At 38.6% G+C, this 144,179-nt stretch overlaps 5 protein-coding genes across 7 annotated transcripts; 1 reads left to right on the top strand and 4 right to left on the bottom strand.

Moving 5' to 3' along the window:
- The first annotated feature begins 35,114 nt into the window (after positions 1-35,114).
- Positions 35,115-46,470, top strand: nkx1-2b (NK1 homeobox 2b). Its single transcript, XM_042492789.2, has 3 exons — positions 35,115-35,595; positions 37,518-37,740; positions 45,435-46,470. The coding sequence occupies exons 1-3, from the start codon at positions 35,275-35,277 to the stop codon at positions 46,178-46,180; spliced, it is 1,290 nt and encodes a 429-aa protein (XP_042348723.1). The 5' UTR covers positions 35,115-35,274; the 3' UTR covers positions 46,181-46,470.
- Positions 46,471-56,829: 10,359 nt separating this feature from the next.
- uvssa (UV-stimulated scaffold protein A) lies at positions 56,830-100,325 on the bottom strand. Of its 2 annotated transcripts, none has more exons than XM_042493249.2 (15): positions 100,172-100,325; positions 98,317-98,464; positions 97,414-97,567; positions 96,923-97,099; positions 95,581-95,701; positions 94,200-94,703; positions 93,116-93,225; positions 92,689-92,817; positions 73,326-73,437; positions 66,815-67,022; positions 65,152-65,283; positions 63,282-63,465; positions 62,335-62,446; positions 58,406-58,583; positions 56,830-57,326 (listed from the first exon to the last, which is right to left on the bottom strand). In XM_042493249.2, exons 2-15 carry the CDS (start codon positions 98,424-98,426, stop codon positions 57,233-57,235), a joined length of 2,325 nt encoding a protein of 774 aa, XP_042349183.2. In that variant the 5' UTR covers positions 98,427-98,464; positions 100,172-100,325; the 3' UTR covers positions 56,830-57,232. The 2 variants fall into 2 exon arrangements, with proteins under 2 accessions (XP_042349183.2, XP_087937521.1); XM_088081395.1 differs by having other exon boundaries at positions 65,152-65,280.
- Positions 100,326-101,670: 1,345 nt separating this feature from the next.
- Positions 101,671-110,247, bottom strand: sil1 (SIL1 nucleotide exchange factor). Its single transcript, XM_042493551.2, has 12 exons — positions 110,118-110,247; positions 109,119-109,231; positions 107,764-107,908; positions 107,489-107,594; positions 107,225-107,330; positions 106,336-106,422; positions 105,678-105,773; positions 104,788-104,909; positions 104,019-104,115; positions 103,769-103,933; positions 103,465-103,629; positions 101,671-102,145 (listed from the first exon to the last, which is right to left on the bottom strand). Exons 2-12 carry the CDS (start codon positions 109,224-109,226, stop codon positions 101,945-101,947), a joined length of 1,398 nt encoding a protein of 465 aa, XP_042349485.1. The 5' UTR covers positions 109,227-109,231; positions 110,118-110,247; the 3' UTR covers positions 101,671-101,944.
- Positions 110,248-112,282: 2,035 nt separating this feature from the next.
- Positions 112,283-124,217, bottom strand: spdl1 (spindle apparatus coiled-coil protein 1). Its single transcript, XM_042493528.2, has 14 exons — positions 124,118-124,217; positions 122,261-122,422; positions 120,919-121,095; positions 119,876-120,070; positions 119,466-119,615; positions 118,257-118,355; positions 117,965-118,075; positions 117,728-117,868; positions 115,680-115,786; positions 115,103-115,223; positions 114,341-114,407; positions 113,970-114,176; positions 112,909-112,978; positions 112,283-112,645 (listed from the first exon to the last, which is right to left on the bottom strand). Exons 2-14 carry the CDS (start codon positions 122,420-122,422, stop codon positions 112,501-112,503), a joined length of 1,752 nt encoding a protein of 583 aa, XP_042349462.2. The 5' UTR covers positions 124,118-124,217; the 3' UTR covers positions 112,283-112,500.
- An 826-nt stretch (positions 124,218-125,043) lies between these two features.
- Positions 125,044-143,171, bottom strand: trappc11 (trafficking protein particle complex subunit 11). 2 transcript variants are annotated; one of them, XM_042493675.2, is made up of 31 exons: positions 142,998-143,171; positions 142,809-142,913; positions 141,365-141,593; positions 141,095-141,264; positions 140,405-140,475; positions 139,979-140,093; positions 139,072-139,171; positions 138,729-138,802; positions 138,155-138,251; positions 137,148-137,281; positions 136,675-136,816; positions 136,145-136,238; positions 135,837-135,916; positions 135,006-135,084; positions 134,556-134,610; positions 133,740-133,885; positions 132,528-132,589; positions 131,944-132,076; positions 131,489-131,619; positions 131,047-131,172; positions 130,759-130,952; positions 130,518-130,666; positions 129,354-129,475; positions 129,099-129,218; positions 128,917-128,982; positions 127,176-127,332; positions 126,977-127,088; positions 126,798-126,889; positions 126,548-126,681; positions 125,522-125,689; positions 125,044-125,426 (listed from the first exon to the last, which is right to left on the bottom strand). In XM_042493675.2, exons 3-31 carry the CDS (start codon positions 141,569-141,571, stop codon positions 125,382-125,384), a joined length of 3,375 nt encoding a protein of 1,124 aa, XP_042349609.2. In that variant the 5' UTR covers positions 141,572-141,593; positions 142,809-142,913; positions 142,998-143,171; the 3' UTR covers positions 125,044-125,381. The 2 variants fall into 2 exon arrangements, with proteins under 2 accessions (XP_042349609.2, XP_087937520.1); XM_088081394.1 differs by lacking the exon at positions 142,809-142,913.
- Positions 143,172-144,179: the final 1,008 nt, after the last annotated feature.

The following is a 144,179-nucleotide window of genomic DNA, read 5'->3' as shown; positions in this document are numbered from 1 at the left end:
GTTGCAAAATAATAGTCCTCCTGAGGAGCACTTTAGATGGAATTATTAAAATCAGATATTTAACGCCTTTTTTAAGTAAAGAAATATGTTTTGATTTGATATGTCAGTGGCATAAGTTACTTCTTTCCAGTAAGATTTAATAGATTAAGGCAATAAATTAAAGGTTAGCAAAATATATCCTGTGTCAAAATATACAGTATAGACCGAAACATAATGTTTATTTGCAGTAACCTCCACGTAGAAAACTGTCACGTCATGTAAACAGCCCTATGCAAACTTTTCCTAAATAGATAAGTTTTAAGCCACACAGGTAAAGTGGACGAAATATTCAAATATAGTGTATACTTAACCTTTAGGAACTGTTTGCTGCATTTCATATGCTTTTCATTCTTAAAACTTTTGGCTAATGGATAGGAAAGCTTTAGCATGAAAGGGGGAGAGAGAGAGGGGGCCACATGCTGCAAAGGGCCGAGGCCAGAATCATACCAGCGGCTGCTGCAGTGAGGATACGACCTCTGTAAATGGGGCGCCTGCTCTAAGCCAGTGAGCCACTAGACAACCCATATGGCATACATTTTGGCAAGATTATGTATATAGTATATGTAATAGTTATAGCCCAATTTTGAAAAGTGTATTTTGTGTGCAGAATGATGCCAGTGTGTGTAATATTAAAGCGGGCCCTAAGGGTTAAACTGATAATGACTTTTTTAGGTGGCTAAAATATGTTTTGCTGCAACCCCATCCACAGCAGTACACTGTTTAGCTTCTGTGCCGACAGTTTTGTTTTATCAAAAACATTCGTGAAGTGACACAGTTAATAAAATAAGCACAACAGAAACTTCAGATAGATCTGACCACCGTGGTTAACGACGTATCTTTATATTTTAAAGTAACGACTGAAAATGACAACAGAAATAAACAAGTTCGCCCATTTTACATATGACTACTATTCAAAACAGTAGCCAGTTCTCTACTAGCTAGTGTTCTTTGTTGCTGGGGCGGCATCACAGTAATTCTGTCTATAATTTTATGTAAGTATGCAGGGAAGGCAGAACATATGAGAAAAGGGGAAAGCAGATTATTTTAATGTTCCATTTCACATGCAGCCAACATTTCTTACTGTCAGCTGTCTCAACACTTTCTAACTACTCTTTCTGTTGCTCTTGGCTTAAAGGCTGTTGTTTCCTACCAAACCAACTGCCAGGCCAATAGTTGGCATTGAAAATGTCTGCAAACAGTGCATGCGCTTCATTTGCATGTAATAATGTAGCAGATATGCTAAAACATTACAATTCATCAATGCTGTGATTAACTGTTATGTTTAAGGACCATAGGGATTATGGTTAGGAAACGATCATGTTTTGGCTAGAAACCAGTTTTTGGGGGCTCAGTCCCAGCTGGAAAAACAGCTAATCAGTCTGTAAGAAAGAGCCACTTTTCGTGGCACTATCTCCACCAATTTGGGAGACTAAAAAGACGATCATAAAACACAGACGGGTTGCTACAAAATTGATGGAAACAGCAATGACTCGCTCTGTCACAACCACTTTTGTTGTTGGTCTTAAACAGTAGTCTGCAGATTGACATGTGTCTCACATAGAGGTGACGCCATCCACCACCCCCTCCACCCGCTGATGACAAAGTCTCTTTAGAAAGATTGATATGATACGTATATAAAGTGCAAATACAACAAATTTGTAGTGTGCAGAATTGTAGTACATTTTCGTCTGAATTGTCCGGGTTGTGGTGTTACCGCTGTATATGTTCAGTGCTGTTGTCTCACTCTGCAGATGTGCCCAGGTGTGCAGGTGCACTGCTGCTGGCTGTGGACAGAGCTGCTGAAGAGTTCTTGTTGAGCAGTAGAGGAAAGAGGCTTCTGGTGTTGGGACTGTTGGTCTTGCTGCCTCTCTGATTGGGTTTCTTCTTGCCTTTTTTGCATGTTTTTGTTAATAAATCCCATGGATTCAGTTGTTTTTAAAGTGCCTTATATGATTTTTTTGGGCTAGTGCTGGAGTGTTGTTTGCCTTATAGGCCGTAAAGGAGTGGGTTCTAACAGTTGTAAGCTGAATATGTAAATCTTAAGCAGACCACTGCAAAATAAATCGGTACTCAGTTAAAGGTGGATTCACTGATTTATTTATTTTTTTGTCTTAGTTTGTTGAGAGATTCATTTCTTTATTGTTATTATTTTTATTTTTTTAATTTATTTACACATTTCAGTAGTTGTTGATATTTTCTTTTCTGTAAAGAGTGTTAAACAGCAACTACACCTCAAATTAGTGTATACATTTAATTTAATTACTGCAGTATAATTGAATTTAATTAACTTGCATAATTAAATGAAATTAATGTAGTGTGACCTCTTGAATATAGCAGGGGGTTCCCCAGGCATTGCCTGCCATCGCTGAAGCTGCATTTTGACTATTTAAATAAGTAATTCATTTTTTCATTCATTTTTTAAAATTATCAACATATTAAGATATTATCACCTAATAAGACTAATGTGCAAAAAAAGCTAACTTTGGTAACTTTGCGTTAATTACATAACTTTATGTTAAGAATATAACATCATTCATGGGGCTATAATTCATAGGATATCATATGAACTCTTCTATGAGCATTCAGTGTTTCATTGGCAACTTAAGACAGATTTTGGCGAAAAAGACATCTGCATGTGCTGATGAAAGTAAAGAAAAAGCAGTCCAACAACGAGGCAGGTTGAGGTAGTCACAAAACATAAAACTTTCCTCCCACACTACCTCACAAGATTCATGTTGGGAACTATGAAAACTTTGAGACATTTTACATTTTTACATTTCGACATGTTTCTTTTTTTGAACCTAACTACAGTAACTTTACTTTTCTACACTGTAACTTTGAATATGCAACTTTATGTTAAGGACCTATATTTATTCGTGGGGCTCTAATCACCTGCCTCCAGGAAGTATGCCAGGCTCTGATGCAAATTTTACAAAGTGGCAAAAATTTGAATTACACCGTCCAGGTCCGTCACATGATGCCCATGGGCCCAGAAAAAACTTTCCCCCCGTAACTTACATTGGAAAGGAGACTTCTGTAAATAAGTGGATAATTTTTTGTGAGCGTCAAAACCCCCTGCAAAACGACTTATTTCACTATGTAGATTTAAGCCATCCATTTCGATAACATTTGGAATGTCTAAAATAGCTGCAAAATGACATTTTTTAGACTGCCATTCGAGCTTGGCAAGTGCTCAAACAGGAAGTCAATTGGTAATCTACACCTTGAAAAAGAGCTTTTCCTGCTTCATGTGCCAATGAACAGCTCTCATAGGAATGAACCGAGCCCTGCCTTCTTGGCTGTATCCAGACTTTCTTAATAAATCCATGGCTTTAATTCATTAGATATCATACAAACTATTGTATGAGGATATGTTGTATGCCACCGCTACATATTGCAGTGCAGGGATGTTGTCATCCCACAAATTTCTATGAGCTCATATTGTCATCATCACTATTGCACCTTTATTTAGGAAAGAATTACTGTGTTTCTTCAAAAGTACCACAGTTTGCTTCATTCGGTCCTTTTGTCTTTTTCTTTTCTTAGCTCCATTCAGTTCAATGAGTCTCATTTATGTTGCAGAAACTGTAACATTAACAGTCCTCCAACACTGATACAATAAAGAACCCTCTTGGCAATTTTGGGTATGAGATTACAGATGACATTAAATAAACATCTCTGACTGATATTTTATACAAGGCCCTCTTTAGGGCTTTTGGTGGTCGATGGTCCTGCAGGCTTGGAGCTAATATTAGAATTTTCCTGTGGTCTTATTTGATCTGGTCTGTTTTGTCTCATCTGCTCTGCTCTGCTTTGTTCAGTCGCCTCTGCTGTAATGAAAAGATTTCTGGGGTGTTTTTTCTTTTTTCGCTTTAGCAGAGCATTCCAAGACTTTCTAATTTACAGGAAATTTGAGAAAATTGTTCCATTCCATTTTCCCAGCCTGCTGGTTGTAACGGTGTGTGTGTGTGTGTTTGGTCCCTGTGTGCAGATGGTGTAGCAAAGAGGAGACAAATGTGTGTATTTAAGCAGCTGAAATTCTGTGTATGCGCGTGCACATATAACGATTCAAGTGTCTGTGCACATGTGTACGTGTGTGTGTGTGTGTGTGTGTGTGTGTGTGTGTGTGTGTGTGCACGCTGATAGACATCAGGAAGCTAGATAGCTGAAGGCTGAAGGCATTAAGAGAGGAGAGGAGGACATTAATCTAAAGAAAATTAAAATCTGGAGCGGTGCGTTTAGGATGGAGAGCGACCGCCACTTCTGATAAGAAGTGGTTAAGGAGAGCACAGATTTAGATAAATGGGCAGGAGAGACAGAGGAGAGGAGGAAGAGAGGAGGAAGAGAGGAGGAAGAGAGGGGAGGAAAGCCAGAGGGAAGGAGAAGAGGAGGAGAGAGTGGTGAGGAAAAGCAGATTATTCGGCTGATTCAGGGAGGAATAAAGGGGGTGGTAGAGAGAAGGAGAAATGAGAGAGGGAAGAATGAATGGAGAAAGAAGAGGAGGAGAGAGGACAACCTAGAGATGAGTGGATGGAGGGAGGAGAGATTAGAGACAAGAGGATAAAATAAACAGAAAGGAATGACAGGAGAAGTGAGGAGGAAAGAAGGAACTAAAAAGGGGAAAACAATTGAGAAAAGGATGGAAGGAAGGAAGAGTGAGGATGTAGAGATTGAGGAAAGGAGAGGAAGTTGTCCAACAAAATGTCTCAAACCTGAGTGTGCTGCTAATATGGCCTCATGGTGTGTGTGTGTGTGTGTGTGTGTGTGTGTGTGCACCTGTGTTATGCAGCACATGTAGATAGCAGTGGCTCTGTGGTCTTGAGCATCAATAACATCAGGTTATCTGGAGGATGGTCTGGTCACACACACACACACACACACACACGCAGTGAGTGATAGCGGTGCCACAGAGGTGGCTGTCTGAGGTTAGCAAAGCTGTGCTCAACAGAATGTTGTAGATTTAAGACTGTGGCCAGTAGACAAGATGTGGAGCAGATTTAGCTGCAGCCTGCAGCCTCCACTGCCCACTGACACACTACACAACCTTTTACACACCCGCCTGTGGACACTGTGTCTTAGATCTATGTTCTCATTTCATTTATTTTTCGTTTTATTATATTGCACTGATTTTATTTGTGAAAATAAAAGCATATAGTACATTTTAAAGACACAAGCAATCCTTTATTTAAAAAAAACATTTAAAATTACTTTTTTTTCATATGTGAAGTATTTGTGGTGGAGTGCATATTTCCACATTTCACAGGTGATGGTACTTCTCCTGCTCATAAAGTCTTATGTGAACATCAATCTGAACATTGCATGTGCAAATTATCTGCATTAAAATGATGTGATAAATCCCCATTTGCGCCTCTGTATGGACTGGACATTAAAGTAAATATGAAATGAGACTACCGCTATGTAACAAAAAAAAACATAACAACCTCCTTCCTCTTAAATATGAAATTTTGTGCAATAACTAGAAAGTCTAAGAAAGGTGAAGGAGAGGGGTGGTGGATGGGTCACACAACCACAGGACTTTAACCCAGGAGACCACTGTTCTTTCCACACATAGACATAGATCCCCCTCAATAAAATATAGCAGAGGACCCCCTATTTTAAAGTTTCTTTTTTAAAACTTAAAAACATTTTAAAAACCCACTCGCATCTGGCTTTTGTACAATGTAATGGGGAAGAGAGGTTACAGTTAGCATTCACCCTTGTCAGATGACACTTCAGCAGTCATTGGTATTTATTTGCTCTGGCTCTGATCAAATAAAAGCAAATATAACACCTGGGTGAATGCGCAAATTTTAGTCTGTTTGCCTGCATGAAACAACAGGCCACTAGAAAATACCATCCATCTCCACCCAAGCAGCACTCAAACATCGTTCCAAAGTTTCCAGCACTGAGCTTAAAAAAAGAGACTCAATAAGTGAGAGATAAAAAAGGGGCCTCCATGCTGCTTTTTACTGTGTACAAACCTATTTTCTGGCCTGTACATGACTCTCTCGTACTGAAAATGGAAAGGATGTCTACTGCCTATATTTATCAGGTTTTCTTGTGTTTAAAATCCTGCGTACACGTGCTTTTTTTTTTTGGTAGAAAGGGGGTATGAGAGACCAGTTTGCAAAATGCAATTATCGTTCATTTTTACCATACATAACTATTTCTCCGTGTGTGATAATGTCATGTAAAAGTGTTTGTGTGTTTGTATTTGTGTATGTGTTTTTGTTATTTGCTGCAATCTATATACATGTAGTTGTGGTAACTAAACCTAAAACTTCATCCTTTGAAAAAAAAAAAAATTAGCAGCATTAAAATTCCAGTATTATGTAGCTGGTGTGTTTACAGTGTGTTGAATGGCCTGCAGCAGCAGACCTGAGCATCCACTCTCCAGCTGTCTGACACCTATTTAACACCACAGTCAATGTTCTGACCACTTTATTCAGCGCGGAAAGCTCCCATAATGGATTGTGGGATCAGTCAGGTACTCTAAATGTGTGTTTGTCAGGTGGACTGACAACTCCAGGCCACACACATGCAAACAGACACGCACACACACATATGCACACTGTCAGGCAGTCAGTGGCCAGTCAATCACTCAGAACAAAGCTTTGAAGCCCAGAGTCAAGCCTGGTAGACCATGTGAAAGAGTGATTGTGTGAGAGAGAGTGTGTGTGTGCATTTGAGTGTGTGACTGCAGCTGTAGCAAAGGAATGATCAGTGGGCCTGTTCTGAGCCAACCAGCCACTGCTGGCTTGACAGTTGTGTTCTATTATGTGGATTATCCAGAGTAACCACGTCTGGAAATAAAGCTTTCAGCTGAATTTTGTAAGAATGTCGGAATAAAGCACTAGGTTGGGTTTGTTTTTTGACAAACAACCATTATGACTGTTGGACAGAAATAGATCTTTTTTTTTTTCCATTTGCCACTTCTGTGGTTATTGCTGTCCAGTGGTTGACGATAGACAACATATTGTGCCAATCTATAGCGTTTATTTCTACAGTATAAACAGAATCTACAGTATATAGCAAAAATCAGACAACATGTAAGGTTACATATAAATCATCAGAAAAATATGAAATCCAAACACTAACTGATCCAAGATAGAACAACATGTTTTTTTTTTTTTTTGCTTCTCCCAACTTGTCAAATACTGACACTTGGCCCTACTTATCAAACTATGATGCTCCAGGTACCCGTGCAGTGTCAGTTTTGGACACTCAAGAAAGTCATGTCAACTTTCACCTAAACCTCCATTTTCACCAGAAATTCCGCTTGTTAAATGCACACATTCTCCTTTCACAATAAACATAGAACTCTCTTGGGTTTAGGCAACAAACGCACAGGGCTAGGTTTAGAAAATAAAATCATGGTTTGACTTGAAATAATATATTTGTTACAAACAAAATATAATGTCACACGATATGCATAACACATGTCACGTAACATCGATCATTAGTACTATGCTACACATACTCGTGCACTACATTTTTATTGAAATAACTTGATTGACTTTTGGTTTTTACACAGGACACTAACAGCGCTCTCCTTGATGAAAGGCTGGAGTTTGGTTTATCCATTCACTTCAAGACAGTTGTGCCAAAAAATGCTACCACCTATTGTGTCTAATATCACCATGGTGCAATGGAATCTGATGCAGATGGCCACTAACCAAGCGCTGGTGTATTACAAGTTGGGATTTAGGCCGGGTTAGATACTCCTTATATCCCATCTCAAAATTGTTTTCAACTTCATGCACACCATGGTTTTAGTGACATCAAACAAACTCACACTGTTGTAGCTCTGGGAGAACTCATAATGTGGTCACTGTGGTCCATCCTGGTGCTAATTTGTGAGGACACGTTGCGTGCCACCGCCACGTTTTGGCGTGTTGAGAGGTTGTTGTCATTTAATAAATTTCTTTGAGATCAAATTGTTGCTATCACTACTGCAACTTTTTTTTAAAGATTTTTAGATATTTTTTTGGGCGTTTTTGACTTTAATTGACAAGACAGCACATGTGTGAAATGGGGACAGAGAGAGGGAATGACATGCAACAAAGGGCTGAGGCCGGAATTGAACCTGCGGCCGCTGCGGCCAGGACACAGCCTCTATACATGAGGCGCCTGGTCTATCCACTGAGCCATCAGGCACCCCACTACTGCACCTTTTTAATGAAAAAAGAAGAACAGTGTGTTTCTTCTGGTTCTGCTTCTTCAGTGTACTTATTCTGTTTTTCTGTCTTTTCCTTTTCTCAGACCAGTATCAGACATTCACAGCTGGTGTGTCAATTCATGCTTTTTACATGGATTGTGTCTTTTCAAAAAAATACTTGCATTATAACAGGAAATGTACAGTTGTTTCTGCTTTTTACATTCATACACTCAATAAGCACGTTGGTTAAAACATCCTATAATACGTCATGTGACGTACATCATTAGAGCAGCATGCTACAAATAGTAGCGCAATACATTGTTAAACCCCTCCACTGACTTTTGGTGTCACACAGGAAACAAACAGCAGGTTCCTGGATAAAAGTCCGGACTTTGTTTGACCCATCCACCACCCTTCCTGCCTGGCCTATATGGACTTTCTTGCTCTGCTGGTGGCGTTACAAGCTGCAGCCGCCTGTTGTTTATCATACTGCCCCAAAAGATGTTAATGTTTAGCAGTAGTTGAGTTGCTGTCCATTGCGTCAATACCTGACACCGATATCATTGCCAAAGCGATGGTATTTGACAAGAGTTTGTGTACCCCTCTTTCTGAAAGAATTTATGAAAGAAGGAATTTTTAAATTGTTGGCATTGAACATTTTTGATGCCAAATGAAATCTGGGGTTTTGTTGAATTGTCCAATATCAACATTCTTATCTGGTGATAGGGGTGTTACGAAACCCCATGAGCTAATGGCCGTGACAATATACTGCTCCTGAAAGTTTATACCAGGTCACTGAGCCGGTCTGAAAGCTGGAGCCTGTTATTAGTCGTCTGTGGGAGTGAATCAACAGGAAAGAAGTGGAGATGCTCCAGGCCTGGCTGACAGCTGTTCGCCTGGGCAGGTCATACAGGATGTGAATTACAGTATATGGAGGTGTGTATGATGAGGTGTGTTTAGCGGCTATTTTGTGGTGTGCAGGTGATTTTCAGTGATAGGGTTAAGGTTGGCTAGCTTTCCATTAGCCTGGACAGCATTCAGTCACCTTCACTTTCACCCTTCCTCAGGCCATACATTAACATTCACTCCATCTCTGCTCTGTGTGTGTGTGTGTGTGTTTGTGTGTGTGTGTGTGTGTGTGTGTTTGTGTGTGTGTGTGTGTGTGTGTGTGTGTGTGTGTGTGTGTTTGTTTATTGCTGTTTGTCTTTCTGTTATTTTGCCTGTCTGTGTGTTTCTGTGTCCGATTGCGTGTGTGAAAGTGTGAGTGAGTGAGTGTTAATCTCCTCAATATTGCCTCCATGAAATTGACATTTGACAGTAATTGTGTAGCGACAGCGATCCAGTCCGTCCAGTACTCTGATTGGACGAGGATATTACACACACATACACACTATGACCGGTCACACTTCCTGCCGGGTTAACGGCACCAATATAATGTCAAAACAAATCCCCACAGTTTTACTCTCAGTGGAGGGATGGGGAGAGGAAGAGATGGAAGCAGTTGGATTTTCTGAACACCATAAAACAGGAAACAGTTTGGAAAAAAATAAAGACATGATGGAAGGAAGAGGGAACACTTGAGGGAAGAATTAGCGAAACGTAGATAAGAAACGGGCTTATGTTCAAGACACCAAATTACCCATTTTGTTAGTACATTTCAAAAAGAGGCAAGTAAGACAAAACATTCATGCTAAAACATGAATGTTTTGTCTTACTTGCCTCTTTTTGATCTGCTTCCATTTTAATTTGCTGTTGATGGTGCTATTGACTTGATAAACTATGTGTTGTACATTGCCACAGCATTAGATCAATCAGGATATAGTAGATCTGCATTGTCCAGCACGTTCTCATCCCAAGTCATCAGATATTGCTGATTTGTCTGTGGACTTCCACGTCTACATATTATGTTTTAGATGTCTTTCTGCTTCTGCTTTTGTTATTCCGGGATGTCAGCACAAGCACATGGTGGGATATACTGCACGTGGTTCTATTTAGGCAACAAAAGCGCATGGCAACGATGCCAAAATGTCAACAAAAGCACGTGCCGGCACAGATGGTTAGGTTTCAGAAAAAGAGGCACAAGGTCCAGTGTGGAAAAAACCTTCATCACATTCAGACAGGAAGCAAACAACGGACTCCTGCATGAAAGTCCCACCTATAGTCCTATAGGGGCCATTTGTTACATTATTATCAGCAGCCTTTCAACCTGACCCCATCCAGCGGCGCATCATGTGGACATGGCAGGTCCCATACAGCTCTGACCATCTGCGTATCATGCTGCCTCGGCAGGTGTAGCCTGGCCATTCAGCAGCATACAATATCACAATAAACTGTTGTCCAACTGTTTCTCAGCAGTGGTGGCATTTGCTGTGCTGACCTTACACCAAAAGCACTGCTGTAGTGGTGTTATTTGACAATTTCAGAATGAGAATGGGTTGCATTTATACCAAACATTTCTTGCCCAGTTATGATACTGCCAACTACATTTCCTCTACTTATGTTGTACTTTCAAAAGCCCTCTAGCAGCTTAAAGTATTAATTAGAAATTTCGAGAACTATGTGGTAAACTTCTACCTGCACGAGCATTCCCCCAAAAAGCAAAGTGTTTTTAAAAGCTGCTGCTATGCTCCATGGTTGCAGTGGCAGGCGGGTGCTTTGGTGAAAATTTGGCAGAAGTGCATTGTACCTTGTAGCTGCATACTGTAGGAAGAAAGTGGAAAATACCAAACACTTCTGCATATTTGGACAGTCAACTTAAGTTTGGCAGAATTGTTATCACAGGCAAAGTTTTTCCCTTTGGTTGTCCTTATAAGTTTCAAGTGCCAGAACTCAAGGTATTCAGACACTCCTCGATCTCACTGTTCACATGATCACAATCTTCCAAAATACATAAGTTATTCACCAATTACTGGCTTGTCATTACATAGGATAAGTACAAATTTTGGTAATTTCTTTCTGTAGGTAAACATATAAAGCGTGCATGAGAACAGCCTGAATCAAACTGTAAATAATGAATGGCGCCGGGCAGAGGAAATCTTGACCTGGATATCTGTTGGTTACACCTGATCTGCGGAAAGTGTGTAAAGCGGCTGGACAGAACCTTTTGTGGTTTTATGATATGTAGACAGTTTGCTGGATGACACTTGACATGGCAGTATGATACTCTGACAGGTGGCGTCAGTTGATAACAGGGCTGGACAGAACCTGTCGCAGCCATATAATGGGCTGCTGGAGGACATAAGGGTTGAAATGCTAAGATGGAAAAGATGTAAGGGGATGCAGGGGTGATGAAAGGTCCAACAAACCCTGGACTTTCATCTGAGAGCCTGGTATGTGATTCTTGTATGAATGTAGAGCCAGACCATAATGTTTTTTGGAGGGTTTTATCTAATTCTAGCCATGTACATTGATATCCTGACATTGATTTCACCATCCCACACATTACCAACAAAGGCAGAAGAGTACCCCATGTAGATGTAAAAGTCCTCTGGCAAAGCTGTGATTTGTGACAGCTTAGGATGAGAACATGTTGGACTGCAAGATCCTCAGTGATGGTGGAAGGGGAACAATGTCCAAGTCATGCAAGGAGAGAGGACATAAGTAAGCATAATGAAAAGCACCCCTCTTTTCTCTCCACTAGCTCCCCATTACCAACACCACACCGTCTTTTCTCCGGATTTGCACCTTACCATTAAGCAGTTATATTTGATGATCCTGTTTAAATTTTTTGGCATTGTAATTGTAATGTTATGGGGATTTACAGTATGTGCTTAAACAAAATTTACACTGAGGCTGAAATTGGATTATAAAAGACCGTCAAACCACCAAACTAGATTTAAGAGGTTTACACCTGACAATTAGTGTCTGCTTTCCCTCTCTGTGTGTGTCTCTCACTCACCGTGTTTCCTTCCACCTCTAAGCACCTTGGACAGGACCTACAGCCATTCCACCACTGATTAAACCTAATAATTAGCTCTTTCTCTGTGTGTGTGTGTGTGTGTGTGTGTGTGTCTCTGTGTGTGTGTGTGTATGTGTATATGTGTGTGTGTGTGTGTGTGTGTGTGTGTGTGTGATTTTTATCATAGTTTTGAGGACATCCTATTCTTCTCCAATCATCAGCCAGCTCCCTGTGGGCAGACGCTAATTAAAATCAATAGTCTCCTCAGACTGACACTGAAGGTTCGGCTACAACGAAGGAATGCGACCGACAGACAATATTCACTATGTTCACATTTCACTGCTTTCACTGTGAACGCCTCAAAGGAAACAAACTGGGAGACGCCTGGTCAAACGCATCTGGTGCAATAACATAAAAGCAGCTGTTTGCAGTTTAAATCCAAATCTGTTGGTGTCCGTGTTAATGAAGCTGGTGCTGACAGTGAAGACTATATTAGCTTTGCAGGGTGACAGGATGAGGGGGAGGACAGGGGAGAAGGTCACAGGGACCTTGTTGACCTGGAGATGTGCTCCAAGATAAACACAAAAACCTTTTGTATCTACACACCAGGCAACAGTACTGAGCTACACCTCTCTACAGTGCTGCTAACAATACACAGTTGAGTCTATAGAGGCTGAATGTACCTGTGATAGTCATGTTAAATGAGTATTGTGACCCTGTCTTGTAAAGGGGCCCTATATCTAAACTTAGTTTGAATACTGGTTTTATTATCTCAGTTTGGTTGATTGCACTCCCATGGCAGATATTTTTCAATAATGTTGTGTTCAATCAAGTTTCCATGTGCATGACTATATAATGTAATGGAGGTAGCTACCTTGATGTGACCTATTGGTTTGTGGACTGGCAGTTGAGCATTTCAGCCATTGCTATCTGTAGGTGTATTTGTATGCATACGTTTTATTAGTATTGCTTTTAATTTGTATTGTCATCTTGGACAGCTTTTGTGCCTTAGTGCTCTACAGATAAAGATCATTGTTATTATTATTATTATTATTAGTAGTAGTAGTAGTATTAGCAGTAGTAGTAGTAGTGTTTTTTGGAGCCAGAAGTGACCATATTTGTGAGGGGGTGGATCTAACTAAAAGCTGAGGACACTATCATTCAAGCTGCCCCATTCCTGAATATACGTAACTTAGGGTATAAATAAAGTGTAAAGTTTTTTTAATTAACGCCCCGTAGAGTTGTCATGAATGTTGAAATTAGCTATAGAGACAAAAACATGTTTATTTCTGCTTTAAAGTTGAACATTTTAACATGGGGTTTTATGAGGATTGACTCTGTTTTGGAGCCCGTCTTTAGTGGTCATTAGAGGAACTACAGTTTTTGGCTCCTATGCTTTATCCAAATCAAAGATTACTACACAAAAGTAGGGCTGTCCCAAATACCAATTTTGGGGGACTGAAGCCTTGTTGAGAAAAAGACCAGAAGACATTTGTCTAGGAAAAAAGGCATTTCTAAAAACATCAGTCTTCAATCAATGCACCTAAAATACAACACAATCATCACAAATGCAACACAGCAACAATAGACAACACAGCTGCCTTCCACAGTGAGTTAGCACAACCAGCACAGCTATTAAGGACAAATACACGCCATCTACAAAATACGCCTCCAAATTCACTTGCATCATGAAAATTTGTTTCACATTTGGCATCATCACACCATTAGTTTTCCCACATTCTCTCAATTCCCAAGACAAGCTTGTTTACGGTTTTATTTTATTCTTTTGGGCTTTTTGTAAATAAATGTCGTCTTGTGTTTCATCTAACCTGGTATGATATCCCTCCTCATGTTTTGACATTCAAGCTACTCATAACAATAACAACTATCAGCACTGTCAATCCAAAAATTCTGATATCAACAATTAGGTCTTTGTGTAAAAAGTCAAGAACTGAGGGGAAAAGCAGGGATAACAATATCGGCTGTAAAGCATAAGCAGCTGTGTGTGATGGCCTCTTGCACTGTGTATGTATAGCTGATGTGTTAATAGTGGGATGGGTGTAGGTGATAGCAGTGTAGCAGTGTTTAGTCCCATCCCACATATTAGCAGCTGCTTTCTATCCATCCATCACACACAGCCAGTGTGCCTGAAACACACCACCAAATAGACACATTCATCAAAGCCTCTGAAGATGGAAACACACACACACACACACACTGAGATGCACACACATCACCTCAGCCAAACCTACAGTAAGTGCTTCTGTGGGATGGCTGTCAGTGCAACACACACACACACACACACACACACACACACACACACTCTAATAGTGTTGTGGTTGACAGAGTTGTATGTGATGAATTGTATGTCTCTTCCAGACTTCTCAAAGTTAATTTTCTAAAGACTGCTGCCCATTGGAGAGGAGAAGAGATGATAGGAGACTGGTCAGTGTGTGTGTGTGTGTGTGTGTGTGTGTGTGTGTGTGTGTGTGTGTGTGTGTGTGTGTGTGTGTGTGTGTGTGATGGGGTTGCAGGGTGGTGTCAGTATCACTCAGCTGCTCTTCTGTCTGAAGGCTACAGCCCATGCTGGCGGCTGTTTAGATGAAGGCTTTACTCTCATTCGCACCATTTTCTGTCACCAAATTAATTCAAGTGAATTATTTTACTGGAGGTGTAGCAGCTGTGGAATCACGCTCGAAGGGCTTTTTTGTGGGAACACTGGTGCATTGTACAGGAAGTGATGCGTTTTACACTAAAAAAGACACACTAATAACAGCATGTGGTTGGTAGTCCTTTGAATGTCTGGTGCAAAACCTTATTTGGACTGCCGATCTTTAAGACCAAGTGTCCACACTATTATTTGCATGAGATCAGATTGTAATTGTATGTCCAGAGAATCCAGAGATCAACCAACCAACATCATTAGCGGGGGCTGCTGTGGTTAAAGACGTAAGCATAACTATGTAGCTAAGCTGGAAACATGGCTTTTCATCATGGCAGCATCATCATTTGCCTCCCAAGCAATCACATCGTCAAGTCCCAGGGCAGATCTCCTCCACTGCACCAGACAAACTCTGCGGCTGAGGAGGCTTGTATATATCACAAGTCCTGTGCTGTATTCATGGCTAGCTTTATTGTGCAACGAGAGGTGTGGTGCCAACTTCTTACTGCTAACTATGGGACAGTGGGAACATGTAGTTCTTGAGTACTTCGATGACAGGCAGTGGCTTGCCAATTTTAGAATGCACCAGAGTATGTTTAGCATGCTCTGTGGTTGTTCAGGACCAAGTCTTGTCCATCAAGACACTCACTTAAGAAACTTTAGGATCTGATCTGAGTGGCCAGAGGAGGCAGAGATGCATCTGTAGAAATCTGATGGAATCAAATTCAGACCACCTCTATGTGAATTGGATCTGATTTGCAAAAGTTGCATCACATGTTTTGTTGTTGTTGTTGTTGTTGTTGTTGTTGTTGTTGTTGTTGTTGTGCAAACTCTCTAAAATCAATCTGGAAATGCCTACAAACAGATTTCTGCCGGCAGTCTGAACAAGGTCTCAGATGAGTCTGTGGTATCACACTGTTCCAAACAACTGGAGGAAAGTCCTGTGCTGTTTGAGCCATCCACCACCTCAACCACTGTCCTTACGTGGACTTTTGGTCTCAATACAACTTTCTTCTTTACTCTAGTCAACACATTGGTCATATGATCGCAGCCTTTCTGAGTACATAAGATATACACCAATTACTGGCTCATATGACTTGAGTTGCATGACTATAGGTATAGGTATATGAGAACAGCTTTCCCCATTTCATCATGTTGCTTTAGGTGTCAGTGTTCTCTCTTTTGGGTGTATTCATGTGTTGTTGGAGGAAAATATCTTAACTTTTGGTATTTCATAAAATATCCAATTTACTCAGATGGACAAACCATTTTTACCTTGGTCCTAATAGAGCAGTGAAAGGATAAGTTGGAGGACAAAAATTATTGAGAGTTTTTTCTGAGTGTTGATTTCATTATGTTATTATATAATGAGCTGATAAGTGGAAAAAGACAAGAGAAATGATGGAAAGGTAGAGTAAAAAGGCAAACAAGAAAGTAACAAGCTCAGAAAGCTATTGAGAAGACAAGAGTGACCAACAAAACTCATCTTCACTTCTTCAGCCGGGCAGACTAACCTGCTCAGCATGAGCTACCTGCCATCTAACTCCATGTCCCTCTGTCTTTCTCCCTCTCTCTTGCTTTCACACACACAAACACACACACCACGACAATTAGCTATCCAGTTTGCTCTGTGTGTGTGTGTGTGTGTGTGTGTGTGTGTGTGTGTGTGTGTGTGTGTGCATGTGACAAAGTGCTGCCATTATCCCCCTCTGACAAAAACCTCTCGGAGGGCAATTTCTAGAAATTATTTCAACAATGGTGCACGCCAAATGTCAGCATTCACTAATTATGTTTATGCTAATTGTTAATTAGTGTCTTAATGGGATGATCTTAATTAACAAAAGGTTTGCTGCTGCCGCTGGCAACAGGGATGCCATAAAGGAGATGTAATTGCTGCACAGTGCTTGATGAACATGGATTTATTAGGCGTTTTAACTACAGTGCTTGTCGTTTAATTCTATGATGGATAGAATGGACGAATAGAGCAGATAGAATACAGAGTGAGAAGAGAAGGTTGGATGTGTGTGTGTGTGTGTGTGTGTGTGTGTGTGTGTGTGCGCGCACGCGCGCATGTGAGGTAGTACAACGAGCGGCCTCAAAAAGATAAAACATGTGATGCCCCCGTCGTGTTTAGAGCGTGTAACATTAAGCGCAGTCCTTACTGCAGCAGCTTGGGGCTGAACCCGGGACAGATCCTTTGCTGAATGTCTTTTTCTTTCTCTTCCGCTGCATTTCCAGCCAGTTGTCACTCAGAACTCATCAAATAGCATCACTCTGTCAGTGCTTTTGGTGTACGGGTGTGACACCAAAAGCCACCCTCCGCATCCACCTGGACAGCGCCAGATGAGAACGCACTCGGACAGAACTGTTGGCATTGTCATTATACGGAACACACTCTGCAGAGACACACTGACCACAATATGAACACACACACAAATATGAACACACTCGAAAGAGCAATGACATGAGACCAAAGTTTTTTATGGCTCTGAGTCGTAAGTGACAGTGTGTCTTTTATTCTACCACAAGACGTCACTGAAGTCAGAAATTTTTATCAGAGGTCATTCTAATATTTACAAAAGAGATTTATCTAGATAAAAAGTTGCAGGCGAGGGGTCTCTGACTGATAATTTGAATCTTCAACTTTCAGGGGGCATACCTAATATAAACTTCTTAACTGGAACTTGAGTCTAACCTTTTTTCCAGACAATATTATTAGTTAATTTTTGTTAAATACAGAAAAAAAAACAGCTAAAAATAGGCGACTCCTTTCCAATTGCCAGTGTATCAGAGCTGTGTACACAGTTCTGCAGTAGAAGAGGATGCCCTCCTGTTTAATTTTTTTTTTACTATTTTGTCCTGTTCCACATCATGAATATGCCAAAACACAGAAGTAAGCAGTATGGAGGCCAGTGAAAATGGTCAGCCTGTTCTCACTCTGGACTCGTCAAATACATCTGCTCTGTCAAAGCTTTCGGCGTATGAGTGTGATGCCAAAAGCCACCAATGCACCTGGAGCACCAGGTAATAATGCTGTCAGAGCATAAACAAATGACGCAGAAGGATACTTAAATCATCATATGTGAACATGGAAGGCCACTTACAGAGTAGCACCATGTGACAAGTTGGGATGAGAACGTGTTGGCCTTTCCTGTCCCTCTCTCACTATCAAATAAAGCAGACAAAAAATAACTAATCATAGACAAGAGCTTAAACAAGAATTGTTTTTTTTCTAAACTGTGAAACTGAAGAAGGTAAATGTGACTGACTGTGTCTCACACATGTGCCCTGTTCACTTGTCCACTCACTCACTCATCCCCTTTATAGTGATTGCTACATAGGGATGCTATGTAGGGGATTATTGACATAACAATTTAGACACTATTTGGATGTGACGTTGCAGCACATGTGTGCTGAGTTTTTGTTATCTCTTTCTGTAATTATCCATTTAAATAAATCTCTTTAGTAGATTTTAGAAAGAGCTTTTATTAAAATTTCTGACTTCAGCGGCTCCTAGTGGTAGAATAAAGGACACGCTGTCACTTACGACTCAGAGCCATAAAAAACCTTGGTCCCGTGACATTGCTCTTTCCAGTGTGTTCATATTTGTGTGTGTGTTTATATTGTGGTCACTGTGTCTCTGCAGTGTGTGACGCGTGGCTTGTGTTTTACTATGAGTGTGTGCTGCTGCTGGTGGTGGTGGGGTCATAAAGAGCAGAGTGGATACATTGTGTTGTGGAGATAAAAGATTCCAGTGGACAGATCAATAGGCCATATCAGCCTGCTGTTAAATTACTGATAACACTATTTGCTTTATTTGCTTTTTTTCTGCTGCTGCACACATGCCACATTTCTCTGCCTGGAGCTCTGATGTTATACTTGACAGCAGTGTGTGTGTGTGTGTGTGTGTGTGTGTGTGTGTGTGTGTGTGTGTGTGTGTGTGTGTGTGCGTGTGCGTGCGTGCGTGCGTGCGTGCGTGCGTGTGTGTAAGTTTCTACCACTAGCCCTTCCTTTGTTTAGTACACTGTAAAATCTGACAAATTGTGATCTTGCTCTTGCCTTGAATAATAAGGAATATAAAAGAAAGTGATTAGAACTATTAATCTTAATTTATATCAACTTTAAATCTAATGGTTAGGTTTACTCAAAATATAGCTGTACTTAAAAATTACAAGTGAAATTTTGTTGAACATTCTAGGTGTTTGCATCTTCAGTAAGTTATTTAGTCTGACTCAACTGGATCATCAAAACACACAAATAGGATTTTGCCAGTGATGAAGTTATTAGATCAGTTTTAACATGTTTGAGAATATACAAATATGATTGATTTTTATGTAACCAGCAGAATAAAGATATATGTATGGCTCAGTAAACTTGGTTTACTGAAGTTGTTAAAGATTTATTTGATTGATTAAACCTGTCATTTTGAAGTTGCGACAACTTCACAAAATTAAGTAAAAATAACAGACTTATCAACTTAGCAACTAGATATAAAATAAACAACGTATCTGTCGTATGACTGTGACTTGTTGTCTGTGTAAAATGCTAAAAAGTCAACATAGTGCCCTCTGATATTATTAGTGATACTAAACCTTTGAAATCTGAGCAAATAGGTTTGTTTTCTTTTGAAAACATGGGAAAAGAGGCAATGAGCAACATGGCAAGAACTGTTCTGCAAATTGCAAGATATAACTAGATCTAAGGGGAAAAAATAAATGCTAGGGAAAAATGTTGAAAAATATATTGATCATGATCATAGTTATATATTTAAATTATTTTACAAAATTGTTTCATTATTATCACTATTATTATTATTATTATTATTATTATTATTATTATTATTATTATTATTTAAGCATAGCAAGTCATTTCTAATTTTCATTTTCATCTGTGGTTGCATTTTTTTAAGCTTTTTTAAAGCTAATTTTGGTGTACTTTTTACTTCTTTTTTTCTACTAGTTTTTTAGGTCATTAACTCTTAAGTTGCTCATCACCTTTTCCCCATGTTTTTGAAAGAAATCAAATCAATTTGTTTAGGTTTAGCAACACGTTTCGCTTACAGCTTCATCAGGCTCAGAGCTGATGAAGCTATAAGCAAAACGTGTTGCTCCATTAAAATTTTTATCCTCTTTTCTAAGTCCTGTCTTGAGTGTGGTAAGTAGCCACAGCATATGTGGTTTTTCTTTACACGTTTGTACTTTTGCCATAGTAACAGCATCTTGACTAAAGCTGTGCACGGGCAGTTTTCTATTTTTACTGTAATATTTGTATAGATATGTACAATTATGATCTATGTACAACTGTATCCTTCAGTTTACAGCTGAACAGAGGCACAGAAGGTAGAGTAAAACTGGGGGAAAGCCTGAAAGTGTGTGTGTGTGAGGGTATGTGTGTGTGTGTGTGTGTGTGTGTGTGTGTGTGTGTGAGGATGTGTGTGTTTTAGTGCATGTGTGTGTGTGTGTGTGCATCGGGGGAGTTATTTAGTTCCTCGTTCAGTCTGTAACAATAGCGATGGCTATCAGTTTAATTCAATGGCTTAAGAGAAAGTGATCTGTCTAGTTTCCATCTGTTCTTAAACAGAATTCTCTGTTTTATTTGCTCTCAGCAGGTTTACACTTTCATTCACCTCAAGTGGCAGCCAGCAGCAAAACTGATTCCAGCTTTAACAGCTACAAACTGCGTGTCTCCTTTCAAACCCCCATTGCTCAGAGTTAACTTTTAAACAACTGAGAAAAACAGCTTCATTTTCCTATTAACCCAGCTGAAAAGTCCAGTGTCAGAACTATTTTCTCAAGTTTGATACTCAGCATCTTGGGTTGTTTACTGTTTTTAAGTTTATTACTAAATTATTTCTGATTTGATAGATTACAATGTTCCATGCACTTCATGCATATATGTATGTATAGTCAGTATATGAATGGCACCAAGATGGCCTCTACGGGAAATTCAAGGAAGGGTTCCTAAGCCAAGCTTTGGTTGATTTTGACATATGCTTCGAATCATTGCCTGGAAACTTCATTGACTATTACGGTGGAGATGCTGAGAGCATCACATTCTTCTTCAAAATAGCCAGGTATCTTAAAGGGATAGTTTGGGATTTTTGTAGTGGGGCTGTGTGAGAAACTTATGTATGGTCAGTGTATTACATACAGGAGCTGTGCGCTCCTGGTTTGTAGAGATGGGACTCTTGCATTATGTTTTTCCTCATCAATTTGATTTTGTCACTCAACTCAACAAAAGTAACTTGATTGCCATCTCTATATACTCTTGCAGTATGTTATATTTCTTGATATTTTCAGCCAATGTGTTGTTTATATTTTATGAATTAAAATTGAATTTGTGGTAATTTATCAGATGTATGAACCCTGAACTAATGACTCAGGGTAAGGACCAGTTTCAAACCACTGTATTAGACCATTTGTACCAGTTTGTTACTGTGGAGCACAATGTTAGCCACAGCGTATGTGAAGATCAGCACCATGGACAGCACCCTCTGCAGTGTAGTGGTGCTGAAACCTTCCTGCACTCATGCAGTATTCTGATTACTACTGATCTATGTAGAATAATGATGATATGCTGTTTTTTATGTGCTTCACCTTGTGTGGCTGTGAGGGTATTCACCCTAGAGTATATTTTACCCCACATGGTGTTTTTTCATTTCTATTGTAAGATTTTAGTAGAGGGAATTCGCATACTTTCTGTGTACACAAAAAAGTGCCAGCAGTTCTGTACATCTTGCTGCTCCAACTGTCTAAATATATTTATAGATTTTGCTCTCAGATTTTCACCAAAGTGTTATTTTTTTATTGGAAATAATGTTATTTATTTGGCGGTAGAGGGCAAATACTAAAATTATTATTTAAAAAATATATATATATATATATATATATATATACATATATATATATATATATATATATATATATATATATATATATATATATATATATATATATATATATATATATATATATATATATATATATATATATATATATATATATATATATATATATATATATATATATATATATATATATATATATACATATATATATATATGTGTGTATATATATATATAGAGGGCAAATACTAAAATTATTATTTAAAAAAAAAAATATATATATATATATATATAATATGAGCTGCTTGACATCAACCTATTATTGACTTTATACTACAGTGTCCCGAGGTATGCTTCTAGTGAACCATGCACCATGACAACAAACCCAGATAAGTAGGTTTATTTTTTTTCTTTGCTACTGATCTCATAATGTTCCCACTGTTCCCAACATATTTTCACATAATCAGCTAAAATGGTTTAATTATTCTATTGTTTATTTTATTGTTTAATTATCAGCTACGCTGCACAATACTTGTATTGTGCATGATATAGCTAAAAGCTCATTTTCATCTGTAGTTCATGCAGTTTGCCTTCACCTAAAAAAAATTTTTCACTCTTGAAATTATTAATTTTAAAGTAGTTTCCAGCTGAATAATTGTTTAGATGATGATTGTGGTCCATGCTGGCTCAAAGGTTAAACTTGGTGGTTGAAAGCTCTGGAACAAGCCATGAAGCAGAGCCTGTTTTTCAGCAAGGTCAGCAAATGTGTTACGCTCAACTTTAACCAACATAGACAACAATTCCTAAAAGTGCCCAGCGTAACTCTTGTATGAGTCTGCGTTTGGTTCATGTATGGTTGTAGGCATCATACCACTGGAAGGTAAAAGTATCTAAGAAAAAACTTTTTATCAATTTTTTGCTATTCAGCACATTGCATTGTTATTTAGTCAGGATTATTTTCATTCTTACTAACTTTAATTTGAATTTCCTACTTTTATCCTATGAATTGTTTGCTTATAAAACAATTATTCTGTGAGCTAAGGCAATGACAGCAGACCATCTTTGGAGCTGGTGTAGCTTGGTGTTATAATTGTCAGAGAATCTGACTTAATTATCCAAGCTTGAGCTCTTCAGATTGGAACAACTTGTCCTAATTATGAGGAGTGGAAGTCTTTCTACCACTGTGATTGGATGTGACAAGAACAAGATAACTGATGACACTGGGGACATGACAAGAAATGGAAGTTTTGTGATGCTTTTTGTGAACACTATGACTGGTCTTATATTTTAACCTTTCAAACCTGGAGCGACATCACTTTTCATGTGCTGCTTTCAGACACCTTTCAGTGGTATGATTTTATTCAAAAATATGGGGGGAAAAAGTAATAAGCAACTTGGTTAGAAATTCAAGTGTCTGAACGCAGCATCAGAAAACTTTTGTTTAACCAGGTTTCAAAGGGTTACTTTGAATATGCTGCTTACATGACCTGTACCAAACTCAGAATATTGTCATAGTCTGAATAATAGGGGTATATTTGTGTGCATTAGAGGTCGGCCGATATTGGTTTTTCAGGGCCGATAACGATACCAATTATTTGTACTTAATGAGAATGATAACTGATATTTGGAACTGATATGCATTTACAATAAAAAAGAAAACATTTCTGTTATAATTTAGAATTTGGAAATATATAACAAACTCCAACACAAAACTTTGTTTAAATGCCTTTAGCAAATGCTTAAATGCTGAAACTTTCAATATCACATACATCAAGTTTGCTGCAACCTGTTTTTAGTAAAGTTTAGTTAAAATTGACATAAAAAAGTGAATGAATAAAAATAGCTCCTTGAGGTTTTACAAGGTAAAAGTTGCTCCCATGCTGACACTTTCTTTGCATGTATTGCAGACTGCATTCCCTGGTTTTGGTTAAATATGCACACTTTTTTATTATTTAATTTTATGGACAATCATTAAAATAAAATGTCAATATATATAATCAGCAAAATGCCAAATATTGGCCCTGATAATCAGCCAGACCGATAATCTGTCAACCCCAAGTGTGCATGTAACAGTAGCCAATGAAGTCACAGAGTGGAATTGGGAACTCAGAAATCACAGAATGCAGCAAATTATTTGCAACTGTAAATGGAAAACATACAGATATACTCATCCTGGAAAGGTGGGAGGCTTGAAAAGGGTGTGTAGACTGTGTGTGTGTTTACCTTCCCCAGTGTTTTCGTCTGTAACATGAGGCCACAGGACAACAGCTTGCAGTTTCATTAGCTGAAGGAACGTGAGTGGAGTCTGGTGGAGAGAAGGTTTCCCTCCTTGTGTCCTTATAAATGTTGAAATGTTGTCAAGTGGCCAGCTATGACCTGATAGCTGGCCATGTGTGTGTGTGTGTGTGTGTGTGTGTGTGTGTGTGTGTGTGTGTGTGTGTGTGTGTGTAGTTGGTAGGTGTGTGTGTAGGTGTGTGTCTCCTCGCAGCAGTAAAGCGTATTTTATTGGAGTTAACACTAAGGTCAAATAAAGCAGATTTATTTCTAAGGATTACTAGCACTCTGCTAGCCAGTCCATAAAACAGAAACCAATCACTGACACACACACACACACACTCAAACACACACATTCACACTGAAGGACTGTGCAGTGGAGATATCATTGCTACTGTGTGAAAGAGCCACTCTGAGAATAAGGTGTTATGTTTAACCATTTTAGCCCTGAAGACCCACAAAGACCTTAAAGTGATTTCAGGTTTTTAAAGCAGGACCGCTGCTCTCATCACCTCACACTGGACTGATTCTTGTACCACCACCCAGATTAACATTACTGTCAAAATCCGTTTGCCAGTTTCTTTCATGGTAATTTTATGGCATATTTCATTGCAGTCCTGTTGTGTGTACAGTTGAGTTTACTGTTGACTCTGATGCTCAGTGCACATGCAGACAGCTAATAAACCGCTTACAACCGCTCCCAATTTACAACTAAACACTACACTGCCTCCATGTGTCTGAGGGAGATGAGCACAAATTACTTCAAATGAGATGCAAAAAATGCAACATTTATTTGAGTGGAACATTTTCAACATCTTTAGCCATTGCTTACTTCCTCCAGCAGGTGGATTCTTGACAGTTTCCTTGGAATATGCCGAGATGTTCACTCTGACTATAACTGCAAGCTCTGTTTGTATGGACAGTCAACAGTAGTAATAAACACATGAATAACTGACGTATCAAATCAGCATAATACTGAGCATTAGTATGTGAGGCCTATATAATTGGATTAATGAGATGCAACAGTAATCATTGATTTAAGTATTGTTCGATTATCGCTGTACCTGAAGATGTTGTTTGCTGCTGTTCTAGTGACTGTTTCTATTTTACTGTGAAGATGAGACCTTTCAACATAATGCTGTTTAGTGTCATCTCTATATGGCCTCAAAAATCAGAGTTAAATCACCTTTCTAGTGTCAAAAAATCTGAAACATAAAAAAGGCAAAGGTAGGATTTATTGAGCAGGTGTATATTATTTGATAAGTCAGTATGGATATCAACATAAATTTAGTTTAATTGCATGAATTTCTACAAAGACTGAAATGACAACATCTTTACATTAGCATTCATGGCCAAAATAATCAACTCCAGGGCCCAAGAGCAGCACTCATTGACCTAAATTTTTGCTCCTGTTTGAATGTGTGAATGCAGTGTATTCAAACTAATATAGGGATATTGGTAAAGGTTCTGACTCCACTCTCCAAACAAATTTAAATGAATCAAATTACTACTTTTATTAAATTACCACAGTTTCAAATTGAATATGAGGCATTAGCCTGTCAGTCATATGACCTTACCCTTAAATATGCATATATTTGGGCCTTGATAAAATGTAAACAGTTGAGTTATATAAAATTCCCTCACTGTACAGTTCCCACAGTGTACACTGAAGGCTGAAATTGAGTTGTCTTGGGTCCATGTTAGAACTAATTTTAAAAATCGTTGTCTTTGTTTTTTCAGTACACTTTTGGATTTGTTTGTCAGGTATCAATGAGCCACAGCTCTTTAGGGTATGACAAATCTATGAGTATAAAGTATCCACTTCAAAAGTGGATGCAGTTTTGTGGAGTTCTATGCTTGAATACCTGAGACATATACAATCACTTACTAACATGGAAGACAGAACCAAACAGTAACTTTAGTTCCATGCCACCAGTGTTTTGATTTCTACAGACAGAAGTAAGTCAGTATTATTTAGTGCAGGAGAAGCTGATGAATGATCAATTGATTAAGCATTTAGCAGACAATGTAATGATATTTCTGAGACTGAGACTGCACTGATTGGCTGCCATAATTTCCTGCTTTGTCAGGAGCATGATAGCTCATAAATATTGATCTGCTGGTCATGTGTGTGTGCGTGTGTGTGTGTAAGCACAGTGCCTGGTCAGCATTTTGTGTGTCATTGTTTGTTAGATCAACCAGAACCACACTGAGGCCTTGGACTGAAATATTAAAAACATTAACGATGTCGCCAAGCAGTTTAGAGATTTGACCGTGAGCTAAAGAATGCACTGAGGGAAATCACTCGCTGTATAAAAGAAGTGGATGTAGTCACTGTGATGTCACTCATTGGTTTGTGGGCTCGAAGCTGCGAGTTTGACATTTTGGCTGTTACTGTCTCGGTCGTTTGGAGCAAGAAGTGTATTTGGATGAGGGTAGACCTGTAGACAAGTGAGGGGAGGATCTGACTGAGAAATGCCATGGCAGCAACTTGTCATTATTGTAAATTCAGTTTAAATCCATCTTTGACCAAAATTTCCACCTGCACTTAAGTTGACACATTACACTGTCCACACTAATGTGTTTATTTGTTTTCGAAATGGTGTTAATATCAAGTGGAGCAACAGTTACAGGAAAAACTCATCTGTTGCTTGACAAAGATGATTACAGTTTGATTTTATGTTTGCAGTGTGGACGTTTCAGTGAAAAACTGTATCTATAGCTAAACTAACTGCTTCAGAACACGAACAGACACACACACACACATACACACACATACACACACACTGATCATTGAGCTGTGACTTCCACCAATAAAAACTCATCTGGCCCCACTGTCTCAGCCTAACCTCAGGGTTACCACAGAGATCACCACAATTACCTCCAGTCAGGTGGGGACGCAAAGGCGAAGTCACCTGTCTGTCATCCCAAATCCATCTATCCATCCGTCCACACATCCATCCAAACCATCCATCCAACTAAATTCTTTCTATGCCCATCCATCGAAAGCATCCATCCATCCACACATCCATCCATCCAACCAAATTCTTTCTATACCAATCTATCCATCCATCCATCCATCCATCCATCCATCCATATTCTTTCTCATCAACATTTCCTAATAAAGCAAAGTGTCACATTTAGCTCAGGACCGCCAACACCACATCCAGTGTGTAATTCTCCATCTCCTGTGACCTAAAGGGCCTTTGATTGAATACCCCGGTCACAGGAGTCAGAGCTCTCATTGGAATTAAAGCAAACACCAACATGTCTGCCCATAATGCTCCTGACTGAATACATAGATCACTCGAGCACTAACAGCGGGGGAAGGGGCTTTTATTATGAAGAGAAAAATAACCCTCAAGACTGTGTCTCTCCGAGTTTATTCCTACAGGTTTATAACTAGTTTTTAACTGTCAGGGAGGAAGAAAGAGGAAATCAAGAGCGAAATGTTAAGGGAAATATATTTTATCAAGATATAACTTATTTTTAACCCTTTAAAACCTGGAGCAACACCACTTCCCTTACACTGCTTTTAAAAGCCTTCAAATGTATTTAAACCTTTGACCTTCCAAAAATTTCAAAAACATGGGAAAAGGGCAATAAGCTTGTTGATAAATGTATTACAAATTGCAAGAAATTAGAAAAATTTTGCAAATTATTTTTATGGCGTTTGCATGTTCTCCCCGTGTCCGCGTGGGTTCTCTCCGGGGTCTCCGGCTTCCTCCCACAGTCCAAAGACATGCAGCTCAGGTTAATTGATGACTCTAAATTGCCCTTAGGTGTGACTGTGAGTGTTTATGGTTGTTCGTCTCTATGTGTCGGCCCTGCGATAGTCTGGCGACCTGTCCAGGGTGTACCCCACCTTCTGCCCGATGACAGCTGGGATTGGCTCCAGCCCCCCTGCGACCCTTACGAGGACAAGCGGTTACAGAAAATGACTGACTGATTTTTAAAAAGCGAGGGGAAAATGAAAGGAAAAAAAAAATTATATTTATTTATTATTTATTTATTTATATTATATTATATTTTTGCAAGTCATCTCTATGTTGTTTCCTTAGTTTCTTTTCTGTTTTGTTTTTGTATCTTTTTCTTTTTTTCAGTTAATTCTCTTGGACGTTTTACTAATTTCTTGACCATTTTTAGGTCCTTTCTTCTTAAATTGCTGACTGAAGTCTATTTTCTTAGGTTTTTAAAGGGTTAAAGAAAAAGGACAACAAAATTCTTTTTTATTGTCAACTATGCATAGACCCAAACCAACAGCGAATGTATTTACCAACAAGTATTGTGTTTGCATCTTTCTCTTCTATGTTAAATAGTTCTAAAACTTCAATGAGCAATTAAAAATCAACAAGGCTCACCATCTTCAGTAGGAACAAATTGGCTTTGGGCTAAGAGCCACAAACAGGGTGGTCCAAAGGGAATGAGAGATAGACAACCCATAGCTGGGTTTTGTGTTTTCATGGAACCTGTTCATTTTGATTTGAATCTGTTTTGAAATGCTGGCCATTGCAGTTTTTCATAAGACCAACATCCTGAGTATAGTGAAGTTCCCCAAGATTACATCCTTGGGACTCTGGTTGTTGTTGTTGTTGTTGTTGTTTTGTTGCACACACATAAATACACAGATGGATGGAAAAATAGAATAAGGGAAGCTATTAATATTATTATTACATAAAAATGTTAAGGGCAACACACACATTTAAGGCAAGGCAAGGCAAGTTATTTATATACCACCCTTTAGACACAAGGCAATTCAAAGTGCTTTACAGGGGCACAGATCATGAAATACAATAATAAAAATAAGAAGACATTAAAATTACTTTCAAACACTTAAAGACAATCAAAAACAAGAGAGAGAGAGAGAGAGAGAGAGAGAGACAACCTAGCTCTTTCACCATGTGAGGTTAGTCTCATAGAGTTTCTGCAAGTGTAGTGAACTTAAATTAGTGGATGTGCCTTAATTTCTTTTAGCAAAATTCAGAGGAAATATATAACTACTGGAAATATGCCTATGCTACATATGAAATAACAAAATTTCTTTCAGAGACTGAAAGAAAAATAATCATATGGAATCAATTACAAACGGCTAATATCATCTTTAAAACAGCAAGGACTCATGTCCAGGCATTACTGAAGAAAAATGTGTCCACATTTATATAATGTTACTCAACGAGAAAAAATCAAGCAATTGTTGGGGACTATTGTCAGTGGTGAATTAATTTACATTTGGTGCTCCACATTTGTCACAGCAGGGCCGTAAATGTGGGATTACGTAAAGAATAAAAACAAAATACAGTGTGTGTGTGTGTGTGTGTGTGTGTGTGTGTGTGTGTGTGTGTGTTCATAGTATTGAAGAAACACGTCACCCAGTGCAACAGTGTGGCTCACTGTGTGTTTTTAACAACAATGGAGCTCTGTGGCACAGAAGTAGTTACCCTTCACAATAGTACTAACACTCACTTAGTGATTTTGATATTACCTGGATTCATACTGCACAGTTTCAGTTTTGTCAGTTTTTGGAAGAATTAAATATGGATAAAAGTAGGAGAATCAGGTAGGACAAAGACAGAGACACGGAGAGAGAGAGACAGGCAGAGAGACAGAGACAGTCAGAGACAGGCAGACAGTAGAGTTTAATGATTCCAGATGAGCTGAGTGGTCTGCCTGACAACTGAAATGAACAGGAATCAATAGTGAGAGCGTCTGTCTGCAGCAGATAAGACACACACACACAATGTTGACTATTAAAGACGACAGCTTGAGATATTACACTATTAGTTATGCTATTTTTAATCAGCTATCATATTTAATTAATTCTTCAGGTCAGATGTTATCTGAGTGTCTAACTGTGGGTATGTGTGTGTATGGTGGGGGGCGGGGAGTGTGTGTGTGGGTCAAGTGTGTGTGAGTGGAGGATGGGGGGCTATTACTCCTGTAATGGGGAAGAGGAGGAGGGCTAATCTAAAATATAGAACCTTGAAAAGACACCAAATAGAAAAACAGGAGGGATGGAGGAAGCACAGAGATGGATGAAAAAAGAAGGGGGAGACAGGGATGGAGTCAGAGACGAGAAAATAATTTGAACTATTTGTTAAATAATAAAAAAATAGGTTAAAGTGATATGGGCTTTTGAAAGCCAGTGGTTGTAGACAGATGTCAGTTTTTGTTGCAGGCATTTTGTGTTAGTATGCAATGTTTTTACAGTTTTCAAATCTATTTCTAAGTATGCAGTGTTTCCTGTCACTACATCCTGTCAAACCTGTCCAGCTCTGACAGGCCTCTTCAGATTTAGTTGAGAAAGAGAGGGAAGGAAAGAGATATTTCATGTTTAGTTTAGCGTTTAAGAATTTGAGTGGAGTTTGTACTCTGCACGATAGGTGAGATATGAAGGCTTTGGAACAATCAAGAAAAAAAACTCTATTTGATGCAATATTTTCATTATGCATGCAAAGATGTGCATTTTTCACAAAAGCAAGTATATGAATTTATGCATGTATAAAACTATGACCAGTATATGTAGCAAATATGTTTTTGGGATACAGCAGGGATACTTAATTTGCTTTGCGTGGGGGCCACTTTTGCAAAATAACAGGAGGCCGGGGGCCAGTCTAGTACATATTTTTAGGATCGTAGGACATTTTTAGGATTTTGAGATGTTTCTAAGACTTTATGACATATCTACTATTTTAGGACATTTTTTGGAGTTTAGGACATTTCTGGGATTATAGGAGATGTTTAGGATTGCAGCACATTAGGGGCTTTGGTAATACCTCTGTTGGGGTGTGTGGGGGATCCTCCAATGGACCTAATTTATTTATAGGATTTCAGGGTCTTTCTTGGATTTTGGGACATTCTTGGATTTTAGGGCATTTTTGATTTTGGGACATTTCTAGAATTTTGCTGACCTCTTTGGCATGTGCAGGGGATCCTCCACTGGCACCTTTTTTTATAAACAAGCTCCATTTTGATGCTGTTTTATGCACTCTGGCACCTTATGTATACTAAAAGCACAAAAACAACTGCCTGTGTGCATCACTCTATTTTTATTGTGAAACTGAAAATGGTTGGGGGGGCCCCCAGCACGCTATCAGGTGCCAGATTTGACCTGCTGGTCATAGGTGAGAATAATTGGGTTACCAGAGTGTCCCATGGAATATCAATAAAAGGAAGCATTTTATACTTTTAACAATAATCAGAGGAATGCATATTCATGCACACAATATGAACTGTGTCTCAGAATTCACCCAATGAAATGTTGATCAGTTGTGTAATAGAAACAGTGTTAACGGCATCACATTAGTGGGGGAGGCATAACAATAGGACACCTTTTTAATAAATGTTCAGTGTGGATCTGATATGTGTTTAACCTCAGCAGAGACAGAGGCAGAGGAGACAGCAGAGGGCCGAGGAGATGAAGGTTGTCCGTGTGATGAAAGCCGCGGTATCATCACCTCACTCTGACCAGCCACCAGTGTGAGATCAGGCAGCTCAAGCTGCTAATTATAGTAATTATGATTCATTACTGGCTGAGATTAATTTAATAAAGAGGAGGCTGAGCAGAGCTCGTTAACCTTCATTAGAATAATTATAGACACAAGACTCTCTCTTTCACACACACACACACACACACACACACACACACGTATACATGCTGGCTGGCTGCTGAGAGGGAGAGGCTTGGGAGCGTTCCCACAGTGTCTGCTGGCACACACTGTGGGAACCAGGACTGCCACTGTGTGTGTGTGTGAGTGTGTGTGTGTGTGTGTGTGTGTGTGTGTGTTACAGTGCTACTATCAAAGTGACGAGTAACTGTCCTCATAACAATAATAAAATTAGGCAAAAAGGACTGCTAACAGAGAACATTTTGCAGTTCTTCTCTCTAAGTTAATTATTAATAATAAGCCAGTAACCCCCTCCTGATACACACATGCACACAGACTCACACACAATGTTACATGAAGATATTTTACTGTAAATGTTTGTATAGCGTACCCTTCCTTTTGTGTTCATTTTTATTTTTTAATGTCTTTTTTTGTTTTGTTTTTTGCATTTTTATTATCATATTACACAATATTTATTTACCATTATTACCACATTATTGGCATCATTCTTCTTCTTCTTATTGCTGTTGTTGTTGTTGTTACATTATTATTATACATATTTTTGCTGTAGCCTCTAGTTTTTTGGTACAAGGGTCAAAAGTCAAAAGGCAAGTCATTATTTAATTGTGTCATTATTTAATTGTGCTATTTATGGGATGTGAAATAGTTAGACTGATGTTTCAACTTACACTACGACATCTTTTATGGCATAAATTATTACACATCTTTAATTTGACACTGTAACCTAGCATTTATCTACTGTCAGACAAATCCATGAAAGGCTGCCTGACTTCATCTGCAGATGAAAAAAGTATATATATATAATATTATCTCATACTCTTTTATACTCACTTGGCTGATTTCTTCTCTGTTCGCTGTTCCTGTAGCAGTGTGTGTTGGCGGTGCTTTATAGTTCTCTTCCACCATAGTTAAAATGCTAATATTTCCCAAGGTGAATAAGCTGCTGTGATATTTAATATGGTTAATATATTGACTGTTTTAAAATAAAGCCATAAAGCCTGCAGGCGGAAGCAGGAAGTAGATCAAAAGGCTCCCGTAATGGGTTTAGCTCTCTGATTGGCTAATCATGTCTCATTGTTTCAGTCATTATTTTGCTCAACTTTTAATTTCTTCCTCCTAAGGATCATTGAGCAAGGCAATTACATGGAGCTGACCTTGTGTATTAGGGCCGGGGAGGCGGACAGGAAAGATGTCCCATCACCCCCTTCTTTCTTTTTTTAATTTCTTCCACAACAATATAAAAAGTGTGGCGTCAGAGCCTCCATCACTATTCCCCTCTCCTCTGTGGCTGAAAATGAGAGTCAACGGAATATTAAGTCCCTAGCATTAGAATAAACACGTCGTGTGTTAAATCAAAATCCAATTCTGTGGTCTATTATTTTCTGGCATAGTAATGACTGCCAAGGATTAGGAATCAATATTTCACTGCAGCGGGGACATTACCGGCTTTATTCAGGCCGTAATTGAGTTTTGAGGAGAGGCCCTACCCTGGAATCTGCATTAAAGATAAGGGCTCCTTTCATGTGGATGCACAAGTAAAGCTGAGCGAGGCGACGCATTACACATCAGCTACACATCAATTACAGCGCACGCCAGTTAACCTTGCAACACACCAGCTACTGTAACTCTGCTGCACACTAGTTAACACTAATTCTAGCTATCAGGACTTGGAATTGAATATTGTCAACATACCTGCACACCTGTGCTCTAATGTTTCACCTGCTAGCATGCTAACATGTAAACAAATGAACATGTTATGCTCAGTGAACCTACACCAGTGATACTAAATTTACAGCCTGAAGGCCAAATCTGGCCGTCTGGTGTCCCCCCAACCATTTTCTAATTCACAATAAAAAAAAAGTGATTCACACTGGGAATTGTTTTTTACTTTTAGTATACATAAGGTGCCAGAGTGCATGAAACAACATCAAAATAAGCTTTTATTTTTTTTAAAAATCCTTGACATGACATAAAATCCTAAAAATATCCTAAAGACCTAAAAAATGTCCTAAAATCCTAAAAACACCTGAAATCTGAGAACCTTTCTAAAATCCAAACATCCTAAGATCCTATAAATGTCCTAAAATCCTACACACATCCAAGATCCTGGAAAATTCTTAAAAACCTTGAAACATCCTAAAATCCTAGACACATCCTGAAAGCCTAGAAAATCCTTTCCTAAAATCCTAGGAAAATCCAAAGATCCTACAGATCAAGAAATCCTGGAAATGTTCTAAAATCCTAAAAACGTCCAAAGATCGTATCACATAAAGTCCTTGAAATGTGCTAAAATTCTGGAATTTTCTTAAAATCCTCAAAACATCCTAAAATCCTAAAAATGTCTTAAAATCCAAGAAAAGTCCTAAATTCTTTTAAACATGCTAAAATCCTAAAAACGTACTAAAATCTTACAAACATCCTAAATTCCTGGACACCCTAAACTCCTACTAACACCCTGAAGTCCTAGAAATGTCCTAAAATCCTGTAAACATCCTACAATCCTAGAAATGTCCAAAAGTCCTGGAAACATGCGTAAATTGAAGATATGTCCTAACATCCTAGAAACATTCTCAGAAGCGTTCTTAAATCCATCATGTTCTAAAATTCTAGAAACGTCTTAAAATCCTAGAAACGTCCTACTCCTAGAAACTTCCTAAAATCTCAGAAATGTCCAAAAATCCTAGAAACACCCTACACTCCACAAATCCAAGAAGTGCCCTCAAATCTTAGAAACGTCCCAAAATCCTAGACACATGTAAGGTGCTGTTGCAACTGGCCCCTGGCTTCTTGACATTTTTAAAAAGTGGCCCGAATTTTTTAAAAAAGTTGAGTATCCCCTGGCCTATACACTGAGAAGAGCCGGCGCGCGCTTCCTGCTCTGTCTCTCCTCGTGCTCGACAAGCGAACTGGCCCGGACCGCAACACTCCGCGCGCGCAGCCCCGAGATAATAGACTATTAGTGGAAGTGGGATTCATTTGTAGCCAATTACAACCCGTAGAGTTGAATAGGAATGCATAAATAAGGAGGGAGACGGACACACACACACACACACAAACACACACACACGCACGCACAAACACACACATACACAGACATATGTGAGTATATGATAGCGGTTCCTCGAGGGGGCCAGCTAAAAGCCAAAAAAGGCGTTCAGAGCTGCACGAGCTGAAGGAGCGAGAGAGAAAGAGCGAGAGAGAGAGAGAGAAGATAGGGAGGAGAGAGGAGGCTTCACTTAACTAATGGGGAGAGAGGGAGAAAGAGAGAGAGAGGGCGCGAGCTAGTTTTAACTATTAGAGAGATAGATCAGCGTCCGTCCCGCCTTCAACTCCTGTCAGGCTTCCAGCGCGCGCACCCACCGGTGACCAGACAGAGCGCGCGAGGCTGGAGGTCGGGACGCCGAGCGCTGTTTATGTGTGTGTGCCAACACAGGATAACGGCGGCGGACAAGACAGACAGACATTAGATCACCGGAGACGTTGTGTTGGCGCGGTGGAAGCGGAGAATGAAGGGGACAGAGCCGGAGAGGAGGAGAGAACAAGTTTAGACGGGACCCCGCTGAAGCCCCGGGAAACTTTAACGGGCTGAAAACATCAGCTCACATCGGATGTTGACAGGACTCATGAACCGGCCTGCGGTGTCAAGTTTTTACAGGAACACCAAACTGTCCCTTTAAACCGGTTTGCTCAGAATCTTTTTCATTTTTTAAGCGCTCCTGCTTTTTAACCCGGATTCTTGATAGGCTATATGGGACAGGGAGAGTGAAGTTGCCAATGAACCGGGACAGAGCGGTACCGGGGCCCGGAGCGGACGGGGTCCAGACCGTGATAAGCCGGGACAGAGCCGTAGCAGGGCCCGTGGCGGACGCGGTGCAGCCGGTGATGAGTCGGGACAGAGCGGTACCGGTGCCCGGCGGCGGGGACGGGGTCCAGACCGTAGTGGGCCCGGACAGCGGGGACATGCTGCTGGACGGAGGGGCTCCAGGAGAGAAGCGGCTCTTTTCCAACGCGGTGGCCGGAGGCAGAGACGCTCAGGCCGGGGAGAACCACTCGGAACCTCCGCCGACGAACCCGGTGTTAGCCCCGCCACAGCAGGTACATGCATGGGAGCAAACTTTGTGGATTTTTTTTCTAAGGAAATGTGCAGTAAAACATTGAAAAAACAAAGAGTGAAATGCAAAATAAATCTGGATGCGACACAACAGAAATAGTGTGCAAAATTGTAGATTGCATGAAAATACAAGGCAATTTTGTCATTAAAAGTTGCAGAAAAGTAGAATTGCATCATAGCGCGTAAATTAACTCCCGAAAGTTAAACATGACATTAAACATTAAAAAAGACAAAAAAGAGGTGATGTTCATTTGTTTGTTTTTGTTCAGTTTTTTAAGGTACTTAAGTCTCGTGATGTAAAACGTCCCGTGGGCCAGTGTTGTCATGTTGTGGCTGTCCGATTGAAGCAGGCAGATGAGGCCTTAATTAAGATATAGCAGTAAAATTAACAGCCAATTTGCTGCGGTAATGTGATGGCAAACAATAAAAATAAATTATACAGATAGGCTACCAGGAAAATGCGTGTCCATAAAAGCTCACGTGGAAATGGACTTCTTTCTGCAAAACTAGCATTGCGCTGGAAATCGATAGAAAAAAAAATTAACATGCGAATTTAACAATTTCAGAAACATGTAATTTAATGTGAATTGCGTCATAAAGAAACAATGCAAAATGAATAATTATAAGATTAACGAAAATATTTTTCCAAGATTCCCAAGATTAATAAAAACATTTTAAAAAATGGTTCTGTAAATTATCAAAAGAAAAACTCTTATATTTACATCTTTGGATTAAATATCATTATCATAGTTTACAACCCATCAGGTGTATCACAAACTCTTCCGCATTTTAAATAAAGGATTATTTCTAATCACACAATAGCATGATCAGAAAGTGTGATCTTCTTATCGTCAGATGTTAATAGGCCCCTGGGTCTTCTACCCTCCCTCGGATTATTTAAAGAGGGAATTATGATATTATTAATGTGGGATTATTCATGTCGACATGCTCCAGACTGGCCTCATTAATAAATGAATGATCCTAATCAGGATGTAGTGCACACCGAGCCACTGCACCATCTTTTATCTGCTTCATACAGTTAGCCACCTTTTTTTGGCACGACATAAATCTTAAGGATATAAATTCAGTCTACATATCTATATCATATAGTAAACATGGTGTGCACGCGCGGGGTCAAGCTGGTGTAAATTATAGGAAGATTTGGGATTTTATGGAAATCATAAATGAATGTTTACCTGAAATAAAACGCGCGTGTTTGTTTTAAATTCATGTTGAAGTAATAAAATAAGGTTTTAATTCTTTTTTTGTCAGTACTTTTCCTTCAACGCCAGACCTAAATAAAAATGGCATCGATTCTTCTGCTTTCTGATTGATCGCTACATATTGGATATGGGAAATTGATTGGTTCATGTTGTAGCTGTTTGCTTTATGAATACAGTTTTATTGGCTGTGATGTGTGCTGTTGACAGTGGTGTTTGTCTGCCTTCAGGTCATAGTTTGCCTCAGTGCTTTAACACTATTTACAGATGCGGACACTTATACTGTACTGCCTGTATTTCACAGAATATATGGTATTTATTACTACATGTATTATTCATTTCATCTTTTAGATTATTATTATTATTATCATTGTATTTACACTTATATTAAATATATTACTATTAATTTAAAAGATTGTGGCGGGCGTTATAAATTAATATCAACATATTTTAGCCTATAAACGAATATGTAACTCGATTAAAATTGAGAATCCGGAAAAAAATATATGTATTTGTTTTATCTATTTATTTTTAATTCAACTCAGCAATTATCACATTCTCTGGGCCGAAGAGGAAATAAAGGAAACTCAAACAAAAATTGAGCCACTCACTCAAATAAAATGGATTCAGTTAAAATACATAAATATTGTGAATGAAGGGGCCTGATTCCAGTGCGTTATTTGCAGGGCCCTACCGGGCACCGGACCACTTCTTTCTCCGTACTGGATATCCTGGATCCCAACAAGTTCACGAGCAGCCGGCGACTCCAGCAGCAGCAGCACGCGAGCCACCGAGGTGAGCGCGAGCTGAGCGCGTACGGAGCGGAGAACCGGAGAGGAGGCACGGGGGAGCGCGAGCCCAGCCTGGAGCCCAGCAAAGGCTGCTACGGAGCGGAAGAATACCAGAGCAGTAAGTCCGAGTTTACACGGAATTGACCTTTTAAACCTGAGGCTCTTTAATGTCCCCTTTAATGTTAGTTTGCTTTTTAGTATGTTTATTTTCCCGCCAGTCAGCCCCTCAGTGTTTTTTTCTCTCCCTCAAAATGTCTGTAAACGGATATTCAATGTAGTAGGCCTAACTGCTTTTATTTAGGCTTCTAAAATAACTTTCGTTTTGGTAAAAAAAAAAAAAATCCCAATGTAAGTTTTGTCTGTGTTGGATGATTTTGAGTCAATATTTAAGTTTAATTTAATTATTCTTCAAGGGCGACAACAAAGTTCGGGGAAATAACGGGTTCTTTTGCTTTTTTCTATTCAATTTTGTGTGTGTGTTTTAATTATTTTATTATTTTTTTTATTTATTTTTGTAGGCTATTTTGTTTTTCTAAATAATTATTTAGAATTGATAACTTATTAGATATTCCTTCAAATGTAATTTTCTGCGTGATATCCACGGGATATTCCGTTTTGCATTTTTTTGTGGATGCGTCTATTTACTGCGATGTACCACACAAAAAGACCCAGTTTAACACCAAATCGTCTCTCTGGATTGCAGATCATAACCACAAATAAAAGAGCAGCAGATCCGTCTTTGTGTGTGTGTTTCTGACAGGAAGTGTAAAATGTTCATTATTAGCAGTTAGCTCTCTGAAAAACACACGTCGCTTTTAACTGAAGCTCAGTTAAAAGAGGAAAAAAAGGCTTGAGGTAACTGGCCAATACGTGCGTGTGCGTGCGTGAGTCTGTGCGTGCGTGTGTGTGATCGGTATTATTGATCGGTAAATATCTGTTTCAAACAGCAGTTTGTATTGTGTGTGTGAGCTTCCATTCAGACCCATTAGCTCCAATCAGCTCCGTTTCCTGTGTTTGATATTATGCGCTTGATCAGTGGAGCTGTTAGATTATAGTCCGCATGAGTTTGGCTGTTTTGTTTTCTTTCATTTACTCTTCGTGTCTTTCATTTCTTTTTAGTGCTTAAATACTGAGACTTAATTTCACTACTTGTCTGACCTTTGCTCATTGCATAGCGCCTGAGTACAAATATTAATAAACAACAAATTTAACTTTTGAATGTAAAACTAATTTTAGACATGCTTGTACCGAATTAAGCAAAACGCTACAGAGCAGAGAATAAGTAAGATTCATCAAAAAGAATAATGCACAGAAGTTGTCCTTAAGATTTAAAATTATAGGCCTACATGTTTTCATCTCCAAACAATTAGTAGGAATAATTCTCTAATAGCCTTCACACTGTTGGATTTGACCTTTAAAAGAGCACTTTGAGAATGACATAACATCTCATAAATAACTCTATTAAACCCTGTTGAGGATCAAAGGCTAAATAATTTTGTGAAATATTTCATGTTGAATATTAAGGTCCTCATTGTAAACATATTTACATTTAAATGAAATTGATGATTTTTGTTTGTGTTTTGCAGGTATATGCTGTCAACTATTGAAAAAAAAATCATCACCATTAATTACTCATTAATATATTAATGACACCATGTTTGGGCCCAATACATTTTTTGCCCATAGCCCATCACATGCTAATATGTAGTACGGACTGAACATTAAAATATAATATATGACATTTTAATTTGGAACACAAAACAGCAAAATAACATTTCTAATTTAATGTCAGCCTGAACTTTCATAATAACATTTTTACAATAAATGAAATAATAATTAATATTTGTGGGCAGCAAAAGAAGAGGAGGAAAAAAAGAATAATGGTCTGTAAATTAACAAAAACTGTAATTTTGTTTAGCTAAAGATTAACAGAGTATGTTTTTAAAAATTTGCAATACTTTTTTTTTAAATTCCAGTCTAAACCAGTGTGACTGAACTTTATAGATATTTATTTTTATTTTTATTTTATTCTAATTGTAAAGTACACAATGGTTATTCAGCGCGACTAGGTGTATTTATTTGGAGATGGTAACGGAATTATTAAAAGTCAGAGATTGAATTAGGAATGCTTCTGTTAAACCTGTTGTTGTACAGCAATTGCAAAATATCATATTTTAAGAATTGTTTTTTTGACTTTTTTTCAATTTTGTAATAAACACTTGAACAGATTTTCGGGCCACAGACCCTTAGTGACCCTGAAACTGCTATGCCCCAATTAGTTTACTGTAATTGATTTCACATTTATAGTCACTGAAATGTGTTGCTAATATAGCAAAGCATAAACTGAAATGATACGGGCATTAATGTGTCTCCTGCATTTTTACTCATCATGTTGAACATCAGAATATCACAGCAGACACAGCGCAGCAGGGGAGGGAATATTCCAGCAGACCTGATGGTGAACACAGAGAAGTGTTCACTATGAAAACAGAGAGGGCCACATTTCATTTTCATCCTGCTTTTCTTTAGTGTTTTCATCCAGCCTGGTTCCGTTCCAAATGTTTAGCTGATAATGATATTTACACCAAGAACTTTGACTAAGTGTGTGAATAGTTCCTCTTTGGAAAGTTTTAATGATTTGCGTTTAAATGATCCAATTAGGCATTAAAGGAACAGGCCTCAGGGATTTTTATTGACTGTTTTCGATGTTTCCACGCTGCCAACTTCATTCAAACCATTTTATTTCATCAGACTATTTTTTTTAAAAAATACTGTTTGTTGTCTTGTTAACTTCAATCAAAGTTTTTTGTGATAGTTGCCTTATTGTACATTAAATTGCACGTAAGGACAAAGGTGGACTTTGTCATGACTCGATCAAAGCAGGTAACACTCATACCTGGGGTCCTCCGGAAACCTCAAATTCCCTAAAGGTCCCTGGATTACCCCGTTTGATTTATTAAAAGTGTATTTAGTGTTAAACACCTCCAAAACACAAAAACTAAAATGAAAAAGGCTATGTCTTATAGAGGCACCCTGTTTCAAAAATTAGATTGAATGAATTTATTATTTCAGTGAAATTATGTTTATGCAATGCATATCTCTAGCATTTGGGTTTAGTTAAATCACCATAAGTGACACACCAACAGCACAGTGTTCCATTTAAAGGCAGCAGGACGTAATGTGCAGGAAAAGGGGGCCTAATGGGTTAATCATGCCCCAGGTTTGGGAGATAATTCATGCTAATTCATTATAAGCACTTTAATATGTTTGTATGACACAGATGTGGTTTTAGTTGGTTTAGTAGTTTTCTTAAGGCTAACATAGTGGCCATGAGAGGAACTGCAATCAAACACACACACACGCGTGCGCACAAACACACACACACACACACACACACACACAGATTATTATTCTTGCTTCACGCAGTTAAACACACACCAGGTCATTTTTTATAAAAATAACCTTTTGTCTCTCACTACGCCCTGGCAGTAGTGCATGAGACAGATCATTTGTGAAAAACTCAGATTCCTTTGACTCCTCCCAGTGCTGCTGATGGCATTTGCTAGAATCCACAACGCCTGAACAAAATCAACCAATCAGCACTACTTAAAACCAGGAAGTGTCTGTAACACAGTGAATGCTTGCCCTTTTTACCAAAAACAGGCAAAAACAAACTGTTGTTGAAAGTCTCTTCCACAGAAGAAGACAGGTCTTGTGTTTATTTTCTTTGTCATTTATAATGTTGTTGGCTAAGGAGGGATGGGCAGCTGTTTTTTTTATTGCTGATGGTTATTTCTCAGTTTTTGTGTTTTACAAAGCTTTTCCTGAAGCCGCCTGCTGGAGATGTTGTGCTGGACTGAGAGAGAGAACACCCTCCTGGCTTTGATTGTTTGTTTTCATTCAGGGGAAGTAGATTTGTGTATACGCCATTAGCAGCACTAGGAGGAGCCGGAGGAACCAGATAATTTCACTGACGATCTGTGTGCCACTGTCAGGATCTGTCTAATGTACTGTCAGCAGTGGTGGCACTTGCATAGGTGATATAGGTGGGCGCCAGGTGGGGCTTTAACTTGGGTGCCATCCTGAGGGGAGCGCCAAAATTGCATCCAGAAAAAAATTCAAGCGAGTCATAACTGTCTGAACAATGCACAATGCAGGAGTCAAGTGGACATCAGAGGACCATTCTCCCCCCGCCTATCAGCCACAAAGCCGGTTTAGAATAGAAGAGTCCTGTAAAACTTCAGTTAATTGCCCAAGCTATTATTTGCTTAAATCACTGACCTCAACAGGCTTATATCTGGGACAGGTGTCTGTATGAGACAGGCTTTTATTTCCTTTCACACTAAACTGTTGTTTAGCAAAAATGGGAAATACAATTAAATCATTTATTTAACCCTATGAAACATGGCTAAATTGGCTTTATTTTATTTATTCATTAAAAAAAAAAGCCATTGAGCAACAAAAGAAGAAAATTTGCCCAAAAAAGCAAAGACGGAAATGACAGTAAAAATATTTAAAAAATTAAAATTTGTAATAAATCTGTGAAATATTTTTTAAATATATAGTTGTGATAATCATGAATATAGTTCACTAGACATTTTTCCTCAGCTTTTTAAAAAAATAGTCGTCCATATCTACTAATCTCTTTTTTAGCGTCTTTATTGTTGACTATGCAGGTAATTCCGTCTTCTTAGGTGTTCATGGTGTCAGTAAAATGAACTGAATGATTGAACTGTGACAATCTTACCACACTAACCATGTCTGTGGCATGTCGATACAGACAAAAGTTCAAAACATATTTACTTATTTGTATGCAGGATCTAAGCAGCTAACCAATGTTAGCTCCAGCGGGGAGCCAACAATCCAGTTTTATACACCCAAAGTACTTCTATAAAAATGAAATGCATGGTAACCGGGCCTCTAATTGAGACAGGCCTTTATTTGTCAAAATGTGTAACCACACCAGGCTGGTGAAAGGGACTGGGCCTTTAACTGGGACTTGGCTTTTATTTGAAGTTTTACAGTACACCTACTTCCTCCTCTGTAAGCCACACAACTAACCAGAGGACCCACCTCATCAACTACCTCCACCACTGAGAGGAGTGTATGTGGAGAGAAAAACAAAAAGAAATCCATGTTGAAATCAGAAGAAGAAGATGTTGTTAATGTTACCTCTAAGCAGCTGGTGTGTTCCAAAACAAGCGCTGGATGAGGCCTAAAAATAAAATCTCCGATTTATTTTCACATCAGATTTGATTTTCGATTGTTATTGATTTTTTCCCCTCTTAAAAACAAACTGCAAATGACAAATGAATTACTCAAAACAAATTACATTTAGATTTTGGCCCAAAAAAAATGAACAAACTGAAAAATGTAGAGGGCTTCAAGTCAGTATTGCAGTTGAAACAGTAGAGTATTGAAAATTCTGAAATAGTACAACTATTGTTCAACATTAGGTCTATGTAAACAAATAATGTTATTGGTGATAGGTCTGTTGTAGTGGAGTCAAATGACATCACCTCCAGCTCTATGTGATCGTTCCACGTGTACAGTTGTACAGGTGACACAGAGCGGCTGGTAGCACATAGCTGGGTTGGATAGTTTTCAGCCTGTGGATAAACCTGCAGGCTTTTCCTCTGTATACACAGGCGCTGTATCTTTGGCAATATGCAGCGCGACTGCATCAGTCGCAGCTTTGCAGCGGGTCGCTCTCCTGTCATACGAGACACAGCGGGAAAATGCTTCCACTAATGTCGGATGCTGGCTGTTTGTGGGCTGACGCAGTCTTCTGCATCTCACAGTGAGACACATTTCTCCCACTCGGCTGCTGCCTCTCTTTGAGATATTAAAATAAATTGGTCATGCTGCTGCCTTTAGCTGCAACAGCCTTGACACAAACTTTACAGTGGTTTGTTTGAGATCTGACATCGCAAAACCGAACCGGTTTCAAACAACTGACAAGACTTTTTTGGGAACGCACGCTTCATTTTCATTTATGCTTGCTGTCATGTCGTCGTGTGTGTGTGTGTGCATTTCTAGGAGGTAAGCACTAAGAACTAGCAAAGCTCAATGAGAGCAGTGGGAGTAATTTAAGAGAAAATCTAGCATTTCATTTTTAAAATTGTGCTAAACCACAAATTGACATTAATCAGTAAAATCGATTTATTGCACAGACCTGGCTCAAACTATCACTGACTGTCAGGATCTGCTCCATGTACTACTGTCAGGATGTGGTGACAGTTTAAGCAAACATGACAAAAAGTTATCTTTTATGAAAGTTACCTACTGTAGCTTCAAATTGTGATTGTGTAATGGATGTTAGTTTGACATTTTCTTTGCTGTGTGTGTATTTTGTGTGGAATATACCCGGGCACTACTACTGTACTTGGGCACATTTATTGATGACACCCTGATTTTTAATGATAATCCTGAGAGCATCTTTGAGCCAGTCAGCATCTGTTTTTAATCTGGAAGCCGAGGAGGTTTAGTGTCAGCCAACACAAACTTGAAATGGCATCCAGAGGCCTGAGTGAAAGCATTGTATCATTAAACAGAACAGCAGGGTACGACAACTTGCGTGCAAAGAGCAAAATCAAGCTCCCCAAGATATCAGGGAAGGTGATTGGCAAATCACATAAACAGCTCAGCAATATATCTGACAGCGCTGTTCACAGGAAAGCCAAACCCCTCACATCCATTACACTCAGAGGCTGAGCTGCACCCGCCTGGCCGTCGATGTAGGGTCCCAAAAAACATTTGTAGGAAGTCCTTTATTCTATTTGCCATTCAGGCAATGAACACAGAATAATTTCTATTCGGGAAAGCTAAATTTTTAAATTTATACGCCGTAAAACTTCACTTAACAGCCTGGGATGTTATTTGCTTAAATCAATTACCTCAACAGGCATTTATATGGGACAGGTTTTTATTTCCTTTCACACAAAACTGTTACTCAGCAAAGATGGGAATCAAATTATTTATTTAACCCTTTGAAACCTGGCTTGGATTTATTTATCCATTCATTCATTCATTCATTCATTCATTCATTCATTTTAAAATTATTGGAAGAAGGTAATGAGCAACAAATGAAAAATGTACCAAAGTACAAGAAAATTACCTGAAAATTTCCCCCAAAAAACCTACAAAAAAAGGAGCAAGAAATTACATATAAAAATGAAAACAATCCAAATGATTCTGTAAAATGATTTAAAATATATAACTATTATAATTATGAATATAGTTCACTGGGCAATTTTCCTTAGCTTCTTTTACAATTGTCATTTTACATCTACTTATCTTTTTCTTTTTTTTCTCTTGTTTACTCTGCCAGTTATACGTCTTCTTTTGTGCTCACAGTTTCAGTGAAATTAACTGAACGACTGAATTGTGAGAATCTTACCAAGCTATCATTGTGAGCAGTATGTTCATATAGACAAAAGTTTAAACAGATACATGTTTATATGTGTAATTTAAGCAGATAATTAATATTAACTCCAGCATGTAGCCAACAATCTGGTTTTATATATCCAAAGAACTTCTATAAAAATGATCTGCATGGTGAGTGTCTCTGAATGAGACAAGCCTTTATTTGTTCAAATGTGTAGCTAGATAAAAGGGACTAGGCTTTTATTTAAAGTTTTGCTGTAGTCAATTGCTCCTACCTGCCTGTTTGCACCATTCTATTTTGTATAATGTTGTATTGTTCTATGTGTTTGTATCTTCGCTGTCTTCACTGTGTCTGAGCAAAGACAAAGACAAATTTCCATTGAGGTGGACAATAAAGTCTCTCTGTCTGTCTCTTTCTACTTCCAGAGGAAGGTTTTGTATACAGAAGTCAGGATGAGGATGACTACCACAGATCTGGGACCCCAGATTCAGAGGCTCCAGACGGACCGTACAGCAGTGAGGAGAGCAGCTCGGCTCTGCCCAGCAATGGAGACAGAGACCTGGGTCAGCACAGCCACCAGGACACCAGCAGAGACACCAAGAGCCCCGGAGGAGGGTCCCCAGACCAGATCACCGCCGTCCAGACCAACGGGGGCCAAGGCCCGCAAGGAAAACCCAAGAGGAAGCGCTCCGGCTCGGACTCCAAGTCGGGGAAGCCCCGTAGAGCCCGGACTGCCTTCACCTACGAGCAGCTGGTGGCACTGGAGAACAAGTTCAAGTCCACACGCTACCTGTCAGTGTGTGAGCGCCTCAATCTGGCCCTGTCGCTCTCCCTCACTGAGACCCAGGTCAAGATCTGGTTCCAAAACCGTCGGACCAAGTGGAAGAAACAGAACCCCGGAGCCGACACCTCCGCCCCCACCGGCGCAGGAGGTGCGGGAGGTGCGGGAGCAGGGGGGGGAGGAGGAGGTCTGGGGAGCCTCAGCCCTCTCAGCCCGTCCCCTCCCATCAGCGGGCACCTGGCCATGCACGCTGGCTACGCCGGCCACCATCACCCCCCAACTGGCAGCCTGGTCCAGCTGCCGTTCCTCACCGCCAGCCACGTCCTGTCTCCCTTCATGCTGGGGACGCAGAGCTACGCTGCCCCCGCCTTCTACAGCACACACCTGTAGACACACACACACACAAACACACACACAGCAGACAGAACGATCCTCAGACACACTCTGAGCCCAGGGAGACTGAAAAGTTCCAGCAGACAGACTGTCCGTGTTCAGCTCTGCTCTCCTTTTTACTACCAACATTTGAAGGCTTTAATTTCAACGGATTATTTTGATAGAATGTGAATATCTACCAGAAACTGTACATAAATCTATGTTCTAGCTCCCTATTCCGAATGCTGTTTTAAACTACGTAATAGACAAATAGTTGATTTCTTTGTTAAAAAAAAAAGTCTGTATGAATATTGAATGTTTATTTATGACTTAAGGAATGGCTTGATCTATTGTCAGTACCGTGTAACTCCAGCTGTGATTGTTTTCTTTTCTGTTATTTATTGAATTTGATGACAGTTTCCATAAAACCCTTGGATGTACTGAATCCGCTCAACATGATATCAACTTTGATATTAAAAAAAAAAGACAATTAAACTCTGAAAAAGTACTCCAGTGAGCTCTTTCTCGTGGAACAGGACAGCAGGAAGGTCCTGGCTTCAAACTTTCCACGTTCACCCACATCTGTGTTGGTTTCTTCACAGCCTCTCACTGAGTGCACCAACCATTTGTAACCCTTTACAGGTCCAGCTCAGATTAACAAGACATGGGCCCTATTTATGATCTATAAAAGCACAAGGTCTTAAGAGCACGGTGCAAATGCACTTAGAGCGAGTACAACTCAATTTTTGCTATATCATGACGCACTTAAAGGAGCTACATGTAAGATTTTGGCATAATTTCAGTTTAAAACATTCAAACATGAACTAACCCTATCAACAGAGTGTGAGGAAGTAACACCTCTGACGTTATGTCCAAGATGCCAATGTTTTGTATGCAGAGATATCCACTACTGAACAACCAGGGACTGGCCGTCCCATCTGTAATGACACATCCTGGCCTGAGAGGCGATAGTGAGTCACTGCAGTGCGTTCCGCTGTTGAGAAGTGTTTGCCCTCTTTTAAAGCATAGTGCCACCCTTGGTGGTCATGGTGAGGGCTAAGGGTGTGGGTCAGGTTTAGGTGGAGGCAGGGGCGGCTCTAGCCATTTTGGTGCTCTAGACAAGATTGGGATTTGACTTTATTGAATTTGACTACTTGCATTTAATCAGTAACAAAATTTAACCGTGATATTCAGTAATAACAACAACAATAACGACAATAATGACAACACAGCAGTTAGTCAGAGACCACAAATAATCGACTAAATGTGCATGCTTCAGAGAGATGTGTAGATGGCAGATTAGAAGGCTCTTCTCCAGCAGCTGCTGGGAGTTTCTGCTTAAGTTTCCTGAGTGCACCTGGACAGTTACAGAGGTCATTAGCTGATTACTGCTCAAGCAAAAACATGTACCTGCAGCACACAGAGAAGGACAAACACCTGCTGCAGTGCATCAGTTATTTCTTACTTGTGATTATGCACTACTAAAATAAAGGAGGTTGCACCACAATTAAACAGTTCCACATGCCAAACAATATGAATAATTATTTCTCCATATTGGTCAGCTAATTTCAGCACTGTGTCTAACTGGGTAGAAAGAGCAGCACTAAGCAGCCAGCAGCAGCAGCAGTTAACCAGAGAGGTTACTGGTTTGATGTCCAGATGATTCATTCTTATTAACAGCTATTATAGCATCATTATATGGTATTATTAGTAGCTTTGCTTGAATTAAGTACAAATGAAACGACTTCACACAAAACGGCTTTTACAAGGGGGAAAAAAGGATTTTTGGATCTCTTTTCCCTCTCTATTCTTTGTTTCCTAAATAGCGCATCTGAGGGTTTGGACCTTTTTATTATGAATAAAAAGAAGAAATGTAAACATAGATAACTTATAACCTGTCTGTTGACGTATCAGTCAGGCTTTTCTCTTTCTCTGAAGTGAGGTGGCATCAGTAACTCATCCCGACTTTCACCATCAACACCCAGCGCCGTCAGTGCGCATGTGACACGTCACCCTTAGTGCACGCAGGGTCAAGGGTCAGGGCCAGGTCAAATGATGAGGAACAACAGGGGCGCTTTATGTGTTCATTTGTTATTTTCAAATCAGGAACCGAGGAAACGGCGCAGCAAATTATTATTAGTATTTTTTTTCTGAGCGCGACCAGCGGCGCCCCTCCAGGATGTGGCGCTGTGGCGAACGCCTCTGTGACAATGGCTGGTGTCCAGTCCTGGATGGAGGGGAAGCAGTCCTTAACGCTACACCTGTTGTCAGCACCGATCTCACTATAATACATCCATGGTCAGCACCGGAGACAGTAGATACAGAAGTTAAAGTCTGAGTGAATTAGTAAGTGTTTAAGAATCACAGCGATGGCAGAAGCTCCAGGAAAACGACTGCTGAGCTGCAAACCTGGAGTAAATATTAGTGTGGCTCTCCATCGCTGGACACAGCTCTCAGAGAGCTGAGCTCCCAGACTGGTAAGTAACATCTAACCTTGGATATTAAACATATATTTAGTGTAACTATGACAACACAAACTGTTAGCTGACAGTTTGGGATAAAGTTTTTAATGGCGTGATGTGACTGTTTTCTTGTTATTGTTGCGTTGCTACCTTTAAAGTAAACAGCACACAAACAGCACCCATGAAGATCATAAGACAGCAGCTTTATTTTGAGCTGTTTTCTCGCTCTGCTGTCAGTTATGAGTTGCCCTTATTATTGACAGTTGACTGTAAATTGCGGTTGTATGGACACAGTTGTAGACCGACATTTACACTGTTAAAATATCGCTGAAAACATTTTGACTTACTGCCAAAAAAATTAGAGCAAATAATTGCAGTTTATGGAATTCTAAAATATTAGTAACAATACAGTGGTTAAACAGCTGAAATACTACCGAAAATAATTATAGTAAGTTTCTAAAACGTCACTGAAAGCATAGCTAGTTAAAGGGTAAAATACTGCACCCCATTCAGTTTGACTGGGTAGCTGGAAATTACAAAAGGCTCCTTTAAATACCCAAACTAAACCTATAGCCTGTCCTTCACAAAATGATAGAAAAAAAGTTCTAGTACAGAATGACATTCAAAAACTGATGAAAACGTCATAGTATAGGACTGTAGTATGTCGTTCAAAAAATGATAAAAACCTAATAGAAAAGTATGTCATTTTAAAAAATTATAAAAACGTCATAGTACAGTATGTCCTTCAAAAATTATTAAAAAAAAAGTTATAGTATGGTATTTCAAAAAATGATGAAAATGTCATAGTATAGTATCAAAAAATGATTAAAAAAAAAACTTCATAATAATAATACATTTAATTTATAGAGCAGTTTTAACAATACTCAAAGACGCTTAATAAAGAGGAAAACAGTAAATTAAATTCAGTAAAATATACAAAATAAATAAAAACAAGATCAGTTAAAGCAAGATAGACAAGCACGAAATGTGAATAAATCAAACATTAAAAGCAGGTTTAAAAAGGGGGGTTTCGAGGTGGGATTTGAAAGTGTTGAGTTTTGGGCCTTTTTTTCAACATGCTGTACTGTGAGGTGTCTTTATAAGCAATAATATGTGTTTTTCAGCTATTTTTTTGACATGTAAAAATCTGAGGTTTTTTGACATACTATACTATGTCGTCTCAGCCATTTTTTCCAACATGCTTTATTATGACGTTTTTGGCGGGGTTTTTTCAACATAGTATACCACGAAATGTCTCTACAAGCTATAATATTTCGTTTTCAGCCATTTTTTCGACATGTCGAAATGTGCCGTTTTTCGACATACTATACTGTTGTTTTTAGCCATTTTTTCAACATGTCAAAATTTGAGATTTGAGAAAATATTTTTTTTATGTTAATGTGATTTAATTTACATCAAATTACCTCGTGGGGCACTATTCCCGGAAAGGGAAAAATGATAGCCAATTAATAAAATCAGTCTCAAAATACACTTAATTATCAATTTGGAACTCTGATCAATAATTAGATTAATAATGATAACCAAAATTACCACAGTAATAGTAAAGAGTGAAGGATTTCGGAGCTCTTCACACAATAATGGGCGATTTATTCACTTTTTGTACAACAAAGAAAAGGCGGAGACTTTAAGTTCCTTCTCTGTGTGCTTCTGTTGAAGCTAATTTATGAGTGTATGTATGGATCTATTATGTATGTAAGATGCCTTGGTTAGTAAAAGGGTGTTTAGTTGCATGCAAGAACTTGTCTATGTGAGGCATGAACAAACTAAATCCAAACCAACCAATAACCTAATAACAAAGAGATCACAACAACACATTCTGTAGTATTACATCAATACATGGTACATGATGGAAGACAAAGTAAACAGTTTGCACAGCCTGTACTAATGTCCTAATGCCATGCCCAGATGTTACTTGTCAATCCAGGAGTGGGAGAAGAGTTCTTTGGGTTGCTGGCTGAAAAAAAGAGGTTCCAGTTCAGTCACTCCTGTGCAGCTCCAAGGATCCAGGAGGAGGCTGGTCGGTCCTGGTGTCCTCACAGAGATAGCAGTTCACTGCTATCTTGGTTAGAAGTTAGCTGTGGCTTTCTAACAAGTAGAGCCGAGACAAGGCTGCAGCTCCTGCTGAGAGCTTAGGTGTTGAATGGAGAAGGGTAGCGCAGGTCCTCCAGACCTGCTACCTTCCTCGGAGGAGGTTTGTGAGCAAGAGCCGGAAGAAGAGCAGATGATTCTCTTTGTGGCTTGGTGACATCCTGGGGGATCACTGTGATGAACCAATCATGTCCGGAGATGAATCCATGGGAAGGGACTAACACTAAGGTGCGAAAGGTGAAGTGTCCTGGGGGAACAGAAGGCATGCAGTCTCAAACACCACTTTCTAATGCAGTCTCGTGAATCCAACGAAACGTGTTGGGCCTTTTTTCAACATTGTATGTTATGAAGTGTCTCTACAAGCTATAACTTTGTTCTCAGCCATTTTTTTGACATGTCAAAATTTGCCATTTTTCGACATACTATACTATGATGTTTTCAGCCATTTTTTCAACATACTATATTGTGATGTTTTTGGCCTTTTTTTCAACATGCTATTTTATGAGGTGTCTCTATAAGCTATAATGTGGTTTTCAGCCATTTTTCCAACATGTCAAAATGTTTTTTTGACATTCTATACTATTTATAACTATACAAACATTGTGTACTATGAAGTGTCTGTAAACTGACAGTATTTTGTTGGTACTGGTTTTGCCTTCTTTGTAACTTGTCTCTCTGTGTTTTCTGCAGCATTGCTGATACCCTTCAACCACAACGCCATTGTTAGTGTCTTGACAGCGGCATTTGAATGGTTGCATCAAACGATCGTGGTTTTGGGAGAGTCAGGGTTTTTTTTTTTCTACGGATTTTGAAATTGAATATTGAGTATAAAATTCAGTTTATGAACTTAGATTTATATTTTTACTGAACTTAAAATACAATTGAAATAAAATATTTTTTAAAATCTCATGTACCCCCTGGATTACGCCACATACCCCCAGCGATACGCATACCCCCATTTGAGAAACATGGACAATATGTAGTTTAAAATGGCATAAAAACATCATACTATAGTATGTCATCCAAAATGGCATAAAAAAGTAATAGTATAGTATATTGTCCAAAATGGCATTAAAACTTCATAGTATAGCATGCTGTCCAAAATGGCATAAAAACGTCATAGTTTAGTATGTCGTCCAAAATAGAATAAAAACATCATAGCATAGTATGTCATCCAAAATGGAATGAAAACGTCATAATATAGTATGTCATCCAAAATGGCATAAAAATTTCATAGTATAGAATGTCATCCAAAATGGCATTAAAGCGTCATAGTATACTATGGCGTCCAAAAATCATAGAAACATCATATATAGTATATAGTATATAGTATATAGCATATATATAATATAATATGTTGTCCGTAAGATAATAACAACATCCTAGTAGTATGTCCTCCAAAAAATGATAAAAACGCCATAGTATAGTATGTCGTCCAAAAAATGATAGAAACGTCAAAGTATAGTATGTCATCCAAAAAATGATAAAAACATCATAGTATAGTATGTCATCCAAAAAATGATGAAAACGTAATAATAAAGTATGTTGTCCAAAAAATGATAAAAACGTCATAGTGTAGTATGTCGTCTAAAATATGATAAAAATGTAATAGTAAAGTATGTCAGCTAGTATAGTATAGTATAGTAAGTTTTCCCAACAATAATAAAAACGTCATATTATGTCATCTTAAAAATGATAACAACATCAAAGTATAGTTTGTCGTCCAAAAAAAAAAAAAACGTCATAGTATAGTATGTCACCATAGGATATTGTGTCGTCCAAAAACTGATAAAAACATCATAGTAAAAATAATAAAAACGTCGTAGTATATGTGGTCCAAAAAATGATAAAAATGTCATAGAATACTATGTTGTCCAAAAAATGATAAAAAATGTCATAGTACGGTATGTCAACCAAAAACTGATAAAAACGTCATAGTATGTCATCTTGAAAATGCTAAAAACTTCATAGTATAGTATGTCGTCCCAGAAATACTAAAAAAAAACATGGTATAGTATGTTGACCAAAAAATGTTAAAAATACATAGTGTAGTATGTTGTCCAAAACATGATAAAAACGCCATAATATAGTATGTCGTAAAGTATGTTGTATAAAAAATGATTAAAAAAAGCCATAGTATAGTAAGTTGTCCCAACAATAATAAAAACGTCATAGTATGTCATCTTAAAAATGATAAAAACATCAAAGTATAGTTTGTCGTCCAAAAAAAAATAAAAACGTCATAGTATAGTATGTCATCCAAAAAATCTTAAAAACGCCATAGGACAGTGCGTCGTCTAAAAACTGATAAAAACATCATAGTATAGTATGTCGATCAAAAAATAATTAAAAACGTCATAGTATAATATACAGTCCAAAAAATGATGAAAAACCTCATAGTGTAGAATGTCGTCTAAAATATGATAAAAATGTAATAGTATAATATGTCGTCAGAAAAATAATAAAGAAACATAGTATAGTAAGTTGTCCAAAAAATTATAAAAACATTATACCATACTATGTCGTCCAAAAAATGATAAAAAAAAACGCCATAGTATAGTATATCATCCAAAAAATGATAAAAATGTAATAGTATAGTATGTCGTCCAAAAAATGATGAAAATGTCATAGTATAGTATGTCGTCCAAAAAATGATAAAAATGTCATACAGTGTCATCTTGAAATTGATAAAAAAAACTTCATAGTATAGTATGTTGTCCAAAAAATGTTAAAATTGCCATGGTATAGTCTGTCGTCCAAAAAATGATAAAAACGCCATAGGATAGTGTGTCGTGAAAAAACTGATAAAAAAATCATATTATTGTATGTCGACCAAAAAATAATAAAAACGTCATAGTATAATATGCGGTCCAAAAAATGATAAAAACACCATACTATACTGTTGTCCAAAAAATTACATCATCAAAAAATTATAAAAATGTCATACAATGTCACCTTGAAATTGATAAAAACGTCATAGTATAGTATGTTGTCCAAAAAATTATAAACACGTCATAGTAAAGTATGTGGTCCAAAAAATTATGAAAACATCATAATATAGTATGTGGTCCAAAAACTGATGAAAACATCATAGTATAGTATGTCGTCCAAAAAATGATGAAAAAATCATATTATAGTATGTAGTCCAAAAAATGGTAAAAATCTCATAGTGTAGAATGTTGCCTGTCTTCATAGTATATTTATTCGTAGTAAGAAAATATGTCACAGTAAGGTTGTCTAAAGAATGATAAAAACGCCGTAGTATAGTATGTCATCCAAAAAATGATGAAAACGTTATAGTATCGTATGTCGTGCAAAAACTGATGAAAACATCATAGTATAGTATGTGGTCCAAAAAATGATAAAATGTCAGAGGATAGTATGTTGTCCAAAAAATGGTAAAAATGTCGTAGTGTAGTATGTCGTCCAAAAAATTATAAAAACTTCATAGTATAATGTCAACCAAAAAATGATGAAAACGTCACAGTATAGTATGTCGTCCAAAAAATGATAAGAACATAAAAGTATAGTATGCGTCCAACAAATGATAAGAACAAGAGTATAGTATGTCGTCCAAAATTATAAAAAAAAAAAACCCCGTCACAGTATGTTGTCTAAAAAATTATAAAATTGCCATAGTATAGCATATCGTACAAAAATGTTGAAAACGTCATAGTTTATCATCTTAAAAATGGTAAAAACATCATAGTATAGTTTGTCATCCAAATAAAGATTTAAAAAAAACCATAGTATACTATGTGGTCCAAAAAATTATAAAAACCTCATAGTATAATGTCAACCAAAAAATTATAAAAACATCATAGGATAGTATGTTGTCAAAATATCATGAAAACGTCATAGTATGGATGTTGACCAAAAAATGATAAAAACTTCATAGTATAGTATCTCGTCCAAAAAATGATAAAACCGTCATAGTATAGTGTGTCGTCCAAAAGATGATAAAAACACCATAGGATACTATGTGGGCCAAAATAATGATAAAAACTTCATAGTATAGTATGTCGTCCAAAAAAATGATAAAAACTTCATAGTATTGTATGTAGTCCAAAAAATGATAAAAATACATAGTATAGTATTTCTTTCAAAATATGATAAAAATGTCATAATAAAGTGTGTTGTTGATAAAATGATAAAAATGTAATAGTATAGAATGTGGTCCAAAAAATGATAAAAACGTCATAGGATAGTATGTTGTCAAAATATGATTAAAACGTCAAAGTATGGATGTCGTCCAAAACATTGGCAGAGGTGCCTGAAAGGAGATTGAGTTGAGGGTAATGCGGATCAGAGTTTCCAAAAGCGAGGTAAAGATCTTAGAACTGCTTCTACTGCCAAAGGTGATTTTTTTGAACCACATACTTTAATATGTTATTATTTTTTGGACAACATACTATACTATGACATATTAATCAGTTTTTGAACAACATACTATACTATAATGTTTTTATGATTTTTGTTTAACGTCATACTTTAATATGATGTTTTTATTATTTTTTGAATGACATATATAGTCACATTTTATGTTTTTGAACAACAAACTATACTGATATTTTGTTTTGTTTTGTTTGTTTGAATGATATACTCGCTATAACTTTTTCGACAAACTATGTTATGACTTTTTCAACATACTATAATTTGACTTTTTCTACAAACTATACCATGACTTTTTTCAACATACCATACTGACTTTTTTCACAATGCTATACTTTAACATTTTTTCAAATACTATACTATGACTTTTTCAACACACTAAATTATGACTTTTTTCTACCTTGCTATATTCTGACTTTTTTCAACATACTATACCATGATATACTATACAATGACAATATTTTCGACATTTTATATTGTGACTTTTTCTTGACATGCTATACTACACCTTTTTTTGCCATACCACTATGACTTTTTTCGACATACTATATGACTTTTTTTAAGATACCATACTATGATTTTTTTTGACATGCTATTGTAATAATGCATGCTGTACTGTGACTTTTTTTCAACATACTATACTATGACTTTTTTGACATATTTTACAATTACTTTTTTTCGACATTCTATACTATGACATTGTTTTTTTTATTTAACACACTATACTGTAATATTTTTAAGACATGTTATACTATGATTTTTTTTCATTTTTTCAAAACTGACTTTTTTCAACAAAAAAAATGTGTAGTATAGTGTGTCTATAACCCTCATAGCATACTATGAGGGTTATAGACACACTATACTACACCTTTTTTTAAAAAAGTTTTATAGAGATGCTATACGATGTTTTTTTTTCTGTTTTATCTTTTTGACATTTTTTATTTCATTTTTTTACATGGCAACACTTTTTTGGCATGACATACTATTACTTTTTTGACATAGACTCCTATGACTTTTGTTTCACTTGTAGATTATATATACTAGATTATTAAACATACTAGATTATGTTTTTTTTTTCATTTTAGACACACTACACTGACAGTGTTTTTTTTACACACTTTACTGAAAGTTTGGGATATTTTAAAAAAAAAAAAATTTTCATACAATTGTATTACTTTTTTCTTTTTTTGACATGCTATACTATGACATTTTCTTCCAGTTTTTTAAAATTTTATTTTAACTTATAGTATGACTTTTTCAGTTTTCTCCACTATACATACTATTTCCACTGTCACAAGCAATGATGCTGCAAATCATTGAAATATCCCAGGCTGAGATAATAAAATCTAATTTGCATGTAGTATACTGAAAATATATATATATTTTTTTCCCATGTAAAAACATAGTGGCGTCATGACAAAAACATGGCATTTAAAGGGTTAAATTCTGAAAATTAATGAATATTTGATATATTTGATAAGGACTGATGTGGGTTGAAAAATGACTTAATGAAAGTAGAAAATAATAATGTATAATATTTTTATGGCCTGATTTTAAAAAGTGTATTTTGTGCAAAGAGTGGTACCAGTGTGTGTAACATTAAGCGGGCCCTAAGGGTTCTGTAACTTCCTGCCCAAACCTGCTCACAGGCAGTATGGATCTGCGGGTCTGTGTGCTGAATCAAAGCAGAGGTCACAACAAACACAGGAAGCTGAGGAATTTAATCGTCCTAGACAACACACTCAAGTAGAAAATATTAGAAAAACACAAGTAAAAATTCAGTTATACATGATGAAAAATGGCTGGTGTAAAGGCAATATTGAAGAATTTGGCTGATAAATAAGACAAAAGGATATGAAATAGTGATTTTCTTGTTTCTTGTGACTCAGAAGCTGTACATGTACAGTTTGATATCTGTATATTTGTCCTTCTTAAAAGCTGATGAACCAGCAGTAAAATCATACCACTGCATCACAGTGTTCAAAGAAACAATATTAATCTCTTACTCCGGATCTATACAGCATGTGTGCACATCAATAAATAAAGTCTTTAACAGAAGCATTCAGTCCATCTCATTTCATTTGAAGCCATGGTTGGCTGGTTGAGGTCAGTTGAGGGCATAGTTGAACTGGTTTGAGAACTTGTCATGTTTTCTCCTGTCAGCTTTACTCATAACCTCGGCGACTCTGCGCATGGCGCTCCTGGAAACAAGGACAGGACAGAGGAGAGAAAGAAAGGAATCTGATAAAACATAAAAATCTAACAAATGTAACACACACAGACGCGTCAGGTGATAACACGATCGGGCAGAACCAGCGGACGCATCAACATGCAACACGCACAGGTGGCGTCACTTGAGAGCACGGCCGGAGAAAGCCAGCGGCATGCACTTGAAGTGCTGCCGGTAACCACGCACTATACAGAGTGCGAGTTTGCTCATAGGGCGGGGTGGGCTGGTGGATGAGTCCCATAAACAACCGACTTTTGTAAGGGAGTCCAGAGTTTGCGACCCGTGTGTGCATGTTTTCTACACCTTATCATGTGCCTCTTTCGCCTAAACCCAACCATTGTGACAGTCAGCGCAGTTATGTGCACACAGGGACCGTGCTGCTTCATACCACCACACGTGCTTTTGTTGACGTCAGGGTATCCCACCATGATGTCACCCCGCCAAGTGCGTTTTTTGACATCACTGTTGCAGCATCCCAGAACGTCATGGGTTGACAGGGCAATGATAATGTCAGTTTTTTTGTTGCTTCTTGTTCTGTCTTTTGCTTTCCTGTGGGACGGTAAGGGTATTGAACTTATCGAGTGACTATTCTGGTAACTATGGGGGCTTTGTGTTCAGGAATTTTTGAGGTAATTGTATAATTTGTTTAAAACATCTGCGGCGCCTGTTATCACCACCTGTCAGCAGGTGCAATTCAATTTGATTCATTCAATGTAGGATGATTTCAGAAACAAGCTGACTCTTTCAAAAACCCTGTTCCATATGTGAGTGTGAGATTTTCTGTTTAGATTTAGAGATATAGCCAACAAATCATTTTCATTTGGAGCAGCTCATTACATGTCTCTTTTTGCCTTATATGATTTTTTTAAGCTGCATTGTTACAACCGTACATATTCTATGCACTTCATACAGCATATACATAGTCCACCGCTGTGCTGCTATAGAAAGTATGGCAAACTTTGTTAAATCACAATCGCTCGAACTGTAAGCGAGACAGTGTCTCCGAGCTTTCAGAGAAAGCTGTTCCCGCTGGGACAGGAGGTGACGTACTTGCTGAGGACTTTTTTCTCCAGCCTGGAGCGGGACGTGTTGGCTCTCTGCTTCAGATCACTCAGGTTGGGGTGTTTCTTCTTCTTCCCTTTTTTCCCTTTCTTCCCGACTCTGTCCGAACCCAGGTCTTCTCCTGTCGCTGCCTCGATGTCCCGCATAAGCTCTGCATCACGCCAGTCTACAACAGAAGGAAACAATCATTTGGACAGGAAGGAAAAGCTAGATTTCATCTTTGACTGTTGGTAATTAGCACAAGAACATACTTTATTGTATGTATGTATCTCATGTAGTCAAAGCTCAATGGTTCTCATGTTGCGTACGTTTGTTATTGTATGCAGTCCAGCAGGTGGGACAACACTGGCTAAGCCCTTGTTTGTCCAGTTTTATTTTTAAGCTGTGCTGGGAATGGGACACAACTCTGCTGTATGTAGCCATCATATGGCTCATTAAAACAAATGATTAATGGACGAAATTTATTTACTGTTCAACTGAAAATTAGATCAGGCCAGCATGCTGACGAAACATCAGTTACACAGTGATGTAAGGTTACTTTCCACTGAAGTCCGGCTGAAGCCAAATCAGCGATTTCTTCCTAGACGCATAATGAATGTTAGAAAATACTTGTTGAAAAGGAGCTAGGGACTGACAGATTATCTTCCTGGTCAATAATTTGAGCCAATATTTTGCATTTTGTCGATTGTCTGTATCAAGGTTTAATTTTAATGATTGGCAATAAAATTAATTAATGAAAAAATTGTGGGTTTTACACTCAACCAACACCAGAGAAGGCAGTCTGCAATACATGCTAAGAAAGTGTCAACATGGGAGGAACTTTTACTTTGTAAAACTTCAAAGAGCTATTTTTATTCATTCTTTCTTTTTTTTTTTTTTTTAAATTTTCACTTGACTTTAGAAAAAAAAGTTGCTTGGAACTTGCTGTATGTGACACTGAAAGTTTTAGTTTTGATTAAACATTTGCTAAAGACATTTAAACAAAGTTTCATTTGGGAGGTTTTTTTTGTATTTCATATTTTAAATTACAATATAAATATTAAAATATTATTTTTTATTGTAAATCCATATCGGTTCCAAATATCGGTTATCGGTCGCATATCATCAGCCCTGAAAAAACAATATTGGTTGACCCCTACTGGGAACTGTGGAGCACTGGATTGTAGAGCAAGACTTTTTTTTTAAGCAAATGGTGACCAGGATTTACACGTCAAAAAAATACACATAAAATCAAACAAAATCTCTCCATACTGCTCTTCCGAAGTAATTCAAGTGTAAGTGCTATTATTGAATATTAATTCATATGCTGTTCTTACAAAGAAAATAGAGTAAAATTAAATTAATTCTGTTCTTCTGTTTTCTTTTTTTTTCTCTTAAAAACACCCCAAAAGTACTGATGGGAGTACATTAAAACACCGGATCAGTAAGCAGTGTCGGCAAGAGCAATAGTACTGTTAAAATCTTAACGATACCCTTCCCTAGTAACAGTGCAGGCTGCAGTCTCGCTCTCGAACAGCAGTACCTCTAAACCGCACTAGTGCTGGATCTCGACTGCTTTTCTTGTCCTCATTTGTGCTGCTAAAGGTGGACGGTAGAAAGATCACTTCTATTATTCTATTTTAAGATCAATTTCATTTTTCATTTTTGTTGTTAATTACCTATGAACAGTAATACCAAACGTAGGAGTCCATGCAACTGACTTACTGACTGACTGCCAGGGCTGAGAGGAATAGATGCTCCACTACATGTGCACGCACGCACGCACGCACGCACGCGCGCACACACACACACACACACACACACACACACACACACACACACAGAGGGTCTCTGTGCTTAGTGGTGCGTAGCTGAGAGACGTCTGAACAAACCAAGGACCCCAGATGCCTTAGTGGATGTGTGTGTGGCCTGGCCCCTGCCCTCACACACACACACACACACACACACACACACACACACACACACACACACACACACACACACACACACACACACACACACACACACACACACACACACACACACACACAGACCCCAGCTGGAAGGGCTAAGAGGTGTTGACAGAGAAAAGAGGCCTGCTGCAACACTGATTAAATTCGGAGGACTGTCGTTCTCTCTCGGCTTCTCTTCTTTCTTTCACCTTTCTCTTTATTTTCTTTTTTCTTTCTTTTCTTTCATCTGTTGCTTTAATTCTTTATTTTCTTTACTTTCTCAAACTCCTCTAAGATCATGACAACAAAGTGATAGAGGACACACACCCACACACACAATGTAAATGCAGCTGCTCCTCTTTTAGCAGTAATGATTCTCCTAAATACACCAGCTGCTTTTCAATTACTGCTCTTCTGCCCGTGTGTGTGTGTGTGTGTGTGTGTGTGTGTGTGTGTGTGTGTGTGTGTGTGTGCGCGTGTGTATGTGTGTATGTGTAATGAGGGATAGTTGAAGGTCCAGTCAGACCCAGGGTCAGACTGGCTGATTAATAACCCCCACCATACATACATACAAACACACACACACACACACACACACACACACTGAGGTCGGGTCAGTGTTTTGACAGAGCGGAGAGCCCGGCTTCAATCCCATCACAATCACAGTGTAATTACTTTGCATTACTGCAGGTTTATCTCTAATTCCTCTGCAGTACGTCATTAACTAGCAGCGTCTCCTCGTTTAGACCGTCATTACTCTGCATTACACACGCTTTTACTTTATCACCCAGAATTATGACATTACACTTTTCATTAACACCACAATTGGATCCAAATGAGGCTGCACGACACACTGTTTACTACTTCTGCTCTGTAAAACCGTGCAGGATGTTATCAGCTGTAATTACTTCATTACACTTTCCATTCGCATGACTCTTTGTTAAAGTTTCATTCTGTAACTGCAGCACTGAGGGTTTCCATTAACCCTCAAATTGTGCAAATTGAAATTGCGAATATAAAATACACCTAATGAACGCACGTCAATTACGAAAAAATCTCCCATTCATCGCAACAAAGTTTGTAGCTCACATGAGGTGGTATTTCAGGTGATTCAAAAAAGCCATATTTCACAAAACTGCAACAGAAACACTTTTTTGGCTTTTCTAGGTCACATGATGCTGTGGCTATGTGCTTGTCAGTAGGAACTGGTACAGCAACAAAAACTATAAGTCTCTCAGTTTGACGACATGGGCCCAAAATACAGCCATGTTGGCTCCATGTCTGTCGCTATGACAACTGGTCTCAGCCGACCTTTACAGTGTCCCTCACTGCCTGTTTAACCTCTCTGCGGATGCATGTGGGTGTTGGTGTTTATGTTTGTGTGTCAGTGTGTGACTGAATAGTAGAGGGAGCTGAGGCCAATGGTCCATCAACTCATTCAGGCCACTGCTGCCCCTACTGTGAGACTGATCTGTGTGTGCGTGCGCGTGTGCGTGTGTTTGTGTCTAGGTGTGAGATTGACTTGCGGATCGATAGTGTAGTTGGTAACAAAAGATGCTATTTCACAACTCACTGGACTGCATGCCATGGCCACACACACACACACACACACACACGCAGAGTTGGTGGTTAACAAGACACTGCAGGCAGCTGGTGGACATCCTGCAGGCTGGTGACACTCTCTCACTCACACACACAACAACAAACACACACTATCAGACAATGGGAATGTGTAGAGCAGCTGATTTTGTCTGTTTATCGTTGTTATTGATGCACAAAAAGTAAACCCTTTCATCACTACTCACAAACTGATCGAAGGCATTTACACCACCAGCAAAAACCACCCACACCACTGGACCACGTCCGCAACAATTTAGCTTCCTAATGTCGTCCCCCGTGTCTTAAATGATCAGAGGAAGATTTTTGTTACACTTTGGAGACTGAGCAGTAGAGTGAAAGTGTGTGTGTGAGTGTGTCGCTCCTCACCAGGCTGCTCCTCCCTCCTCCTCCTCTCCTCCTGCTCCTCCCTCAGCCGGTCCTCCTGGCTGCAGGGTCGGCCATCATCGTCTCGAGGAATGATCCGACCGTGGAAAGGACACTGGAGAGGGTTAAATCATGAGTATTAAATTAAAACATTTTTACAGAATTAAAAGATAATGCTTTTATTTAAAGGCTCTTACTGTGTATGTTTACTAGACTCTGACACACAAGTATAAGTGAAAATTTGTTTATAAATATAACCAGGTTGTTTGTTAATATAACAGGTGGGTGTCTTCCCTCATTGAGATTTTTATTCCTTTATTGGATGCCTCCCGTGCCCTTTTCTCCTTTACTGAAATTTAATCTGTTTTTAGGCTTTTTTCTATGTATTTGAGATTATTTCTGTTCTCCTTTACCTTTAATTGAATACAGTTTTGAGTGTTGGTGATGTAGACTGATGATGGATTTTAATCTAAAGTATTTTGATATAAAGATGAATTTCGATATAAAGAATTTTGATATAATGTTTTTATGAAATAAGACGTGTTTGATGTTTTGTAATATGGCCTTGACATCACTATTTTTCTTTTCCTTTGTACTTTTTCTATGTAATTTACTTAGTTGTTGATCGTCAGATAGTTAACCACACCTGCCACCATGGAGCTCGTCGACTTGTTGGTGTGCATTACGTGTAGATATTTTAAACATTTTGACTTGACGAGGAGCAGAGCAGGATCAAAATCATGTCTTGAATAAACTTGTGTGGCATGGAGTAAGTGTGCAGGTGTTACATTATTTCTCATGTATGCTGTTTTTATACATATGTGGTGTGCATATAACTACCCTCTTTTCATATAGACGCTCGGGAAAACATATTTGCAGCTCAAACACACACTAAGAGAACCGCAAACTGTCACATACATAATTGTCTGACTGTGTGTTTGTCCTGGTACCTTGAGGCGGTCCTGTCTCTGACACAGCTTCCCATTGCCCAGCGGCGCTCTGCAGTGATGGCTGACAGGAGTGAACCTGCCGGGGAAGGAGATGTATCTGCTCCTGCTCTCTGCCAGGAGCTCCTCGTTCTCCACCTCCTCATCCACCTCAATGGGAACCCAGAACTGATGCTGAGAGGCCGACCTGCACGAGGACGAGACTTATTTGTATCCCTGCAAACAAATTATGTTGATTTAAAAGAATTCTTTCCAATTGGCAACTGCGTCAAATCGCTGGAAAAACGCTGCTCCTCTGCTGAAATTAAATCTGCTGTCCATTTTTAATTTCATTATTTATCTAACAAATGTTTTTATGTATAAATGTTACCGCACAACTCTCAGACAATATGCTCTGAAAGACAGAGGACCATCACTGTGGAGTACCTGTACTCACTTTAAAATTTGTTTATCATTATTCTCATTGAAATCTTACATAAAAAACACCAGTGCTGTAGTGAGAGTATCGGCTGTGTTTATGTGTTATGTTTACGCATCTGCTCCAGTCATGATTATTATAACTACTTGTTTGTTTGTTATATTGTCATGTTAAAGAAAGAATTACTGTTTGTATTTGAATAGATTGTAAATTCTATAAGCCCCTTTTTAACCTCTCCTGCACAATTCTTGTTATGTTTGTTATCATCTCCTTTTTTATCACTTTGTGTGCTAATAAATTACAATTCAAAATTCAAATCCAATTCAAATTTAAACACTAAAGACCGTTTAAGACTGTTCTATTGCTGTGTGGAATTAAATGTTAGAAGTTATTTATAAGATAACTACAATTACTGCCTAGTGGTTGTGTGTCTCCACGTGCACTTCAACATATAGTTTACAATCATGTCTGTAAAAAAAAAGGAAACTTCACACATATCTGCCCCCGGCAGCACAGAAGATTTATACAATCAGCACAGTTTCAAGTTGGACACCCAAGATTAGTGTCACCAATTCTGAAACCAAATCTCTTTTTATGACAGCATGATAACCAGAAAAGTGTTTTTTGCAGAACATTATAATGTCAGGGTTGACCCTTGACCTCTTGGATATTAAGTCAGCAATTCATCATTATGTTAGTGGAAAATTTTACTGTATGACTCCTTGAGTTTTGGCCAAAAACACCTTTTTTAAGGTCACAGTGACCTTGACATTTGACCACCAAATTCAAATGGGTTCACTGTTAAGACAAACTGTTTTTTTCAAATTTAAATGAATTCCCTCATGGTGTTTGCGAGATAACGCACTCACAAGAATGAGACAGATGAGATCGTAGTGACATTAACCTTTGACCTATTACCACCAAAATCTAGATATGTCATCCTTAAGTTTAGTGGATGTTTTAGCTAAATTTGAAGAAAACACCCTTTAAGTGTTCTTAAGATATCACATTCACAAGAACGGCACAGACGGGAGGACGACCCAAAAACATAATGTCTGCAGCCACACCTATCGCCGGCGCAGAGGCATCAAAAACAACAAAAAAAACCCACTATATTTGATTGAACGTGCACACAAATGTAGCGGGTGCTTTGTGGGACTTTCATTTTTCTTCCACATGCATGAAATACTGAAACATGCACTGATGTTAAATCAAATATTCTGACAAAGAAATTACATGTCAGGTTATAGTTCTACTGTTATATTAGAATAATAAAATACAAAACACACGACTGAACTCTACAGTCATGTATAAAGATGCATTTGGGTCCATCAGTGATACAATGTGTGTGTGTGTGTGTGCGCGTGTGTGCGTGTGTGTGTGTGTGTGGGTGTGTGTGTGTGTGTGTGTGTGTGTGTGTGTGTGTGCGCGTGTGTGCGTGTGTGCATGTGTTACTTGATGATCTTTCCAGCGTTGGGCTGCTCCTGGCCCCAGTAGTACAGGTCCAAACCAAATGGCACCACAGGAGCATCTGCGGCTTTCTGCTCTGAAGTGGCCTGAGATGTCGTGGGAGCAGAGGAGGTGCTGCTGCAGGACAGACAAGTGGAGGGAGCGTTAAATCAACACCACAGTCCATGGACAGCACCTATGTCATCACATGTGTGTTTCTTAAAGGCTATTTACAAAGAGGGAAATAGTTTTTTCTTGAATTTCTAAGAAGTTGATTTGAGGACATACTGGTATCAGACAGTCGCACTGCTCTGTGTGGGCAGCACACATCTGTAGAGCTGATTTCTAAATGACCAAAGAAAATTGATGGAGTGACAGTGGCTGAACATCCCTCATGTCTCGGGCACTGAGACTAATTTAATTAGCCAGGTCATTACAGTGAGGCCCCTGAGGCTCATATTAGTGGCTGCTCTCAGAAGTCTGTGGAGTTTTGGCGACTTGGCAATATCTCTGATGAGGCCTTAAATGACGCTATGCAGATCTGTATGATAAATATCCAGTTAAACCATAGTATTTGATTCTATTTGTGATGGTTCTAAAAAAGGAGGGGTGGCTCAGCAAACTTTGTGTTTTTGCTTTTATACAGTACATAACATAACACACATTATACAGAGTAAAAAGTCATAAAATGGCTCACACACTGCAGGGCTTCAGTTTAACTTATTAAATGCACCAAAGTGATGTTTCGAGCATCACAGCTCTTCATCAGCCAAGACTGACCCTGCAAGATGCCATCTTAGATACATTTGTTAACAGTCATGTGACTAATTACATAAAAAATATCTTTTAAAATATCACCATATTTACATGTATTATATGCCACTGAGGTGATCTATTTAAGTTCTACAAGAGACCTGAATTTGTGCAAACAAGTTTCAGAAACAAGTTGTAGTTCAACTAGTAGCCACCAACTTTCTTCATTTATTTGTTTTGATCCAGTACCCTTGTCTACAAAACATATTATTTGTTGGCCTCTTTAGTTACTTTTTTTCCACCTATGTCTGTGTTTGTTCTATTTTATTTGTATTTATTTATTTATCTTTTTAATCTAATGTATTTATCTGTCTTCTTATTTATGTTTCCATGATTGTGAGGTCTTCATGTTCATTTGGTTTTTAATTTGTATTTGTACGTTCACATAAACCAATAAAAACAAAATACAAAAAGGAAAAAAAAGGGGAAAAAAAGAAATACTACAACGTCATCCAGGCGAGGAGATCGTGCTGTCCCCCTAAGTGTTGGAGCGTCACACTGGCTTAACACAAAAGCAATAAATACTTAGTTTCTCTTTCAGCACTAAGTTATGATTCTTTAACACTCTTACACTCTTAACATTAAAAACATTAAACTGCCAAACTTGTACAGGCTTTAAATTGCACATTAGAGCAATTTCCTCTCTTAAAAGTGTCCATTTGTTGCGTATTTCTGCTCATTCGAGTGATACATGACTGTAAGTGTAAGTTATGTCGTAAATGATAATGTGAACGTAGGTACAGTATAGTGAGAGGAGGTGAGGCAAGGTATGAAAAAGTGAGAAGAGAACCTGTGAGAGCAGGTCAGAGAAAGATGCAGGAAGCTGGGAGACAGCAGAACTTGTCAGTGTGTGTACCTGGATTCTGCGGGCAGAGGAAGGTTCTTTCTGATGTGGCGCAGTGTGGCTGCTGCACATGTTGGATCTTGCTCCTCCTCTATAAGTCTCTTCAGCCGCCTGGAGGAGGAGGAGGAGAAGGAGGACAGAGGAGGAGGAGCTGCAGGTCTTTTAGCAGGAGGTTGTTTTGTGACCGGTGCTGTCGAGGTGGAGGGAGCTGGATCCAAACCTGCCCACAGAGACGACAGGAAGTTAACATCATACTGACCAGCAGTGTGATGGGACACACCTTGGTGTTTCTCTGCTGTTAGAAAATACAACAATCAGAGCGCACATGAAACATTTCACATCTAACCATACATTTGTAGATCATTACTACATTTTCTACAAGAATGACTGACTTCATTTTAGTGCTAATCGGAATAAAGAAAGATCAGCAGCAGTGTGTTGTGTATGCGTGCGTGCGTGCGTGCGTGCGTGCGTGCGTGCGTGTGTGTGTGTGTGTGTGTGTGTGTGTGTGTGTGTGTGTGTGTGTGTGTGCGTGCGTGCGTGTGTGTGTGTGTGGTCAAACACGGGGTCACCCAGGCCCTCTGGGGACTGAACAGGACTTAAGCACTCACACACACGCAGCAGGTGAGATCAGAGGGAAGCAGTAAGCTGAGAGCTGCCGACATGCTGATCCCACACATTATTAAAGCTGACCTGGATGCTTCACAGATTCTATCAGTGCCGTGCTACACCACACAAATGATCCGCTCTGTACTCTAACTCTCCGTTTCTAATGCAACAGAATGACAGCCTGTTTGCATATTTTCTCTACTGCTTTAATTACAACAACAATTTACATAAAAAGAAGCTGAAGCAGTCAATTTCAGTCTGAACAGCAAGTTGTGCGTGTATAAAAAGTGAAATCCGTGAGTTAAATACAACTTTGAGTTTGTTTTTAACTAAGCAGAACTGGCCTACGCTTGACAAACTCAAAAAGGATTCTATAGTCAGATTGTCAGTTATTATGTTAGGTCGGGTTCAAAAGGACACATTTGTCAAAAATACAAATTAAAAATATTCTACTGAAGAAGAAACACTGTCAGAGAGGTGTTCGTCTCAGATGGATGGAATAACACATACACCATATTAAGAATGGTAGCGACTTTAAGCCCGAGCAAGGTTTTACTGAAAAATCTTTTCGCAATCGTAAAAACCAATAAGTGATTTGTTGCATTTTAAATTTAGATAAAAATACCAAAGAAATTCTGATTTTTTTTTTGCAGTTTTATATCACTGTTAAATCAATGTGTCAGACCCTATTCATTACTTTATTGCATTTTATATTTAAAATCTTATTTAAAGATATTATTAAGATTATTAAGATTATTAAGATATTAAGATATTTTATTAAGATATTATTAAGATAATTATTAAGATATTTTTAACATGGACCCTATTTTTCAATGTTTTTGTATCTAGGTGACTAATAAGAAAAATATTTTTTGCAATTGGTTCACTGCCTTCTTAAGTGGCAAGGAAAGTGAATATGTAATAAATGAGTCTGCAATATGCATGCATTGATTGTTTTTTAGACCTTTTTATTCTCTTATCAAAATTGTATGATGTCAGTCTATTAATCTACTGTAAAAATTTAATAGGTAATTATTTTGATAATTGAATTACAGCCATGGTTCCAGATTTTTGAGGACAATATGCTGCTTTTCTTGGTCCCACATTATTGTTAGATAACTGAATAGTTGTGAACTTTTCATCAGACAAAACAAAAGATATTAATGATGCAAAGGTAATTTTTCTGTTTTCTGCCATTTTGTACACCAAAGATGAATTGATTACTAGGATAATAATCTGCAGATTAATCAATAGTGAAAATAATCATCTGGTGCAGCCCTCAGCTTGTGCACTCTGTATTTCTAAATTCTGGTCATGGCCCCAGTCCATCAGTAATAATGGCAGTCATGTTTGCATAATTAATAAAAAAAGAAAGTTGCTTTTAGAAAAACATAATCAAATATGTCAAAAGTGAAGCGATGGCCTGTAATCCCAATTTCATTCTACCTCCCCTCGCCCTCTATTCCCTCTCTGATCCCTCCTTCTCTCTCTTTGTCGGATGGTGTAACATTGACTCAATCTGCTCTTTTCAAACGGCCACATGGCGGAGGTTTGTCTGGATGTTAAGATGCATAGATCAATGGGAGGAAATGTGCAGAGTTGTGTGTGTGTGTGTGTGTGTGTGTGTGTGTGTGTGTGTTTGTGTGTGTGTAGGGGGGTTGTTAGGGAGAGAAAAGGGGGGTTAAGGGGGTTTGAGGGAAAGAGAGGGAGAGTGAACGCGAGAGAGGAAAGGCAGAAAGAGGTATTGATTTTCTCGGGTTAAGCAGGGCCTGTAATTAAAATGTTAATTTGAGAAAGACAGAGATAGTGTCCTGACAGCAGAGCGAGGGATAAGAGGACTGATAATCAGAATGACAGAACAGGACAGAGCGGAAGAAGAGGGAGAAAGAGAGAGAGAGAGGAAGAGAGGAAATAAAATAAAAGGAGATGAGTACAGAGCAGAGCCAGGCTTTCTCTGAATGAATGAACGTGGTAGAGACAAGAAGAAGAGGAGGAGGAGGAGAAGAAATGGAGAGAAATGATAAATGTGATCCACTGGCTGAGCTGAAAAGAGTCAGATGAAGACAGAAAGCAATAGAAAGACTATTGTGGTCGAGAAAGTATAAGAGAGGAGATGAATTGATGTGATAGGGAGAGGAACAATGACATACTGAGGACTTCAGAAAAACATTGAACCTAAAAGACCTGTTGAAATCTCATAGATTCCTTTGATACTGCTAATCACTGTTCAGATTTATAATGCACATTTTTCTTTTGTATGATTAGATCCATTATAAAATTAAATGTTATCATCATTTTAAGTAAAAGACATAATGAAGGCATCTAATTTCATGCAGCTTGTCATCTTCAAGTGCCTGTTTTGTCACTTGAAGATGTTAAACGGTGAAAGATTCTGGTCAGACCAGAAGGCAACGCAGCAAAAACCAGGGGCGTTTCTAAGATTTAAGAGTATTGGGGGGCTTATCCCAAACCTCTGTGTGGGAGAGTCTGGGAGAGTTCCCCTATTTACCCTAAAAAACTTTTTTTTAACTTTAATTATGAATTGCGATGTTAAACTTTTTTTTTTTTAAAGTAATTTCTACTGAGTGGAAACTGAAAACTTTTCAACTGCTATCATTTAAAAAATGACTAGAGTTGTAAAGATAGTATATGTTTTTGTGAGGAGGAATCTAACTAAGTGCATTTAGTCAAATATAAGTATGGACAGAATGACAGATTATTAGATTCAGGGCTTTTTATCATTGTTTCGTTATTTATGAGAGGGCAGGGTGGGGGGGCATTAAAAGTGGCAGGCACGTCAAATATTTCTTAAAACATTGGGGATGGACATATGTGTGTTATTTGTTTGTTATTTGTGTGTCATCCAACTTTAAATGTCTGAATCTTTTCTGAGTATTTATTTATTCTATTTTTTATTATTTTAATTTTCAATTTTTTTATTTTGAATTAATTTATTTATGTATTTATTTAAATTGTATTATTTTCAAGAAAACATGCCTCCTATACCAGCGGGCCAGTGAGTTTAGAAGTCATGTTTTCTTTTAAAAGTTTTGGTGCTTTTTTTTTTCCTTTCTTTTCTTTAAATTTGTATTGATTTTTAAAGAAAACTTGCCTTCTACACATGGGCCTGCCCAAACACAAATTGCCAAAATTACACATTTTATTATAGCCAGACACTGCACAATAGAAAATGAAAGGATGTCTTGCAAAGCTCGACTTTTGCTTTGCTGATGTCTGAGGCCAAAGTGGACGGCTGGAGAGACGTTCAAAGGACTTTTAAGATCTTTAGGAAACTCTTTTTGTAACAAGCAGCCTAAAGGGTTTTTTGTTAGGTTGCTCATATTTCTGCTTATTGTCATATCTGTATTTTTTTTCTTCCTTTCATGTTAAATTTCGTAAATTGCATTTATGCATTCTTTATTATGTTTATTCTTAAATATAGTTTTCTCAGCCTGACAAGAAGGGGATGCTTCAAATGGACAGAAATGCCAAATTTAATGTCTGTTTGAGAGAACCAACCTGTGTCTATGTTGTCATGAAAGGAGCTAAACATGTAATTGTACTAAGATGTGTAAATGTACAGACTTAAGAATCCATATCAAAATAAAACAAGCAAAAAATGGATACACATACAAGCTGCTTTTGCTTGGTCTCTGGTGTGTGTGTATGTTCATGTTTGTGTGTATGTGTGTGTGTGGGGGGTAAAATCTAGGTGCAGGGCTAATAGGGGCTCATTAAAGAGGTTGCATTGTTAATTTGGTATGGCCCCTGTAGATCATTACCTAGCCCACTAATCACCCTGACACACACACACAGCTGTTTTGGGCACATCAGATACAATCTAATTACTTTAGCGTCTAATTGATTAGTAATGGAGGGAGGTGGGAGTGGAGAGGGATGGGCTCACAGGTAAAGGAAGGAGGCACAGGGTGAATGTAATGACTCAGGAGGCTGGTTGGGAGTACTTGCCAAGGGGTCAAAGGTCACTTTGCAGCCACAACAACATGGCTGACCTAGCAATAACAGCAGCGTCTGCAACATGTTCTATTATGGTGTCATTAACACAGACACATAAAGGCAGGCACACAAATACAGTAAAAAAAAAAAAAAAAAGAAGTTCACATATGAGTCTGTATGAGTGATGTAGAGGAGCTTGAATATGGCTGACGGAGCAGCATTGTGAGAGTTTAGTGTTTGCCCGGAGCTCGCACGTGGCGGCTGATAATGATATCAACAGCATTCAAATTCCATCATATAGTCCGAAAAAACATGTTGTCACGTAGCTGACGCTGCAATAATAACATGAGCCGGCAGTCGGTTAATGACCTGAACATTTGACCTCTAACCTAGCTTGCTGCCTGGAGGCGAGACATGATTCATACCAGTCCAATGCAACCACAGAGCAAGAAGGAATAACACCGAACAGCCATTCATATGTAGCTACTGATGACTGTCTGAAGGAAAATGGATGTGTTGACAGGTCAATATCCATCAAAGATACACAGGGAAAATGCTCATGGAAAAAAAAACTATCTGTCTCCATTACAAGGCTGTGCTGCATTCCAAATCAGACAAAAACACATAGTTAGCAGTCAGAAGACAGCTAACTCGCTGTCTCACTGTCTCACTAGCTGTGAGCTGATTAAACTCAATAGGCGTTTAAGTTGCTGTCATTTCCTGGGTAAACGCCTAAAAGTACTGTGCAGATGACTATCAAGAGCTTGCCTTCACTGTAATATCACCCTGAGTGGATAAACACACCAGCTGTAAGGCTGTGCTTTAGATATTTAAAGCTTCAGTTGTTAACGTTGTTACATTAACAATCTTGACTGACCTTGTCTGATGTGAAGATTCATTTTAGTGATGAATCCATGGAGAACTATCCATAGATATACAAATATAGATACTGGGTTCCTGTTTTGGGTTTTGAAAATGTCTTCAAATTGGAAAAAACAATGAGGTTTGGGAGCCCCTTATCCTTGGAGTAGAGGACGAGATCAGCCGCCATATAATAGTGAATAAAACAATTGTTATTCCCATGTTATGAAATTGTTATTGGCAAAAAAGTGCTGCCAATGCATATGTTATACTGTACATCGTACCAAAATAGAAAAAAGAATAGAAAAAAGAAAAAAGATGGCAACAGCCAAAATGCCAAACTTACAGCTTTAAAACAGGAGTCCAAAAAAATGTGTGATGTTGCAGTCGCTATATCCATTATTTTCTATCTCACAAACACACACACACACACACACTTAAATATGCATCTTTAAAGGGTCTGTATGTAACATTCAGAGCATTATAGCAGTATAGCAGCAATATAGCAGCAAACCACTGTTTGCTATGTAGATTTAGTGGCGTGAGAAACCTGAATATAAATATTCTATTAAATAATTCAAATATATAATTATGATAATCAGAAATATAGCTCCCCAGATTTTTTTGCCTAGCTTTTTAAAAAAAAAATCCAAAATCTACTAATTTCTTGCTATTTGTGTGACATTTCTGGTTAATTTTCTCACTGCTCTTTTTCCCATGTTCTGGAAAGAAATCAAACCAATATGCCTCAAAGGGTTAAATACTCGTAAAAGGCATCTGAATGCAGCACAAGAAAAGTGATGTCGATCCAGGTTTCAAAGGGTTAACCATGGTTGTATAAATAAACCCATATCAGAAGCACTTCACCTGCACATGACCAGCTGCTGCGGGCCTTTGAAGTGTGTGTGTTTGTTTGCAGAGTGTGTGAGTGAGTGAATCTTAAAAGATTAGGGCTGCAGCAGGTCTTCTTTTGTAGCTTAACCTCACTATTTATGCACGTGTGTGTGTGTGTGTGTGTGTGTGTGTGTGTGTGTGTGTGTGTGTGTGCGTGCGTGCGTGCGTGCGTGCGTGCGTGCGTGTGAAGTTGAACGCGTACCATACTCGGCTCGTAGATGCTCTGGAATGTGCGGCTCATACCCCTCTTTCTCTGGAACCTCATCGAAATCATCATCGTCATCATCGTCCTCCTCTCCGTCTGAAGCCTTCATCTGAGATAGAGTAGGTTCGGTTTAGCTCTTAATATCAGAATTACAAAGACATTAATTCTGTTTTAAACACACAGAAATTCATAACAATTGAATTATAAAATTATATATTTACAAGGTGTCGTTATGGTCGCTATATCCAGAAATATTTCTATCAAAATTCCAAATTTGGTGTATAAAAATTCCAACACAAAGCTCTGTTAAAATGCCTTTAGCAAATGTTTAATCAAAACGGAAACTTTTAGCATCATATACAGGAAGTTCTCAGGAACTTTTTAAAATAAAATTCACGGATATTTTAAATCAAAAGGTAAATGAATAAAAATAGCTCCCTGAGGTTTTAAAAACTAAAAGTTCCTCCCATGCTGACACTTTCTTTGCATGTATTGCAGACTGCCTTCCCTGGTGTTAGTTAATGTAATATGCACACATCTTCATTATTTATTTCATTGGCGATTATTAAAATAAAACACCAGTACAGATAATCGGCAAAATCAGCCCAATAATCGTCCAGGCAGATAATCTCTCAACCCCTACTTTCAGCCACATCAAACAGAGCGAACTTAAAGTTAAGATTGTCAAACTGTTTTATTTTCTCTACCTTTGTGGAAACTTCAGGAAAACAGTTGTGAGCAACAATTTGGTTAATACACTGTTGTTTAGACAGTTCTGTCGCCTGCTGTCTTCTGGTAGTCTGCATACTCTTGAATAGTGTGTAGAGACGGAGAAAGAATAAGTCTGCTGCTCACATGTACAGTATGAAATAGGAAAAAGTGAGGTATCATACACACTACACTATGCACACACACACACACACGCACACTCACCACAACAGACGCAAACACAGACGAGCACACCGACCCTGGAGAAGGTGATTTGATCATATTTCACAGTGAGGTGATGAGTTAAGTGACCTTCAGGAGTTTTAACAACGAATGCAACACCTGCACAGTGTCCTGCGATAAACGCTGAGCTTACATGTTCCGGGCTGGTTTGAGACATGGACCTCACAAGCTGGTACAACTGAGTTATTTCTTAAACAAAAACACCAACATGCATGTATTGGAAACGGGAAAGCTTTGCTGTCGATAGAAAACTAATCTGGGAACGTCCGTAATATACTGCAGATGAGGCAAACACCGAATAAAGTCCAGAGGTTGAGCAGTGATGAAGTACAACAGCTGAGAGCCAATCAGCTCTCTTTATTAGAACACAATTCATGTCAAGAGACAGTAACAACACAGACATTTTAACCAACATATAGAGCATACAATAATTAGTCCTCTGTGTTTATCTATTTGTTAAGCCAAATATTATCTTTTTTTAATATTTTCCAGATTAATAAGGATGGGGCAGTCACAATTAACACTAACATTCATAATCCAGAACTTTACTTGAAGCAATTTAATGACCAGTGACCTGAATCAGCATTTTTCAGCTTGAGCGGTGGGTATATATACATATATACAGTAAATGTCTTGGTGCAAAAGAAAAAAAACAGTTTATTACTAATTCTGACTCACGTTTAGAAATCTTGGTCTAATCATGTGCCCTCAATGTAACCTTAATAACCACATAAATCACTGCAAACTACGATTATCATCTTAAAAACATGACAAGGATTCCTCTTCAGGCATGACTTAGGACAAAAATGTCAACAATTTTATGACGTTACTCAAACGGATGGAAAACAAGCATTTGTTTGGGACTATTTTCAGCAGTAGATTAATCCACATTTGGTGTTTTGCTTTTGCTTTTCATGGTGTGTTTTGGCTTTTCAAACATACACAGTACTTGCAGTTTGGTTACATTCATTGTTGGTTTGGGTCTATTTGTTGATAATAAGAAAAATGTAGAATATAAACAGCCTTGAGATCAAATCTGTGCATACAGATTTTTCGTGAATAAGGCAAAATCTGTCAAACAAAACCAAAACTACACTCACTGATACACTGAATGCAGATAATTAACTGTAAGTAAGGAGCAGAATATCAACCAGTCGACACATATTTAAGTGATGTGTAGTTTCGTACAGTTTATCCCTCATTCCTTCACTCTCCTTCTCAGGGTTGTGTGATCTCTTCTTTGACTTCTTTGGAGCAAGGGATGGCAATGATTTTGTGTGTGTGTGTGTGTGTGTGTGTGTGTGTGTGTGTGTGTGTGTGTGTGTGCGTGTGTGTGTGTGCATGCATGTGCGTGTGAGTGTGTGTGATGAGCTGCTATCAGCGCTAAGCAAAATTTATGGTTTTTAATTTCCTGGTGAGGTTGTTAGCCATTGGCTGGGCTACAATGCAGAACACAACACTCCATACACACGGGGGTCATTTCCATAACACAAATCTGTGTGTGTGTGTGGTGGCTGCTATGTCTTTAACAGCTGAGGACACTGACACACACACTTCAGTCTAGCAGCATAATAATCACAGTGATTAGGGTTATGAGGAGCAGTAAAACCTAACGTTAAACTAACCCCTTATTCCCAAAGGCCTCTTTTTCATTAGTGTGCGTGTGTGTGTGTGTGTGTGTGTGTGTGTGTGTGTGTGTGTGTGAGAGAGAGAGAGAGCAATAGAAGGGCTCCTGTGTTACTGCTGATAAAGCCCATTAGAATGTTTGAATTAGTTTACAAATGATGAGTCCTTAGATGATTACTAAAACACACCCACACGCACATAACTGGACCACAAGACAGCGTCAGCTAACCATGTCACAGCCCTTAACACACCTCTTGATCCTGTGCGCAGACACCAATTAAAACACTTCACATTACAATACTCACTACTCAGTTAACCAGCAACTAAACAATTAAAGCCTAATTAGTTGTCATTAATGCAGCTGCAAAGGCTGAGACATGGTGGGTGGTCTGAGAGGGACAGGAATTAGGCCTCATTTATGAAATGTGAAAACAATATTAATTGTTACCGTTCAAGAAGAAGATGGTGATCAGTAAAATGAAGTCTATTTTAGGTCCCTTTTCTTTTAAGATCGTAAGAATTTTTTGAATAACGTGTTACACTGGGTGTATTTCTCCTCTGTCTACACCAGGGGTCGGGAACGTATGGCTCGCGAGCCAGGTGTGGCTCTTTTGATGATTGCATCTGGCTCGCAGATAAAACATAAAATATTCTCACTTGTTTTAATCCATCCATCGATTTTTCACTGCTCATGTCCTGTTCAGGGCTGCAGTTGGCTGCAGATGCAATTGTCCATTATTTCAATTGGATGATAATAGCCTACGTTGGCCGTTGCTGGGTAAACAGGTAAACGCCCCCTTTTGAATCAGTCTACTCGGTCATTAGCTCAAAGCTAACCCTTCGACGAAGAAGATGGCGAAAAGAAAAAAAGATAAGGAGTATTGTACATTTCAGGACGAATGGGCCGAAGAATTCGCCTTTGTGGAGAGAGCAGGTTCTGCGGTGTGTCTAATTTGCAATGACAAAATTGCATCAATGAAACGGTCAAATGTAAAGCGGCACTTCGACACACGCCATGCTTTGCATCAAAATACCCTGCGGGAGGCAGCAAAAAGAAAGCGTGCCAAGAGCTACTGAGCAGGGTGCAAGCTAGCCAGCAGCAACTCCGCGCATGGACCCGGCAAGGTGACTATAATTCCTCTAGCTTTGCTGGATCTTTAGCAATAGTGAGGAACGGAAAACCATTCACAGATGGCGAGTATGCTAAAACATTCATGCTGGATGTAGCCAATGAACTTTTTGATGATCTTCTGAACAAAGACAAGATAATCAAACGGATACAAGACATGCCTCTGTCGGCAAGAACTGTTCATGATCGTACCATCATGATGGCAAACCAAGTGGAGGAAACGCAAGTGAAGGACATAAATGCAGCGCCGTTCTTTTCCCTGGCTTTGGATGAGTCAACAGACGTAAGCCATTTGTCGCAGTTTATTGTGATAGCAAGATATGCTGCTGGTGACACACTGCACGAAGAAAGTCTTGCTGTTCTGCCAATAAAAGGGTCCACAAGAGGTGAGGATTTATTCAAGTCTTTCATGGAGTTCGCTCAAGAAAAAAATCTACCTGGATATGGATAAACTTCTCTCAGTGTGTACTGATGGTGCTCCGTGTATGGTGGGGAAAAACAAAGGATTTGTGGCGCTTCTCCATGAACATGAAAATAGACCCATTCTAAGTTTCCATTGCATTCTACACCAGGAGGCACTTTGTGCTCAGATGTGTGACGGGCAGCTTGGCGAAGTGATGTCGCTGGTCATTCGTGTGATCAACTTTATTGTTGCCCGAGCCTTAAATGATCGCCAGTTTAAAACACTGCTGGATGAAGTTGGAAATAACTATCACGGTCTGCTTTTGCACAATCCGGACTTTCCTTGAAATGAAAGACATCAAGCATCCTGAGCTAGCCGAAACTGAGTGGCTCCTCAAGTTTTACTATCTCGTGGATATGACTGAACATCTGAACCAGCTCAACGTGAAAATGCAAGGCACTGGAAATACAGTGTTATCCCTTTAACAAGCCGTGTTTGCTTTTGAAAAAAAGCTGGAGCTCTTTATCATGGATCTTGAAACAGGTTGTTTACTACATTTTGAAAAACTGAGACAATTTAAAGATGCATGCACAGCAAGTGAGCCCACTCAAAACTTTGATCTCCACCAGCTAGCTGGCTTCACATCCAGTCTCCTACAGTCGTTCAAAGCACGCTTTGGAGAATTTCGTAAGCACACTCGTCTTTTTAAGTTCATCACCCATCCAAACGGGTGTTCACTGAACACAGCCGACCTGAGTTACATTCCTGGTGTCTCCGTCAGAGCAGAAGCAGAAGTGGCTGACCTGAAGGCCTCAGACATGTGGGTGAATAAGTTCAAGTCACTGAATGCAGATTTGGAAAGAATCGCACGACAGAAAGCGGAGTTGGCAAGCAAGCACATGTGGACAGAAATGAAAAACTTCAACCCGAAGACCAGCTGTTTATCAAAACTTGGAAAGCGCTTCCTGTCACATACCACACACTGCAGCGTGAGAGTATTGCTGTATTGACCATGTTTGGATCTACGTATGCATGTGAGCAGTCATTCTCACATCTTAAAAACACCAAGTCCAACCTACGATCATGTTTAACGGATGAAAGCCTCAACGCTTGCATGAAGCTTAACCTCACCAAGTACCAACCAGACTACAAAGCCATCAGCAAATCCATGCAGCACCAGAAGTCGCATTAATGGTGAGTATTATAACAACATTATTTAAAAGAATAAATTCAGAGGCTTATTATACTCACATTTAGTTGAATTCAGTCTTAAAATATATTATATGGCTCTCACTGAAATAAATTTCCAAATATTTTGCTTTCATGGCTCTCTGAGTCAAAAAGGTTCCCGACCCCTGGTCTACACCATTTAGAACATATTTAAAACATCACAGATAAGTACTTTACTTCTTTTGACACTACATTATCACAACTTACTACAAACACTGACCCAAAGGTAACATTGGTTTAAATGTTTATTTGCAGCAATCATCAGCTGTGCATACATGGCTTTTTAATGAAAAAATAGTGGGGGGTTTTCATTATAGATTATAGATTTATTTCATTGTTATAGTATTTCTCCTAATATTTTCCTCAAATAATCAATTTGTCAATAAAATGTAATAAGATAGTGAAACATGCCCTGTGTAATGGTAATGTAAGGTGATGTTTTCAGTTGGTATGTTTTATCCAACAGTCCAGGAATCAAATGCTGTTTAGTTAATAATCATTTACAACAACAACAAAAAAAAGCCCCTAATTCTCATATTTAAGAAGCATGAAAACAGCAAATGTTTGGCTTTTTTTGCTTTTATAGTCTTTTTTTCCCATTACAGTCATTTTCAGGTTCATACTTGTATTTAAGGTTTCTATGAGAACAAGAAATAACATTTCTGTAGAGGCGTGAGGGACAGAGCACTGCAAGCTGTTTGTTTACTTCAAAACTCACACATTTTGGGGGTGACGAGAGGAGACATGGCAGAGTTGGTAAAACTGTGCTAATATAAAACTATTTTGGATTTAAAGCAAACAAAAGAGGTGTTTTAAAGGGCTGCAGGCGCTGTTTTGAGCAGAACGTTTGACGGACTGGTTTTCTACTTATGTCTGTTGCTCGCTTTGAAAGCACTGCAATGGATAAGGACAAAGACTTATCTACAGGATACCTCCTTATTTCACAACAAAATAACAAAATACAGTGGCAGCTGGCTGAGACCAGTTTGTTTACATGACAGAAGTGCATAATAAATGGATTCAGTGTGGATGGGGAGCTCCAATGTTACAAGACACTACATGGTAGCCTTATGCTTATTTTCTAAAAGGACAGCACACAGGCATGAAAATAAGGGAAATGTCTGCGATCGTAAATGTCACAATGTCATAAATGCCACAGTTGTGATCAAAATTACTCAAAAGTATTTATTTCAGAGTGTAACAACTATTTCCAGATTATATATGCTTCTGTGAGTACTTCCACTCATTTCTCCTTTGTGGACTAAAAATAATAATGTGAATTCCACTCTTAACATTAAAAATTCAAGTGACTTTTATTAGTGTGAACCATAATGCTGCAGAAAGCAAAAGGTAGAGAGGTAAAATCCCCCTGACTCTGATAAAAACAGAGCTGTTATTACTACAAATGACCCTTTTACTGTGAGAGAGGATGGTGCACAAGGCCGAGCTGAGGTGTGAGATACTGAGACTCCGTCTTATTTATTTCTCAAAGAAAAGCTGAGAGAATGCTGTTAAACACAAGTGTAACATTTTAAACACCAAACCAAACTTTCTCCATTACTCCAGTCCGCTGCTACACTTATTCATCCTCACAGCACAATGGATTCACACACAGCACACGTAGACACACACACATATACACACACACACACATACACACAGATATAGTCTCTATAGGTTTTGTGCTTGTCTACTTTAATCCCAGCTGGTTTATTCTGCTCTGATCAATGACCTAAGACTAAGAAGTGATCACCCAGCTGGAGGAAAATCCTGCCCTAACATCATCCCTTTTCCCCCTCTTTCTGCCTCTTTGTCTCTAATTCACCTTAATTTAATCCTGATAGCATCGAGTGCTGTCGGCCCGCCTGGCAGAGCTGTAAGTCTCACAGTAGAATTAGCTTTCCTCCAGAAACATTTTGCTGACGGGGAGCGCAGCTAAAATATGGCCTCTATTCCCCCACATGGCTGCATAGGGGGCTGCTTTGCATTTTAACAGAGCTTTGGTTTATTCACTGGGACACACACGAGGAGAAAATCACACAGCAACGCAGAGTCCCCACCCCTCCTCCCAACACACACGAGATAAAAACTGCTGCTTTACCTGAAACTCAAGATTTAGCAGACAAATTAGAAGTGATGCTTTGAGTAAAGCAGGGCCATGTGTCACTGTAATGGGAAAAAGACAAAACAAATATGGGTAACTTTAACATTAAAAACAGATAGAAATAAAAATAGTTGGGGAACAGAGCAGAATAAATAAAAAAGTTGTTTAAGTAAAGCTGGGCTATGTGTTACTGTAATGGCAATGTTTACTCTGAGATAAAATAAAGCAGGTTTCCTAAAAGGAAAAAAGGCAAGGAAGAAAAATAAGTAGTTCTTTAACAACTAAATGAAGTAGAGATCTGCTGGAAGTGGTTGCTTAAGAAAGGCCCATACGTTACTTGGGCAATACGGCTTCAATGGGTGCTACAATAACCATGAAAGTGGGTTGAGTCTGTCACGAACAAGCATTTTTATTTTCATTGTTGAATATTTTTTCCAATTAAGTGGTGAATCTTTTTTTTTTAAATAATGAAAATCGCCCACTACAGTTTTTAGTCTTCTAGACTGTTTTGGATGCAGAGTTTTGGAGATATCGGCCAAAGAGATGTCTGCCTTCTCTCCAATATAATGGAACTCAATGGCACTCGACTTGTGGGCCCCCACCAAAAAAACATTCAAAAAACTCAACAGCAATGTATCTTTCCAGAAATCATGACACGGTTACTCAATGTGATCCACCTTGTTTTGAGCAGTTTCATGTAGGAACTATTTTCTTTCTCTCAAACTCCACCTGCCAACCGTATCAGTATTCGGCTGGTGGGTGTAGTTCGGTAAAAAGAAACAAGAAATTGCTCACAAGAAGGTCTGATTATCTTGAGTAACCTAGTTATGATTTCTTGAAAGAGACCCAAGTCCTATCTGGTTTCATTATACTCCTTTTCCACAAATTTTATTATCATTTTTTAAACATGGTTAAACCCGCTACAAATAGGCAACAAACTCCTTTTCGATTGCCAGAAGAGCCGAGATGTGTACACGGTTTTGCAGCCAATAAGTCTGCCTTCCTGTGTGTGTGTGTGTATACAGTATGTCTATATATATATATATATATATATATATATATATATATATATATATATATATATATATATATATATATATATATATATATATATATATATACACACACACACACACACACATACACACATATATATACATATATATATACATATATACATATATATATACATATATATATATATACATATATATATATTTCAAATTCGGTGCAGACTAATTTGGATCGTCGTTTGAGCTCTGCTTAATTGGAGAAAAATGGTAATTAGTGATGGCGAGTCACTGCATCATCTCACCTGTTAACGAGCTAACATTACTGCATTCACTCTGGTGTTGTGTTTCCATCAACGCTGATTAGAGCTGGAGCCAATAAATACCCGTGACTACTGCAGAGTCATTTGACATGGGTGTGAATGCTGACTGTGACCTTTTCCATTGCATTAAAAAGCCAGATGTTAGCGAGTGTTAGGGGTTGGTGTTTTTTTTGTTTTGTTTTTTGCAATAGGAACAAGGCTTTGTATTGGAGGGAAGGGAGACATCCGTACATGTTCAACACTCTGCAACTCACGACAAAACAATCTAGAAATGCAGTGCTAAACCTTACTGGTTCTTAAAAATCAGTTGTCAGACTATTGAAAGCAAAATTGATTGAAACTGACACTCCTACTCCTAATGAGCAGGTGGCAGGAGTTTGAATCCAAATTTTAACACCTCTCACCAAAGAAGTCAGAGAGTTTTAGGTTAAGATTAGGTAAGCATATTAATAGTTAATAATGTTTGGGTGTCCACATACTTTTGATCATATAATGTATCTTCACCGGGGAGAATAATTGACAACCTGGTTAAAAGTCATTGTCTGAACAGGATTAGAAACTGAAGTATGTTGCTGCCTCCACAGGTGTCTTGCTTATTCAGCTTCTATAGCATCTCCTCCTCTCTCCTTCCCCCTCCTCTCCCTTAAACAAGACTCTTATCCTTTATAAAAATGATGTGAGGGCGCCGCCTCGGACAACTGCTCCCCTGACTTCATTTGTCTCTTGGCAAGTTTGATGGCGCTGCGTTTAAAAACCCATTCAATCTTATAAACCAAAAATTAAATGTAGTCGACTGTGATGGGCACTCAGTGCATCTGCTATTTATATGCTAATGTACACTCAGCCTGCCAAGGTCTGGCAAATTATTACTGCACAGCCATAAGTCAGGTGTATGGCAGAGAGGGGAGGGGGCAGATTAACCATCACACACACTCACGCAGAGGAGCTGGGAAGGAGTGAGAGGAGGAGGAAGTAAAAGCAGAGGGAGGAGGGGGGAAGGAGGAGAGGAGAACACGAGGAGGTGAAAAAGCCTTAAGAGATGTCTCCATTGTCTCCCCTGACAAGTTAATATAGCTCCCCACCTGGCAACACACACACACACACACACACACACACACACACACACACACACACACACAGATCATTTCATTCTACATTTAAGGCTGAAATGGAAAATGTCTTTTGGGAATACACTAATGCCATCATTATCACAAGACATTTCCAACAGTTAGCTTAATGAACACATTATACACAAATGCATTTATAAACACACAATCATATTTCTGACACACACTTAAATAACACACAAACTCTCGCACGCACAGATTTGAGAAGTTCAGGTGTAACTGAAGACTGCGGACACGGTGTGTTACTGTGTGATCTTGAATCAACATATTTGCTCCTTTGCTTACATTTTCTTGCATCCTGAACCTGATATGTCCCACTTAACAGAGGACAGGAGTCCTGCAGGAAGCCCTTAGAACCTTCCGGTGATTGCTGTGAAGTAGCCTGACTATAAAAGTGTTGGTGGAGGTAAAATAAAAGGCCAATCCAGAACTTAATGGGCAGCAATAGGTGACTGACCTGAAAGGTAAAAGTGTGTGGGCCAGAGACTTGTCAACACTGCTGTTCTTATTGGGTGTTAAAGGGATAGTTTGGGTTTTTTTAAAGTGGGGCTGTATGAGTTTAAACTATACTCAGTGTATTACATGCAGTAGATGGCAATCAGGTGGCACCCTCTTTGCTGAAAGGGACAGGACCACGACTAGCACCCCACAAGCTCAGCTTCTGCAGAGGGGGGGTGCCTACTCAATAACAGCCACTATAAAAAGGCCTACCTAAAAAAATCAAGATCAGTCTAAGAGTATTTCCACAACCTTACCTCGCTGTCACACAGCACTTTCCTTTGGCACTACACTTTCTTAATCGTATAACTTCCATATTCCTGCGCAAAAGCCAAACTGCAGTCAGACTGAGACAAAACTTCACTTTTGCAGGGGTTTCTAAAATGATGCATGCTCGTGTTTTTCTGGGATGTTCAAACAAAGAAATACAAACTGCTGTGGCCAGTTACACCGAATGTAAACATCAACACTTGACCTGCAAGACTGACGCAACTCAGCCTTTGCAGTAAACATTTCTCTTAAGAGGATTATATAAAACTACTGTCAACTAAACAACAGAAACACAGAAAAGCACTGCTGTACACAGCCGTAAAATGACACTAAATACCTACAAATATACCACATACATCTTCCCGACTGGCAGCACAACAGAGCTGTACAATCACCTCAGTTTCGAGAGGGACACCCAAGACTAGTGTCAGCAAATCAGTGTCCATCCAGACATCTCTCTTTCTGTTCCTGAGATATGATGTTGAATATAAGCCAGAAAAGTGTTTTTGAAGAACATTATGTTGTCCCATTGCAGTTGACCTTTGACCTTTGGGATAGAAAATGTCATAATTTTATCATTTTATTCTGTTTAAGATTTGTTAGGCTTACTTACTTACCCTTACTTGCAACCCAAAAAAAGTCCTTCTGCCACAGCTGCCACTGTTGAGGAGGTATGATCAAACTGGACGGTGCAGCACAGCTAAGGATAGCCTGTCTGCTTTGTGTCCTCCAACAAATCAGCAAACATTTTATCCTATTAGAAATGTATGTTACATTTTGTCAGAATTAGAACCAGAATTTTTGAATCATGGCCAAAAACATGTTTTTGGAGCTCACAGCAACCTTGACCTTTGAACACCCTCAAATCAGGCACCCTTGAGTCCGAATGGATGTTTGTGCCTGCCCTATTAGCGCAAATTATGTTGTTACCGGCAGCGTTATTACCTGACGCTGCCCTTCTGCGTTCTATGCGCATATGACCGGTTCTGTCCGGCTGCGTTCTCAGGTGACGCCGCCCATGCATGTTGCATATGTGTGCCCGGTGCCTTCTGGCCGTCCACCAGCATATGATAACCATGCCGCTGGTTCTGTTGGAATGCGTTCTGATCTGACACCGTCCAGCTGTATTCTGGTTAGACGTGGAAGGTGGCTTTTGGCATTATGCTCGTATGCTGAAAGCACTGACAGAGTGGATGTATTTGACAGGTTCGAAGTGAGAACAGGCTGAAAATTCAAATGAAAACTACTCCTGTTAAATGTATGTTACATTTTGGCATTCATGGCAGTCTGGACTGGTTTGAAAAATGTATGTTGATCATCTTTAGTCCAGATTTTGGACCTTTCAGTTGTAGCTTAATACAGGACTAAGCAGTTATGGTACAAGTTTCCAACTTCCTGCTCTTACTCTGGATGTTGGTTTTTTTTTTCATTTTTAACCGAGTGACTTAATAGTATTTACTCTGTGGCCCTGTTTTCATCATTACCACTGTTACAATACATTATTTTCTTATATTTGCTCTGCTAAGGGGAGTGGAAGTCCACTGCCACTGATTGATTTCAACATATTTACAAACTAATTAGGCCTAAAGCTTCCAGTGGAGTCTGACCTATTCAAGGCTTGATTTGCCACAACATCCCACATCTCTATTACCACCTTGCACTCCTGTTCATTACTACCCAGAAAGGATCCCATGGGATCCCACGCTAATGAGAAAAAAGCTTTCCACTCCCCTCGCTCTCGCTCCATAGCTTCTTCTCCGCTGCTTTACCCCATTATACTCCTCCAGCCCCAACACCCCCAGACACACACCCTTTGTCTCTGGGGAGCAGTCAGCTTATATGATGTATAGGGTGACATCTTTATTTCACTAACCTAGGCTGGCAGGTCTATTAGCCAGCCCAGAGCTTCCCAAACCTTTCCCTGTCAACGAGCTTATTCTCAGCTGTCTACTTCAGTTCCCCCTCCCAGCCTGTCTCAATCTGTGATCAAAACAGTCATTATTATACATTCTCGCTGGCTGCCAAAGCGAAATTACACTATGCTATTCTTCATTTTACTGGGGACTTCTGAAAGCTCAGGGAGGACACCCTGAATGTCCTAAGAAGGTTGCAGCCGCCCCTCAAAGACCCCTGGGGGTTTGTGGTGCCCAGTTTGGCCCTGTGGTCAGTGATATGAAGCCAGTCCAGAGATCTCAGAGATAACCAGCAATCAACTCCCCCACACACACCATGTGAGTCCCAGTGGATCCATCAGTTCCAATTTAGAAACCATCTCCTTTCACTTTATCAGAGACCCCTGATGGAACTAGACTGTGTCCATAATGATTTACAAAATTTTACTCCAACAGCAGAAACAATCTATTCCATCCAATTAAATGAGCCACATGATGACACTACAGGGTCACATTTCTAAAATCACAATATCTCTGTCTTTTTGCAGAATCTTCAAAAGTCTACTCGCCCTAGATTGTTAAACTTACGCCAAAGTGCTCTCCTGAGTTGTCCAATAGAAAATATCGTCAAATAAATCTTTGTAAAACAGAAAGCAAAGCTTTGTCAGGAGTCAGAGAAGTTCTCTTCACATGTACGTATTGAATGAGAGCACCTTTTTAATTCAAATTTAATACTGTCCACACACACTTTAAATGATGTTTTTCAGTCTTACATGTTGTTTTCTCAGAAAATCAAAATCAGCACGAGGATTATATTACTTGTGCAGTCCATCTGTTTTTGTCACTGGGCAAAAGGGAGGGGAATGACAACACGCACTACGTTTACATGCACAAAAAGAATCTGTTTTTTCAGCTTTTTCTCAATCCAAAAATGTCACATACCACTGATTTGTCATTTACTTTGGCATCAGACGCTGAAGCCAAAAGCCCCCTTTCATCGCAGTATAACATTTTTATATTTTTGTGTTATGGCTTTTATGGCTAAGACACAATGCAACAGGAAACTAACCAAATGCATTGCGACAAGCACATTTTGGTGTCCTTTTTTTAATCAATCTGGGCATGCATACATATTTGAGATAAGACCATCTGCAAATTCTTAACTCCTCGCCATTGCCTTTTACGTTTTATCCACTACATGCTACCATTTTCACTCCCTTAATGGAAGAATAACTGATTAACCAATTTTCCAAGAACACAGAGACTCTCCATGAACATAATGCATAATGAGGAGGAACAGAGAAATGGTGGCAAAGAGATCAGGAGAAAAACATATTACTGGTGTACAGCTAAGGGAATGAGACACATTCAGAGAATGAATGTACAAATGAAAAGGAGGGAGCGTTGGAGGAGAGAAATAGAGGGATAGTCTTTCTTTGTTTATCTCCAGTGAGAAACAGGCGGCCGCATCCATTGTGCTGTGATAAGATGGGTTATCAGCAGTAAACAAGGCCTGGGCCTGTATGAATGGAGCCCAGAGTGACTGAATACACTCTTAAAAACAGATATGTTCAAATAAGTCTGCATGTCTTATCCTTTCCTAAACACAAGCCCATGTTTTTAGTTTGTAGCTCTCAACAGATGCATATGGGATTCTCCCACTCATAGCTCATACTGAAAACTCCCTTCAAACACATTCAGTCTTCCAAAAAGCCGAAACTGCCCGTTTCCTGACACTGTGGAGTGATTTTACACAAACACTTTCCCCAAGATACAAAGTTGTTTTATTAAATGAAGGTTTAAGTAAGCTTCCAACTGAGACTGTGTCTAAAGGCAAAAGTATTCATGGCAGAGTGAACTGTTATTATAGAGAGGGACAAGAGGTGATGACTCAAACAGACACAATTTCAGTCAGTCACTGTACTATGCTGTCCACAAAAAAACTACAAAAAATACAGCAGTCATTATGTAAAGGCTTAAAAAAAAACATAAAAAAACACCAATATAGTATCACCACTGGCAACGTCTAAATCATGTGAGCTCAGAGTTTCCCACACATTCATTTATTTTTGACCACCTCCCAAAGGTATGTCTTTCAGTACCATTATAAATACAGGCACTCCTCCTTACATTAAACTCATTATATGTAGCGCACAGCACACACAACGCACACTTTTACCATCATATACCGTACAGCCTGGTGAAGTTTTGCAAAGGCTTGAAGGTATGGAATATTACGTACCACCCAAGCATATGACTGCCCGCCAAAATCAAAACATCTGTGTCTAAGTCTATGATTGAACTTTAAATGGGATCAAATGCGAGATCAGCACTTAATGACTTATATCATCAGATCAACCGCTGCATGGTGTCATTTAAAGAAATCTCATGTAGGCCTCATCCTCGCCTCGCTGAAAGCAAAAGGACTGGAGCTTGCTAAATGAGCACTGACATGAGATTTGAACAAAGACCATCAACAGCTACATGTTAGTTTTGTGAAACTTTGCCAATCACTCAAATACTCAGAGCACATGCACTGAGCCGGCAGTTATGAAAAAAAAAGAAGAAACGGTCTTGTGCATTCTTATTTTCAAAAGTCTTCCAACTTCATGTAAATGCCTCTTCGCTCAACCTTCCCTCTGCTTTATTCTCTCATTCAATAAACAAACCCTCTCTATCTGCCTCCATAACACTCCTCTTCTCTCTCTGCAGCTCCCCCGTTATGGGAGACTATATTGAGAGGCCCGTTGAGAGAGAAACCAATCGTGTGGTGTGTCAGCGGCCCGATAGAGAGGGACCCAGTAATGGAAGGCCTTTTAAGGCTAAAAAGGAAAAGCTAATTATGATAAAGGGGCTGTAAGTTGTGTGGTTATCGCAGTGCTGGGCTTGCTGGTGCAGCAGACTGGTCCCTGACAGTGATAACCAGGCAGAGCGAGACGGCCAGCGCTCTGTCACTGTCACTCTGCCGCTCTGTTCAGCTAAAGATGGATTCACAAGCTACAACTTTTATGCCTTTTTTTTTTCCAAATGCATAAAGCCATTTGCATTCATTGATCCTTTAAAGCCTGAAACTGCAGGCTGTCGTCCGTTTCTCTTGGATTTTCTTCTTTTTTGTTTTTTTCCTATCTTTCAGCACTGCAAGTAGCCCCTCTCTTAAACACAGACATTTCAGCACCAATTAAACCCTCTCAAATAAGCAATTAGTGAATTAGTGAAAAGCTCTCTAAATGGTAAGTTCCATGACAACACCGGTCTGTATGTTTGCGCCTCCATTTTGGGGCCGGCTCAAACTACAGCAGAACGGCGATGCTAAACTAGATATAGAGGCAGCCAGATAGACATATCAGCTGTCAAGCCATGGGGCACATTAGTGGTAGTGAAGAGAATGAATGGGTACATCCTCCCCCTTGCTCCCCAATTTCGTCTCTCTGTCTCTGATGCATTATGCATTATGGCTGTGTCTCGCTATCTCACCTCTCCCAAATGTCTTTACTATTAATATTTCCATCCTCCCTCTCTCTGTCTCTATTATGATGCTTCCCTCTGAGGGCTCACAGAGAAGAACAGAGACATTTAAAGTAGAAAACAGGCGGAGGACACTTTGTAAAGCCACGCAAATTAATGCAGAAGAACAACAGTGAGGTGCTGGGATGAATCTGAAGTGATCTTTCAATGGGATTTGGTCATTTCTCCCTGCAAGTATAATAATGTTTTTAAATCTATCCTAGGTAAAAAAAAAAAGTTCATTTTTTAATCAGTTACAGCCTGAAGACGTGCTGAATTAAGAACATTTTCAAGGTGCGTTGTGCGGCAGATCAGTGACAGTCTTAAGTGGGCGTCATCCAGTTTTCCACAGTTTAACCCCTTTGAAACCTGGAGCGACTTCACTTTTCTTCTTTACTTTTCTTGTTCTGCTTTTAGACACCTTTCACAAGTATTTTAACATCCGAATCCTGAGCAAATTGGTGCAAATTCTGTAAAATATTGGGGGAAAAGGCAATGAGCAACCTGGGAAGAAATGTTCCAGAAACTGCAATACATTATTAAAACATAATTTTAAAAAAAGGCTTGAAAATGTCTTGAGGGAAAAAATTAATTACCATGATTATATATTTAAAACAGGGTTACACTTATTATAATTTTTGATAACTTTTTTCAAGTAGTTTGTTTTTTACTACTTTCTTTTTGTTTTTGTTTGTGTTTTAGAAAATTTTCAGGTACTTTTCTTGTACTTTCTGCTATTTTCTTGTTGTTTTTTGCATCTTTTTTCTGTTGCTCATTGCTTTTCGTTCCTTTTTCTTTTTTTTCTTCTTTTTTCACTAATTTTTTAGATAAGTTTCTTGGACTTTCTACTAATTTGTTGCTATTTTTTTGTCATTTCGTCATTCATTACTCATTGCCTTCTTTCCATGTTTTCAAAAGAAATCAAGCTAATTTGCTCAGGTTTCAAAGGGTTAAAGACTAGCTGATTGATTCCACTGGGGCAGCAAGCATCATTGCTGTCTGTTGACAGGCATCTGAAGCTGCTGTCCTTTCAGCAGCCACTAGATGGTGCAAACAAAAACTACAGCTTCAGCGGGACCGATGTGGAATCCTCAGTCAAACACCAGAGCACCAGCTTTTCATGCTTCTTTGACTGTGACCAGCAGCTCTACAGCTCGCTCTGTCAGTTGGCTGGTTGCTGGTTTCCTAACCCTTTGGAGGCCACAGCTTTAGCTTGCTAGGAGGCTTAATTTTGACATAGTGGTCAAGTGTGAGTATGTGTGAGTATGTGTGAGTATGTGTGAGTAAGTGTGAGTATGTGTGAGTAAGTGTGAGTATGTGTGAGTAAGTGTGAGTATGTGTGAGTAAGTGTGCTCGTGTTCATGTAGTTGGCTAAAAGGGCTCGGGTGGCAAAATGAGTGGCCTTTTGCAAAAAGATGCATATCTTCCATATAAATAGAAATCACAAGATACTGAAGAAAACTCTGCCTGCATAGGACTCTATTAACCCTTTGAAACCTGGAAAAATGAGTTTGGTGTCTCTCAAAAACATGAGTAGAGAGCAATGAACAACTTATTAAGACATGGCACAAAAATTTGTACATTAGTAAAATAAATAAATGAACAAGAAAATAACCTTAAAAATAAGCCCCAAAAAACAAAAAAGAAAAGTAAAAAACAAATCAAGAAAATGACCCCCTCCCCCCAAAAAGGAAAAGGACACATAATTTTAAATATATGGTTGTAATAATTATCAATATAGTTTTCTGGACATTTTTCCCTGATTTTTTTTTTATTTTATTTCTACTCTACTTTAATTTTCTGGTGTTTTTCTTCTCCCCTTTTCACTAATTTTTACTAACCAAATCAATTCGCTCAGGTTTCAAGGGTTAAATACGTGAAAAAGCATCTGAATGCAGCACAAGAAAAGTGATGTTCATTTAGATTTCAAAGGTTTAAAAAGTCCAAAATCCTCTTTCCAAAATACACAGCAAAACTCAGCACTAATTTGACTTATTTTATGGCGTTTTCTTTTAAGAATTACAGTTCTAATATTAAGATTTATTATGACTGCGGCTACAAAGGATGAGAATTTAGAGGAGAATAAGAAGTCAGCTGATGTGGTTCTCTGTGGAGATGTTTTTGTGGCAGCTCAGACTCGAGGCTGATGGGATCAGACAGAGGAGGACCCAGTTATCCACACATGACCCCTCTACAGCTGTTCTTTCTAACAACATCACTTCCTATGAGGGGCACAGCTGTCCTGTGTGAGGTGATGTTGGTGTCCTATTTGATTTGAGGTAGCATGCTGCCATCTGCTGGCCATAGGCTCTACCAGTAAAATATTATAAATACAGTATAAGACAAGCATGTCCATTTTTGTGTCTGCATCAAACTGGTGGAAGATGGAAGATAAAATGTCAAAACATGGTTGAAATAATGTTAAAACCTGAAAATCTGTCATTCAGTGTAATTGTCTGCACTTCAGTTTAACTATTACATCTTTCAATAAACATTTAAAATACTAGTTAAAGTACTAATAGTTTTTCTATGCATCTTCTGATGAGTGTTGGCAAAAGTTGTACTAAAAAAGACCGCATCCTGCTATTTTATTTAAAGTATTAAAATAGGCAGGGGACAAATGTGTGTATGTATCCATACATCAGCAGCCTGTGCGCTTATCTTGTGTGATGTAAAATGGGTAAAATGGAAATGCTTAAATGCTATTGAGTGTTTATTTTCTTAGCCCATCAACCATGAGTGAGCTCCCTCTATAAGTGACTGCTGAGTGAGTCAGACATGAACTATGAACTAACCTTAGTTCTGCTATTCAAAAGATTTCTACACAACTGATTTAGACCGTCAGCAGAGGGATATAATTAGTGTTTTTGCATGTATTCACTTGTTTCAAAGTAAATGTAGTGTGTCCAAGAGTGGGAACTTGTCCTCTGTCTTTCATGTGTTAGTGGCGTAAATATTCAGCCAGGTTACTTGATGTACACTATATGGACAAAAGTATTGGGACACCTAAAATTTACACCTGCAGGAGCATTTATGGCATCCCATTCTAAATCCATAAGCAATAATATGCAGTTGGTTCCCCCTCTGCAGCTATAACAGCTTTCTTCAAGATTTTTGAGTGTGTATGTGGGAATGTTTGCCCTTTCATGCAGATTTTACAAACCTGGGGCAATGGGACTGAATAAAACATCTGAATTCAATGATTAAGAGGTGTGGTCCAATACTGTCTTCCATATAGTGTACCTTGAATCATCTCAACTAGTAGTTAGAATGTAACATTGTGTGTCACTCACCACTTTGCGGACCCTGTTCTTATAGTCAATGTGAAGCTCTTTGTGTTTCTGCAGGGCAGCTTCTAAAGTCCTCCTTAGATCCAGCGCCCTCCTCAACAGCTGCTGCTCAGCACCTGACTTGGTGAAGACCTACAAACACACACACACACACACACACACACACACACACACACACACACACACAAACACAAACACAAACACAAACACACACAGGGAAGAAAGGGAAGACAGGCAAACCTGTTACTGGGACAGTTGGACAGATCCAAGGCTTTCCATTATTCTTAGCTCTTGCAGTAGAAGAAGGAGTGTTAGCATTAGCATCAGTAACTAGAGGGTTGTTTTTTCATCTTGTACACTAATTTCTGTCCACACAATTTAATATGATTATTTATTCCTACATATTTTAGCCATGTGTGTTTGTACTAACCTGAACCCAGCCCTGCACAGCTGGGAGGTGTTTGGTTGTTATCAGTTTATGGAGGTCTATCATCGTGGAAACCACTGCCTCATTATCTTCTGTCTCCTTAACGTGAAGACCTGTGAGAGGGTGGTGAGAAAAAAAGCAAAGAAAAGACATATTTCACTGATACAGCCAGTGTCATAGTATAAAATCATTCCAGTATATACATTCATATCTATATATATTTATATCTAGATAGATATAGATAGTCTGTCTGTCTATATGTAATATACATTGACACTTAATTAGAAAAATGTCACTCTATGCCAATTATGAACTCAGCCTAAATAAAATTGTAAAAAACTGTTTCACTAACTTTTTTCATTAAAAAGTAGTTGAAACATTTCTACCTCCTGACCAGCACCACACATTTTTAGTAGAAACACACAGTAAACAACAAGTGATTGTGTATGTTATTGCGACGGTTTACAGCAGTAAACGATTATATTAAAAAAGGAACATGTAGTTTATCAAACTTACAATTACATTTTTTTATTGAACTTACCTATAATCATTATAGAAATTATGCATGATTGATATATTTTAAATTAACTTTTTTCTTAATCCCATAAACCCCCTTCAACTCTACAGAGTGCCCCTATAGGTACCTGTACCCCCATTTGAGAAACCCCGTCCAATTTCGGTACTTGGACAGTTTTTGACACTCTGAGGTGGGGTATAGCACAGTGTGTACATAAACACTGAGTTGCCAGTTTATGAGGTACACCTTGCTAAATGTACAAAATCAATTTGAATAACTAATAAAGCAGAAACGCAGTAATTCCGCGTCTGTCTCAGACTGTCAGAGACTGTGACAGACAGCTGATGAATTAAATATGATTGTTTTTGGGGAGACATATAGTTTGTGGTGCTGTTAGAATGTATTGCATTACATTGAATGGTGTCTTTATTATTTTGTCCACCCCCCCAAGGAATCAACACCGCTAAGATACTGTCAGCATTATAGTTTTAACAGTTAAACTACAACTATAGTAAACTAGAGTGTGTTGTATGACAGTACGAGTGGAGCTGTTCTAAACTGTGAACCCACCAGGACTGAGCTTCAGCTGCAGACTGTAGGAGTGAGAGACCAGGCCAGAGCTCCGAATGAAAGAGTCTTCATCCCGAGGATCCCCCTCCTCTTCTTCACTACTTCCCTCCTCCTCTCCGTCATCGTCCTCCTCCTCCTCCTCCTCCTCCTCCTCCTCTCCCTCATTGTCCTCCTCCTCTCCCTTCTTATCCTCCTGTTCGTTCTCATCCCTCCTCTCTTTCTCCTCTCTCTCATCTTCAGACCTCTCCATCTTTTCCTTCCCTTTTGTCCCGTTCCTGTTGTTCCCCTTTTCCTCTGTCGTTCCTTTGTCTTCTTTTCCTTCTCTCCACTCATCCTTCAGGTCCTTGCTGCAGCACGGCTGTTCATCCACTGATTCGTCGGCTGGTTGGGTGTTGGCACGGCTGTTGCTGGTGGTCCGGATGTCTGTGAGGTCAAACTCGGGGAAAAGCAGGTTCATGCAGGATTCCATCTCTGTCAGTGTCGCCTCGATTTCCTGATATGACTCTGACAAAGACACGATACAGAAAATGTCACATTCAAGCACAAAAACATTCTAGATCTTCACAGACCACACAGCATCATAGGGAGTGTGCTGGACTGTCAATTTAATCCAGTTCTTGACAATAAAAAAATCAATTAGTATTGTCATTATCACTGGCAGTAATGTTTTTAATTCTTACGGACTGTTTGGTGCATTTTACACACTTTTCATTTTGGTTGTGCTCTTGAATATGGCATACACTTTGCCAAGATAGTGTATTTTTGTTTATTATTGGAATTTCAACAAACAAAATGGTTACATTCATACTGTTAAGTGCAAACAATGCTCCACTGAAACCCATTTAAACTGCAATTTTTGATCCCACAGTCATCAAAGCATAAAACATGCATTGTATTATTTCGGGGTGTCATTTTGGGCTTTTGCCTTGGAATCTGTTGTATGCACTATTTTCTACCTGATGACATAATGTTTTACTTTTATTTATATGGCATATTGAGAAAATGCATGCTATTTCCACTAGAGGCACTGTCACAATCAGTGTTGCTGCTCATCATTGGCATATTCCAGGCTGTGATAATTTAAAAAATCTACTTAGCATGTAGTATATTGAAAAAAAATCCATTTTTGTGTTTTTTCATCTAAAAACATAGTGACATCACGACAAAAGCCTGGCTTTTAAAGGGTAAAATTTCTGAAAATTAATGAATATCTCATATTTTTAATTACAACTAATCTTAAAATATAAACTCAATGAAAGTAGAAAATCATATTACTGTAAAATATTTTTTAAAGCCTGATTTTGAAAAGCACATTTTGAGCACAGAGCAATACAAATGTGTATTAACGCAGGCCCTAAGGGTTAAACAATGTGGCATTTACCCTCCATGTCTTTGGAGGCTGCCTCCACCCTCTCCTTGTAGATCCTCTCCATTTTCCTCTGTCGCTCCTCCTCCCTCCTCCTCTCTGCTACCGTCCTGGCCTCAGCATCCTGGAAGTCAACCTGACAACACGGACGCATCACATCGCTTACAACATGGAAACGCAGTCAGCAACGGTAGCACGAAAAAGGACTGAGAGTGAACATAGCAGCTCCATGTCACCCAGTGTCATCATTAGGTGAACATTTTCATCTGTCCTCCAACACTTCGATTTATGAGAAAGGGGGGCAAATTTTTCTAAAGCTCAGAGGGTTGCTTCATTTCTGTGAAGTGCACTATCTCAATGCATTGTGTCAGAGCTTGTGTCAGATGAAGAAACCCATGTGACTTATGACGTCAACCTCACAAAGCTGCTAGCATGACTGCAGACTATTAGTCTTGAGCAACGTGAGAACCATGTTGCCATATAATGGTTGGGGAAACAGTGCCTTCTGTGTCTGAGATATGACATTGAGCAATGGCCAGAAAAGTGTTTTTGCAGAACATTATGATGTCACAGTAAGGTTGACCTTTTGGACATAAAAAGTCGTTATTATTTCCTATTAGACATTTGTGTGAAAAGTTGTCAGTGTTAGCATGTGAATTCTTGAGAAAACATGTTTGCTGAGGTCACAGTTACCAGATTCATTCAGCTCATTCTTGAGTCCAAGGGGATGTTTGTGCCAAATTTGAGAGAACTCTGTCAAGGTGTTCTTGAGATACTGCATTCACCAGCGTGCAACAGATGCAGTCACAGTGACCTTGACCTTTGATCACCAAAATCTAATCAATTCATACTTCACTCAAAGTGCTCATTTGTGCCGAACTTGAAGAAGCTGTGACCTTTGCCTTTTACCACCAAAATCTAATCAGTTCATTGTTGAGTCCAACTGAATGTTTGTGCCAAATTTGAAAAACTCCCTCAAAGTGTTCTTGAGAGTTTATGTTCGCAAGCATGAGATAGACGAGGTCACCGTGATCTTTGACCACCAAAATCTAATCAGTTCATCCTTGAGTCTAAGTGAACATTTTTGCCTTATTTGCTGAAATTCTGCAAGCTACTGTGTATGGAACTGTTATGATACCTGCATGATTGTAAATCTTTACAGGCAAAATATCAGCACAAAAATGTGGAAAAACTTTGATAGACTAACTTCACTGTGTGCTGTATTTTACATTGTGGTTGCTTTCAGTCTTTTAATTCATCAACAGAATCTTGATGGGAAATTTGAAATGTTTCTCCTTAGCTATCATTGCGTTATTGCACAGTTTGTCCAGTAGCAACAAAAGAAAAAGTCTCCTACCTTCTTAACCTGTTTGAGGAAGTGGTAGCCGAGCGCTAACTTCTTATAAGCTGTCCCAAAAGAGGCCTGCCATGACTGGACAGTCTGGATGGCCAGTGACCTCAGCTTCCTGGCTACTTCTTTGGGAGGAGGGAGAGGCTGCTCCGAGTCTGTCTCTACTGTCAACTCCAAGAACTCCTACAGGAGAGGGAGGATCGAGAGAGATGAGGAGAGAAAAGGGAGATGATAGGAACATGCTACACTTGATATCCCAAAAATACACAGATACATTTCGTAACTGCTCAGGTTACACAGCGAGACATTTATTTCCATAACTGACTTGTAATGACCTGAATAAGACCTGCACCTGAGTATAATAAGATGACAGGTGTGAAAACAAATTCAAATGCATATTATAATATTATACATATTAACTCGTAAAACTAGGTGCTGTGGTGTTTGGTGTGAGATAACTACGTGAGAGGAGCGTTTGGTGTACATGATGTCCGTACCTGGAAGTTGTCCACCAGCAGCGTTCTGAAGTGGTGTGACCTGGAGAACAGCTCACTGGCTATCTGGAAGGCAGACAGTCGGATCTCGGCGTGTTCTTGGTTCAGTTGAGACATCACAGAGTGGTACACTTGGTCTATGCAGTCATTGGACACTCTGAGAGGAATGACACACACAGAGTGAACACTATTAACGATTTGTCATTAAATCTTACACCATCTGTGTGAAAATACTGTATTATTTCTGTTATTTATATTCTTATAATCATGCAAATTCCAACTTTACCACAATGTTTTTAAATGATTTCCCACTACAAATCTTTTGCCATCAAACTGTCTACAAACAAGTTGTTTAACCCCTTAGGCCCGTTTAATAATGCACACACTCATATCGCTCTGCGATTTCACCTGTTAGTATAGACCACATTTTTCCATTGAGTGTTGACAACATCCATTTTTGATTCCAAACAAAGACCACAGCAGGTGTGTGATCAATCATCTGAAGACGTTTTACCCATTAGGAGAGTTGAGTTACCCCTTTTTTGATGGTTGAATGTAGTGATTTATACGCACAACAAAGTTTTTTAGTGACCACAGAGCACATTTTGCATTATTAGAGATATTAAAAAAACTTTTTCATGGCCTGATGGATATATAAAGGGGCCCCAGTGCAAAAAACAATGATGTGAGCCCAGTTTACAACTTTAAATATGTGTCGCAATTGAGCAAGATTTTTTGTTCTTGTTGGGCTTTTTTGGCCTTTATTTAAAAGGACAGCTAGAGAGATGACAGGAAAGAGGGATGAGAGACTGGGGATGACACACAGCAAAGGGCCGCCAACTGGACTCAAACCCGGGGCCACTTCAACAAGGAATGAATTATTCTTCTGGGTAGTTAGAAACATACTTGCAGATCTTCTTGATTTCCTTCATTTTGTCCTGGTTGAGCTGTGGCTGTCCTGATGTGGTCAGCTCCTCCACCAGCTCCGACAGCCTGTCCCTCTGAGACAACTCCATCACTGCTCATTAACACACGTGCCAACGGGAACACACCGCTGATGACGAAAATGAGATTACATGGAGTGAAATTCTCCAGCTTAATCATTTAACAAGACAGACAACAATAATATCTGTGTCAAAATAAATAAATAAATGGAAACGTGAGGTGTGAATCCTGGTGAAAACTATGATCAGCTACACGAGTGCTGGGAAGATATACAAAGAGAGAAACACTACATGATATAGAAATGTTGCTATCACAAAAAATACTGGCTTACATTGTTTAAGTGTTGAATGCACTTTTGAAAAATCAAGCTTAAAAATGTTTTTAGATAAAAAAAAACACACACAAAAAAATCAATTACTTGCAATGTACGACATGCAAAGTAGATCACAGTTTTTTGGATTGTCATAGCCTTGTATACGTCAGTGATTTGCAGCAACATTGCTTTTGATACATTGTTATTTTTTTGTGCAGTTTAAAACACTCACACTCATACCGCTCTGCACACAAAATGGGCTTTTCAGAATCAGGCTTTAAAAAATATTATACATGAATACGATTTTCTACTATTATTGAGTTAATTGTTTTATCCCACATTAGTCCTAATCATAAATATGAAATAGTTACTAATTTTTTTTTTTTAATTTTAACCCTTGCCAGGTTTTTTTCATGATGCCACTATGTTTTTAGATGACTTAACTTCATACACAGTCTAACGCAATTGATATTACTGACACAGGTTTTGTTCTAACTGTGATTTCACTTTTATAAGTTCTAGTTTATGGTGGTGTATGACAGTGCACTTAGTGGAAATAGCATGTTTTTTTTCTCCAAATGCCAATAATGGGTTTTAAAAATGACATCATCAGGTGGAAAATAGTAAAAATAAGAAATTCCATGGCAAAAGTCTAGAATGACACCCTGAAATACCACAATGCATGTTTTTGTCTTTTAATGGCTGTGGGATCAAAAATGTCAGTCTGAATGGGTTTCAGTGGTGCATTTTTTTGCACTTAACAGTATGAATGCAACAATTCTGTTTCCACACAGTAACTTAGACTTATTGTAGGAGCTGAGCCGGAAATTTCAAGATTCAACAAAAATACATAATCTTGCCATAATGTATACCATATGCATGAACACAGTCAAATTATCAAAAATGAAGAATGAAAAGCTTGTAAAATGCAAATAGTAAGGGTTAAAACAAATACGTAAGAGTATTTTGGTGTTACAGAAGTCCTCCCATAGTACCATCAGAAATGTCTAAATTCTCATGCTTAAAACAACTGCACTGTGGGCTGTAATATATTTAGAATATCACAAAGTATATTGTAGATACTCCGCTATATCACAGTTATAAGGAAAGGTCATGTACCCACCACATGTATTAAGCTGGACTGTAACGATAATGCAGGCGAGCAGCCCACACACCATGTATAATGATTTAATTTAGCCAGCTTACGCTAATTAACGTTTTAATTAACAACAAAAACTCAAATTTGCAATTTTTTAGTCTGTTTATATATTCTAATCTGTTTTATCAAATTTTAAAGGAAAAATATAGAGAAGGAAGTGGCTACAAATCCTATCCTCGCGGTACCTCTCCAGGTGAAAGTCCAGGTCGTGTTGAAAATGAATTCATAGGTTAGCACTTTGTTAGCTGCTACCATGCTAATAAATGTAAACACAGCTTGTGTCTTTAAGCAGCGCGGAATATTAGCTTGTTTAAATGAATACACTGACTCAGTCGGTTACCTACCTGTTAGCTCCAAGTGACCAAAGAAACAAGTAGTCCATTCATGACAAAAGCCAGTAAATTACCGGCTGTTATTTAACACCGTTCATGGACGATCATCCTTCGATAACGTTAGATATGTAAACATCACTATTTCCGGTAGCTGTTTGTACCACCGGTTCGACCTTTCATAATAAAAGCCTCGAAAAGAATAATGACCTTTGTGGGAAGATTTATCAAGTAAAATGAGAAAAATTAGTAACTGATAAAAATATTACCATGAAACTCCCCCAAGCTGATTACTTACAGCTAGATATTTTTTTATATTACAAGTTTTTTTAAAAAAAAGAGTATGCTCAAATATGGTACCTAATTAAATGTAAACAGATTTACTTATCTTTCCAGAGCAGAAATCTTGACACTGAATCCACCTTTGAATTTTTTTGCTTTGTTTTTGACATATTAGGGTCAAGGGTGTCTCATTCTATCTATATAAATAAATCTATTTTCATTATGTTACCCAAAATTAATTTTTTATAAAACCTCTGTTAAACCTTTAGAACATAGATAGGAATAAAGCAGTTTGATGTATGTTAGTAATACTGCAATGGAGATTTTTGGCTCAGAGCATTAGGGAAAAAAAACTTACATTGAGAAAACGGCCTTTAAAGATATATATTGTAAAATTCTATACATTTTTAGACAAAAATAAGACACTAGGGTAATAGAAAAAAAAGAAAATCCCCCAGCTGATCACTTACACTAATACATTATGTTCTGCATTGCAAGTTTTTTTTAAATTAAATTTTATATGTTAATATGCAAATGAGACATCATGTAATTAAATATGCACTTTTTGCATAAATACCCAAATCAGAAATCCGAACTTTAATACATACCTGACTGTGTGATTCTGTAAGTTTCTGCACAATGTTGCTGGCTTTGAAATGTTCAACAAAGCTTCACTCTTATGTGGTTGATGACACAAGGGTCAATGGTATTTATTATCAGATCACATAACATGATAACTGCAGCATTGACAAGTCTGAACTGGAAACTGAAGCTACTAGATACTCTATCTTAAGATGCAGTCACATCATCATGAACAAAAAAATCGATATAGCACGATATCGATAAACAGATGCCAAGTATCGATTTTTTTATTACATGAATGATTGTTATTGCAAATATATATTAAATGTTTTAGAATAATAAAATCAATAGCTTTTTATATCTACTAGATACAGTTTGCAGCAATAAAAATGACTGAAGTTATAAACAGACTGAAAAATGTATCTTAGACATAACTGATGTTGGTAATGTTTTCCTTTGGGGACTTAATTTGCAGTTGAAAAAAGTCAATTGAAATGTATCACAAATGATGTTATCACAACAATCAGAATATTGTGTCGTGTAAAATCACAAAAAATATTGTTTTGTTATTTAAATATTGTGATATCTTGATAGTTGGTGGTCTGATTTCTGGTTGAACTTGAAGGTAACACAAAAATAAGAAAGAAACACCATCTTTACAAAAAATATTTATTCTTAAATTAGGCACACAAAATAAAATTATTTTACATGACAGCCTTTTTTCTGATCCCCACCCCCGTCCTAAAACAGTCGAATGCCACAGACGAAATCTTGATTTGCTCAAGTTCAGACTGTGTCTGCAAAAGGTCCATTGTCCTTGCACTTCATGCAGTGGACTCTTGTCTTCTGTCTTTCTGTGGTTGGTCGTGCAGGTTTTTAATATCTAAGCAGTCTTTAAGTCTGTGAAATGCCACAGTGCATTTATCATGTTTTCATCTTGACTTGTAGAGCATCTATAAGTTCTACAATCTCTGTGAAGTAGCCGTTCTCCTCTCCGAGAATCATCTCTGACTGGACCATTTCCTGGTACTGGTGTCTGAGAGAGAGCAGAGAGCCCAGCAGAGAGCTGTCTGAGCGGTACTGATCCGAACACACGGGTGCCATCGCCAGGAGAGCCCGCAGAGCCTGAGAGAGGAATGACACAAACACTCAGAGCAAGTTCATTTATACACGTTGTTCATCTGTTCAGGCAGTCTGGCTCTCTGATTGGGTAACTTTAGTTTCTTTAACCCTGTGGGCCCGCTTTAATACCACACACGCTCATATCGCTCTGCACACAAAAGTCGCTTTTCAAAATCAAGCTCTGAAAAACATTATACAATAATATTATTTTCTACTTTGATTGACTTATTTTTTAAACATCAATCTTAATCATAAACATCAAATATTCATTAATTTCTGGATATTTTAACCATTTAAATGTCAGGTTTTTGTCATGATGCTGCTATGTTTTAAAATGAAAAAAAACAGACAAACAAAAATTGAATTATTTTCAATATGCAGCATGCTGAGTAGATTTTGTTTTTGATGATCACAGCCTGGGGTTTGTCAATGATTAGCAGCAACATTGACAGTAACAGTGCACCTGGTTGTAATAGCATGTATTTTCTCCATATGCCAAATACGGTAAAAATGAGGCGGAAAATAGTAAAAAGTGGGATCAAAAATTGTTCAGTTTGAACAGGTTTCAGTGGAGCAATTTTTGCACTTAACAGTATGAATGTAACAATTTTTTTGCCACAGTCTATTTTAGACTTATTGTAGGAAATGAGCTGGAAATTCCAAGATCAAACAAAAATATACAATTTCACCAAAATGTATGCCATATGCATGACCACAGCCAAAATTATCAAAAAATAAAGAAGTATAAGCTGTTAAAATGCACCGAACAGTCTCTAGGGTCAAACTTGAACCATACTTTTCCATGTTTTTGTGTCCTAGTGATAAGATTATTTTCCTAAATCGGTACTGAGTGCTACATTACAGGCTTCAATGTAACCACTCTGGCATGTTTTCACAGTACACATGGTTCTTGAAGGCTTTCGTTGAGAGTGCTTTCTGTTAGAAATCTATTTTGTTTAACCAAAAACTGTGACCTGTTTTCCTAACTGTAACCAAGAAATCCTATCGAGGTAGAAAGCCCTCAAGGGAAACTTCCCCTAAATGCACATATCTTCAATGTACGTCCTCTAAAGTGTTTGTTTTTTCCAGTGGACAAGCTCAAATTGTTATTCTAGTCTTTCGACATTCTGTTAAGGATCCATACAGAGACAGACCTTATTGCTAAACAGTAACATCCTTTTGTGTTTAGGAAAGCCTTAATTAGTTGCATAGACACAAAAACATAGGGAAATAGAGTCTAGATTAAAACATATCAGAGTTTCCCTTTAAATGCAAATACTGGTTAATTAGATTGAATCTTCAGCATATCAAAGTGAGTCCACCTTCTCCCTGTAGTCGTGCTCGGTGGACTGCAGCAGCTGTGGGACCAAACTGCACCAGCCCTTCTCCAGCAGCTCCCCCTGCAGGGACACCTTCGAGTACTGCCGCACCCGCTCTTCATGGGAGGCGTCCTGCACCAGGTCCAGACCTGCCTGAGAGATCAGCTCCTGGTGGTGAAGGAGAGACCAGCATCAGCGTCAACCGGGGCCTTAGAGTCTGAGCCATTGCATGAAAATTGTTCTTCTTTGCTATAAAAATAAATCTCGATGAAATTTTACGTCTTGACTAACAGTTTGTGGGTCGTACCTTCTCACTGATCATGTCATATAACATGGTGACGATGCGTGTCCGCAGAACTCCGCCTCCGTCTTCCCTGAACAGCTCTGATAGGACCTGCAGCCCTCCGTGTGACAGGAAGTGGCGCTGCGCGTAGGGGAAGTTACGCAGGAGGGAGGCCACTGCGAACAGAACCTGGCGCACAGAAAACACGAGAGCTGAATTTCACGTTTGTACGCACCTTTGAGACAATAATGATGATGGGGAATGGTGTTGGTACCTTCTTCTTGACTTGGAGCGGCTGCGCAGTGGCCAGCATGGTTAAGAGTGTCTGCAGAGCTCCACTCTCCACAGCCTTCACCTGGACAGCCGGGTTACTGCGAGACACAGAGACGCACCGTTAGTAGCTGTTATGAGGCATTTCCACCAGGAGGTTGGTTCGGTGCAGTTCAATTCGGTATGCTTTTTTTTGCGTTTCTACTGTGAAAAGTTGGGGATGGTACCTTTAAGCTACATTTCTATCACAGACTTTTGGTATAGGACCTTTGGAATCAAAAGTACCACCTACAAAAAGGTTCCTAGAACCTAGATCTGTGTGGTGTTTCCTCCGCAGACGGTACTCCTAAATGTGGGAGGGGTTGTTGTCACTTGCTGCTCATCTGTGATACAGAGAGGAAACACAGTGAGTGCTGTCGAACAGAGCAGCGAGTGACAACAACCCCGCCCACATGTAAGAATACTGTCTACAGCGGAAACCATATACGGATCTATACCTTCATAGGTGGAACTTTTGGTTCCAGAGGTACTTTAAAGAAAGCTTTTGACGTAAACATAGCTTTAGAAATTTAAACATGATGAAACAGTGGCACTGACATGAAGCACCTGTGGATTTTGTGTTTCCACCTCCTGTGCTGAGCAACTACAGCGAGGTGTGTTTAAACACAGAGGAGAGATATTGTACAGCTGTAGTGGAGAAGTGAAGATTACTTAGTAAGATGTGAAGCACATCAGTCGGATTTTTGTTTACTATAATAAACAGCTGTTTGTACCTGGCCACAGCAGATCCCAGGACAAACGCACACCTCTCCTGTAATCTGAAGTCAGAGCTGTTGAGACCATCCAGAATGAGCTGGAGACCCCCCATCGAACAAAGGGTCTGAGCGTTATCCACCTAACACACACACAGACACACACACACACACACAGTGGTGGTATTTATATCCTTTACTTAAGTAAAAGTACTAGAGTAGTGATAAAGTAATAAAACAGCCAGCACCCAAAAACTCAGTTAAAAAAATAACAGAAAAACACCCCAAAACTCTAAATTATTTAAAAAAAAATAAATAAAACACCCAAAAATCAAAATTATTTTTAAAAATATTTTAAAAAAAACCCAAACTCTACATTTTAAGAGAAGACAAAAAAACACCCCAAAAGTCAACATTGTTTTTTTAAAAAGAAGAAAAAAAACCCCTACAAACTCATAATTACAAAAAACAGTTACAAAACGCCAAATTATTTTTAAAACAACAAAAAAGATAAAGACTTAAATGTTTATCAAAATAGTAGGCAATTAATTTTCTTTAATTGGACCGATTGGTTAATCAATTAATCATTGCAGCTGTACTTATATTATACACTTGAATTATAACACAACATCATATTTCAAGAACTGGTCTTATGTTTTTAATTAAAAAAAATCTTAACTTGTAAAATAAGTAAAGCTCTCAGATGATCGTAGTGAAGTAAAAAGTACAATATTTCCCTAAAGTAGCATTAAAAGAAAATACTCAATCAAAGTACAAGTACCTCAAATTCACACTTATATACAGTACTTGAGTAAATGTACTCAGCTACATTGCAACACTGCACAAACACCAACTTAAGTCCCAGAACATGTGAGCAAACGTGTTCAGAGCAGACGTGTCGGTTTGATTACCTGATGCACCAGGTACTCGAGCTCCAGCAGGATGCTCAGCCTCTGCTCTGTGGTCGAGTTGCTGCTGTTAAACTGGTCCAGCAGACGCCTCATGATCTGCACACCAACACAACACACTTGAGTCAGCCGAACAAACTACCACAAGACACGTTCTGCTGCTGCTTCACTGTTAAATACAATGCTTTACTGAGAAGTCGAGTACTGTCTGCAGCCTCTGATCAGAGCCCCTGAACTGAAAGTGTTGCCAAGGTAATTTTGTGGAAAAGCACTGAAAGATGTAATTAAAAGAAGTCCTTGACAATGCTGAAATTTTGGATGCAATCTGTTTTAATTAAACCATTCCCATCACGATGCCACATAGCAGCTCCAACTCTGCACCCTTACACACCTCCATACAGAAACAGCAGGAATACAGTGGAGAGAATTCATGGTCGCAATGTATTAAACGGTCTTACAGACCACCGCTGTCTACAGGGCTGCCTCCTCCACCGTCACCTCCTTTGCTGTGTGAAACTTTTGACTCCACCTTCTAGCACCATCTATTGGCTGTATCTACGCCATTATAAAGGTGCTGAGATGTTTACAACATTTTAAATAGACACATTTATTTTTGTACGTAAAGGGAGTATAAATGAGCCCTCGGGCCACTATGACGTACCTGAACATCCGTCTCTACCTGCAGGTCCAGCTGAGCCAAGTCTCTCTTTAGCTCCTCAATGGGACGAAACTTCGATGCCACAGAGTCCTACAGACACACGGCAGGAGAGGACACATTCAGCATCGTTTGAGTGTGATATGTTGTTTAATTATAAAATAAGCTGCACACAATTTTTTAAAATAATATTATTAGTAAATAATAATAATATATTTTATTATCTTTTAAACAATAAATACACACAACATTAATTACACATCACATTAACATTTTTTACAAGCTTAACCCTTTAAAACCCACGCAAATTTGCTAGATTTCTTTCAGAAACATGGAAAAACAGTTTAAAAAAATTACCTGAAATTACCAAAATTACAAAAAAAAAACAACCAAACAAAAAACAAACAGGAAAGTAAAACATAAAAATATTATTTAGTTTTATTTTTTATTCTGAAAAATAATATTAAATATGTAATAATAATAACTAGAATTATATTTCTTTGGAAAAGTTCCCCTTGCTTTTTAAAAAACATATTCTTTAAATCTACTAATTTCTTGCAATATTACTTGCCAAGATGCTCACTGCCTTTTTTCCCATGTTTTTGAAAGAAATCAAACCCATTTGCTTGGGGTTAAAAGATTTTAAAAAGAATATTAGTAAAATGATCTATTTCATTTACATTTTATTGTATTTCAATTTCCATTTTAGTGTTAAGAAAACAAATTGTGTGTATAAAATGCACATTTTTTAAATTATGTCAAAAAAACTAAAACTACATCTCAAATATTCTATATTTTCAGAAGTGATTCTATAACCTTGTAGTTAGTTTTGTTTTGATTTTGTATTAATGTGCTGTGTATGATTTACGCCTTCATTTCTCTGCCGTATTGTCACCTGTTGTTCTGCGTCTCTGCTCGCTGGGTTCATGTCCTCCTTCATCTTCTTCACGGCTCTTTTCAGCTCTTCAGGACTGAAGGAGTGCCGACTCTCCTCTGTCTCCCTGTACACACAGAATTTTACTGCTGACAGAATATTCACATTTTGCTTTGCTCATAGCAAAACTAAGCTGTGATCACTGCTGCTTGTACAAAGTATTCAACCTGTGAAATAAAAGAATAAAAGGCTTCTTTAAGTCTCAGGAGTTTCTCTGGACTGTACCTGTGCTCCTGGGTCCAGTATTTGAGCTGCTCCTCTCCCAGTCTGACCTCCCTCTGACCGGTCTGCAGATTCAGCCTCACATGGGAACCTGCGGGCACTGCCTGGCCTGCAAACACACGCACGCACACACACACACACACACACACACACACACACACACACACACACACACACACACACACACACACACACACACACACACACACACACACACACGGTAAGTGTAAAACAGAAAAGATGCTTTTTTATACCATGGCAGTGCAGCAGTACATTACCTGGTTTGAGTGTTTGCCACTCTTCATTAGGTTGGATCACCTCCAGATCTCCTTCATCTTCATCAACCACCACCTCCTCTTCTTCATCACCAACTACTGCCTCTGCTCCTTCTGTGTTCTCCACCACAGTTAAGGCCGAGTCAGACTGCGCACATGCACACACGCATACACGCACACGCACGCACACACACACACACACACACACACACACACACACACACACAAAAAAACATCTTGGGTATTTCATCTTGGCTACACTGACCATCAACATTCAAGTAGTACATATTAATACTACTATAGAAAAACTTTGCTCTTGAAAAGATCATATTCATAATGCGTGCTTGCATATTAGATGCACATAAGTTTTTGAGGACCGTTTTATTTCCCCTGCAATTATCCTGGATCAGTATGTAAGAACTCATATTTTGCTTGGGGCCACTTTTACAACATTTCTAGGACTTGAGGACATTCCTCAGATTTTAGGATGTTTCTTGGATTTCAAGGCATTTCTAAGATTTTATGACATTTCTGCCATTTTGGGATGCATTTAAGGACGTTTCTCAGATTTTAAGACATTTCTTGGATTTTAGGACATTTCTTGGATTTTAGGATGTTTCTAAAATTTTAGGACATTAGGGGCTTAGCCAGGACCTCTGTCAATGAGGTTTATGCACTCTGGTACCTGAGGTGTACTAAAGGTACAAAAACAATTCCCGGAGTGAATAACTTTATTTTTGAGTGTGAATTAGATATTGGTTGGGGGGCCAGCCAGCACTCTATTAGGGACAAGATTTGGTAATAAATGTCTCACAAATTGCAAGAAATTGATGCATTTAGAAAATCATTTTCACAAAGGATGGGAAAAATATCTAAGGGAAAAGAAAAAAAAGCTAGGGAAAATGTATCATAATTACATATTCAAAATTGTTTTACCAAATTATCATACTTTTAAGAACTTCTCCTGAGTCATTTCCCATTTTTTGTTGTTGTTGATGTTTATTAACTTTTTCGTATTCTTTTTAAAGGTTTTTTTTTAAATATATCTATAATTTTCAGGTAATTTTCTTGTACCTATTACTACTTTCTTGCATATTTTTGGGTCATATTTTCTTTCTTTGCTCATTGCTTTCTTTCCAAGTTTTTGGAGGAAAAAAGCCAATTTGCTTAGGTTTCAAAGGGTAAAAAGTCCCCAGAAAGAGAACACTTGACCCTCCTGAGGCCGGTAGGATAAATCAGACACTCTTTCCTGGAAGGGAACGTCCTCCCTCATGAGTAATCACATCTGTCCCCACCCCAAACCTGATGTAACGTGATCTAAAACATGAAAAAAAGACATGTAATCCAAAACAGCTCACCTTTTGGCCAAAAATGCTGCCGATATGACAGCAATGAAGCAACAAGAGAACAGCCAGGGTTAAGCAGCTGAACGAAGCTCCTGTGGTGCTGCAGGGTGTCAGTTTCATGGTGACTGAAACACAGCAAAGCGCAGCGGGATATCAGTAGGGGAGACCGGGGTTGTTTGGCACACAGAAACATAATGTAATGTAATGTAGCTCATCTGCTATGAAAGTCACTGGCTGTTTTTGACTAAATTTCACTTGCATAGTTTCAAAAGTAAAAAAAAAAAAAAGTCTGTGGACTAAAAGTAGATAGAGATTTTGAAAAATGATGAGTGATTTTAGCTGGCTGACATTTCACTTTTGAAGACATTCCTATAATTTCTCTCTGCCTCTCTCTATCACACACACACACACACACACACACACATATATACAACAGAACATATACAACATATATATATATATACAACAGAAGATGGAATATTAAGAAAAAAAATAAACGTAAGTAAATATTATAGCATATAATTATACCAATAAAAAGTAAATATTTAATAGTAATATTGAAAAGTAAATATTTAATAAATAAATACCAGTACAAAGAACAGTCGGTTCTTCATTAAAACATAAAGTGAGAAGTGCTATAGGTATCAAATCACTAAAATCTAAGGGTTTGGTTCAGATTTAGAGAGGGGGAAACACATCAACGGATTAACAGTCGACTCAACACCGGCAAAGAAATATTAGGAAACCATAAACGTTATCAGTCATTGTTACTTTAATTTGACTTATTCCCTTAGTATTGGCTGCTGTTAAAACACTATATAAGTAAGGTTATATGTGAAATAGCAAATGGGTTCATAAGAGTCTAATTTGTGACATGTAAACATGTCCATGAGCAGAGACCACAGACTGAGAGGTTAAACAGCAGAGGCTCACTGGCTGGATATGACAGAAATATTCACAGTAAAATAAAAGTTCTTTAGCTAACAGGATATCAGGTCAGCAACAACTCACCTGTATGGGACGTTTCAGGCGGCAGGCTGTCAATTTAATCCACGTAAACACTGAAGGTTCAGGTCCCGCAGACATCTGAAGTCTGCTGTGCGGCTGCTGTCGCTGTCCTCTCTGCTCTCATTGGTCCACGTGTGTCTTCTTCTTCTGTAGAGAGCCGTCACACAGGGGGACAAACCACTTCCGCCCCCTGCTGGCACGGAGCGGTAATAAGGACGCACAATATTATTTCAATGAACTTTATTCAACATTAATATCAAATAGTCAAAAAAGGCACATCATATCCTAGGAGTAGGAGTAAACAGATTATCGGCCTGGCTGATTATTTGGGCTGATATTTGGCATTTTGCCAATTATCTGCACAAAGTGTTTTCTCTGTCGCGCTCTCTCTTTTTTCTACTTTTTATTTATTCAACATAAAGACAACACATGCAGAATACAATGCAGAGGAGATGTTTACAATAACTTCACATACTTATCATATTGCTGGTCTTTTCATCCCGATTTTCAACACTGGCAAGTAACAAATTAATGGTAATGACATTTCCGAAAAAGCTCTTACCAGGTTGGCATTTACCTTTCAACTTGCTGTTCACAATCCAAGGAAAAGATCACATAAAATATACAAGTATGACAAAACAGTAATAACAACAAGTATAAATCAGAGTCTGCGTTTTATTTTAATGATCACCAGTAAAATGAATTAATTAAAACATGTAAAGAAAGTGTCAACATGGGGGGAATCTTTCACTTTGTAAAACCTCATTGAGCTATTTTTATTTATTCAATTTTCAATTTAAATTTTCAGTTGACTTTGTAAAAAATAGGTGCAGGGGATGTGCTGTATTTGATGTTGAAAGTGTCAGTTTTGATTAAAGATTTGCTAAAGGCTTTTAAACAGAGTTTTGTGTTGGAGGTTTGTTATATTTCAAATTCGAAATATTTTCAGTTTTATAAATGCATGTCAGTTCCAAATATTATTTATTGGTCTTATTAACCACTAATAATCTGTATGGGTATTGGCCCTGAAAAAGTTTCAGTTGACCCTGGTAAAGAGTAAATCACAAGACATAAAACAATAGAAAAAAACCCAAGTGATATATAAATTAGATGTAGATCTTTTTACATTTTGCAATATTTAAAATTTCTTTCATTTAGAAAAGCAATGTATGTGGAAGAGGTCTTAAGAAAACAACTTTTGTGAATAAAATACTTCGCAAAGATAATCAAGTTATTATTTCGTTTTTTTCTTAATTTGAAGACCAAACTTTATGTTTTCATGCTAAAATTGGAATATTTTGATCATTAGAAATTCTCCTATCCTGGAAAGCATCCCCAAAGGTCCCAGTTAAACTACAAGAGAAGAAAAGATGTTCTGTAGTTTCAAGTCTGAATGATAGAAAGTTAGTCTTTTCAAATCTAAACTGAATCTTTGATGCAAGAAGTCATTACATGTGAAGATCTCATTTACAATTGTCCTTTGTGTTGTCTAAGGTTTTTGATTATCCATGGTTTTTACAAGTTAATTCCTCTGTGTGTTTTGTTGTTGTAAACTTATGTGTAAAGTACTTTGTCACATTGGTTTTGATAAGTGCTATACAAAGAAACTTATTTCTTATTATTTTGGGATGATCCATCCTTTCAAAGCTCATGAACACACCAAAGTCAAAAGAACAACTTTGAAGAGAATTGAAGTTAAAATTAAAATTCCTGTCTTGGAAAACTGAACACAGCACATTGTATGTCGCCATGAGTTTGGCAGTACATCCAACCAGACTAACAAAACGCTGTCAGTTACAAAGATGAACTGCTGTCAGGTCAAGACCCTGGTGAGGACAGCAAGGATGCAGATGAGCTTCCCTGAGACAGTTTCTGCAGAAATTCTACGGTGGAACAAATTAGTTATTGTATCAGCTGTTCAGGCGGCTGCTCACAGATGATCTTGTCAGTGAAGACGCTGGGACGCTGGACGTGGTGGTCCTGAGCTGGTGTGGCTACATGTGGTCTGCGGTTTGAGGCAGGCTGGATGTACTGTCAAACTCATGGAATCAACACCCAAGACGGCTTTTTGAACACATTTGCGACCAAAAATTGAGTGAAATATATCTGCTGAGTGCGTGAAGAAGTTTAATTTAAATCTGTTAAAAAACAAACAAAAAACAAAAGGGAGCATTAACAAAAGTGTATTTAATAGAATAAGATGAAAATATATTGAAAGTATAGAATATATAGAGTGGAGTCAGCAGAAAAAGTACAGGGAGTTGGTAAAAATACAAATATTTGAGTGACAAAGACATCATAGCAGCATACATACATATATTTTGTGTTCCCTCTCTTTGATCTGTGAGCCAGTTCATGACAATATACACGTTGAGATGAGTGTTACCTACTGCTGAGCACACTCGTTCTCCATACTGCTGTGAGAGCTGACGTGCATCATCTCCACTGTCCTTTGTTTCTTTCTTCTCTCCTCTCTCTTGTTCTGCTGCTGGTTCTCCTCTGTCTTCTCTTTACAGTCGGTCCCAGGAGAGCTGAGGGCACGATCACGCACAATATCAATATCACTCTGTTCATTTTAACACCTTCGGTCCAGATCGACACTATTTCCCCATCAAGGATACATTTTCTATTGCTTTATGCACACCAAAGATGTCATTTCACATAATTTAAGTCAGATTTTATTTGTCTTTTGTGTTTTTATTTTGGTCAGTGGCACAAGAACACAGTCTATTATTATGAACTATATAAGTTTTTTGATACCTTAAAAGCCACACAGAGAGCTGGACACACTGACCTGGGGTTTAGAATCACAACAGGCTCATCTCCACTGATCTTCACACACTTGGCAGGCCGGGGCTCAGGCCCTGAACCCAAAACACAAAAAGAAAATGAGTAGCAGTGTAATCATGTTTCATAACATGAGTTGCTATTATGTGTCTTAACTACAGGGTTCATACACATTTTTACCAATAAATTTCCATGACTTGGAGGCAAATTTCATAGACCATACATTCTCTGAAACAACCATCGCCACTCCTTATCGGCTCTTTTTCATGACTATATAATAGTTTTCTACATAATATATAGTATATAAACCAATAGATAATTCATAAAAGGATTAGCACTGAATATTTAAATATAACTTAGGGACTGTTTGTTATTTATAAGAAGGGAGGGGGTGGTGCAAAGATGGGGAGACATGTCAGAAAATTTCTTAAGCACTGGAGAGGGACTTATGCTATGTAACTTGGCTATAGGGGAGGGGCATACAACTTTACATGGCTGTATTTTGCATTTATTTAATGGCCAATTTAAATAATAAAATGTGTTTTCCAAACCTGAAGACATAAAAATTTGCCAATTTTTTCTTCAAAAAGCTGTGAGGATTTTAAAGACAAAAAAAATCTCTTTTTTGTTAGAAATTGTTCTATGATTTTCAAAGAAGTTTTCTTTTAAAGAAGCTTTCTTTAAAAACTTTTGGGTTTTGCTGTAATCATATTTTCTTTAAAAACTTTTGGGTTTTGCTGTAATTCTATTTTCTTTAACATTTTTTTTTTTAAATCGACAAAACTTAATCCATTTATCATAGCCAGAAACTGTAATATATGGTGTCCAACGATCATTGAAAACAAATTGTCATTGAATTTTCAAATTTCCGATGGTCCCTGATCACCTCGTGTTATGATACAGGTTTATGAAACAAAATTCCTTGACTTTCAGGGTCCATTTAGCTTTCTTGCTATTTGTTAATTCGGTGGCTTTCCCTGTTTTTTCATATTAACCCTGTGCTTATGTTATGTAACAGATTCAATTTTCATTGACATTTTCATCCAGGCAGCTGGCAGAGTAACTGACCTCCAATGCTCACAGCTTGTGTGGAGCTCAGTGCCTCAGCTGGACGAGAAGTGTCCACCTCAGTGTCTGTAGTCTTAGTATGTGTGACATCCGTCTCTACAGCAACAACCTGCTCTCCTTTGTCGAGCTTGGCTTCCTCAGCGGAGGGTGTGACGTCAACGGGAAGCTTCTCTTTCTTTCGCTTCTGGATCAGATTCTTTTTAGCCTCTAGAGATAAATAAGGCAAGAGGCAGCGCTCTTACAGTCAGACACGGACACAAACGTAGAAACATCCAGGTCCTCACAAACAACCAGCCCTCAGATTTCTGTCTGTAGCACCACAGATGCATGACCAGTGTGCTAATATGTGTTTGGTGTTCTTTGGACGGTACCTTTGGGTTCATATTTGTGTTGGAGCTCCTCGACTCGGAGCTGCAGTCTGATCTTGTCACTCTGAGTCTGTAGCAGAGAACACAAATGTACAAACTGCCTGTAACTTAGTGTTTACCCATAGCGAGCACTATGGGTAAACACATGTGGAGACTGTACTATCTTTATTACCATCAACAGTTAGCACAGTCATTAACTACAGCTAAAATATGGGTGCGTATCATTAGTTCTGACATTTTTCAGCTACTGTGTTTTGGAACTTTACAGCATGGATCATTATGTATATAGTTAATACACAGTTCATTCAGAACACTTCACTTTTAGCACATTTTCTTTACTTCAAGAGTAAACTGAGAATAAAAATGAATTTAAACAGTTTTAGCTCAAGACTGAAAGATAATGAAGTGTTCAAAAAGTGAAGGGATGTGAATGCACTGTCTGACAGGCAGAAACACGTACTGTCTGTGGGCTTTTTAGACAGAACAGACTCACACATGTTCACTTCTCACGCTCAGCTGCTTTTGTGTGTGCTGCTGATAACATGTTTCCATCACCTCAAAGGTGAACTCACAGTCCACAGCATTACACTGCTTAATCCCACTTTGTAATTCTGTGCTGTCACCTTGCAGTTTACTACTATAGACTACAGAAATTGACAACTTTTTCACTATATTTCACTATGTTCAAAATCCTATGGTGTTAGTGGTGGATTTCTCCATGACTCAGTGAAACAGTAACTATAAAAGAAGCCTGAGAGCTGTTACCTGTTTGAGCAGCCGTTCAGACGAGAAGAGTTTCCTCTCCAGCTCTAAAGCTCTCTGGCTCTCTGACAAAGACTTCATCCTCTGCAGGGACAGCTCGTCTCCCAGACGCTCTGCATCCTTACTGACCACACACCCACAAAAAACCACAGACCACATGCACAACAAAGACAAAGACAAATCCCACTGTCAATCCAAGATGCACTTCTTTGAACTGCAACTGTTTTGAAAATCTAATCCAGTCATTTTCTTTCTTCGCTTAAATGACAAGATTATATTTGTGATCAAATTTGCATCTGCACATGTTTCTTACTCACACTGCCTTCAACACTTGTAAATGAAGCACCACTTTATAGAAGAATTTAGAACCATCTGACTGATATTTGTGTCCTGATGAATGTGTATGTGGGAAAACTTTCTCTGCTTGTCAGTATCTTTTATGTGCGTTGTCTCTGCTGTCCTCTGCTTTATGACAATTTATAAAAAAAATAAAATTCAGATTTACCAGACTACAGACTCTTGAATCGTCATATGGTTTTGGTAACTTTAAATGTAATTTCTGCAATTTAATGTAACTCACACAGTGTTGTTGAGTTTCATTTTGAGCAGGTCCGTGTAGTAAGTTTCATCTTGGCCATCACCGCCTTCTGCTGGAGCAGGATTAGCTGGCTGTGACTTCAACACCATCTAGAGACAGACACACGCATGCACACACAGACACAGACACAGACACAGACACACACACACACACACACACACACACACACACACACACACACACACACACACACACACACACACACACACACACACACACACACACACACACGCACACACACAAGAAAGCAAAATCTTATTAATCATTGATCAAAGTCTCGTTCTGCTGTAAGCATCTGTGGTGCTCATCAAGTGCGCCACAGTGTAATAATGATAATAATAATAATAATCTGTATCCTCACGTTAATCCATCCTCCAGGTTTTGGACAATAGCTTCTATCCAACAGAATTTGTTTTATCACCATGACTCTCACGGCATCTCACCCCCATAAATATTACAGTTGTTGATGGGCTCAAATATCTCTGTAAAGGTAACTACAATATTTTATTTTTTTTTTTTCATCCCCCATAATATTTTACTCCATATCCATGAAGAGAGCATGGATGTGGAACTGAAGCCTGGTGGAAAGGGTTGTAGGACAGAAAGATAAAGCAGCAAAAATACTCTCAATATAACATACACTTAGACCCATATTGATTTTGTTTGGTGGGACTTTTTTTTAATGATGTTTATTGGCTTTTTGCTCATTTGGAATAAACAGAAAAAAAAAAAACATTCACAAACCCCATCCCTCCCATTCCACATAACAAAATCTTAATCCATAAAATAAAAAACTGAGAAAAACATGTAACAATTATAGATAAAATATAAAATAACATTTAGAATACATAAATATATACACAATAATGTTAATAATGATTAATATAAATTTATAATAATAATATTAATAACATTAATAATAAATAAATAAATAAAAGATGGGACTTTTTAGGAGGGTAAAAATATGTGTTGGTGCTGATCCTCATCCACAGCAGTGCAATGCTCAGCTTCCATGTCTCACACCAGTCTTCCTCTCTAAACTGGGAGCGTGATGACTGACATTCACTGCATGCAAAGTTATACACTGACTATAGATAAGTACCTCATACAAGGCCACTTTAAAAAATCCAGACTATCCCTTTAATAGCATCTGTTTGAGCTATAGGCTGAGATTTTGGTGCATGATAGTCTGATGCTGCTGTACTGTATGAGTGACCTGCAGCAGCTCAGACTCAAGCCAACATTAGCTCTCCATCAGAAGTAACTAATAATTATCATCCAGCATTATTCAGTGATCTACAACACTGTCATTACATATTTAAGTATCTTACGAGCCTCAAATCTCTGTGTAAATGCATTCGCCGAATTGCAAAATTGTTGTTACTTTCCTGCTTCTTTCCTGACATAACAGCATGATTCTGTACCCCTAAAAGAAGTGTGGCCTTGGCATGATTAGATGCTGGTCTGGTTTTTTTATGTACCAAGTGATACTTGTGACATTTCCAAGGTTACATAGTGCAGCACTACAAGTTAAATCAAAAATATGAGGAATGGGGGATGCCCAGGAGCTTAGTTGTTACAGCAGGTGGCTCATGTACACAGACTACATCCTCGCTGCAGCAGCTGCAGATATGATTTCAACCTCGGCCCTTTGCTGCACCCCCTCTCTCTCCTCCTTTCATGCTTAAGCTGTCCTATCAAATAAAGGCAAAAAGCCAAAAAATAATCTTAAAAAAAAAGTAATATAAGGAACGTACTTCAGCTTAGAGTTATTATTATGTTTTTACAAAATTATTTTAAACAACAGTTAAAACGATATATATATATATATATATATATATATATATATATATATATATATATATATATATATATATATATATATATATATATATATATATATTCAAAACTTTTCTTAAAAGAGTTGTTAATCCCAAACCATTTCCTGGCCTTGAAAACAGCTTGGCTAATTTTTAGAACTTTTCTAGGAATTTTATAACTTTATGAACCATGTATGTCAGAGCACTCACCTCCATCTTCTCCAGTCTCTGCAGTTTAGTCATTAGATTTTGGATCTCTCCGTTCTTCTCTGAGAGCATGGACTGGAGCCTCTCCAGCTGAGCAGGATCAGCCCGGGAACCCTGAAGCTGCATCAGAGTGGCTATCTGGACCTGCGCAACACACACACATCCATGCTGTCAGTGTTAAAGTTACAAACAAACAATTTTCTTTTTTAAAGTCCAAGTGCCCTTCACAACACACAGTACCTTCATGCGCTGCAGCTGCTGTTTGCTGAAGGCGTTTTGTTTCTGCAGCGACACATACTGGACCTTCATACTGATGAGCTGTCTCTCCATCTCAGCGCGTTTATCCTCCAACTGCAGTCAAAAAGGAAACATGTACACATGGATTTTTGTTCAATTCAATTTCATTCAATTTCAATTTAACATCTAATACTAGTTTAGTTTACAACAGATGGAATTTAAGCTATTTAGTTTTCTACTTTATTAAAGACAGTCTTCCTTTAGGTGTTTTTTTTTAGCACAGTTTGATTTTTACCTCAGCAAACAGAGAATTTCCTTTGCTGTTGGGATCCTGGGCCTGCTGGAGAACCTGGTCTAATTCCACCTGGAGGTCCCGGTTCGCCTCACGAGATTTCTGTGGAGACAGATACAAAAACATACAGCATGACCATATAGAGAGACAAAGACAGAGGGACAAAGAGACAAATAGATCCTCACAGACAGTGTGTTTACACGCACTTAAGTATTTAGGCTACAGTTGAATGAAAGGAGAGATTATTTTATGTAGCAATGCGTTCTTGTGTTCTAAGTGATTCTACCACAGTTAGACTAAAACCGAAAGAAGCACAAAGTAATTTTTAGAAGTCTAAATTTAGTCAACTTCCAGCACTGAATATCTGACTGTCTTTAAAATACAGACACATCTATAGGTTCTTTAAAAACTGACTGACCATGATGAGAAGGAATGAACTGATGGTAAAATATTAAGCCAATGCTGATGTTTGAAATAACAATTTGGCTCACAGCCGATGTTTTTCGGTTGATGTTTTGTTATTTTTTGTTGTTGTCATATATTCCCTCTTTTGTGCCAAGGAAAAAAAAGAAATTTTCATTATATTAAAAATACCTAACTTAACCCTTTTCTTGCAGTCCTTACATTTATTTGAATTCCCACACATTTTCATAGACAAATTTTCAAAACTTTTTTAAAAACACACATATATATAAACTTTTTTTGTCATAATGCCACTATGTTTTTAGATGAAAAAAACTCACATACAAAAAAACAATTAATTATTTTCAACATACTACATGCAAAGTAGATTTATTTTCAATGTCAATGATTTGCAGCAACATAGACTGTGACATTTTCTCCATATGCTGAATATGTTTTAAAAAACTGATGTCGTCAGGTGGAAAATATAGTAAAAATGATTAATTCCAAGGAAAAAGCCCAGAATAGGCTGTGTGATCAAAAATTACAGATTGAATGGGTTTCAATGGCTCATTTTATTGCCCTCAACAGTATAAATTTAACAGTTTAGTTTCCAAAGTTATTTTAGACTTATTGTAGTAGCTGAGATGGAAATTCCAAGATTAAACAAAAATACACAATCTGGCCAAAATGTATACCACATGCATGAACACAACCAAAATGATCAAAAATGAAGAATGAAAAGCGAGTAAAATGTGCCAAACCATCCCTGAGGGTTAATTGTACAAGTGGAGTTAAATGTTTGTTTACCTCTAATGCGTTAAACAGGGAGACAGCCTCTTTCTCTCGCTCCTCCTTCTCCTCCGTGATTCGCTGCAGGTGGCGCTGCAGGCTGCTGTTGGTCAGCTCCAGCTGCTGCTCTCTGTACTGAGACTCCTGCAGCGTCTGCTCCAACTCCACCTGGGAGACAAAAAACATTCAGCCAACTTATTAACACAACTCCACCTGAATGAGGAAGTCAAGGATACCATGTGGAAAATGTTGACTTTATAGGGGAGCAATGGCAGATTACAGAGTTTAAAGGGAGAGTTCACCACAAAATTAGAGTTGCACATATTTGATCACCGTGCACCAAACTTTCCTTTAAGGTTGCTGGCTGTAGGTGATTAGAAAAAAGATGATTTCCAGATATGCCAGGTTGTAGCTCTGCCTCCCCTCACCTTCAAGTTCTCCAGCTCCATGATCTTCATCTGCACCTCCATCATCTCGGAGGTCATGGAGCTCTGTGTGTGTTCATTCAGAGCTCGCAGCTCCTCCATCTTGTTGTTCAGAGTCTCCGTCTGCACCTCCAGTTTGTGTTTCAGCTGTTTCTCATTCAGCTGCGATTCCTCCAGAGCCGACTGCAACCTCAGCATCTGAGACAACACACAGGACCACACATGAAACATTACTGTGTGGAGCTCAGACATTGTTCAATGCATCTTTCAGTCCTAATGAACGGCTGTTCTGATTTGCACTCTGTAACTGTGGTGAGCACGTATGATCTGCTCCATTCAAGTGTTCCAGTGAGAGTGACAGTGTGACATTATTAATGTTATCAGTAGGCGGGTTTCCATTAACCCTCAACTTGTGCAAATTGAAATTGTGAATATAAAACATGCCTAATGGAAACATGTCAATTTCGAAAAAACTCACATTTATCTCAAAAAGTTTTTACGCTTGCATGAGGTGTTATTTCAGGCGATTCGAAAATGCCATATTTCCCAAACCTGCAGTGGAATAACTTTTTTGGCTTTTCTCGGTCACATGATGCTATGGCTATGTGCTTGTCAGTGTTAACTGATTCTCTCATGATGAGAGAGAGCTCCCAGAAATCCCTCACACATGGCCATTCCCATGTAAACGGGCTTGTCTTTCCATTATCACTTACGTGGCCTTGGACTGGAAATAATGACGGTTAGTGCGGTGGCTGCAGTGGTATAAACCTCATAATGTTTGAACATCCATCGCCATGCTTCTTGGAATGTTATTGTGAAAGGAGAAGTTGCATAACATCACTTATTGGAAATGCAGTCGTCTGGCTATTGTCTTTTATTGACTATTCGAAAATATCGAAATTGCACAAATCTGTAATGGAAACCCATCTAATAACACCTGTGCTTTTCCTACTGTGATATGTCAAAATGTCTGTTATGAAAAAGGCCTTTTATGAGGGTAAGTTTTATTTTTGAGCCCTGATGGTGCAGACGGCAGCTTGTTGTACCTTGTTGTTGAGCTCACTGAGCGCTGTACTGTGGCTCCTCTCCAGATGCTCTTGTTGCTCCTCGAGCTGCCGTCTCTGCTGGTTCTTCACACAGTCGTAGTCCGACTGCAGCGACTCCAGCATCCGAGCCTTTAACTCCACTTCCTTCTGCAGGGAGTACTTGTCTTGCTCCAGGGCCTTTGACACACACACAGCGGCAGAAACTATTCAGAAGACTCCACAGACCTCACTGTGAACAGCTTCCCGTGGTGAGACAGTGCAAACATTTACAAGTGAAAATTACTGTGAGAATGTGAACCAATATTTGGAAACACCAGTGCAAAGGACTGCAGCCAGTTCTAAATCAATGAGAACTCAGTCATTTTAGGTTTGGTTCTTTTATTGGTACTTGAAGAAACCAATGACTGATACTAGTAGAGCAGAAAATATGGTTTTGGTGTAATTTATTGTCGGCATGGAGCTCTCCTCTGTCTTTCTCTCCTCCACCATCACACACAGAGCAGACAGCACAGCAGACAATATTATTCATTATAGATTTTATTTACAGGGACTTTATTGTTGTAAACAATGCTGTTACTGCTCTAAAAACAATATTTTGTTGTATAATGTCAGTGTTTCTCATAGCCACTTTCAAAACATTCTGTCCCCTCTCTAAATTGGGCAGTTTTTGTCCCTCCATGACAGGGTTGGAGATTAGCACCAGCCACCCGCCAAATGCCAGTGAAATATGCAGGTGGCTGCTAGAGTTGCTGAATTTACCAGCCACAAAAATAATGATAATCTCATGAGAGGCTGGTAGATTTTTGCATCCACCAGCCACAATGGCAGGTGGACAAAAAACTTAATTTCTAACCCTTGTCAATGAACACAGCACGAGCCAAACTCCTTATTTTTGTCCTCAGCATCGGTTTGTTGTTGAATTTTAGATATTTATGAATTTAAATAACTTTGAAAAGCTAAAACTAAATACGGTTAGGCTTGATGAGAAGTTTGAAAAAATTGTACACTCTATGCTGTTTGAAAGAATTAGAATTTTTAGTTTGTCTCTGTGGCTTACGTGTGCTGTATGTTAATGTATGATAAAGAAAATACAATAATGTTATTTCTAAAAAAAATTAATAAATGCATTTTTTTTTTAAAGTGCCCCTTAAATTTTGTCCTTCTGCTGGACTGTTAGCAGTGAGGTCTTTATCGCGTAGTGGCAGAACTTACAGTGACTGATATCTAAAAACCTGGAAACACTAAACTGAAAGCAGTGTGTGTTTAGAAACCACTTTCCATGGTAAAGAGATTTTATTTTATTGATTTGTGTAAGTTGACCCTCCAAAGTGCACTGTCATACCTCCAGCGCGTTGGTCATCTCCACCCTCTGTTCGTCCAGTCTGCTCTGCAGCTCCATCTGCTGGTTGAGGAGATCCAGGCCAGCTTGGGCAGCCTGGTGGACCTGCTCCTCCCGCTCCCTCAGCTGGCTCCTCAGCCGCTCTATCTCCTCTTGTGCTGCCATCTGGAAAGATGGGGGCCATGTTTGTAACAGGGATGCACGATATTGGATTTTTGATTAATATCCGATATTTAACAACTCATTTGGCTGATGACAGATATAGATATATCCACTTTCTTCCCACTTAATGTTAGTGATCATCAAGTCTTCTCTGTAGTGGAATTAACTTCTTTTTATGCATACTCTTATCATGATGGCCTGCCAGCAGATGGAGAGGTAACATACAGTGCTTTGCAACGTATGTAATATTCATTAATTGTAAAAATTAGGAAAAATACTTCAACTTAGGGTATACGTTTTATACATACTCACTTTGTAAATTAAAAAAAAATATTGCGTTTTGATATTGTCAGTCATCAGAATGTTGGCCGATTGTAATATTTCATTTTAAAGCCAATAGCTGCTGATACAGATGACGTGCTAATATTATTGTGCATCCCTAGTTCGTAAAACCTTTATGCTTCCTGCACTATGCTATCTGGAAGCCACCAACCCAGCACATGCCTCACAAATTCAAGAGAATTCTGATTTTCATGGATTCATAAAATTTAAGGATTACATTTACCACTTTTCATCTGTAAAGGGCCTATGGAGAAATATTACACATCTATTATTTCAGAAGGCAATAAGTGACAAAAGGAGAAATTGAGCAAAAAATAATTAACATAAATCAGAAAAAACTAAAACTAACAAAAAAACAACTGAAAATTCATTTTAAAAAAAAAAATTAATTAAATAAAAAGTTACAAAAAAGGAAATGTCCTGGAAAAGTGCAACAATTTTGTAACATAATTTCAAATTAATTTGGAACGTAATTATTAATATAATTTTCCCATGTCATTTTCCCATCATTTAAAAAAAAGTATAATACATTTCTAAATCTACTTATTAAATGCTATTTGTGGAACGTTTCTCACCAAGCTGCTAATGGCCTTTGTCCCGTGTTTTTTAAAGAAACTGCACCAAATGTTCAGGGTTTAAGGGTTTAAATACGTGTAAAAGGTGTCTGAAAGCAGTAGAAGAAAAGTGATGTTGCTCCAGGTTTCAAGTATGTCTATTGTGTCTTGATTTGATCATGTAAAGCCCAGCAGTAAGGGAACACACCCCCGTAATGTCATGTTCCCACAAGTTTAAGATTAATTTTTGGAGGTGGTGTGTGTGTTCTTCTGTGTGTCTATACTGTCTTTTTATGCACCACAGAAATGCAGAAGCAAACGAAAAACACTGGCTTTGTGTTACTGTGTAGCTATCAAACGGTGTCTCCCACAGACGTAAGTTGAGAGGGTGCAGTTTTTGACAAATACGTTTGCAGCCACATGAGTTATGTATCAGCACTTTAACTAAAGCAGCTAACAAACCCACACAATGTCAGCTAAACTCTCACGAACTGGGCTTCAGATATAACATGTTAATTCAGCATTCAACGACGACAACGGAGGCTTTATGCTTGATGAAATACGTAGCTTGGCTAGCTAACGTTAACGCGTAATAACGTTGTAGCTAACGTTAACCACAACAATGGCGCTTGAGCTACGTTCCCAGTTTGTTTTTGATCAGAAAAAAACAGTATTCACCCGAGAAATTTTCTTAAAGCAAGCGACTAAGTCACTCAGCAGAATATTCATTAAATTTGGTATCAATAATGGTTGTAAATGGACAATATACTGACGAGAATTACAAATAAGCACATTTAGTTACCTTGTCACTGATGAGTCTTTTGGTCAAACCGCCACAGTTTGAATCAGCTCTGACGGATTATCGCGATACGACAGGCTGCCACAACGAGAGTTGGTCCTTCTTCTTCTTTTGCGTTTTAATATCGGCTGAAAAACCATCTTGAAGGTGCATTACCGCCACCTTCTGGACCGCACTGTCGCAGCGCATTGGCAAGAAAACAGAACAATACAAAACTAAATTCTCTCCATAATTCATTGTACTCTTAATCAGTTAGGAGTTTACATACTTACCTTGATGTCCTTCCTAGCAGCAATGGAAGATTGGTTTTTTACATCAGTTAGTTCTGTTATTGTCGCCATTTTTCTTCATCATGCCTACATTTGATAGTTTTCCAGTATGAACGCAGTCCAGTAGGGTGCTTTCCCATCTTCTAGACCAAATCAGCATTTAATTACAATAATATCAAGGTAGAAAACCACAATCACATAGATATAATCAAACTGCGCCAAGCAAACTGTCTTAACTGATTAGTTTTAAGCCACCTTAAAAAAATCCTTATTCTTGTCATTGAGCGAAGGTGTTTTGAGATTTCTACATGTTACTCTATATTCTCTTATGTTTTTATTGGGGTTATTGTTTGTCTGAAGCTTTTTTCTTACGCTGCTCTCTTGACCAAGTCGCCCATGAAACAGAGATTGTTGATTTCAGTGGGACTTGTGTGGTTAAGTATGGGTTAAATAAAAAAAATTAAATTAAATCTTTTAAAAAGTGCTTTCGATTGCTTGCTTTTATTTTTTTAATCATTTTTTCCTTGTGGTTTTAGCTGTGTCATCAGTAAAGTTATTGGTTGTCTTTAGCTTTAAAAAGTGCTATATAAATAAATCTGCATGCCTAAATATTTCAACGATGCTGCCAGTCTTTTTTACAACATGCACATGGAACATTACTAGTTTACATCATTTCAATTTATTTAAACTTTCAGCACATTCAAATTTCATGTATTACACTCTGACCCAAATTTCCATGTAGGTCACATCAGATTCATCCATGATTTTCACTGTTTCGTGAACATCAGTGTATCCGTTCAGTCACCGTGCTCATCAAGTCGTCACGCTGACTCAACAGAAAACGTTTGGTCAGCAGAGGGTTTTTCTCGTGTGTGTGTTTGCAGAACAATGTGAAACAAATAGTGTTAATATTGTCATCTGTGAGGAATCATATGTCTACAACAATCTTCACAATGTTGTTTTGTTCTCATATTTACAGTAAACAGTTTGTGTTCTTCTCAAGCTGCAGCAATGGAGGCGTCATCCAGCTGTCGACCCTGAGGCTGAGGAGGATGAAAAAAACTGATGAATATCTTCACATTCAGATAACAATGACCGCTAACTCGGTGGTGCGGATACACGTCTGTGAGTGTGATACCTTGACAAAGATGCGCTGGGGCAGGAAGCGTCTCAGTGTGTGTGTGTTGGTGGTCAGGCAGCGGGGCAGGCTGATGTTGAGCTGTGGTAGAGTTTGGTACCCGGCCATCAGCGGGTAATAGTTGTACAGCATCTGCTGCTCCGAGCCGGGGAGGATACGCAGACGCACCTGCAAACACACACATTCACACGCACTTCAAATGCAGCTACTTTTTCATGTTTGTATTGATTCAAAAGTAACAAAACTGCAATTAAATTCAAAACCTCTAACTAGTCTCTGGTAGCTGCCAAATTAGGCCTGAGAAGCTTTTAATGACACAAACTAGATTTACCATCACGCGGCTGTATAAGTTTTTCACACCAGTCAAGTTGCACTTCAAGCTTACATCCATGTCTGTGAAAACATGGTGCTTCACACATAGAAGATCTTGAGTCCAAGTGGACGTTTGTGTTACATTTGAGGAAACTCCCTCAAGGCTATCTGCAGATATTGTCTTCACGAAAATGAGACAGATAGAGGGTCACAGACCTTGACCTCAACTGAACTGAACTCAACTGAAACTGTTGTTTCATGTTGGCTGGTTGTGGCCATATTTCATGCTGTCTGAGATGAAATTAAATTATGTCGCCAACAGAAGAAATGGCTTAAATGTTCACAGAGTCAGAACTTATTGGGTAAAAGTGTTTAAATGTCCAATTTCTTGCATCAATTCTGTTTTAAAAGACAAAAAACACCTCAAATGCATGTAAATGTTTTTGCACACTTAGTTTGATTGAATTTTTCCATTTCCATATGGCTTTTCTTTTGCGATACTTCAAAATGTGCGAGAAAATAAGTTCTTGGAAAAACAACGAGTGTGGAATCAAAACTTAACAACACTATGAGGCAGCTATGTTAATACTTTTACTTTTGTTCAGTTAAATTACACAAATGTTTTCAGGAAACCTATTCCTTCATTTTGATGGAAATGCAGCTCCCTCACCATTTATTGGCCAATACTTCATGTAAAAGTGAGCACAGTTGTACCTGTTTGAGTCCAGAGAACATGAAGGCATCAGATGGTTCCACGGCCATCTCCACCTCCTGCACCAGTGCTGTTCTGTTCTCTATGTGGTACCGAACTGAAAGGGACTCTCTGACTCGCCCAAACGATGGTAAATCTACACCAAAACAAAGATAGAGAGATTAAATGCAGACATGCAACACAGCTGACTGTTCGAGGGAAAATCAAACTTAAGCACAAATCATAACAAGCTGTCTAATGCATGTGACTGACCAGCGTGGATGTACAGAGGGACAGACTCCAGGATGACATGAGGTAGTGTGACTGTAGTTTGGATGAGTGGACTGTCGGCGCTGGAGGACTTTCTGTACAAAAGAGTTCAGACAGAGTTAATCACTTTACAGCGCTGCTCAAAGCCACTGATCTGTCCTCTCAAACTGTGAGTGTCGCACCTCCTCCACGAGATCACGTACTGTCCTGTAGCTACAGTGTTGTTGCTGTTGGTCAGTGGTGGACACCGCAGACAGAAACACTCACTGGCACACTCGTCTGTCTGCAAAACAACTGATCACACACACAACATGTTCACAGCCATGAGACTGACATCAGCTTTTTATATTACAGCTATGAATGTAAAGAGGAGTGAGGTACCTTCCTGTAGCTGTGACTGCAGCTGTGGTGTGTTTGTGGTCATGGTGAGCAGCTGCAGAGAGGAGGAGGCCAGCAGGAGAGGCCAAGGAGATGTTGATAGGACGTCTGTCATCAACAGGAAGGGGATGTCCACTGCTACCCGATCCAGTGGCTCAAACTGCACGCACACACACACAGAAAGGTCATGACAGGATTTTATTAATACCAATATTGATACGGCAACACTGCAGCACTCCTTATGGACAAGGGCTGAAACAGCACAGTCTGTGTAGATAGCTGGCTATTGTTCCATAACTCACTGGCTTTCTGAGCATTTGTTTTAAATTCTGGACAGCATATCACAGGGCGTCTGTCAGAAATTTATGGAAAAAGATCACCTCAGGTCAGAGTGAAAATGCAGCTCATGGGTCAGCTATATTTGGGGAGACATTTGCAGCAGCAGGAAATAATTAAAAGCGCTAAGAGGCGGAACAAGACGAGAAAGACCAGAAATTGCCAGTAAAGTTTTGTTTTTTTAGATTCATAGAGTACGTTGGATGTAAGGGAATTCACTGAAGGGGCATACCCATCAGAATGGAGTTTTAGAGCAGCTAATGATGGAGTGGCAGACGAGCTGACATAACCTCATGAGTTGCCCAGCAGACATGTGTGGCTTCAGCAAACAAACAGCTGGATGCCGCCATCCAAAGGGCAATGTTTGAAATTTCGGCAAATGCAGTCAAGAGAGAAACTATGTCTGAGGCAAGGGAACACTGTTTCTTGGACTAAGAGAACAGCTAATGTAAGAAACATTACACCTCAGTAGTTTTCCTGCAGCTCCTCAACCCAGTCACAAGAATACATGTTTGAATTTCATGTTTCTGCAAACAACAGATATGTAACATAGGTTATTATGTAGTGGATATGGTGAAACTTTACGTTTGCTCCGTTTCAACAATACTGTGGTTAACATGGTTATGTTTGGGCACAAAGACAGACAAAAATTCTTAACTTTTCCATGACTTTTTAAGGATCCCTACTAACATTATTTTTTCTTGTTCCACTTGTCTGACATTTTTCAAAGAAATGTAATTTCAAGTAGCTGGCGTACATGAAGAGAGACACCAAAAAAAAAATGGAGAACTATATGATGGTAAGCAAAACGCCACAAATTGACACATATTAAAGTGACTTCACGTCAACAGCTACAGAAAACAAACTTGGCAGAATGTCACATTACATGGAAGGTTACACATGGAAAATAACTAAGGCAATGTCATTATACACAACAAAATTTCCATGACCTTTATAAAAACTTTTAATGATAAAGGCTAATTCCATTAATTTTTCAGGCCTGGAAAACACGATTGCAAAATTCCATGACTTTTCTAGGTTTTCCTTGACCGTGGACACCCTGAAGATCTTGTTTTGGCTTAAATTACCTTCTTTTGGTGGGGCAGTCACAGCTGAAACTGCTACTGATGTCTCACTAAAAAGTACCCGCTTTTGTCGTTTCTTGGGCTTGAACTGTTTTCTGCAGCTGGCAGTTGTCTGACCTTAGCGTGTGCACATACACAGTCATGTGCACACATTTATGGCAGCACCTTTCAGTGAAAATATGTCCCTGCGTGCATGGCAAATAGTCAAACAGCCCTCTGCTGCACCTGCTTCATAAAGTTTGTGTCTTCTCTACGCACCAAAAAACAAACGCACATTTCTTATGTGTGAAAACCTACTGGGCAATAAAGTACCAGCTACAAACCTTGGTGGACATAAACTTGACAGACACCTCAAATGGAACCACCGTCTCTATGGTAACCGTCTCATCCTAGAAGACAACGGAACAAGAGAGGAGTGAACTAGATGAAAAAAGTTGTGAGCATTTACAATTTAAATGCAGCCGACAGCTACTTTGTTGTTCGGTTGTCAGATAAGCTTCTCCACCTTATGACACTTGCAGACGATCTGACGCCCTTCCACTGTGGTATCGATGCTGTAGGCCACATGGAACAGAAACACCCGGGGTCCAGTTGACACACATTTCACATAAACGCATCTCTCCAGCTGAAGACAGACAAACACATATCTCAGAGAGACTGGAATGACCACACTACATGCGGAGAAGCTGAAACTGTAGGCAGCTGTGTTTATAAGAAACGTACAATGCAGAAAATGTTTTATTTCTGAATGAGTGTGTACCTTCTGGCCTGGTTTCAGATCTCCTAGAGGGACGTCAGGGAGTAGGGCAGGTGCAGTGTCATCACAAACCTTTGAGCCATCGAGCGTTACATGCGTGGTATGGCCGAGATTTGCATCCTGGCCTGGACAGATCAATCAAAACAAACACACAAACTCATAAATTGCACACCGATGTTATGGCATATATTTAAAATACCAAAATACCATTCCCATTCCAAAAACATATTCGCCTGCTGTTGTTGTGAAAAGATTAAAGGGGAATTTCAATCTTTTATTTTGTGAGAATAACATTTCTTTTTGCATGAGATTTAAAGAGCGACAGAAGTACAGAACCAGAGTCCGGATGTGCTTAGTCTTCTGCACACTAGTCAAGCTGCAGCTAAAGTTTACATGCATGTCTGTGACAACATGGATGTTTCACACACATCTTCCTCCCGGCAGCACAGAAGATCTCTATAACAGGCAGTTTCAAGGTGAACACCCAAGATTAGTGTCACCAATCTAGTATCTGACTAAACGTCTTCCCTTATGTTCCTGAGTTATAGCACTGAATAATGGTGAGAAAAGTGTTTTTGCAGAAAATTATGTCTCAGTGAAGTTGACTTTTTGGATATAACATGTTATCACTTCATCACCTTTTAGACATTTGTGTGATATTCTGTCAGAAATAGCATATTAATTCTTTAGGTATGACCAAAAACATGTTTTGAGAAGTCACAGTGACCTTTGGCCACCAAACTGTAATCAGTTCATTCTTAAGTCTAAGTGGATATTTATGCCAAATTTGAAAGAATTCTGTGATGGCATTTTTGTGATATTGTGCTCACAAGAATGAGAGGGACACAAGGTCACAGTAACCACCAAAATCTTTTCAGCTCAACATTGAGTCCAAGTGGACGTTTATGCCACATTTGAAGAAATTCCCTCATGGCGTTCTTGAGATATACGAAAACAGGATGGAAAGACCTGAAAATCTGAAAAGATACTGCCTCCAGCCACAGCTGTTCTCGAAACAGAGGCATAAAATAGACCTATTGACACCTCTAAAGCTCGCTAATTAACGTTCTCATCTGATTAATCCGTACACAGATGTAAAAACAGCTATTTGTGGTTCAGCAGGGGTTTGGTGTTGTCACTCTGTCTGCTGGACTTGTATCAGTGTACCTGGTTTGAGGCCAGCTGTCAGTTTGACGTCCTTTGCCACGCCCTCCTCCTGTGATTGGACAATGAGGCTGATGCAGTACATTTCATTGTTGAGTGCAGGAGGCTGGTGGCTCAGCTGAACAGAGATTTTTGGGACTCTGGAGATGATCCTGAGCAACAAACAGGAACAAACACTTCACTTTCTACAGGACCATGTGGACATAGTATATCTGACTCAACTTTTCCAGGAATGCAGCCTTACATGGTACTGTGCTGCATGGTCAGGCTGTCCCAGTCCGGCTCCTGACGCGCCTCCACACCCCGCCCCCATCGACGGGATGACCTGCTGGCCTGCAAGGCTTCATGGGTAGAGGCTGCATCTCCACCCGCCCCTCTCCAGCTCAGAAACACACAGCGGCCACTGTCACTGCCCAGCATCACCTCAATGCCTGTCATCTAAAGGTGCATACCCAGCAATACACATAGTCAATGACATATCTCTCTCTCTCTATCTCTCTCTCACACACACACACACACACAACTGTCTCACCTCTATCTTCTTGCCAACGTCTTCAGTCTTCGCCACAAAGCTAAAGTTGTAGCATTTGGTTTTTCCTGGCAACAGGCTCATACTCTCTTGACTGGAAGACTCCACCACACACCACTGGTTATACTCCTACACACAAAAGAACATACGCACATCACACACTTTTATTCTTTTGGGATACTTCACCCACAAAATTAATGTTTGCATATCAAATACTTTCGGTGCCCCACAGTGTTAGTGGTAACTTCTGGTGACATCTTAACTACCACAGCATTAAAAAATAGAAGTATCACCTTGTGACTCTATGCCTCTGTGAACCTGTCGAGTTACAGTTTATATTCATGTCTGCACAGACTCATGTAGCCATGACTGTGTGTCTTGCTTGTGTAGTGAAGGTCACTTTGGCCGATTTTGGAGAAAAATAAATGTTTTGTGCAGAGCATACCTGATTACTGAGGCTGACAGCCAGCTTGTTGAATGATACAGGATGAGGACAGTCAGCTCGAAGGAAAACCTGGAGCTGGATAGGCTGGTCCACATGGAAACTGGGAGACTGGAACTTGGCCTTACACTGGACTGGAGTCAGAAAGAGAGAGTGGGAACATCCTCAAATCCTCCTCTTATTATGAGAAACATTTGCCACACTGAACATTCCTACAGGAGATTATCAGCTTTTGTTTAAAATTCTGGATGCTTGGCTCACAAATAAATGAAATGTAATTAGCTAAAAAGTAGTAAATCAGAAAAAGAATGTATCCAGTTGTTTGCGGTTTTTGATATTACATTTATCTGAATTTATCTTTTCTCTGTTGTTACTGGAAGAACCACTACCTATGGACATGATGAACATGAGGAGAGCAATACTTGAGTGAACAGCTGAGTGAGTGTGTGTTTACTAACTGAATGGGATGTAGTCCTGCACTTCGATGGTGAACTCATTTGATCCAGCCAAAGCCATGCGGTCGTTCCACAGCGACCTAGCGGCGCTGACAGAGGACGGATCACACTCCGGCTCGGCGTCAGGGACCTCGTTCTAAAAACAGGCAAAAGTTAAAAAATAGGGCCCACCCGATTTATCAGTTGACCGATTTATCGCACGATATTAGCCTTTCACAGACATATTGGAGCATATCGGCATTGGCATATATTTTTCCCGAAATGTGCCAATAAAAAAACTTTTTTTACAGTCTATATGATGCAGAAAACGATGCTTGGGTGGTTTAGAAATGGTTAGCAATTGACTGATACTGAACAGTACTGATGTGTATTTTATTTTTATATTCTTTATTTGAATGGTCAGCGTAGACTGATGCTGAACACATACAGTGTTGATGTTGATCTTTTTCTTGACAGTACTGTACCATGAGTAACACTGGGACATGGCTCGGTGCCATGCTACATATTTAATGTTACCTGAATCCACTGGATGGCTGTTTGATTTGCTGAAAGTGTTGTGTTGAGCTGGCTGTAATCTTTGTACTCACCATCAGGACTTTAATGAGATTCTTCTCAATCCTCGACTTCTGTTCCTCTTTCAAGGTGGAAGCTACAGCACAAACAACTAAATCATTACCTCATCTCCAATATATTATTATAACAGTGTCTTTTGTCTTGTAATGAAAGTGAACGTGTTATGTTATATATATCCTGGGATAATTAATGGTTTTAAAATGAGCAAACAATCAGATGGCAGATTCATGACAATCTGTGGGCTGGATCCTTAAGACTTTTTCAGGGGAATGACAGGAAGGAACAGCTGGATAACAACCTCCATATGAAGCAGGTTCTTCTAATTAACACACTAAATCCTTCAAAGCTTTAGAGGACCAAGAATTACTTGTTTTTAGGGCCGGGCAATATGTTGAGATATGAGACTAGATATTGTCTTAAAGGAATACTTCACCTGCAAAATGACCTTATGTATAGCGATCAATTCTATCAATCTCACCATCATCATCGAATTTATGAGGAAAAAAATCTATTTAAACTCTCCCTCAACAATACATTACACTTTTATAATGCAAGTCTCATTCAACCCGAAATACTTCCCAAATAAATGCATTTTCACTGAAATCTTGTCATACATGCCTGTGCATGTGTCATTTAAAAGCCTTCCTGTTCAGACAGGCATTTGGGTAGCTTGTTGTGTTTTAATCCTGTGTTGTATATTTTATCCTGGTTTTATTTTAATTTATTTGGTTTTTAATCTTATTTTGTTTGTTAAGCACTTTGTGACAGGTGAAAGATGCTATATAAATAAACTTTGCTTGCTTGTATAAGCTCTGGTTGAGCAGGGTTCAAACACACACACATACATACCAGGCATGCTATTCTCCCGTGCATCAGGTCATTTGTGTTGATGTGTTTTACTTCAATTCATGATGAATGTTTGCCTTTTTTTAAATTCTATTTCCTCCATGGAGGACATAGAATTTTCACAAGTGAATTCTCCACAAATTCACAGTAACACACAGTCAGCAACTGGTATACAAATGATCACTTTGCAAGTGAAGTATTCCTTTAGATTTTGACTATTGTAATATGGTGAGTATTGTCTCTTATTGGTTTTGAATGGTGCATTTCAGTAAAGTGATGTCATGTTCCCAACTCTAGCTGATCAAATTTTTGCCTTTAACACACTTAGTCATTATATCCACCACACTGCTGATAAGTCTCTGTATGAGTCTCTCGCTCACCTCTGCCCAGCAGCTCCATGCAGTATATGATGTAGTCTTTAACACTGGACATCAGATAAGCACAGCGCAGAGCTGTGGTCAATATGGCTGTCAGGAGGCCCCACCATCGCTCTGTGCGATAGTCGCACATCACATAGTCCAACAGCCTGATAACACAATACACACACAAATATACACACACTCAGATATCTTGCTTTCAAACACAGATGAAGGAAATAATCTCCTTGCAACTCTACTGTCAGATGTAAAAACTGGCTCATCATCCATTACCATCTCATTTCTACATGGGTGTATTCCATCTTTAATTCATACCAATATGACTGTAAAACAATTATATTTTTACAATTACAAATTGTACAGGTGACACTTTTAATGTAGTATTATTTTAAGGTGACTCTCAAGACTGAGCACCTACATCTGACATCACCAAAGGGCGGGCCGCGATCTGGACCCAGAGCCAGTCACAGCTCTATCCGGACTTTGGATCAATTTCTGATAAATTAACGAGAATTAAATCAGAATTTCCATTGAGCATTGTTTTTCCTTTTTTCTCACTGCCGCAGCTATTCCAATAATCAAAATCTGTGATGGATTTTGTGCTCATAATTAGAAGACGGATGATTGGATGATTAACTTTTAAAAAGTTCAATAGTTTTTAAATAATGAATTTCTTTGTTTCCCCATCAAAAAAGCAGGAAATAAGTAACAACAGCACAAATATACAGGTATTGATATCAGTCAAATTGTTAACTTAAACATAGGCATCTGTATTGACCAAGAATCACAAATCAGCGCATTCCTAATTTTTGGACTTACTTCAGGGCTTTGGTGTAGTCTTTAGCATGGTAGTATTCTTCTCCCATCTGCACCACTGTGAAGGAGACAGAGAAATACGAAACAAATATGAACGGGAGTGTTATAAGACTGAACAAGACAAGTAAAATAAAAAGAAAACTGTCCTTGATGGTTGGAAAACCACCGAAAAAAAGATTTTAAAAAAATGACGAGCACACCTCACCATGTGATCACATAACATCAACAATTTATGTCAACCATTTTCACATCCTACATGTTACATCAGTGCCGTGCATGTGTTAACTTCTACATGTCACTATGGGATACAAACACCAGATACCAATAGAATAAAATAAACTGCCTTCTGTAATGGTAACATTTTTCATGTTGCTGTAGGATTTGGAACCCCCCTGTAGGCTGCTGGAGACATTACAGGACGTGTGGAGATTAAAAAAACACACTGATACTTACTGAGGTGGCTCTTCATTCGAGGACACTTGTACTTCTTAAACTGGGCGACAGCATTACTGAGCAGTGCTATGATCAGCTCCTGTAAGGGCAGAGGCAGAGAGGAGCAGGTTTTAATACAGCAGGACAATAGCTACAGGAGGGGTTTTGAATAGGGGCCTGTGATGACAGAGAATCAATATTTCACAGCAGGAGGTGCATCTCTTTGAAGACTGTGGAGCATTTTGTGCTCTAGGTGCCAAAAACAACTTGTTTCTTAAAAGTGAAAACACTGCTACTGTGATACTTTCCTTGGATAAAGCACACCACATACCTGACCATGTATTCTCCGCTGTTGACTCAGTATGTTAACAGTAATACACACACACACACACAAAACAAAATTCCAACATAATTTCAAGCCTGAGTTTAAGAATTCTTTACTTTTTGGTATTTGTTGCCAATTTATGAGGAATGTGAAACATTTAAGTTTGGCACTCCCCAGTAGCTGCAGCAAACTAGAATAACTCCTCGCTGCTATTTGCCTCAGCAAACCAGTTAAGTTGTAATTACAGTTTGCAATTATGTCTTTGAAAACATGGATGCTTCACACACATCCTCCACCTAGCAGCAAGATCTCTACAATCAGCACAGCTTCAAAATTAGTGTCATCAATTCAGTATTTGACTTAATGTCTCAACTCCTGACCCTGGGTTTATGATGTTGTGTAATGGCCAGAAAAGTGTTTTTGCAGAACTTTGTGATGTCTCAGTAAAGTTGGCCTTTGACCTTATGGACTTAAAACGTCATCACTTCATCTACAATATGGCAATAGCAGTAAGTATGAGGTCTTACAGAATGTGGTACATCTCTCTCTTTAACCTGCAGGGCCAGAATCCCCGTCTTCTCCTTCTCTGCATCCGGAGGATCGATACCTGGAAACACAATAAGCCATGTTTTACCCACACATTTCTAACAGTCTCACAGACACTTAATATACAGAGGTGTCCACACACTTTCATGGACACATTTTCAAACCTTTTACAAAAAGTTTCAAGCACCCATAATAATATTTTGGTGAGTGTGTGTGTGTGTGTGTGTGTGTGTGTGTGTGTGTGTGTGTGTGTGTGTGTGTGTGTGTGTGTGTGTGTGTGTGAACATACTCTGGTGTCCTTGTCTCCATGGTCTCTGACCATAGAAGTCCAGTCCCCCACTCTGAGTATCCACTGGTTCAGAGGAGGGATGACTGACTCCAGCCTACAACAACCAACCAATGAAATTAAACAATTAAAATTCTTCTTCTTTTTTTCTTTTTTACACAAACTGTTTATTTCTGGTTCTTTTTTTAAACTTAATTTCTGAAGACTGAAATTTCCCTGCAGTAGCACTTACTAGTACTACAACAGATTTAGTCATTCTTTACACAATTATTTCTGTCACTCTTCACGTGAACAACCAATGGCAACACTATGAATGTCTTCCAGCACAGACAGACTGTGTTCAAAATCCCATAACAAATTTTCATTAGCTTAACATCGCTGGAATAATTTCTGTCTCCCTCCTCTCTATGACAGCTGGCAGTTTGCAACAGATATGATTTCTGACATGGTTGGACAACAAGTTTGAACCACTTCTGTTCTGGTGTAGCCCGGCTCTAAGAAAAGTACAAACAGAGTAGCTGTAGCATTATCACCTGACAAAGCTGCTGTGCCAGCTGTTTTCTATCCTGGCTGTAACAGGCAGCTTGCTGGTAGTAGAATCCAGGGTTCTGTGTCTGGATGGCTGTCAGACCCAACTTTATTGCTTCATCAAACAGCTCACCAAACGACTGGAACCTAACAGGAAGCAGAGATGAAGAAACAGTCGGAGTCTGGGGTTATGACATTTGGGCACTATACGGTATATGCACAAGTCTGCCTTAATCCTGAGGAAAGATTATTGTAGTTGCTTGTACGAAATGACTCTGATGATTACTATGATTATGTCTACTAATACTACTCTAGGCAAAAATTATACAAACACAGCTAAGGAAACATTACACTAAGACAGACATCCTCAAAAATGTCTAATAACTCCTGCTTCATTGTTGTAGAAAAATAAGTTTAGCAAAGTGTTGTTTTCACTCATGCAGCCCAATAAATAAAGAACACAAAGTATGTATCTCACTGTTTAGACATCCACGCAGCATGCTCGAATGCCAGCTCAGCACTGCCGATCTTCTTCTTACACAGGTCAATGTGCTTCCTGAACTGGGCTATAGCATCTAGAGGAGTGTTATGCTGGAAGCACAGACGACAAATCTAAAGAGGCCAAAAAAAGAGAGAGATATTAAGGGAGAGAGAAAAAAAGTGGTAAACGGTCAGTTGCTGCAGTCTTTCATCTGGTTTAGGCTGCCTCCTTAAAGGCAAAGTTTGGTGCTTTTGAATTGGGGTGGTATGAGGTACTTTTCTGTATCAGTGTATTGCATATAGTAGATGCCAGTTGACACACCCCAAGTTTGAAGTGAGGCAGCAGTGCCGACACAGGAGCTACGCGATGCACTGCTGTGAATGGGGGCAGCGGCAGAGGGGATGACATAAAGCAAAGGGACACAGATGGAGTCAAACCCACAGTCACTGCAGCAAGGACACAGCATTTGTACACGAAGCGCCTGCTCACTAGAAGAGCTACTGGGCGCCCCATGTTCCTTATTCCGACATATATTATCCACTGTGTCCATCTTACAGTGTATAAATCATTCCCAAATCATAATGGGAAAGTCATTTTTCCATATCATGAATATGGCAGCTCACATGGTCAACAAAGTTAAAATTACGTTTTTTCTTAATGGAGTCTGGCTTTGAAGAGATTGATATATCAGCTTCCCTGTTGAAAATCCCTTACAGACAGAAAGGTAAAGCTGGGAAATATTCTCAATATAGGGTTCACTTGAACTAATATTGATTTCGGCTGAAATAGGTTTTGTTGCTGCCCTCGTCCACAGCAGTACACTGTATAGCTTCCGTGGCGGTATTCTTGCCTGCTGCTCCAAACTGAAAAAAGTATGTGTGAAAGACAAACTCTGGACATTATTAGAAGTTCATATGATCCAACAGTTTGTGACTTTGTGACTAGCCAAAGTGTTGCTCAAAGAACATTTTCACCTAACAACTAACAGACAGACAGAAAGGCACCTTATAGTTGATGAATCCAGCCATAGTTTTAATCTCCAACATGTTGGTCTCATGGGCCCTGAGCTCATGAACCAGACTGTATGCAGTCCTGTAGTACCTGCAGACAAAAACAAACTAATTAAATAAAGGAAACAGCTTAAGTACAACATATAGATCTACATGTGCATATACTGCCAGCAACCTTTCAAACTGTATGCTTAGGTAAGAAGCCTAGATTTTTCAAATTCCTTTTCCAAGTTGAAAATAAAAGAATAAACTAAACATGTAATAGCAAAGAAAGTGATGTATGAATGTTACATTTTATGACACAGCAGTCTGTGTCCTTAGGTCTTTCAGAACTCTAAACAGAAGTTTGTCTCCTCTAATCATGACAGCAGTTAATGAGCAATAACATCCTTATTTTCAGATATTAGAGTACATTTTTTAGATCTTGCAGTATTTGTTTACTTCAACATGCTGATGGAGAAACATTGATGCTGAAAATATTACTTCTCATTAAGTCCAACCCAGAGCTGATCACAACAAACAAGAAAGTATATTCTTATCCATTACGAGTCCATAGGTTCACACTTACTTTAGAGCATTCTGGGTGTCCTGTTTCAGCTCACTGAAGAAGGCAATTTTAAACTGGTGTCTGACAAACAGCAGCTGGAGACATCAAAGGATAATGAGGACAGTGTGAGGATGGGGCATTTAAAAGTGCTCTTTATGCTTTTCATCCAAAGCAGCTTCATTTGTGCACACAGAGAAACCATAGCCATCTGATGATTTGGTCTGATGGACGTTGGGGGGTGAGTGTGTGTGTGTGTGTGTGTGTGTGTGTGTGTGTGTGTGTGTGTGTGTGTGTGTGTGTGTGTGTGTGTGTGTGTGTGTGTGTGTGTGTGTGTGTGTGTGTGTTTGTGTGTGTGCCTTCCTACCTGATGTGTTGTCTTGTTGAGGAATTCTTTATGAGACTTGACTCGGCGGATCTCAGTGTAGTAGTATGTTTGAGCATGTTCATAGAAAGCATTCTCCAATCTACAGAATCACAGGGAAGAGTATTAATAAACATACAATGTCTGGAGGAGATTCTAAAGTATTTATTTGCTGCAACTTTTCAACCTGCATATCATCACTGTCAGTGTGTGACGACAGCACCATATCAAGAATGTATTTCCAATATTAAAAATGTAATGATACCAAAAACTCACAATACGATAATACCCAGATAAAAAGTCCACGATATGCTTAACTAAAAAAAACATGTTAAATTTATGACTTAAAAAACATCCTTTATGAAATCATAATTCTGCATGTTTTCACCATTTTCCCTGAGTCTGACGCTGTCTTCCTGACTCATATGATTGTACCCTCAGCTGTTCAATGAAATACAGTAAAGTCAGGCCTTGACATTAAGCTTTTAAGAACATATAAAATCAACAAGAATTCACACAATTACATCTATGTCATGGCATTGTAGATACAGTCCAACGATGATATTGAAACATTTTCTTTATTATGATACTGGGTAATTTGATACATTTTTACATCCTTAATTTATATATCTATATCTATACCTATGGCAAATGTATGTAAAGCAAAGTTGCATTTCAATTAATCACGGAAAAGATGTTAAAAATTCATTATGTCTAACATCTGTTTTGTGATTTACTGTATTCCACTGTTATACATTTATTAGACTAAACTCTTCAAACTTTAATTTGATAAAACCAGAAAGGTGCAAATTTTAAAGGGCCATATGTACCATTAGTTCATAAATTGCATAACATCTTTCTGTATCAATTAAAATCTGTTTCTTTATGGAATTTGTGAATTGGTATCTACCTTATTATGTAGCCCACTAAGTGGTCTGTGTGTGGCAGCACAAAGAGGCTCTTGCCAGACAGATCACAGGCATTACAGAGAGCTGCTGCTCTCTCTGATGCTACCAGGTCCTCTCCTGTACAAAAAAAGTGGTGTTTTGGCAGGTAACAAAAAAGGGAAACAGACAGCAGGTTGTTTTGTACAATAATGTAGAGGTGCTAACAAAAGTCTGAAGCTGGTCAGGTTCAAAGTTCTACATTTACCAGGAGTTAATAATAATAATAATAATAATAACAATTAGAAAAAATCACAATCACATGTTCTTTTTTTCAGGTTTTTCAGTACAAGTAAGACCCTTTAGTACTAATGCCACTCTGTACTGCATATACACCTTAAAACTTATGTGGATATGTGCATAACCTAATATGATTTAGCCGAGGTGTTTACCTGGAGGAAGAGGAGTTTTCTTCTGGATTAGAACCACAGCCACCTTGGTGTTCCTGCCCTGCAGACTGGTCCTGAAAACAAACCAGTACAGCTCTTGAGATTGCAGATGAAATTTACTGCACGTATGTTTCTGGTGCTTGCTGTTTATTTCAGGTATGGCAGCTGTCAGAAACTCCTTGACTTTTACAGTCACTGAATACTTGAACAAGTTTTGTAAAAACAGAATAAGAAACATGTTTTAGTGTGTAGTAACAACAGTCTTCTAGCAGAGCTGCACAACCTAGCAGTTATTATTTTGTAAACCCAATAAATGCAAATGGATGATGACATTTATGGCAATACTAACACATTTTTTTATTGAAACCAAGAAGCAAATACTGAAAACCCGTGTGACAAGATGTATCTGATGACAAAAGCCAACCAGCAGAGCAGACCCCCCACATATAAAGTACATAAAAATATTGATTCGTTCATTCATTGTCTGTGACCCCCCCACAGGGGGCTGGAGCCTTTCTCAGCTGTCATTGGGCAAGAGGTGGGGCAAACCCTCGAAGGGTCGCCAGACTATCACAGGGCCACATAAAAACAGTTTAACAAAATATACCAATCGAGCCTGAAGCATCAACCTGCTCTCTCACTGTGAGTCACCCAATAAAACCCTCTCCTGAGGCAGACATAATGTACGCCTACCTGACAATCTCCACTTTAGTAGCACATTCAGATTGTTTCTCTTTCCACTGTGGGTCGTCCCAGTCCAGCTCGTAGAACAGAACAACCAGAGCAGGTACCAGATTCAGATGTTTATTCATCCAGCCTGTTTTCAGGATGCCTTTAGGGATGTACCACTCATAGGATGTTCGCTAGACAGGCAGACAGACAAGATTAACTATACACATGTTCCGGAGACTGCAGTACTGATGTTACAGAAAGACTTTCTAGATCTCTCAATCCACTGCTCACCTTAGTGCGACATTTGGGGTACTCATGGTCTCCTGGGAGGACTTTGAAAGAGATAGGAACTCTGTCAGCCCGCCGGTTGGCGCAGAAGGCGTCCCAAATGGCCCGATGCACAGCATTGTACACCACATCCAGACCGGTTAGAGCCACAAAGGCCATGGGCCGACAACATAACTCTGGAGGAAGTTCCCACTGGGAACCTGCCATCATGATGGTTTAACACTGGATACTCCTACACAGGACAGGGTAACATTACTGCAAAAGAAACATCTTTAAAAGAAATATATCATCTTATATTATATTACTGTACCACAGTTAGTGGTGGAAGAAGTATTCAGATCCTTGATCTAAGTTAAAGTACGGACACCAAGATGTAATATTAATCTTTTCCAAATTAAAGTCCTGCACTGAAAATTTTATCAACGTAAAATTAAGGATATTCAGGGAAAAGTACTTTTAGTATCAAAAGTGAAAGAACACAAAGGCAGAAAAACTAAAATAATAATAATAATAATAATAACAATAACAATAATAATATTTAGATAGATAGAAATGTTAAAAAAATAAAATAAAAATCCCAAACTCATAAAAATTGAAAATTTGACAAAAAAACACACCCAGAGAGGAAGAAAACATATATGACAATATGACAACAATATATGACTAAAATAATTAAGGAATGTTAATCAAAATAGTTTGTAATACTTCTCTGTCAATCGACTGATTGATTAATCATTTTATCATTGCAGCTGTACTTATATGAACTGGTAGATTAATTTATCACAAACATCATATTTTATAATATTTACTAATATGTTTATGCAAAAATCTAAATCTGTTAAGTAACCTAAGCATCCAGATAACTGTAGTGAAGTCAAAAAATACAATATTTCTAAGCTGAGGGATTCTCAAATAAACCTCTATTAGGTTTCTATTCCAACATTTTTTGCGTCAAAATGAGCAGATGTCTTAACATTCAATTTGACATTTCACGGCACAAAATTTAGTTCGTGCAGGAAGACAGGGGGGTGTTATTGTCAGCGATGACAACACAAAATCCTCATTGAACCTCCGAGCATGAACAGACAGAGCCTTTATGGATATCAGCGTGCAGGTCACAAGACTGGAGGCTCAGCTGAGATGAGCTAACCAGCTGCTAACAGTGACAGCTCAGTTGTTTACATCCTACAGACTGGAGCTCCGCTGTCTAACCGCACCGGGGTTTACGTGGTTTTTGACAAATTAGCGTGTCTGATTAATATTACATTATACAAATTTGCAACAGTGAAGTGTTGGAAAAGCTTGTTGTACATTGACGTTATATTTTCTGTGCTAGTTAGCAAAGGAAATACATGAAGAAACCGTCAAGACGAAAGCGGAAGTGAGATAAGCTAACTCGGCTAACGCTACTGGCATTAATTAGATCCATCAATAAAAAACAACATACCCCAGTAGCATTCCTTCAGGTGAAGCGGTAAAGGTGCAAGGTTCGGCTAGCTTTGCTGAGTAAGCTAGCTGCACTTATGAGGCTGTTAGCAGACCGGTGAGGGGTCTATCAAGGTTAACAGTTAACGTTAGCTAGAAGAGTGGGCGAGGTTGTTAATGTATCTGACTTAGTAAATAAATGTCAATATACTTTTTGTTTACGGCTGTCTGGCTTCGTTTTAGCCAAGTCCCAGCGCTGGTCACCATCCGACGATTCGTCACCGGTGTGTCAAACTCGACAGAAGCACAAAATAAAGGCTAATTCAGCTGTTGCTTAAGCAACCACAATCTCACCAGTTGGCTACCATTAGCGGAACTTGAAGGACACTTCCGGTTCAACTTTTCAATTTAAAAGAGAGATAGTACAGGTAAAATATTATTTGGCTGCCATTCTAAATATGAATGGACAGACCATATTATTGATGGTGAGACAGCGAAAACTGTATTTACGCTTCCTTACAAATATGTGCTGCACAACAAAATCAAAGAGTTGTTTTTTTAAAATTATACACAGGTGTTATCCAGTAAATTCTGTCATTTATGGATACATTTCTGATATGAATGACCAATGCACCTTCTGTAACAGTATAATAGAAACATTAGAACTTTTTTTTATTGTGCACATGTGATTTTCTTCTGGCCTGATTTTCAGATTTTCAGAGACATTTTGACAGGAACAATTCTCATCGCCTTCTTCCTATGTTTTAAAAAGCCACATTGCTCAGGTTTCAAAGGGTTAATGTTGTATTGCATTTACCATAAAAAGCTCTTATAAGACATTTTATTCCAGCTGACATGTTATAGGTGGGTATGCCAAATGAAGCTTCATAAACCATTTTTATTAAGCCTTTGAAACCTGGATTGACAAAACCTGTTTTGTGTTGCATTCATATGCCTTACAGGTATTTAAACTTTTAAACCCACAGTAAATTGGTTTGATTGTTTTGAAACCGTGCAAAAAAAGAAAGGCTAATGAGCAATTTGGCAATCCATGTTCTGTAAATTATAAGAAATTACTAGGTTAGAAAATTCTTTTTGAAAAAAAAAAGCTAGGGAAAATGTCCAGAATATAATCATTTATTTAAAATTATTTTGCAGAATTGTTATTTTTAAGTAATTACATTATTATTGACATTAATAATTAGGTAAATTTCCTTTTTACTGATTCCTTGCTAATTTGGGGGTAATTTCTTCCTCAGTTGCTAATTTTTTTGCTCGTTTTTGAAATAAATGGTGCCAATTTGCTCAGGTTTCAGAGCGTTCATTTCTGAATCCACTAGATGGAGCGCTTTGTTGGTCTTTGTGGGTTGAAAGCCCCCGAATTGCCATTTGT

Source organism: Plectropomus leopardus, chromosome 8 (assembly GCF_026936395.1).
Source record: "Plectropomus leopardus strain MGB_pleo_1.0 chromosome 8, ASM2693639v1, whole genome shotgun sequence".
In the NCBI taxonomy this organism is placed as follows: Eukaryota; Metazoa; Chordata; class Actinopteri; order Perciformes; family Serranidae; genus Plectropomus; species Plectropomus leopardus.
The sequence above is the reverse complement of the archived record's forward strand: the minus strand, read 5'-3'. Positions and strand labels throughout refer to the sequence as shown.

What these genes read in the sequence shown, in the direction of transcription:
- trappc11 (XM_042493675.2), bottom strand. Translation starts at nt 141,571, where the DNA reads ATGATGGCAGGTTCCCAGTGGGAACTTCCTCCAGAGTTATGTTGTCGG. An exon ending in GACTACACCAAAGCCCTGAA is followed by an intron (nt 133,886 to 134,555) that starts GTAAGTCCAAAA and finishes TTGTGTTATCAG; the next exon opens with GCTGTTGGACTATGTGATGT. An exon ending in GACAGCTGGCCTCAAACCAG is followed by an intron (nt 129,476 to 130,517) that starts GTACACTGATAC and finishes TGATCTGTCCAG; the next exon opens with GCCAGGATGCAAATCTCGGC.
- nkx1-2b (XM_042492789.2), top strand. Translation starts at nt 35,275, where the DNA reads ATGAACCGGGACAGAGCGGTACCGGGGCCCGGAGCGGACGGGGTCCAG. An exon ending in TGTTAGCCCCGCCACAGCAG is followed by an intron (nt 35,596 to 37,517) that starts GTACATGCATGG and finishes CGTTATTTGCAG; the next exon opens with GGCCCTACCGGGCACCGGAC. An exon ending in AGCGGAAGAATACCAGAGCA is followed by an intron (nt 37,741 to 45,434) that starts GTAAGTCCGAGT and finishes TTCTACTTCCAG; the next exon opens with AGGAAGGTTTTGTATACAGA.
- uvssa (XM_042493249.2), bottom strand. Translation starts at nt 98,426, where the DNA reads ATGGAGTTGTCTCAGAGGGACAGGCTGTCGGAGCTGGTGGAGGAGCTG. An exon ending in TGCTGGTGGACAACTTCCAG is followed by an intron (nt 97,100 to 97,413) that starts GTACGGACATCA and finishes CCTCTCCTGTAG; the next exon opens with GAGTTCTTGGAGTTGACAGT. An exon ending in AACGCTGGAAAGATCATCAA is followed by an intron (nt 63,466 to 65,151) that starts GTAACACATGCA and finishes GTCCTCGTGCAG; the next exon opens with GTCGGCCTCTCAGCATCAGT.
- spdl1 (XM_042493528.2), bottom strand. Translation starts at nt 122,422, where the DNA reads ATGGCAGCACAAGAGGAGATAGAGCGGCTGAGGAGCCAGCTGAGGGAG. An exon ending in CCCTGTTTAACGCATTAGAG is followed by an intron (nt 118,356 to 119,465) that starts GTAAACAAACAT and finishes CTGTCTCCACAG; the next exon opens with AAATCTCGTGAGGCGAACCG. An exon ending in GTTGTGATTCTAAACCCCAG is followed by an intron (nt 112,646 to 112,908) that starts GTCAGTGTGTCC and finishes TCGTGCCCTCAG; the next exon opens with CTCTCCTGGGACCGACTGTA.
- sil1 (XM_042493551.2), bottom strand. Translation starts at nt 109,226, where the DNA reads ATGAAACTGACACCCTGCAGCACCACAGGAGCTTCGTTCAGCTGCTTA. An exon ending in TACTGGACCCAGGAGCACAG is followed by an intron (nt 107,331 to 107,488) that starts GTACAGTCCAGA and finishes CTGTGTGTACAG; the next exon opens with GGAGACAGAGGAGAGTCGGC. An exon ending in ATGACATGATCAGTGAGAAG is followed by an intron (nt 103,630 to 103,768) that starts GTACGACCCACA and finishes CTTCACCACCAG; the next exon opens with GAGCTGATCTCTCAGGCAGG.